This window comes from Mya arenaria, chromosome 2, assembly GCF_026914265.1.
Source record: "Mya arenaria isolate MELC-2E11 chromosome 2, ASM2691426v1".
NCBI classification, from domain to species: domain Eukaryota; kingdom Metazoa; phylum Mollusca; class Bivalvia; order Myida; family Myidae; genus Mya; species Mya arenaria.
The window spans coordinates 30,625,048-30,739,857 of NC_069123.1; the positions used below are offsets into that span (position 1 = coordinate 30,625,048).

Sequence of the window (114,810 nt, forward strand, 5' to 3'; positions counted from 1 at the left end):
CCGGTTGTGCCGCTTGCGAAACTCTTTACGGACTTCGCCGGCGCAACTGACTTTGCCGGCGCCACTGACTTCGGCGGCATTTCGAACTTTGTGTTGCGGGATTATTACGATCACGTTACATTATTCACGATAAACATTGTTTTACAATTAAGACGAATAGTACGGCGTATCCATTTTATGAATAAGTTTATCTTCGCCGGTTTGAAACAGAGCATAGAACCATCCACTCCTTATGTTCGTATCAAACCTATGTAAACTCTCTTCATATATGTCCTCAACACTTCAAAAATATTTTAAAACATTTCTATACCGGCATAAGAAATAAAATAAAAGAATATTTCACGCGCAACGATGAACACTTTCAAAGCTTATTGGACTAAATCTATCAATATCCAAAATCGATTTATAGAAGACAAGATTTTTCCCTAATATATCACAAAACACTCTTTTCATATATCTGGTATTCTATAAACATAAAAGTTCAATTGAAATGCATTTTACATAAATAGGTAACAAAACCCACTGCTCACAAACCCAATAGTCATTGTCAGTCACGGTATTCAGCCTTTTGAACAGATTTAAAGGCCAAATCAGATCGAATATAAATAAGAGGACATAGCCTTTGAACCCATGAATACCTCATCAATGTTTGCTATGATTTTATTGATGTGATAATAATTGGATATAACCCGTATTTGTAAACATAGCGTTTTGAATTTGGCTGTTTTGTTTAGAATTTATAATTACTTTTTTGTAAATTTCAGATTTTGCATTCTATCTTATCGGTATAAAAAATTGTTCAATCATGATAATTGATATTATAAGGAGTTTGATAACTCCATATAATTCTTATCTACAGTTTAATGCATTTAACTCCGTCATTCAGTGTAGGGGGCGGGGGTCTTAAGCACGATATGTATGTATTCATGCAGAATAAAAGGTAAATTAGTGTTATTATATCATTATGTCTATCGAATAGGGTTATACTTACCAAATAAAATCACTAGAAGATCCACATTGGGAGAATGAGGGGGCTTCGGGATATGCACCCGACGTTCTCCGAAAATCGTTTACTTTTTATTGCAATATAGGAGAAAAAAAGTAATAAAAAACGCCCAAAATGCGCTATTTTGGACTAGAATTTTTTTTTTTTTAAAAATGGAGAGTACCCCAAAATCCCTATGCCAACACTTCCAGCCATATAGATTTCGGTTCTAAGTGATGGGTGCACGTCAAAAGGTTTCGCCCTTATGTCACGCCCCCTCTAACGTCGATCCGCCCCTGAAAATAATCACGAACTTTCTAAAATCGGCAACCATCATTGAACGATTTCATTCAAAAGTCTCCATTGTATGCGTGTCTGAAACTTAACAAAGCTTGTACCTTGCATTTTTAGTTTGAATGGCCGATTCTAGATTTTGATATAAGGCCATACCGAATTGCTTTCATGTTTAGCGTCCGCCTTTTGAATAAAAAAACTACTTAAATGTCCTGAAAAACAACAACAAAAGAAACCTTGAAAATAACGAATACTAATTGAGTGACATTCTATGTGAAATATTGACACCAGAGCCTCCTTAGTCCATTCTGAACCATTCTCAATTGTTAGATAGATTTTTACAGCAAAACGAGTTAAAATCAAACTTGTGTTTGAGCGTGTTGATCATGGGAATCACACAGAATGCATCATTTTCTTGTATCAATTGTCAATAATACTAGTACAACGTAAGAAGCATGTTGATTTCACGTGTTTTCTGTTGTTCAAATAATAGTTAAAGGAAATTAAAATTATTCGGCATGATCGTTGATAAGATGAGATGTGGGTTCTTTTTCGATCTGAAAGCCCAAAATCCATCCGTCCTCGGACGCTTAACATAGAAGCGATTTGGTATGACCTAACGTGTTGTAAAACATAGAATTCTCACGTAAGAAACCAATATACATGTTTTCCGTCCGACCTTCATATATTTGTTTGAAAGATAAGCGTGATTTGTTTGTAAAGCGTTTGCAGTTCTATTGAAACTATTTTGCATGTATAATAAATTACTGTTTAAAGCTGCACTCTCACAGATTGACCATTTTAACAACTTTTTTATTTCTTGTCTTGGAAAGAGCAAATTTTTGCATAAATATCTGCAAACCAATGATATAATATTGCTGACAAAAAAAATCAGATCGTAGATTTTCATATTTCCGTTCGAAAATTAATTTTATATGGCTTAAACCGTAACAAGCATTAGAAAAATGCATAAAACATCAATTTTTAAACTATATATAAAAATCTGTGATTTGATTTTTTGTCAGCAGTCTTATATAACTGGTTTCCATGGATTTTCGCAAAAATTGGCTCGTTCCAAGACAGAAAATAAAGAAGTTGTCAAAACGTTCAATCTGTGAGAGTGGAGCTTTAAAGCGAAATCTGTCCTGAAAACATTTTTCTTCTATATTTGATACATATTTTCTAACATAGTTTAACGAACAAGTTTATTTTTGCGGCACACGTTGTGAAGCCCTGGTCAAATATGTTTGTAGATTAACTTAAAGTGACACTCTTATTCAAAATCTTATCTGGGAGTAAGAGTGCATCTTTAATCGAAGTCAATGCCAACAAATGTATTCATATTTATTATGTTTGCTGTCTGCAATAACGAAGTAGGTAATATGTATCGTCTCCTTAAAAACATGATTCATTTTAAAGGAGGTATTTTGCCAAAAATTACAAATTGTGTTATATAGTATCTGCGCAGTATAATTAAAACCATCATTCGGTCAGCTTTTCTCATAAACCGTTTACATTATTAAAAAGAGTGCTTTATTGCATACATTTCTAAAATGTCGCCATGGGCTCGAAGACCTACGCTCCAAAATCTGCAGCGCGTAGCTTTAAACTTACATAAATTCTCTTACAATTTGAAGAATTTTCGGAAATGCAAAATAAAGGAGTTTTTAAGGATTTTTAAGAGACTTGTCTTATGTACAAGCATTAAGAAACATCACTCACAAGAATCTAATAAGTGGACCATTATTTGATTAATGGGTTTCTTCTATTCTATGCAAACGAAAGAGAAAAAACCTGTATCCAATTAGTTAACATTGCTATGGCTTGAACGACTTAATTTAAAATCGGGAAAAGAAAAGGCTTTAATATGCCTCGAGTGAGAGCTAGAACATTTGGCTTTTTCTTCCTTCAATTTTTCATCTAGTTCCCCAACAAATTCCACAAATTTGTCTTCATTCTCAGTTACGACCCTCGGCATGCTCGAAGCATGTTGACTACTTTATACAGGTATGTGTTTATTGTACTATACAGGTATGTGTTTATTGTACTATACAGGTATGTGTTTATTGAACGAGTTTAGATTGATATAATAGAAAGGTGGCGGAACACTTCTTGTACGGACACGTGTACGTGTTGACTTATTTTTGTGCACTACGTCTTAAAGGTATGTTTACATTCAACAAGATTAGAATGATTTGATAGAGAGGCCGCGAAAACACTTCTTGTCCGGGCACGTGTACATGTCGACTTTTTTGCGCACTACGTCATATAGATATGTGTACATTCTACAAGTTTAGAATGATATGATATAGAGGTTGCGAAACACTACTTGTACGGGTACGTGTACATGTCGACTTTTTTGCGCACTACGTCATGCAGATATATGAGTACATTGTACAAGTTTAGAATTATATGATATAGAGGTTGCGAAACACTACTTGTACGGGTACGTGTACAAGTGGACGTTTTTGTGCACTACATCATGCAGATATATGAGTACATTGTACAAGTTTAGAATTATATGATATAGAGGTTGCGAAACACTACTTGTATGGGTACGTGTACGTGTGAACTTATTTTTGTGCACTACGTCATGCAGATATATGAGTACATTGTACACTGTAAAAGTTTAAAAGTACATGTACGATAGCGCGAGTTATTTATGCAATATGAGTCATCCTAAAAGTACAATTTACAATATGCAACTCTGACACGTACATGTACCTACGCGTACAAGTACACGTTATGTTTCGCAACCTTTCTTATAGCAGCCGTCTCCTCTCTAGGATATATACGAGTTGTACCGGCGAGTAAAGTGAAATGATTTCTAAACTCTAATGCAACTTACATGTACTGTACTTATACAAGTATAAGTACACGTGCACGTCGTATGTTGCAACCACTATTTACGCATTCGTGTTTTACGGGCAAGTAATGTTGTTGTTTTCCATTTCATGAGTGCGTTATTAGAGTGGTTGCGAATCACTACGTGCCCGGGCGCGTGTACGCTACGTGTTGTGTACTACGTCATCAATAAATGTGTCTAATGTAAAAGTTTAACATGGCATATACAAAGGCACGGGGAAAGTGATTTATGGAATTGAATATTAGCCTACAAGTACACGTTCAAAGGCGCACAATATAGGTTGATGCAATAAAATACTTTTTAATGTATAATGTCTTACTCATTTGACTTTAAATACTTGAGAAGAAAAACGTTGATCATAAGACATTAACGATATTTTGGTGTGTGTATTTAACTGGGGAATTTGTGGCCACGTAGCTATTAATACAAACATTTATGAAGGATAATTTTTTTATCTGTTCCTAAATCATATGCTTTATTTATTTTATTTTTTCAAAGTTAAATGAGTTAATCATCATAATGCATTTAAATAATAAAATATATAGAATTGCATAAATCTAAAATCATACGCCCTTTTCTGTTTTGATCAAATGTTCAAATGAGTTAAAAAAAATGCAGATAATTCATTAAAATTAAAAAAGTGAAATTAAAAAAGTGGCATCAACTTATATTGTTCCTGTTTAAATATAGTTGTCGCAAAGAACTTTTAGATTCAACAGCGACTTGTACATGTATGTGTACACACGGTATTTCCCAGCTTCCCTATTCAAGAAACAACTTCTATGAAAAATACAAACACATGCATTTAGAAACAACAGCAACAGCGATATTGGTATACAGAATGAATATTTTCTCATAAAGCCTGGGACTGTTGTTTCACTGGGTAAATTATTTATGTAGATGTGGAAATAGGGAAAAAATATTGGCCATTGATAAATAGTGTTCGGAAATTCCCCCTCCCTTTTAAAGCCTATGGCGTTTTATTTAAGAGCGAGACTTAAGTAAAACAAATGGCGCCTCCATCTCTGGGGATAATACAAGATTGTGTATGCTATCTAATTCAGGGGATCCTAGAGAGACAGCACGGAAAAGGGAATACAGTAGCACAGTTACTGTGCTAGATATATGAAGCGAGTGAGCTTTTTTCTGAGAATTTTACAGCCTCATGTAAGGAGAAATAAGACCTTGTAAAATTGCGTATTATGGTAGAACGGCTGATATATGATGCGGTCATTTTGGTTGTGTTGTGGACTAGGAATTCATTGTTTTAGGAACGTGTGTCTCACAATGACATTCATGGCCATTTGTCTTGGTAAGTGCTACATGTCATTATAATTAAAAAGTAAATTCGATAGCATGTTTTCAAAATAATAAAGAATTTCTGAAACCACTTCCTAGTGTAGGTGAAGACTAGTTTTTGAGAAATATGTCGCACAGGTAAATGTAGACTACTTTTGAGTACTTCGCCGCGCAGGTGTGTGTGGACTTCTGGACTTCTTTTGAGTACTTCGCCGCGCAGGTATATGTGGATTACTTTTGACTTCTTCGCCGCGCAGGTATTTGTGGACTACGCTTTGAATACTACGTCGCTACTGTATGTGTGGACAACTTTTTAGTTCAAAGTTGTCCAGGTATGTGTGGACTACGTTTCGAGTACTACGTCGCCACGGTATGGATGGACTACTTTTCAGTTCAAAGTTGTCCATGTATGTGTGGACTACTTTTTGAGTTCTATATCGGCGAGGTATGTGTCAGATTATTTTCTGACTACTTTTTGAGTTCAAAGTTGTCCAGGTATGTGTAGACTTCTTTTAGAATTTTACGTCGCCGTCAGGTATGTGTGGACTATTTTTTTAGTTCAAAGTTGTCCAGGTACAATTTAATTATGCTTTTCCCAAAAAACTAAAAAAGCTTAACAATTAAAAGATATACATAACATATAATACACCAAAAAACATTTCGAAATGAACGATAGTTTATAACATACTACATATGCAGTTTGCAAATTATACCCAGAATCAATAAACAATAGCATTTTGACCAAAGATAGCAAAACTAAGTATAAATATATGAGTATGATTCAGTCGCTGAATTTTTCGTCTGTTTTATTTTATGTTATATCATAAAATTAAGCTTATTATAAGTAAAATAAACAAGAACAAATTGACAATTTATTAAAAAAACGCGCACAATTCTAGTTCATGAAGGCATACTTTAGATTTAAAACACTTGGTTCACCACTAAAGAACTATGCATGTTTTTTTTTTAATTATTCACATGGCTAAAATCTCAAAAACAATTTTTATTCTTTTAAACATTTCACAATTTTTTAAATGTTTAAAATGATGAATTTTACTCAACGTCTGAAAATCTGTGAATCAAAGCAAACACACAGAGAAATGTTCAATTTAAAGTAATACTAACATGAGGATAATTTCAACACGACCAATTGACATTGTAATGCGTTTATAGAGGAACTTTTTTCTCTCAATAAAAACTAATACAACAGACTGTAAAGATTACTTTAGCAGTGGCAAAATGACGGTCATGTATCCATGGAAATTGCTCCACCGGAAGCGGTGTAAACGGACGACGAATTTCCCTGCCATGGTGGATAACCACAAACACTCTAATATTAGACTCATTCATACGTGCAAATGGGGGTTCTGCTGCAGTTGTATTTTCCGGAATTGTATAACATGTTTTTTGTTAATACGCGTTTATAGATACGTTAGATTTGTTTAAGACTAAAAAAATATTTAAATAGCACCATGTAAAATATTTAACCACGAAGGACATCGGTATATGTGGTTCGAAAATATAAGGAAAATATGTTCAGTTGGTGTAACGACATATTTAAATAGCGATGAATTTGGGTTGTGATAACAGTGATGTTTATAAAGATGATGATATTACAATTATTATCATAACTGTCGTTGTTCCTGTTGTTGTTGTATTATGGGATCCCCCTCGTCATGACTACCGTTTTTTAATCAGAGTGTCTATCCCATCCGAGTTTAGAAAGTGCCAAAACTCGAAGGGTGTTACGACGAGTTTGGGTAACAAAACTATTTCTCACATGTCACGTCTTTAAAAGAGCAGCCTATCAACATCTAAACGCAATAAATTTTGTCTAATCCTCTGTTTTGCTAATAGAAAACATAAACGACGCGTCAGGCATCGCTGCAAAAATCCAGTAGGCTTTATGGAGCCAATTTCCCCCATTTCGGGAAATAATGAAATTGGAATAGCTGAATAAGACTGGCACAAATCATAAACAATGTATGGGAAGATTGGCTGGCATATATCCAGACAGGAATCTGTTTTCGGCTAATATTCGACATATTTGGTATATCAGTAAATTGCCTTTGAAGAAACTGTCTGTTCTGTTGTTGTTGTTGTTGAGATAATCCTGACCCAAATTTCACAAAAAAAAGTCAAATCTCAATCTCATACGAGTATTAAAAGAATGAAAATCTTGCATGTTTTTCTACTTTTTGAAAAATATTTTTTTATAGAATGTGTTGATGAAAGGATTTGTCGATATTTCTATGAGACCAATTCTGGGGTAAACAATATTCTTAAAAAAAAACATTAATGGTTCTCAAATACATTTTTGGCTGTAGAATAGTTTTCCTTTGAAATATTGACCATAGGTGCTATGTGAAAAATGTCCTTTACAATAATAAACACATATTCTATCGAAAATAATAACATTGTATATAAAGCCGGCTATTTTAAAGCATTTAAACATCACTTTTCTGTGCCCGAGTCATTTACTCGAACCTAAAACGTTAATGAATATGAACACATATCGGAACTTAGTTTAAAAGCAATACCGCTCTAGGAGTAAGTTACAGTAAAACTGCGATCGTTCGAACAGGCGGTCGTTAGAGAACTGGCGATCGGTCGAGGTCGAGGCTAAGTCCCGATAATTTTTCCTTCTATTTTCATATAAACTATACTGACGATGGACCGAAACCTTATACAAGTCGAGGACTCGATCACCATTGTCGGTCAATTTTCATACAGAACTGTCTTATTTTTACCTATCAGGGTGTGGAATATAAGCTACGTTTCCAGTCAATGAAATCTCTTATCGGCCTCCACTAAGTACCAAGCTTAATCGTTTAGACTTGCATTTACATAAACACGTTCTCAGTCAGTTAGTATGGTGACATAAAACTGCCGTAAGATAACCTGTTAACGTTCGCGAATTGTTTCCACTTATTTTCGAGATAATTATCTAGCTATCTAGTATTTGCGATTTTTTTCGGTAAGATACATATCATAAGACTAAAAACTGGCTTGAAAGTGCCTAGAACTGCTACTTGTTACCTTTTTTAGCTGTACAACACTAACAGGTTAACTAGTTTATCTCGAAAATTAAGTGGTTAACACGAAACAATTCGCGAACGCTATCAGGTTATCTCAGGGCAGAAATATGCCATCATAAGTTAGAACATATTGTGTGATATCTTCATGTTTTACAACAGCGTTTAGCTCGCTCTATCCTTTATCACTTTGAGTTTACACAATAAGTTCCAACGATAAAATAGAATCAATTAAGGGGGTAGTTATCACTGTCAGTGATACATCTTTAATATATACATGATATACAATATACATGATGCTTGTATACATGTACACTGCAGTGCCTGTAGATGCGCTCCTCTGCTCCCAGTGCATGTCAAACGCCACCGGAAGTTGTGCCTTGCGCGCCCCGGACGCAACACCCTGTCAGCCACGTGACCACAGCGACGCCGGGCCGGCTAACTGCATGGTCGCGCGACAGATCGACCGAAACGGTTAGTCATATGTAGCGGGATTACCAACAATAATTCATACTGTTCTTTTTTATTAACTTCATTTTTAGTCACCAATTAGCAATCAAATCAGCCTTGATTGGCGAGTAGGTATTTTGCATTGTCGTGCTGGAAAATATATACCATTCTTGAGATTTTGTATAGTTTAACAGTTTGATTGTGAAATATATATATAAGATGACTATATATATTATTTCGCTATTCAGGGACGGTGCAATCGTACATCCGGGGATGCAGCCAGGTACGCGTGGGCACCGGCTGCCTCCCTTACCCAAACGGAACCTCGCTCTGCTACCGCACTTGCTCAGAAGACGGGTGCAACCTCGCTATGGCACATGACAACTTTCCATCGCTTTACTGTGCTGTTCTTGTGTTCATATACATTTGTCTCTTGTAATTCATAATGAATTGTGTTATGGTACTGAAAATATGTTCGCAACGTAAATGTTTCTTTCTCTTTCGATCAAATCAGAGGCACCAAGTAGTGAAGATTCGTTAACGCAATCCCTTCGCAGTGATCTCCCCTGACAAGCTGAACTATTTTTAAAAATATCTTTCATCTCCCATGTTTTGGTTAGTTTTCATCAAATTTCAATTATTCAAGGTGCATTGCTCACGTGTTATACATTGTGATAGTGGTTATTGTGCTGTATAGGAAGAAAAACTGCGTCGAGTTTGTTGTTTATGGTTGAAAGAATGAAGTCAGAGTGCCTTAACTGTGTCTATACCGTGACATTTTATTTTGAGAGTAGCCTCCCTTTGTATAAAAACGACCTATATTTGTATCGAAGTTCAACATGTTATCCTTCTTAACTCGAAAAAACTTGAGCTGTCACAGAAACGTGACAAATCACCCCCATTAGACCGGACGGACGGATAGAGAATTTTGTGTCGGATAAAATCCGTATTATGCAACATTGACTTCCAAATGTGACCTTGAGATTAAAGCGCAGATGTTATAAATGAAAGACGTTCCTATGTTGCATTAAATTTCCTTGAATTCCAACTAATTAAACATTAACGTCCAAGCCTAGTGAACTTGACCGAGACAATGGGCCGGATTTTATGCGAGACGCAACTTTCTATGGTGCTAAAATCTCTGGGAATTTTGATTAATTTCCATTAATAGTTAAAAAGTTATGGCTGAAACACGACATATTGCTATGAAATCCATCTTGTGAACCATTGACCTCTTAATGTAGCTTTGAATTTAGAGATAAAAGCACGCATGTTTTGCGAGACGCACCTTACGACGATGTTTGAATTATATGAAATGAAATCACATCAATAATATCAAGTTATCGCTGAGAAAGAGTTGTAACAGATTGACACACGGATAGACGGGGGTCGAACAGTGCGATAACTGTATGAATTTAAAACCATTCGTTTTATACCGTATTTATATATTAATATAAAAATAAACGATGCACCGTATCTTCAATCAGATATGAAATACGGAAAATTCCTGTGATATTCTAAGCGGATCATCACTTTGACGAAAATACATTTGAAATTTATTTATCACCATTTCAAAAGTAAACTGAGGTTTTCATACAACTCTTTTTAAAAGGTATACGATGTACAAATAACCGTGTCTGTATACCACGTGATAAATTGCGTCATAAATGCTACGTCGTAAGGCAATATTTTGCTTAGAAGCAGACTTAAATCAAAGATAACTTCACTATTTCCTCACCATTTTAAATAGCGCAGTCTACGCCGCTTACAAAGACCCGCCTTCGGTTACCATTGCTTGGGTGAGCGTTTTAGGGCCATTATGGCCCTCTTGTTAGTTTATCTTGCTTGAAATAGTTCTCTTTTTTTCTGTATGTTCAACCACTGAGCAGACTGCTTGATTGTATTAATTTATAAGTGGGTACTCTGACAGACTACTGTGATAGAACAGTGACATGTGTACGACAATCTACCAGGCGTATTTGCTCATATTTATTTTAAAATGTGGCATAAATGTATCATTTAATGACCATTGGTAAAACACAGTTGCTTTTCTGAAATCCAAAAGTTTGCATTGCGGCCCTTGCGCATGTTTACCCCGCGATAAATTACAAAAGTATATTACACACCGCGACAGATTCAAGAAATGGCCACTCAAATACACATGTAAATGCTTGTAATGTAAACTGAACCATGTCTACGAGTTTATATACTGCAGTGCAAATGTTGAACTGTGTACATAGGCATAGGCATATATATGTTTATAATTGGGGTTCTTTATATTGTGTGTAACTTAGAGATGAAACTGAAATGATAAAATTCATGTAAATACATTTATACTGAAATAGTATACAGATTTAAAAACAGCCAAACGTTTCTCTACGTCTAGAGGCCTGCACATTACTGTCATAAGCCACGGTATGCTCCCTCAGGCTGATAAGCATTCGTTACAAGTTTATTTAAGTACAAATGGAATGTATATAGACACTTTGTATCATTACGGTGTAAAATAGCAAACATTTGTTGAAAACGTCTAGTTTTTCATAAGCCGTTTGTCACAAACTTAATTGCCCCTATACAGCATTTCCCGAAAAGCCAATGTGAGAGTAAACTTTACGGGAGCCATTTGATTTTCATGTCAACTTCCGAGTAACATAAATAATTTTTAGAGCAAAAATATAAAGACGGAAGGGCTTGATTCCTCCCGCAACACAATTCGGGTATCTCGATTTATTCTAGAAGTTCAAGGATGCGATAACACCATAGTTTTACAAATAAAAATATGTTGAATTTAAGCGTTGAACGACGAAGTAGTACGGAATGTAGGACCGTGTTCTTGATGCGAGAGTCACAGCTTATCGGGCCTTAACTAAAACGATGTTAGAATACAACCTACATTCTCAGCCAATAAAATTGCAGATAGGCATTTATTTAGTGCTACTCTTAATCAATAAGAATTCCAACTTTCGCGGTCCGCCTACTGCCACTCATCCTATACACAAACCCTGCGTCAGATTTTGCATTAACAATGTGTTAGCCAATACGCCCATTCTTAAATAACCTATTGACCAAGATTCTGACCTCATGTGACCCAAGGCAGTAAATGATTTATCAAGAAATAATCCTGATTAAGTTTCATAGATATTGAACCATATACATTGCCTCTAGTTTGTTAAAAATACTTTTTGTAAGATTTGACCTACTGACCTAGTTTTTGACCCCATTTGACCCACCTTTGCAAGCCTTTGAGATTCGACCAAGGAAAATATTTTGACCGTGCGACGGACGGACTAAAGGACGGACGGACAACGCCAAAACAATATTCACCGTCCGTAACCTTCGGTTCAGCGGGCGATAATAATCATGCAGATTTATACAATTTGATGGAGGTAATTTTAATATGTTAAAAATTTGAAAAATTTCGTTCGATTTAATACGCTCAAATACATTGTCACTTGACCCTTGTAAATTGGATTTGATGAAAATGGTTCGATATGAGAGTAGACAAGGTAAATTTCGTTAAATATCGACAATTAAAGGGGCTTAACTCTTTTGAGTTCGAAGACAGGATACACACTGGTAAGAGCGGCAAATTGCTCCCAAAATATGTCCCGTTTTGGAGGCTTGTCTGTTTTTGCAGAAAGAAAATCGAAGTAATGCCATAGCCCTGGTGTCGTTGTCGTCGTTGTCAAAACTTTCAACTTGGCCATGACTCAACGAGTTCAAGATATTCAAGTGAAACTTGGTACACAATACAAACAACTGTTGCAAGATCCATAACTCAGTGTTTAATAAGTATTCAGATATGTCCATCATCAACAACAGTCGAGCGTTGACTTTTGCTTCATGGCGCTCTTGTTTAAACAATTAACCATCAAACATTTCTGTGGTCTGATCAAATTTAAAGATACTAAAGATGCACTCTTACTCCCAAATAAGATTTAACACAATTAATAAAAATTGTTTTAATACTAGTATTCTAAAAAGATGAATAAATTGTTCTTATGAAGTATACCAAGTTTAATTTGAAAGAAATGAGCATAAAACACGGTATTTCTACTTTATGAGACTATAGTAGACGGCAGTAAATCTTTTAGCATTCACCAATCATTTAAATCTTTTAGCATTCACCAATCATTTAATATGTTTGCGCTTTCTGCTATTAAATACACGGTTACAATCGTGTTATCAGTAATTAATATTTTTCATAAATGCATTATTTAGTAAGTAGTTAAAGGTTTATCAGTCAAAATGTAGGTTTGTTATACATGTGTATGTATTGATTTTGAATAAGAGTGTCACTTAAGGAAGGTCGAACAACATGTTGAGTATTTTATTAAACTAAAATAACCAAATTATACTTCACAGTCGTGAAACAACAGTTTTAACATGGAAACAAATCAACACATAGTATGGAATCTTATTCGTACGATAACACTTTAACAGCATCATAATTTGGAATCAAAATATTCTTTATCAAGTAACCATCAATAATATAATTAAAAACATAATGAACAAAAATCAAATGAAATAATATAAAAGCAGATCAGTTCGTCTCGAGCGGGGCATGTCACTGCACGTGACGGCCTGCATCAACCTCATGTTTTCCCAAAATGTTGCCCATAATGTAAGCAGTATCTGGCGTCATTGCAATTTTTCACATTTTTCTGCTAAAATGCTTACAGCTTATATGCTCACACGAGTTGTACTTTGTTAGTAATCAAGGGTTATGTATGACTTGATTATTATATTAAGATGATAACCGTTTAACTGTCAACTGGGAATTCTTAAACCTAACTGTGGCAGCACTGAACAGTTCAGGCACTCAACAGTTCTTTCACGACAGTTTCTTTGCAAGCGGTCTTTTGTCACCGGTTTTGGCCCTTCGGCTTTCTATAAAATGCTTGGGCATTGCCTTCCGGTCGTAGGCGAGGCCCAAAAGGGCACACACATCGATAAATACCGTGGACAGATTGAGAATCCATCCAAATTCGTTAGTTGAGTAGTCATGGGGGAAGGTGTGATGGTAGTTATGAAAACCCTCGCCCGCCGCTAGTAACGCCACAACGGGGTTCTCCGAGGGGCTGATGCGGACGTCGTACGGCTTCCAGCCCCACATGTGCGCCGCGCTGTTCACAAGCCATGTAGCGTTCAGGGCGGCGCTGTAGCGGAACAGGGCGCACACGAAGTAGGAGATGAACGCCGACTCTCCCCAGAAATACCATGGCACGACCGTGGGCATCACAAAGCACATCAATATCACAGACGGCACATATATCCTGTAATCAATAATTATAACATCAATGCCAAATGAAACACAAAATTTGAGCAATCATGAATGTATTGGCATCCATATACATACAGCCACATTACCCTGTCTCCATCAACCATATTCAATCCCAAGGTACATCTCTACATTGGCTTGCTACATACCAAGTTTCAGCTCACACTATGTCATTTCCACCTTATGTTGTTGGACTGAAAAAAATGTAACAGCGACCAGGACATTGACCTACAAACCTGAAAGCTATCCAAAAATCTCCGATTGAGCTTCCTACATGCCAAGTTTCATAACGAAACGCTAATTTAATATATTGTAGCTGGTGCAGAATCTGTTGATGTCTTTATTTTAGTATCAACGACCTTGACCTTTACCCCTAACCTCAAATGCAATCCCAATATGCTTCATCACATGATCGATGTTGCTACATACAACGTTTCATCACTATATGCCATTTGTAGCTTAACACATTCATAAAAAATCAGTTTTCTTCCTATTTCATCATAACGAAACTCGTGACCTTGACCCCACAAAACAGTTTTTCCTTCCAGCGTAGTTTTCTGTTCAGTAACGTACCGAGGGCTGTCCTTAAAAGTTCGTCACGATGATACAGGAACAAATTCATTCCAAAAGGTATTAATGTAAACATTATAAGATATATATATAAATATAACATGCTATTAAATCTATTTGAAAACAAGTACGGACTACTTAACATTTTGTTTCAAAAGTTTTGATTAGAAGCCTTCCGAATATATGTCTCCTAAAAAGGTCAAAAATAGAAACTTACTCCGTGTAAGCCATAATGCAGCCATTATAGGGCGCAGGCAGACCTTTATAAACTCAACTTACTGCGTGTAGTACGATACGGTATATGCATTTTGCGTTTAGCAATTGAAATCTTTCCTGGAAAGGAAGAAACTGTTGTGGTTTAAAACATTCCCTATCATAGAAATCGATATGAAAACAGTCGGCTCTCCTTATGTGTGTCAGTTAAATATCAGCTATGAAACAATGTCATTTTAGAGATAAACATAATATTTATTTCGTGAAATGCATCATGGCAAAACAAGGGGTCGACACAATAATGCACCCTTCGCCTCATTTTCCCTGCAAGACACACACCAACACGACCCAAGCAACTCCACCCAACTCAATCGGCAAACGTTTCAAAACGAGGAAAAACGCAAAACAGCGGCACTTACTTCCGTTGCAAGCGGAGCACGGGGTCCGCAAGGAGATCAGAGATGTCCAGAAGCTTGCCTTTGTTCTTTACTTCCGGATGCTTGCGCACGAGAAGCCAGCCAACATGTGCGAAGAAAAATCCTCGTTTCGCATTGTGGGGATCCGCGTGAGTTTCGGAGTACTTGTGGTGCACACGGTGGTCACGTGCCCACTCTATGACGTCATTCTGAAACAAAACGAGAATGCATGCAATAATGGTTTAAAAATTCACAATAATATTATGATGATCCGGTTGGTTATATGTGGAACCGTAGGGTATATAAGAACGTGTAAAAAATATGGGGCCACTTATGGGATGAGATTTGGTTTATGTTCATGTGAGGACCCGTTTTTATAAAATTGCTATCCACGGTTTTCTATCATTTTCTTTTAAATATCTAACATATTTAAAATTAAAAGGCTAAATTTATCATACACATCAGCTATATTTATTGTTCCAAATCCTAGCAGATAACATACTACATGTACAGTAGTTTGCATAAAGCACTTCTGCTCTTGAGCAATAAACACCAAGTTCTTCAACAACTTGATTATCCAGAGTACAATCAAATTTACATAGATTTGTTCTGTTGATATGTATTACCATACCTGGAATGCCATGGAGTCGCACATAGCTAGGAAGATTCTAAGCGGAAGTCTGGCCTTGTATGAGCGGTGCGACCAGAGGCGGTGAGCGCCGGCCGTGATACCAATAGCATTGAACTCGTACAACACGAAACCTGAAAAATGTGGAACATGTCTATGTTTATTTCAGCTATCAAATAAAGCCATTAACTCAGAATATGTTCAAGACATCTCGCATGGTTTGCATAAGCTGACTGGTCAGCAAGAATGATAGGATATATAATGTAACCTACAGTTTGTAACTATCTGTCTGTATGTCTGTATATCTCTGTACATGTATATTTGTTGTCTGTGTTCCAGTTTATCCGACCGTCGGCTGTATGTCTGACTGTCTGTCTGGGTGATTATCTGCCTCATGACTGTCTGTGATGCGTATGTCTGTCTGTAACTATGTTTGCATTGCTTCCTGTGTGTCTGTCTACCTTCTTGTCTGTCTGTCTGTCTATCTGTATGTCTCAATATGTATTCGTCTGCCTGTCGTGAGTTAGTATTTATCTCAGTATTTGTCTGTCTGCTTGTCTAGCTGTCGTTTCGGCGGCCTGCCTGACTGTCAGGGAGTATGCATACCAATCGGTATGCCTGCCTGTCTGTCTGTCTGTGGGTCTGCATATCTATCGGTATACCTGCCTGACTGTCTGTGGTCTGCATATCAATCGGTATGCCTTCCTGACTGTCTGTGGGTCTGCATATCAATCGGTATGCCTGCCGGACTGTCTGTGAGTCTGCATGTCTATCGGTATGCCTGCCTGACTGTCTGTGGGTCTGCATGTCTATCGGTATGCCTACCTGACTGTCTGTGAGTCTGCATGTCTATCGGTAGGCCTGCCTGACTGTCTGTTGGTCTGCATATCAATCGGTATGCCTGCCGGACTGTCTGTGGATCTGCATATCAATCGATATGCCTGTCTGTCTGTATGTGCGTCTGCATATCTATCGGTATGCCTGTCTGACTGTCTGTGAGTCTGCATAACTATCGGTATGCCTGACTGTCTGTGGTCTGCATATCTATCGGTATGCCTTCCTGACTGTCTGTTGGTCTGCATATCAATCGGTATGCCTGCCGGACTGTCTGTGGTCTGCATATCAATCGGTATGCCTTCCTGACTGTCTGTTGGTCTGCATATCAATCGGTATGCCTGCCGGACTGTCTGTGGATCTGCATATCAATCGATATGCCTGCCGGACTGTCTGTGGATCTGCATATCAATCGATATGCCTGCCGGACTGTCTGTGGATCTGCATATCAATCGATATGCCTGTCTGTCTGTCTGTGAGTCTGCATATCAATCGATATGCCTGTCTGACTGTCTGTGAGTCTGCATATCAATCGATATGCCTGTCTGTCTGTCTGTGAGTCTGCATATCAATCGATATGCCTGTCTGACTGTCTGTGAGTCTGCATAACAATCGATATGCCTGTCTGTCTGTCTGTGAGTCTGCATATCAATCGATATGCCTGTCTGTCTGTCTGTGGATCTGCATATCAATCGATATGCCTGTCTGTCTGTCTGTGAGTCTGCATATCTATCGGTATGCCTGCCTGACTGTGAGTCTGCATATCAATCGGTATGCCCGCCTGACTGTCTGTCTGTAAGTCTGTATATATATATCGGTATGCCTGCCTGACTGTCTATGAGTATGCGTATCAATCGGTATGCCTGGCTGACTGTCTGTCTGTGAGTCGGTATATCTATCGGTATTCCTACATGACTGTATGAGTCTTTAATTTAGAAGTCATAAATTCGAAACGGTCTGCATAAATCAACAGCAGTAAAATGAATAGACGCACAATAAAATAGACAGAAATACCAAAGAGAAAACATCTCAGTAACACAACGTAAAACTTAAGGGACAAGCCAATTAGTTAAACAAATCAAAATAAATAAACCCTGTTAAGAAGCACAACGTGAGGAGCCAAAGGTCACTAAACTAGAGACACATACATAATTATAAACACCACATGTATACACAAATACAAGCACCACAAACAGACCACAGGTTATGCACCAGTCAATTGTAACCACGGCCCCACAGGTCCGGGGAATAGCGGGGACTTTGACTTTCGGTCCAGCCAACCCCGGGTAAAATCCCCGCCCTGCGGGGACGCACAGATGGTCAAATCCCCGCTAAATGCCCCCCCCCCCCCGCACCCCAGAGACCCTAGGTAAGGCCCATTCCCCGCTATATTTTGCGCGAAGATAAAACCACAGCATTCACCCGACACTGCGGTCGGTAAAAACACGGCCCATTTCCCCGGCTATCCCCGGTATACCACCGGACCTGGGGGGACCGTGGTTACAATTGACTGGTGCATTAGTACATGTACTGTGAATAAAATTATGAGAAAACGTTTAAACCTGCACTCTCACAGATTTACCGGTTTTACAACTTTTTATTTTTTGTCTTGTAAAGAGCAAATTTTGCAAACCAGTGATATAATACTGCTGACAAAAGATCAGATCGCAGATTTTCATATTTCCGTTCAAAATTTTATGTTTTATGGCTAAAAGCGTTACTAACGGTTTAAGAAAAATACATTAAACATTAATTTTTGACCTTCAATTTGAAAAATGCGATCTGATTTTTTGTCAGCAGTCTTATATTACTGGTTTGCAAAATTTGCTCTTTCCATATTACTGGTATCTATGATTTTTCGCATAAATTTGCTCGTTCCAAGACTAAAAATAAAACACAGTTGTCAAAACATTCAATCTGTGAGAGTGCAGCTTTAAAACATTGTTTGTCTTGGTTTCGTTTCAGGGAATCGTTGTTGCGTTTGTCGATTGTGGTAACTTTACCGAATCTATATTTTACGTTTTACTGCCGTTCTGTAATACGAGGCAGCTGCATGAACAAATGTCTCAAATTCCATTATTTTTCTGTCTCGGTGCTTAGAGTTTGCAGTGAGTGCGCTGTACATGCAGTGCACATATTAGGCCAAAAAAAATACCTGTATTTCCAGTAACATGGCGGAAAAAAGGGTCGGTCGGGATTTTTTTTGTTTCCGTATCATGCAATTTTCTGTTAAATCAGATCAATTATGTTATATCTAAGCGTTTCATAATTTACAAAAAGTCGGAGAAGAACAGCATTGTTTAATGTTTGAAATCATTTCTTTACCTTCGACTACCGTATTTTCCCGCAAATTTTGCCCATGAAATCTGTTTTTTTTTTGTATACAATACTCGTTTATAAGTCGCGATCGGTTTTCAGAACAAATCCAACACTTCAATTTCTACAAATCTGTGATAATGTTCTACCCAAACAGTCAATTATCAACTAAATTTGTTAATTTCCTTGAGGAAAATCGCCGATTTTCTTGTCAACAGTGAGCTCCTTAAACAAGGCCTTCAAGTAGAGGTAGGTTAAAAATAGAACAAGTAAACGCGGATGTGGATTTATTTTATTTATCTTATTTTCGTACAATCAAAGTTTCATTCATTTTTATAGTGAATTCAAACATTTCGGTCAATGTTATAAGATTCCCAGACGACGATTATTGATTATTATGTTTTCGATCGTATGGTATTTTCTTACCAGCCTAGGCGAAATCCTTGCAATCAAATGGGATCATACGGTATCCGACTGACCGAATTAAATACAAACCATAGCCACGCCCCTTTGATATTATCACCGCTCGTGCTCTGACGTCACAAATTGCACCGTTTGATCTGCAGCATTCGGAACTCCTCGGCCATTTTTTCAAAAACAACCTCGGATGTATGTGCCGGTACATCTGTTGAAGTAGTCCGTATTTTTTTTAATAAAATCATTAATTAATGTAGTGTTTAAGAGTTGTATTCATTGCTCTCAGTTTAAATTGATTGCCAGTGAAGTGTATTATTGCAAACATAATTACGATTCCCAAGGGTTAAGTCATAAATTTTAACTACTAAATAAGATTACTACGCGATCTATTTGCAGCGGACTTAAACGTACCACTTTTTAAGTGTGTAAACCGTCCATATACATCCGAGGTTGTTTTTGAAAAAATGGCCGAGGAGTTCCGAATGGATCTGCAGCCGACACATTCCAACAAATGTGTCGTTAACTCTCGAAGGTTTTTGTTTCAGTGATGGGACTTATTAAAATAAGGCGAAATAAATAACCATTGACAATTGCGGATAAATTAATGTAACGATTAATGAAATGCGTATTGGAACCTGGCAGTTAGCCTGCATGAATTCGCAAAGCCTAATCGTAAGAAGCCTGCATGATATACGCAAAGCCTAATCGTAAAAAAGTAAGTTTTATTTTGGACATGAATAAATAACACCGCGAGCTATAATCCTAAATATTTTCATTTTAAAGACAGCAAAATATGTCTCTTGTTATTAACCACGTGTTTGGACCGTAAACATGCGTTTGCCAATTTGAAGATATCGGACACTGGGTTCGCCGCCCTCCGCCATTTTGTTTTCCTGTTGACATAGCGTCTCGGTTATACATAATAAGGAATGAAAGTTTATTCTCCGGGGACATAGAAAGACAAACAACGAAAATAATGACGATATATTTAAACAAGAGGCCCAAAAGGGCCTATGCTCTACTGGCATGGCTTTTGTGGTCATATCAATCCACAGCATGTATGTATGGGTAAAGGGCAACAGACATATAGTTTATGTTTTGTGTTTGGGTTACCTGAAAACGTTGCACGTTCAACATCTGAGCCCAGAAAGTGTAAGCAGATTAGTTGCATGAACTATTTTTATATGTGCCAAGTAAAAGTCATCTGACAAAAAAATGCTTTCAAAACTGTACTCATAGTAAAAAAGTTAAAAAAAGTTGGTCAAAAGGTCAAAGTCAAGGGCATCCTAGGACAACATTGATCAATTTGAACAAATATTCACAATCAATTGTGCTGAGATGGATGTGCACAATACACAAAAAGATTTTCAAACCTTTCCAGATTTATGTTTACCAAACCTGTGAACCCTGGGTGTGGCCAGTAATGACACCATGTGCATAACTTAAACATTCACAACCAATTTTGTTAAGATGAATGCACAAACTACAGAACTTAAAGCTAAAAAATGGCCTTTGGGCTTTCAACAAGAACAAGGCAGAGTAATTCACAAAATCAACTGCAGAAGCAAAAAGCAAAAAGCAAATTGTCTCTCAAAATCCTAGACTTGCAAATTGTCTCCCTTAACTCTAGACTTGAATTTACATGTACATGTAAACTTGGCTTAAATAGAATTCGCTCATGCAGACCTGGCTAAAAATAGAAAACATTTCTTTAAAACTTTCATGGCCCATAATCTAGGCATTCATGGGCGGATCTGGCTGGTTTTCGAAAGGAACCGAACTCTAATAGATATCTAGATACTGTACAAGTTTCATTGAGATACAATCAAAACTAAAGACTGTATCGTGTTCACAACCAATTGTTTACACAATAGCATTTTTATACTATCAAGGGCCATAATCTAGGCATGCATGGGTGGATCTGGCTGGTTTTCGAAAGGAACCCAGCTCTAATGGATATCTAGATACTGTACAAGTTTCATCGAGATACAATCAAAACTGAAGACTGTATCGTGTTCACAAGCAATTGTTTACAGACGCACGAACGCACGGACGCACGACCGCACGGACGCACGGATGTACATACTACGTACACATTACCATCGCATAAGCTCTTCTGGCCTTTGGCCAGTAGAGCTAAAAAAATAATATTTTTTTTACGATAGAATTAATATTTATTTATTTTTACTTTTAAGATTAGGGTCGGCGAGGAAAAAATAGGGTCGGTCGGGTTACCGGAAACACAGGTATTTTTTTTGGCCTTAGGTCGTTACATCAGCGCGGGAGACGCATTTATTTTTCCAGGATTAGTGTTGATGGAAGTTTGGGTTAATACGGTTTGGCATTATTGTCAGGGGAATACAGATAATCAGACTGAGTGAGACGCAATTTTGAGAAGAAAACGAAACCTTAAGAAGTGTTGTACCGCGAATTGCGATAGAAATCGCTCATACATGTATCATATATATGCCACCTCCTGAAATCAGCACAAGGCAAACTAATTACAGTGAACAACGTTTACCAACGCTATTGTTATTCTTTTTCATATATTAACATTATGATCAAAAGCGCCGCGGAATGTTAGACTACGTGGAATCATGGTATGCCAATCCTGTTCTCGTGCAGGCGCCTAGCTGATCGTACGCAAATACGCAGTTGCATAATGAAATTTTGACAGGTCGAAGTTTTTGTCACACCAAAACCCCCGAATTTGAAATAAAAACCGAAGGGGGAGGGGGGGGGGGGGCTAGGGGGTGAAGGGGTTAATATGCTGCCCGTCAATGATGAACTAATTTCGATCTGCGTAATCCCAAATAGGCCCTAGCCACGCGCCTGTCGTGTTATTGTATTGGTTTGTTACTTTGTTTAGAATAAAAAAAGGCATAACTCAATATGTTTTCAAGCCACAGTTATACACCTTGCTATACATGTGCGCGGAATCCGAATGTATGCCAATCCTGTTATCGTGTTGCTGTATTGTTTGGTTACGAGTAAAAAAAGCATAACTCGATAGTTACTGAAGCCAGAGTTATGCGCCTTACTATGCATGTGCGTATTGATTTTGGCAACATGTATACCAAGTTCCAATATGATTTCTTGAACCAAACGGGGTTCGACTTACAGTCAACGTTAAAGATTTCGCACGACAACGACAATGAGTCTCACGCCAAGGCTATCACAATAGCCCGATTGTTTTCTTCAAAAGACCAGACGAGCCAATATAGAAATGACCGTGAAATTAACGTGCTAAATGGACAAGGAAATAGATCTAAAATTATCAATACTAGATAATAAATGTATATTATGCATATATTATGCTTACTTAAAATAAAATATATACTTACAAAAGATCATTGTTTTCCAAGATGCCTGTGGTAGAAGCCAAAGGCCATACAGGGCGCCAATGTGCAGCGCGGACATTAGTACCACATTTTTCCATACAATTGTGAGCGCCGGTCTTTCGGACTCCTCTACCGCCCTCTGGTCAACGACCTCCGGCGTGAGTCCTAGACTGTCTTCGGGTGCCACGGGTCCATCGGGAACCACCTGCGCGTGTCCATCCTCGCCAGCTCTTGGAGACATGGTCCTTGTCTGTGGAATACAAATGTACGAAATAATAGGTTGATGATAGTCGTGTAAGGTTGAAGATGACCTGATATAATTTTCTCCAAACTGACTACGTCACTCTAGTATTTCCTTAAATATGACGTAATGATTGGTACGTATTAAAAATGATTCAACATTTACTTGATCAAACAGTCAGTCCCACAAACTCAAAGGAAAACGCCACTGTTGTTTCAAGTCAGCGTATTTTGTATGGTGATACACGAACATCAATATGAAATAATTCCGATTTAAACATAAATTAGCCGCATTAACCTTTGGTAGTTTTTTTACAGGATTAAAACCACTTCGAGTGTCCATGTGCTCCACACCTTGTATCTAAATATTTTGTTTCCAATTCGACACTGTATGCACCACGTTGATATCCTAAGCCTGTTTATTAGACTTATAAATAACATATATCCATGCCGGAACACTCATTTTAGAAATTAGACATATACATTGAAAATCAAAATGCGCTCAAGGCAATAAAGTTTGAAAGTGAAGTTGTTAAACATTTAAGTATATACTTATTCGCAGTGGCGAATCGAGCAGGCGGTCACAAAGGCCCGTGCCCCCCCCCCCCCACCCTTTCCGACGAATGAAGCTTATTTCAACCGTAAATCTATATTTTAAGTATTTTAACAATTAAAACGCCGACAACTAGGTTTTTTTTCGGTTCACGGTGCCCCCACCCACCCCCGACCCCAGTAATAAATTCCTCGAACCGCCACTGCTTGTATGGATCTATTAAAAGCAAATCAACATAGTTAAAATAGTAGGCAATAGATAACAGAAAATTGCTAAGTATCTGCAAAAACCCTTGAATATCAAATGGAGGTTTATGTCTCATATCGGGGGGTTTCCTCAAAACAAGCCTTGAATTCTCAATGCAGCCTAGTAAGAGGCCGATAACACATCACTTAATATGGCTAAAATAATAAACGCACTAATCATGCAGCTGTCTCATCTGTGTTTCCTTGTTTAAAATAACCGTTATGGTTTCCCAGTTTAAATCATACCGTTTTACGTAGTCGACATCCCTATTAAATTTCGAACTGGAATATGCGCAATAACTGCGAAAGATGCATGGGTAGTAAGCGATGAGATACATCAATAACTAAGATGCAATGAGTTGTACACAACGACGTCAATTTTAAGTTATTTTTTGACAATTATATTTTTCTTGCAATGGTATCATCTGGTGTCTAGCCCCTTCAAACAATAAAAGTACAATTAATTCATATAGAACACTATAATGGTCCGATAGTTCAAAAGGTAAAAGCGTTGTTAACGTTATCGTTGTTAACTTACACATATTTACTGCTCTAGCAGTTTAATGGATACACTTGTGATCTGCAGTCTTTCTAACAAGATTTGAAACAACAGTTTCAGGTGTACATGTATTTGTTATATCTTATTAGATGAGCACATCATAAAATAATTCACGTTTTTAATGTTAACAACGCTCTCGCTAATCACGTTGTTAACTTTAACAAAGTTCCGTGGACAATATGCCCGTTTTATATGCAACGCAGAAATGATCATATAGTAGGAACAGACGTGACTTGCCGCAGATATCGAATATCCTGCAGAGGCTTAAGGATTCGCTTGTTGTTTTACTATCAAATGCGCCTGAATGTTTTGAACCAGTTACAGGAGAGGAATATAATCATGTCTCACATAGCGGACCAAATTATTTTAATAGTACAATGTTCAAGGCCAAAGCATTTATATTGAAATAAATGACTTGCATTGAAATCTCTTTTTTCCATTCATACACCGTTTATGGTTTTCCTTTATAGCACAGTGGATGCAAAATCAATGAACTATTGAATTTGTTGAACTTTACCTATATATCCATATGTTAGGCGTAAATAAAATATTTTTGTTTTCGGTTTCATGCCAAAAAACAATAGGGTTATAGGTAGGTCGGAAACTCTTTTATTTGTCAAATTGTTTCATGAGATTTTTATGTTACAAAAACTTCAAATCACATCTAGTAATAGTATCACTGACGTTTTTAAAAGCCATAAACACTTCATTTTTAACTTTCTAAACAAAAACAAAAACACACGATAAGAAATATTTCTCAAGACAATAAAAAGGTAAAGGATCGGGGTAAAAAATAGGGTAAAATCGGGAAACCAGAACCAAACATTTTATTTACGCCTTGTGCGCATTTCGTACCATGACTCAGCTCGCCGAGACACTTGAATTAAGCGTTATGTAATGTAAACCCGAAATAAACCATTACGTGGAAAACGGCAGTGCATCTGACATTTGATTTCCGCAAGTTTATGATAATTTACAAACTTCCTGAGAGTCTATGTAGGAAGACTTTAAACTAGTGCAAATATCGAGTTACATGTATATATATGCTAAAAATGCAGTTTTACTGCGCAGTTCAGTAACTATAACGATTCGTAGATTTGTATTATGATAATATGAAAAAAGGAAATGCACAGCGGCTGTAAAACGCGTTTTACTGCGACACACCTAGAATAAATGAATATAGCCTAAAGTAAGCTTATGTTTCCATTAACAATTAAAGATAATCGAAATAAAAACTTACTCGACGACTGATAGCCAGCTGAATGCAGAGAAATCACGGCGAAGAGAAAACTATATGATCACAGCGCTGTCATGGTCGCCAAGCGAATCAATACACATTCGCTATATGAGTTCTGCCAACTGAAGCAATACCCTTGAGCAGTTACGACAACTCCCAAAATTGTCTTTCAAGAAGACGGGGGCACAAGGAACGGCGACAACAGCACAACATCGGGCGCGCACATGTGAATGCTGACCCTGTCGTAAAGCGCCGTGCCTGAACGTTTCAACTGTCCGCTTGAGACAACAAGACAAGACATTTCTTATTTTACTTTTTAATCTAGTTCATTTGGCCTGTACAATTGACCTTTTAACTGTCTTCCTCGGTTCTTTTAGCCACCATTTAAAAACCCCTTACCGCAAGCTCATTATTTTTTCCTGTGGTCAAATGACGTAACGTGACGGCAATACAATCGTCGGCATTCACGTTAAAACGTAACGCACTTCGATAAGACTACACAAGAACACGTACGTTTCCTTTTCGACAAAACTACACAAGAACACGTTTTTCCATTTCGATAAGACTACACAAGGACACGTGATAGAAAAACAGCATTATAGAGCACCAAAGGTTTCCTATGAGCACCTAGGGAATCCGATTATTGGTAGTACATGGGTAATAGAGGCGAGTTGGAAAGGGGTCAACGATTAGATATCAATTACGTGGATTGGAATCGGAAACTTTGAGAGCAATTAACTAATGTATATAAAAAATATATTTTAGACATAATCTGCATGATAACGTCTGATGAAGACGGCGTCGAATTATTTAACAATGGTTTGAAACAAGATAATGAACCATCCACGGAACCTGAGAAGGTTTGTCACTCTTCTTTAGGTCAGGGTATGTTCCAGTCATAAAAAAACTCGATGAACAGCTCGACCCGGTTGCGGTGTCGATCTGCGGATCTGTCAAAGTCCAACCTTTCGGACCCTGTCTGATGTCTAAAGTCCTCTAGTGCATTGGATCGGCAAAGTGGCGAAATCAAGCGAATTGTACGCAAATTTGCTTGTTTAGTTAACATCAAATGTGGAAAAATGTACAAAATGTGTAAAATACTTCAAATAAGACGTTTAAAAATGTGAAGTGCTTTCATCTGTTTTAATACAATACATTATTATGAATATTCGACACATTTGTTTGAACCACAGGTGGCAGGCACTTTCAGTCAGGGACTGTGAAAACCCGTATTGATTTAATTACCCCCCCCCCCCGTCATTAGCAATGTTTTTAAATAGCCTTCCTTTTTAACTGGGGAATTCGTGGCCACGTGGCCTTTACAAGGTGGCCTTTACAAGGCTATTATTTTTTAGGTATCTGTACATCAATAAAATATTTTATTGTTTTAATATGTGTAGTCAGTTGAGATGAATGTAATAATGCGTTAAGTCTAAAAAAAATAATTTGCATCAACCTCAATACATTTATTATGCCCCTTTAAATATGTTACACCATCCCAGTCAGATACTACGATCTATGGTTTCATATTTTTTCTAGACGTAAATTAAAAATGCCCTTAATGATCGTAGCAAAAAAGCAGCAAGAATTCTAACCTTATGAAGAACTGGTCCGCTTATGTTCGTATACGACTTTTCTTCAACAGCAGCACTCTCACTAGTTCACAAATCTTGAAGTTTCTGAAGCGTTTTCCTTTACTGCGGCTCCTAGAGAAAAGTTTGTCTTCGTTTGAGATACGTACAGTATACTTACATAATTAAATTATATATATATCTAAAACACGGTCAATACAGAATAGTATATATCCAACCATTAATTTATTAAATTTAAAGACTTGAAAACAATAAACACTTGAATTTGAAATATGAATTAAAGATGTACAGGGTTATTAATTTATTCACCGAACCGTTCATCTACTGTACATAAATGAAATCAATATATCAGTCTTACTTTATATCCTGTGACGATAGGTCTTCGGAGCACTGTGCTTTAAATAAATGAGTCCAACAACAAAGATATGTATTTACGTATGTATCCGGTTATTGACTGCAACACATATGGTTTGAACGTGAACTCTGACCTCTCACGCATGCTCGTCTGATGCGTAGAACGATGGGAAAACCAATAATGTGCTATTTTTAGAAACGGACGACCCTATCACGCTATATTTATACCACGAACATGAATCGATCAGTCAGATAATAATATTACTATTACTGATGCTTTAAATTGTCCATAAAACTCCTATTCGTACATAAACTGCTACATAAACTGCTATTCGGAAGAATCTATACCAGAAAAAAGACATACTAAGCACATATATATATACGCAGTGAACTTAGTTGTATGAATGACGAACTGCTTATTGGACTTTACTCTGCATGTTCACCCATTTCATCACTTACGTATATTTGTGAATATTGGGGATAGGTGAACTTCACAATATTTATTGTGCCGATGTTAAAAGTGCACAGTGCCATTGTGATCAATAAATAATATTAATATTATTATGATTAACTCATTTCACTTTTATCATCAAAACTAAAAAATGCATATAATTTGTGTATAGTTTCAAAAATATTAGCCTTTATAAGTTGATCCTTTTTTTCATAATAGATACGTGGCCACAAATTCACCAGTTAAAACGTTCATTTGTTCTAGCCTATTTCATCATTATATCACGCATGTGTAAGCCATCAAAGTTCTCTGCCTTTTCTATCCATAAACATGTACCCTAGTACCCTAAGCGTGTGAAACCTTGCGTTACTCGTGACAACAAACAATGAAACCAACTCATGCAGAGCTCCGTGGACAGAAACTGACCGGAACGTGGCCATTTATTTTATGCGCCAGCTAGAATAACATACGAATTACATTTGTTCGTTAAGTTCAAGGTTTTCCGGCTACACTTTACGCTTATATGTTCCCCTTTCGGGAGAGTTATCAATATAATATGTCCAGTTTATGGATAAGTGTCGAATCAGAGTCAGACATAGCCAATTTGTGTCACGGATAGAAACACTGTTGTTCTTAATATGACAACCAAGATACGACGCACACACGTACGCATGAAAAAAACAGGGGTGGATCCAAGGTTTGACGTCAGAGGGAGCGTAACTTAGGGGCGTAACATTTTGACACGAGCACCTCCCTCAGAGCCTAAATCTATATGGTTTAAAGTGCTGGCAGGGGGGGGGGGAGGCAGAACAATGAAATGAAAAGTAAACTTGTACGATTTAATGGTGGGGGCGCCGGGTACGACCACCCCCCTTGGACCCGCTAGTGCAGTCAATGGACCGAAAATCGTCATATTTTTACGTACAACTTATTGTCTGGACATTACAAACAAAGATAAACTCAAGCAAAACTCACAAAAGTGATTGTTTAGCAAAAAAGGTCCGTTTTATTAGTGACAAAACGAGTTCATAGTTTCTGTACAATTCTAGCAAGTTCCCACAAAAACACATAAGTATACCCACATTACACTTGTAAATGTTGAGTAATGGATTTTAACTTCATGCAATTCAACAATTTATAGGGAATTATACAAATTCAAATACAGATACAGTAATCACTCTAGAGGACATTTATACAATTTAAAATTGTTTCCAATCTGAGGACAGAGGCATGCATTAACAATATAAATATGAGATAAAAAACAATTAGGGTAGTTGATCAACAATGCAACACATATCTTTATACAGCCAAAGTTAACGAAAAACAACACGAGACATTGTACCATAGTGAGGTAAGTCCTTGGACCTTAGATGGTGAGAATTTGTACAAAAACAGAAACATGTGTGAAGACATACCAGTTGAATGATATTTTATCTATGTAAAGGTCTTACTGGTCAATGTCACATGCTGAAATTGATACAGTGATGTCAGGTGTGTGCACTTTGTATAAAAAATAATCAAACAATTTGTCATCATGATCTCATAATGGGGATCACTACCCTGCACCCATTTTTGTTTTAATCTATCATCATCCTTATGTCTGATCAAAGGCCTTGTAAGGGCAACACCTTAAATAGACACTCTTATTCAAAATCAATACATACACGTGTATAATATACATCAGTTTTGACTGATAAACATTTAACTACTTACTAAATAATGCATTTATGGAAAATATTAATTACTGATAACAAGATTGTAACTGTGTATTTAATAGCAGAAAGAGCAAAAATATTAAAATATTGGTAAGATTTACTGTGGTCTACTATAGTCTCATAAGGTAGAAATACCGTGTTTTATGCTCATTTCTTTCAAATTAAACTCTGTATTCTTTATAGGAACCATTGTTTTCAATATTTATTCATCCTTTTGGAATATTAAAAAAATATTATTTATTGTGGTAAATCTTATCTGGGAGTAAGAGTGCATCTCTAAGTACAAAGTCAACAAATAAATATGACATACTAGTAAGCATATATACAAAATATACTGATTAGAAATCTGTGATTTGTGTATGACTATTGCAGTTTATTTCACAACCTCAATAACAACCAAATATTAATACACAATATAAAAACAAAAAAGATTGAGGTAATTCACTACTGGGGTTTGCACGGAAGGTACATCAAATACATCTACAGTTTATTAGGCCAAACAGGTATATATGTGCGTTTCTGATATCACTGCAAACAATATATAAGTAGGTAGGTAGGTTGGGATATTTGTTTTTAGTGAAGTTGTGTCTGAGTGTAATTTTCACACTGAAAATCTTCACCAATATGTCTGAGTACAGTTTATGTGACTTTCCTGTTCAAATACTGATGGCTTGCAATAACAATTTAGGGTTGGATGCCAAGAATAATTATGGTTATGTCAACATACCGGAAATAAAAAATATTTTTAATGTCTAATTATATATACCTTGGACAGCAGACTTAAAGTAAACATTGTGATTCCATTGATCAACTAACAATTTCTACAACGAACATTTTGAGACAAGAAATACTTTGTATGAATTTGTTTGTATCAGTACACAATAACATCTACTTTAAATGTCAATGATTACCTAGCTTTTACAAATCACATTTATGCACTAAAGCTCTTATTCAATTATTAATGTAATTGTATTCAAATCACAATGTTATCATTTACATATACACTTAATTATTTTTTTCTGAGACAGAGATTTAAAGAAAGAATTATACAAAATGTAATAATGTACAAAATTGTCAGGCATGTTTAGAATTGTTCTGTTAGTTTCTAAAAGATAATATAGGCTTTTCTAACACAGTTGCTGGCTTGCTGCTTCCAGTATGAATATTAAATACATAAATCTAAGTGGAGAACTCTGGCTAAGAAAACCTTTGATCTCAGACAGGATTTTCACTTTTCTTAAACTTGAATGACATGAATACCGGTACAAAATCTGCTAAAAAACATTTAACATAAAAAATAAATGTGTCAATATCTATACACATCAACACAACAGAACAGACTAACAACAATGGTTAAGAACCAAAAGACGAGAGCCACTCAGCAAACATCAATGCCCGTCTGTTGTTATTTTCAAGTTGAATAAGGAGCATTATTATAACTAGAGCATAACTAGATTATTATTAAAACTGCAGTTTTGAGACCTTGCTTATAATACATGGGCATATAATGAGCGGCAGCATGTGTACCAAGTTTCATATGAATATCATCTTGCTTATAATACATGGGCATATAATGAGCAGCAGCATGTGTACCAAGTTTCATATGAATATCATGAACAGTTTTTAAATTTAATGGCCAAGGTTATAGTTACAACACAACAAAGACAACGACAGCAATGCTATGACAACACCTCAACTTTCCTTCAAAAAAAACAATAACAGACAAGCTACAAAAGACAGACTCATAGACAAGCAGATAAAATCTTGCTGGAGTGTGACTAAGCAATCGTGAACACTGGTGATTTTATGAATGATAAATATAAAAAAGCTGTTTCCGAAATTCAAACACAAGTCTGATCAAATGAATCTTTGCTAAGGCAACTATTGATAAAAAAAATATTTTTGGCTTTTCCCCGACCAAATAACAAAAATACACAAATTATTTAAGTTTCTCTGATGGCAGTTTTTTTCTTCCGTTTTTCATTAGGGAATTAAGGAAGTACATTGAAAATATGCCTGTGATTATGATTATATTTGTACTTCATGTTTGTTTGTTTGTATAAATTTCATGTTTGTTTGTATTTCGTATTTATATTTCATGTTTGTTTGTATTTCATGTTTGTATTTCATGTTTGTACTTTATATATTTTTCTCTTCATTTATATAGGATTACAAGAATAAAGTACATACATAATAATGTGGGTCTGGTAAATGCCAAACAAACTTTTTATCAATTATGGCCTGAAACACAATTTGACTAGAACACATGAGATTCTTTTTGTCGCATGGTATTGATGAAAATAATGTAGGATTAAGGTGCAGGTAAATGGTTATAAGTGGTCTACAACATGTTAAAAAAGCATTCTCTATAAAGACGATTTTTATTAAAATCTCTCTTTTTTTATAACAATTAAGTAAAACTATACAGAAGCTTTTATTGATTTAGCTAAACTCTCAAAAGCTTTAAGGTCATTCATCCATCATTAATACAAAACATTGCTACTGGCAAAGTTTAATTTTATCGTGACAAAAATGTGAATATTTCGAATTTGCAACAAGATTTTTTTTTTATTTATAAATACATTATTTAAGAAACAAACTGATAAAAATGCTACATATCATAGTCTGGTCAAATTTTGTAACCGAGTATATAACTTCCCTTAAATATATCATATCATAATAGTAGCATCATTTTGGTGTTATTCAAAACCGTATTCCACGTCAAAATAATATAAAGATTAATCATATCTCTAATGCACATTTTTTCATCCTAATGGTGGATGGCTTACCTTAAAATTATAACCTTAATTTCAAATAACACAAAGCAAAGACACTCGTCAACAATGATTCCTTATAAAAATGCATGTACATGTATGCAAGCAACAGCTTCATCAAAAGAATACTTAAGTCAGATCATGGTTGGCACAAGTGGTGAAATACAGTCAGGGTTCTCATTTTCTGGCCTATGCAGAAATTTCGTCTATTAAATAATACAGTCACACTTTTGCTATAAACATATAACAAAGACGGATGCCTTCATGCATTTCTTTAAAATTACCCTTTGGACAACCAATTTTCAAATTCAAGTTGGAACTCTGGCCCAATATCACAAAAAATAGTTAAGTCATTTTTCAATCTCAACTTATTTTACTACAAAATAATAATGATAATTACAGCATAATTTGATTCCAAATCTAACATATATATATATATGTGTTTTACTCTTTTTAAAAATGCATTCTGTTATAGACTGTATACAAAGAAATATTGTGAACATTTTGCAGAAATATATTCTACGGCAAAAAAGTGTTGGAGTTATTGTGTGTTCAACTAAATGTAAATTATTGAATATTGATAAAAAAAAATATAAATCACAATTTGAAACAAACAAGATTTCCATTCTTTTTCAATTATACAAGTTGGAGAATAACTAATGTATTAAGTTGAGTCAAATCATTCATAAAGTATTTTAGCAATATTGGGGCACAGACTCATGTTTCAAAAAGTCTTGGGTCTGAGTTAAGACTCAAAATTGCAAATCTCATTTAAAGCGTAACTTTCATTCTAACAGGGTTTTGCTGGTAGAACATTGCTGAATACATTACCACCCCTATCATGAACACAAATTTTGCAAAAGCAATGGATATACAATATCCATGATATATCTTTAATATATATTCTGTTCTGTCTGATGTAAAACATATCACTTTTAAATAATTGCTTATCTGAGTCTAAGTTTAGACTCTAGATTTAAGACTGTTTGTGAAAGTTGGCTATCTGAATCTGTGAGCACGTCAAGCTGTGCGAGTGTCATGGTGTCACGAGGGTGGTGATCGCTTGTCAATCTCCTTCTGTAGAATATTTTCGAGGGTCTTCACCATGTGCGGGGGAAGACCACGATCACATCCCATACGTCGAGCTAACACATCAGCACGTATACCCTGCAAGAGGACATGGTTTCATGTTATATACATATAGTAAAATACTGCAGTCAAACACATTGCTAACAACAAGAACAATAAGAATGATGAAAATTGATATCTTTAACTGGCGTACATTGTGATTTAAATGCTCATAGTTAACATTTACATGATATTCTGAATTCTACAGTAGCATTTATAAAGTACTCTTTCAGAAATAATCATGCTAAACATTGGAGAGAGCTCTGCCCAGGTAAATGTACCCCATTACAACTTCTTTGTACTACATGGGTATTTGGACATATTGCTAACATAAAAAGAAGACATTTTGGTAGAAAAAAATATTTTTAAAAACAGCACAAACAAGGTTCAATGCAATCCACATTGTTGATAGAGATATGATGTATTCCATCAAAAGCCCTGCCTTGCAACAAGAGTGTGGCTCAGCAAATGTCAGAGCCTAACTTTGTTTAAAGTGACACTCTTATTCAAAATCAATCCATACACATGTACAATGTACAACAAACATCAATTTTGAGTGATAAACCTTTAACTTCTTACTAAATAATGCATTTATGGAAAATATTAATTACTGATAACAAGGGTGTAACTGTGTATTAAATAGCTGAAAACGCAAAAATATTAAATGATTGGTGAATGCTAAAAGATTCACGGTGATCTACTAATGGTCATAAGATAGAAAAAACGTGTTTTCTGCACCTTTCTTCCAAATTAAACCCGGTATTCTTCATAAGAACCATTGTTTTCGACATTTATTCATCCTTTTTGGTAAATTAAAACAACTGTATTAATTGTAGTAAATCTTATTAAGGACTACATCTTTAAGTGAAAGAGCATAACTCAATCATTACAAAAGTCATAGTTATGAGCCTTGTGAGACATGTGCTTATTAACTCTTATTAACATTATTACCAAGTTTCATGTGATTATTTTTAACAGACATGGCCAAGAGGTTGCACATAGACAACAACACCAAGGATATGAAAATACCTTAATTTTTCTTTGATAAACATTTTTTTCAATATGTGCTAAAAGTTATATGAATTTAAATGCTGCAGCACTTACCTCCATGACATATTGCTTATAAACCTTCCCGTCTTTATCTTCAAATTCAAACTTAAACAGCAACTTTGGTTCATCATCATCATCTGAAAGAAATTATTGGTAATTCAAATCAATGAATTAAAATCGAACTGAATCAACAAGGCAATTTGGAGACTTTGCTTAAATATGACTGACATAATATTTTTCAGACCATATTTTACCAAGTCAAGGGCAATTACTCTTATTTAGACCAAGTGAAATAAGATTGGTGCACAACAACCCACCCATGCAGACCAACATACCTATGAAGTTTCATGTCCATAGGTGAAATACGTTTGGAGGTACATGTAAATGAGACATAAGATTTTTCAGACCTTTTAGTTAGTCAGGGGCCATGAATCAGACCAAATGATATATGACAGCAATGGCAAGCACACAACACCCAATGTTGACCAACATACAGGTACCTATCAGTTTGGAGAATCATGTAAATGCAATACTTTTGGCCATACATGCAAGATTGTTATGGGACCAGATACGTAGATCGTAAAACCTATATAGCCCCCAGATATTTAATCAACACTGATGGAACTTTCTACTCATATGCACCCATAAGTAAAGTAAAACAGATATCCATGTAAAATGTGAACATTTGGTCAAGTTATGACCAAATTTAGATTTTGTCAAGATGACAATTGTCAAGATAAGGCTGATAAAACCAGAGACAGACCCAAGACTCTTGACATTTTTTCTATTGAAAATCAAATGAAAATTCATTATCATCATTAAACCATGACCGACAAATTTTACATACAAATGTAGCCCACGTTAGCTTAATCACATACATGTACATGTACCCTGGTAAATGTACATTTGTACGTATAGTATACATAAATTTTAATTATTTATATGGAAAAGCAACTACGGTACAATTAATGTTAACACTTGGGCTTACCATCTGAATATTGATACTGCTGCTGTTGTGATATCCGAGGCTGCTGCTGCTGCTGTTGTTGCGATATCTGTGGCTGTTGTTTCTGTGTATTATAAGGCTGCTGTTGCTTTTGTTGTTTTGGCATCTGAGGCTGCTGCTCTTGGGAATTTGGTGACTGCATCCGGTTATGTGGAGATAGTGTAGAATTGTTCACGACTGGAGGGGCCTTAGCTGACTTTGCAGAGGCCAAACTATTTGCTTTGTCTTTACCTGAAGACTCACAAGTTGCTTTGTTTCCAGTTGGAACTGACTCTGAATGCGACTGAGGTTTATTCCGGTTGTTCTTGTTGTCTTGAGGTAGCGAGACATTCTGGGTATTTTTACTTTGAGCATTTTCCTCCCTGGACGAGCTACTTTGTTCGCTATCAGCGCTATCATAGAAAGTTTGTTCCTCTTGCGGTTTGTTCGTCTGATCTTTCCTGGATGGAGGCACATAAACAGCCGCATCAGGCTTTTTAGATCGCTGGTTGACAGCTCCAAAATGTCTCCCTCTTGTGTTCTGCTTGGTAGTTTTGACTTCTTTATCATAGGAATCCCTAAAAATGTAAACACAGACAATTAATTTAAATATAACATAATGATGTAAACACAACCAGTTGAACCATTTACAGCTACTTGTACATGTCACTTTGTGTTTACTGAATTTTCCTATAGTGAGTATGTTGATATTTACCTTTATAGAATTGATCAAAATTATAACATGCAATCTATACATCACATTATGATGTTGACATCTGGGCACGTACTCACCTACATTTTTTAGTCTGAATTTGTGACTTAGAATAGTTAAATTTCAATTTGTTATATAAGAACAAAGATGGTTAAAAAAATATGTTAACATGTGTTACCAATGTTTTTTACCATCTGATATACAATATATATACATGTATTGTTGTTTTTTTGAAATATTTAAGAATTCAGTCCTGAACTAGACTTGGAAAATATGTTTTTATGTTTCCCAACAACTGTATGCTCCAGAACTCATGCATACATTTTCACCAATAAGCTGTTTTTATAATATTATTTATTGATTTATCTGAAATTAACATAGTAAGACATTTCATCCAATAACCACTTGCTTCAAACAAGATATTTGGTTGACTACGACAAGAAGTCTTAATATATTTTTAACCATATTGGTCAAAAGTTGTCGAATTTTATTTTTAAAAGATAATGATTCTTACTTTATTTACATCTGATGGATTACAACAGACATCAATTTAATTTGTATAAATTAAAGACACTGTGCAGATAGGGGTTTTAGTTCTATAGAAGGATACACAATGTTTACCCTTGATCTATTATTCTACAGTCATTAAATATTATAACAGATTAAATTCACCTATTTCTAAGCCAGGGCCACCAACTTCCATCTTTTGGTCTCTCTGGATGTGTGGTACATGTATACATTTTGAATAGCAACCTTTTTGATTCTGATTGAAATGATTTCATTTAGAAAGCTATGAGGAAAATTGGATTTGAAATTCTATTATATACCACAAGCACATACCAATTAGAAAGATGTCAGCCTAGACACTAATTAAAGCTGATAAATCTCACCTACACAGTAATTACAACAAAACAATTATTGAGCATATGTCACATTGATAAGTAAATGAATCACAGCTTGGCCCCTTTTTCCTACACATTATACTGGAGTAATTAATGTTAGCTTCCCACAAATGAAAAGTGCTAATCTTTGAAGTCAATTAGACAATTCACTTGAAGTGGAACATATCTGTTTTGCCCATGCATTGTAATATACATATAAAAATGGAAATGATAGCTGGAAAATGATGTAAAATTATTCACTCTGTATAAACATGTCAAAGAAAATGAGGAAATAATGTTCACATTTCAATGTTTAAACATGCAGTAATATAAGATACATTTGTTAAGTGTTTTGTTTAGTTTTGTTTTGTGTTCAGACATGTTCATTTTGAAATAACATTTTCACCTTAAAAAATCTCAAAATGGGGATTTTACTATGTTCAGAATAGCACTTCATTTGGTTTTTGATTTAATTCATTAGAAAACTGTATTATGCATAAAAAATATTGCCCATTCATGCAAAAAAGTAGCAAAAATAACTAATCAATTGTATGTTCAATTCTACTAAATCTACAGATAAATAAAACACTTTGGTGTAAAACCAGTAAAGTTTTATGTAAGTGAATAATCTTAAGGAACTCTACATGTAAAACATGGTGTAAAGTTTTATGTAACTGAAATTGAATAAACTTAAGGAACTCTACAATCTTCAGACAAAAGAGTTAGTGTCCCATTTCTGGATATTGACCTCAGGACCTGTAGTTTGCTGGCTTACATCACAACTCACTGTGTCACTAAAGTAAGTGTTGGTACATGAAGTACATGTATCTATATGGCTGTACTACAATACCCCACCATTTTTACTGGAACCAACACCAGCTCATACAGTGCAAGAAGTAAGTCGAGGTTCGTTTACTGTCTATCTATATCTTCATATCTTAACCAATTACATTGACAGCATAAAGGTACCAGACAGAACAAGTCTGTGTCTTGACAGAAGTTTTAATCCAGGACTCTGTTTTGTAGGTAGACTCACTGTAAGACATCTCAATTACTTTTCTACAGAGACAGCCAGACAAAGCTTTATGAATGGATATACACCTATAAAAACAGTAACACCTCCACTACAAAAAGGCATCATTTTGAATTTGACCAAACATTTTCGTTCTTAATGGAAAAATAAATATGAACATTTACCGAATACTCCCTCATTATATTTAACTAAAACCGTACGTGAGTTAACGTGCACAAGACCCTTGCATGTTTGTCTCAAGTACAGTACTCATTTATAGCTGCTCTCTCACAGATCGACCTTTTGCCAACTTTTTTTTATTTTTTGTTTTGGATCAAGCAGTTTTTAGCATAAATATCTGAAAACCAGTGATCAAAAACTGATGACAAAAGATCAGACCGCAGATTTTCATATTTCCTCTCCAAAATTGATGTTTTGTGCATTTTTCTTAAACTGCTAGTAACGGATTAAGCGATAAAACATTAAATTTGATATGGAAATATGAAAATCTGCTCTCTCATCTTTTGTCAGCAGTCTTTCAGCACTGGTTTGCAGATATAAGCAAAAATTTACTAATTCAAAGACAAAAAATAAAAAAGTAGGAAAAAAAGTAAATCTGTGAGAGTGCAGCTTTAAGGTGTAATTTAATTGTTAATCCCAAGCTATGCATCACCTGTTTATAGCCTGGTGTCACAGCAGGGTGCCAATTTTCCTGTGTATTGTAATGGTCAATTGCCATTTACATGATTTATGGCTGTGCTCATTGAAAAAGGACTGCCCTAGTTCATAAAGAGCCACTTCAGAGCATTTTGCTGGCTTTTTCTTTCAACAAGTTTTGACTGATTCAGCCTCAAATATGAACATGATACAACAAAATTTTAAAAATGTAAATAGCTAACTAATAATATTTTTTATTAAAATTCTCTTTCACCTAAATCAGGCACAAACACCAGAATGTATGACTCACAGCCACATAATTGGCTGTTACCACATAATGGGGCATTGTTATTTGTACAACTTATCATGATTCCTCAACAATATTTTCACATGCTAGCTAGATATCCACTTGGGTTGCTTGTATGTGAAAATATTGTTGTGGAATCATGATAAATTTTTGTCCGATGTCCCTAGCCACAATAAAGCACGTTAAGTGAACTTTTTTTAACATTTGGATATTCATTTTGTTCCTTAAATGCCACAAGTCGACTGATCCATACCAATGTAAAATATATTCTTCAACTGTTACTCCACAAAATTCACAGTGACACTGTTAAATAAAACTACAAAAGTTACACATTAATAATTTTAGCCAAAACCTTTCTCTTATTTCACTTAAGTATTAAATGAAACACAATTAATCAGTCTTATTCAGATTGACTTCTGTCAATAAGGCATCGCCATTTTGAACCTATCTAGGAGGTGCCCGTTAACTTCCCGCTCAATATACTTAGTGCTGGGATCTGCCATTCTTGACAAGGAAAACAACAAGTGGGTTATGGACGCGTAGAGTCGCAAAAAAATTAAAATTGTCAAAGACTCTGAAGCGGCTGTTTATATGGACTACTATATGTCCCATAACGTGATAAACACCTAAAATGTCACTCTGAATCATATTTTCTGGTGTCAGTGAATTAATGTAGTGATTCGTGAAGTTAAGCAGCTAGACAAAATGTGGCTCTGAATATTATTTTCTGGTGTCAGTTAATTAACTTTCCTTTTTAATATTTTATTAACCCATTTAAGGTGATGATTCTTGAAGTTAAACCAACAAAACCTCTGTAGTTTTGTTAAATACCTGTCAACTTGATTTCGAATTATGCTTTTCATGAAGCCATGCTTCATATCTATTCGCTGGGCTCTTGAAGTTGACATTTTAATGATCACACTAAAGAGAAATTAGTAAAATCATCTGGATTTTTATCGTAAATATAACATTTCCTGAGAAATACGTCATTCATTTTTGTGTAGATCAGGATATAACGGCGATTGAACGAAAAGAAAAACAGCAAACGGTATTTCGCTTTGCAAAAATTTCAAGCAAATTACGTGATCAAAACCATGTTTCATTTTAAATAATGATTAATTTGAAAAAAAAGACTTAGATTTTATGAAACTTTAATACTATGTTTTATAAATATTATAAAAATGATTACTTTTCACCAAATACGAACATAGAGTTCAATTATTTGTAGACCTACGTTTGGCAAAGATGTAGCTTTTCGTTTTGTCAAGATAGAGAGAGAGAGCACTGTTTGGAAAATAAATCAAAGAGTTGCCATTTATGGCATTTTTAATGCGGAAATAGCTTCATAAAAAGTTAAGAACCAATCGGAACACTTCGGCCAGTATCCAACGACTAAATATTATCTCGAACCTTTCCGGAGATGGCCGAGTTGTTACGATTGGTTAAGAACGCGGAAAGGAGTATTGTGTAATCTACACTACTCATACGCTACAATAGACAATGAATTAAATTGCATTACTCCCCTTTAATCATAAACTCAATAAATCTTTAAATACTATATACTGATGCTGTACTCTTTAATAACATTTGATAATCGGATTTCACACAGTATAACATGTAATCAGAACTTTGTGTCTGTTTACATATCACACTCATCCCAAGGAAAACAACAAAAAATAAGTGCGGTGACAGTTATCAAAGTTTTGATTTATGCAACTATTGTTTTAATCTTAAAGGTTAATCATCCAGTTTCAAACGCATCAGAGCACATGTACTCGGTAAGCGAAACGAAAAAAATGACATATATCTAAATCATATCAAAGTAAAAAAGAAACACAAAAAAAACAATAAGATAATGACCGATGACCTGATTTGTGTGGTTCCAAACTCATTTCAACAAACGAGAACGATATTGTACTATCCTGTATTTGTTCTATTGAAATTTACGACAGGAGTAAATCAACATCGCTTATCTCTTCATCAAAATATATGTAGATATCCAGGCTCAAACCATATTGACCCATTGACCCATTGTGGTGTCATTGACTGGTGAAGTTTCAACGTCGAATTCCCTTATGAGTAGAATATGTGATAAATATAATTTAAGACGCCAGTTCTGAGACATGGAGCCGAAAGTAACGTGTTACGGAATGACAGTAGTTTGAAATATATTTAGAAACAAGCACTCACTGATTTAAGTGTGTACAAGTTTAGATAGTTTTCATAGTTCTTTTTTTTGCTTCGATCAAGATATTTGGTTTTAACGCAATGGAAGACATGTATTCTGTACTCATTACATAGCTGACTATTGTTAACATATTATGCAAAAATGGTTTACGTATATATGTAGGTAATGCATTTGCTTTTGTTCCAAGCATCTAATAAAGTAAGATAAATCTTATAAAATGTATTTAGTTAAAAGGAGGGGTATTTTTCGATGAAATCCGACATGTTCTCTAGATAAGGCACTTTATTGATGTGACGACATGAAAAGCCCCTCTTATTAATACCGCTCAACTACTCTACTACGCAGTTGTAAAAATACTTGGAAGAAAAGCTCATACAGTTTATGGGGATATTTAAATCGACATTCTCGAGATAAGGGCATGTAAATATTTGATTCATGAAATTCAAAGTAGGTGCATTTTTCAAAAACAAGGCCTCATGCACATAAGTATATAGTTATCAGGTTACAGAATCGTAATGCATGTATGACCTACACATCGCACTGTCATGAGCTGTGTCATCGTGTAGCTAGTTTAAAGATAAAAAATATTGTCATAACCTTGGTGTCGTTGTCGGCATCGTGGTCAACGGCGTCGTCGGCGTGCAAAATGTTCAACATTTGCTTGGCTTTACTCGAGATGTTAATTCAAAATTGTTTCTAATTTACACATGCATAACAAGGTCCATAAACCTCGCTTTAAAAATGAGTCATTTTCGACCCATTTTTTGGTAAATGGATACTTATGAGTACTACACTTTTATCATAATGTAACGTGTTAAAGAAATGACCACAAACTGGTTGAAATTTCCATTAAGACTCTTAACTGATCGAGTATCCGCGACGGTGTGAAAAAAATAAACTTGTTTTTTTTTAATTGTTTTTATTTTTCTATTTGCATTCTGATCATGATCGACGTATCATAACAGTAAAAGCATATGTGAAACTATTTGGATGCAAGGAAGGCAGCTTTACAGTGTGCGGGGACAATGTGTAGTTCAGCTTATCATTTCAGTATAGTAAAAACAAAACTGATTTATAAACATGTTATTACAACACTGTTAGGACTATTAGTCACACTTGTTGTCAACATATTACGCAGAGGAAGAACTGTAAATATAGAGGAAACCACTGCACCTGACAAACCAAATTCACAAAAGCCGTGGTCGGGAGTTAATCTCGGGACGCCTTGGTTATATATATAAAAGTTATGTGCTAACCAACCTATCTTGAGATTATTTATCCCCCATTACGTCTGTCCAGTTTCCAGCGTTTCTGATTACTAAACTTTCAGACATCTTAGTTTACTCACGTGATAATGGTAGACACGTCTAATGTCTGGTTTTTGTATTCAACACTGTCTTCTGTCTTAATATTTCGGTTGAACTTACAAGATATTAGAATTTGTCTTAAAACATTGTTTGGTAAAAAGCCTGTCTTGAATTTTTTTCAGAAAAGATTAAGGCAAGGATCAAGACTTAGACAGTCCGAAAGACCAATACTTTCAAAGTCCACAGGTGGAGATAGATAAGGCTGTAAACTAGCCTAACATTGCTAAGACGATTCAGCGATCTGGGAACAAAATTGAATAACGTGGCGGTCTGTCTTCATCTAATCTCCTAGGCCCCTTTGCTGTATACCCTGGTTTTACAAAGTCTTGACAGAGGTACGTACACACATGGTTTGCAAAGAACGAGGTGATACCTTTCGCCCCCTTGTCGGATTCTCCAAATGTTTCGCTGTTCGAGTGAATCACCGGGTTTGTAAACACAAACTTTCCGTTGTCAAGAACACCCTGGAGGTTACATATCACAAACTGACCGCCACTTTCTTGGTACGAAAAATGGCAAAATGCTGCAGGCAGTGCTGACATTTCATGTGTTGCATATCCTGTTGTATCGATGTATGTGATAAAATCGCCTTTTAACCGACGTTCGATAACTACAGCTTCATCCTCCGAGAAAGTCTTGTTGAAATTCCAGAAGAAACGAGCAAACATCTGGAAGTCGGATTGAGTGTCCATGATCGCTACCTCTGGTGCAAGAAATTCCACCTGCAATAAGACAGTCATTTTAGATCCATGGAATATGTAGTTTGGAGCTTTAATGTTTAACATGGGTTATAGAAGTAGACAGGGCATCTTACACATTGTTTCTGCATGCACTAAAACTATGCATATCCCGTGTCAATTTGATCATAAAGGTCTGAAATAATGTTCATATTAAAATTACGGTGGTAAAAAGATTTTAACAACATTACTTTTGTGCGTTACCTTAGGTCGGGCCTTCGTGGTACCAAGATAGCTGTTAAAAGGTTCGATGAACTGCCGTGTCCGATAAAACACAGCCTTATAGTGTCTCCAGTCCCTAGTCCCGGCATGGGCATATGTAAAGACCTTCACAATCACACTCTCCTGCGATTCGCATGACCGCTGCTTGATTGCCACTCCCTAAAACATATGAGAACGGAAAACATTGGACTGTTCAGAACCTTTTTAAAGTTAGCAACATTTTTAACGTCAAAGTTTCAATAAGAAGTGAAAATACAATTGATATATGCAAATAATAATAATGATAATAATCACGACAAATTTAAAACATCTCCACTCCTCTTTTATTTTTACAGTTTTAATATGCATTTCTCGTCAACAATGACTTATCATTTTTTTGCGTTATAACGAAAACTTTAATATTTTTTTTATTTTTTCAAAGGTCGTTCAATGACATATTTTCACAATTTCTGATGGAAAAATCCTTTGCATGCGATGCATTCAAAGTACAAACCTTAAACAAAATAAATTTGTCTCCTTTATATTTAGGTTTGCATTTAAAATAACAAATATTTCCCTCCTCTGAAACCCAAGTACTATGTTCCACTTGAAGCATTATGCTTCTTGCTTATACGGTAGAAACGTGGAAATGAAATCTGTACTCTCTTTTCTTTCCTTATGTATGCCAATATGATAGTTATTCTTAGAATTTTGGAAATCCGTCAGTTTTGTCAATACGTAAACTCAGTTTACGCGCTGCAAGATAGCTGTTTAAAAAGTTGTTTTTTTATTATTATGTGTCGGCATTTCAAACCTATGGCAAACCAAGATCGACGAGTGGTGAAGGCCAATGGTTGTTTGTAATCCCCCCAGTCCAACAAGAGGCATTACTGAACCATACTTAAAGTAAGAGTAATGGGCCTTGCCTTATCTGTTCGTATCGTTCCGTGTAACGTATGTGGCCAGTTTTATTTTAATCTCTTGAATAGAATATTGTGTTACGGCCAAGGTCAATGTTGTGCACGTCGACGACGCAAACCCCAAGGCTTATTTAATACCTTCCCCATTTCCAATCAAAGAAAGACTAGCTAAAAATAAAAATAGAACGACTGGAACCACTTTTTTTCTCGGTATTTGTAGGTAAGCAATTTCCTCTTCGGCGAAACCTAAGTATTGTTTCCCACTTATATCGTTGCACACTATTTCATTCCTTAGGAATTATATGTTTTACTTTCTCAGTATTTTATAAACTGGGTCTTGCTTTGTCCTTGAACTTTAAACATACGAATTAATCTACGTGTAAGCTATATAAGGAAGGAATTCAATTCCGACAATTTTGCTATTTATATAGTTATCAGTCTGAGATGAACACTTTCAAATTCATGACATGACAAGCCAGATAGTTTGTCAATAACTTGACGTGGTGGAATGAAAAATTAGGTACTTTCCCATTCATACCCAAGTTATTGTGCTCGGTTTGATTAAAAAGATTCGACATATAAGCCCAAATATATGTTTTAGCGACTGGCTGAGGATTTTGTAAGAAATATTGAAATGATCAAATTAAATGTTTATATATTTAAAACATTATTTCATAACAAAAAGGGTAAAACTAAATTATTTTTTACGAATAAAATAAATATCTTGATGTTTTTATTTCAAAATGTGTCATAATTTATATTATTCTTTCAAACACGTTGAAATCCACCAATACAGACATTTAATGGAGTTTTGATTCTGAAATTTGAATCTTGACAAAAATCAAATGCCCTTTGACTTGTGGCAAAATAAGTATTGCTGTAATTTAAAATGAAAACACGTTTAACTCAATGAATGATAACTCTACAGTAGCAAGAATAAATATATCCTTTAACGTATGGGAATAACGTCAATCATAGTAAAGAAACGTCAATAATCATGGTAATACAAGATGCATTTTTGAAGCATGATCTTGAGCCTTTAAATATATGCATAAACTACTGCATGCAAGTATTATGTGAAGGTTAGTGTCTATTTGTAGATATTTATGAACATTGATCGCTAAGTATGGCACAGACGAACAAACGATTAGTTTTCATATGGAGACCTTAAAAAAGATAAGTTATTAACATATATACTACATGTAGTTGAAAATGGCTTTGATCCTGACTTAGCCCCGCCTTATTGACGTACGGCTTTCTCTCAGTCGACCAGTACTGCAACAGCATTTGTCCAAAAATATGTTTTATTTGAATTTAGTATGTTGATTTTGTTGAAAGCTATATTAATTCAACCATTTGTTCAATCCCTTAAGGTTTCGATTAACAGTTTCTAAATTGCATTTGATTTGTATGTATTTTCATCAAAGTCAATGGAAATAAAAAAAAATCAGAAATTATTACGTTATTTTATCATATAACAAGTGAGAGACCTAAATAAGGAAAGAGACTTATGATGCACTCTTACTCCCAAATAAGATTTACTACAATTAGTAATATTGTTTTAATATTCCAAAAAGGATAAATAAATGTCGAAAACAATGGTTCTTATGAAGCATACCGAGTTGAATTTGAAAGAAATGAGCATAAAACACTTTTATTCTACCTTATAAGATAATGTTAGACCACAGTAAATCATTTAGCATTCACCATGCAATCATTTAATATTTTTGCGCTTTCAGCTATTAAATGCGGTTACAATCTTGTAATCAGTAATCAATATTTTGCCATAAATGCATTACTAGTATTTAGTAAGTAGTTAAAGATTTATCAGTCATAATTGATGTTTGTTATACATGTGTATGCATGGATTTTGAATAAGAGTGTCACTTTAAGTTATGAAAAAACGTTTTATGAATACCGGCCCTGCAATTTCAACTGCATTTCTGCTGATTTTATACGCGGATAAGACATTCCAATGTATTCCAATTCATGGAAAGTGAGATATGATGAGATATACGACCTTGTTTTGCGTGATTCAAACATAATCCAAATAAAAAGCCAACATTTATACACTATATGTTCTGCTGAAATGAGGTAAATTTGTCAATGAGTCAACAACGCTTATCTCTACCAAAATAAACCGTAGATATAAATACTTAAAACGTTGGCCGTTTTTTTTTTCGACATTAACCTATATATTGCAAATTTCAACGTGGGATCTGAATGGAAATATTGTGCGCAATGTTTCCTTAAATGGATATTTAACGTGACACTCTTATTCTTAATCCATACAATCACATGTATAACAAACATCAATTTTAAGGGATAAACCTTTAACTACTTACTAAATAATGCATTTATAGAAAATGCTAATAATTGATAACAAGATTGTAACCGTGTATTTAATAGCAGAAAGCGCAAACATATTAAATGATTGGTGAATGCTAAATGATTTACAGTGGTCTACTATAGTCTCATAAAGTAGAAATACCATGCTTTATGTTCATTTCTTTCAAATTAAACTCGGTATCCTTCAAAAGAATCATTGTTTTCGACATTTTTTAATCCCTTTTGGAATATTAAAACAATATTACTAATTATGGTAAATCTGGGAGTAAGATTGCATCTTTAAGGTATGGAGCGGTTACGAATGTTTAGTGGAAGGTCAGATGGAGGATGGAATGACAACAAAATGCATTTTACTAAATCCGCCTCCAACTAAGAAGGGAATAATAAGTATGAAGGATCACATTCACTTGACAGGAATTTGAAAATAAAAAATCTAAAAGTTCTAGGGCATTTAATATTTGAAAATAAACAACGATTAACTTAGAAATTTTGTTAACTTAAACAACGTCCTGAACAATCGTCGGATTGGCCCAATATATAATATACATGTTTGGTTACCAACAAACCTGAACTATGTAGATAAAAGAGAAAGAAACTTTGCAGTGAATGTATACACTTTAAAATGTATTTTCCCTGTGTTAAGGTTTAAACATATATTTACTTGAATGGAGGAATACTGTACAATGTTAAACATACTCGTTGTCATTGCTCGTGACATTGGCGACGGGCCTAGGCATCGTCGACGATTTCATCATTGATATCGCTAATGACATCGACGACGGCTATAGGCATCGTTGATCATGGCTTAATCATTCGTATCGCTTATGGCATCGTTGATGGTTTCATCATTGGTATCGTTTCGTCGTTTAGGTATTGTGTATCATAGTTCATAAACCGACCAAAATCTTCTTCCAAACATGTAACTTGTTACGAGGCCCGCAACTCGTGCATTATCAAAATTTCGATCTAGACCCATTAACATTGGCTAATGTTTACGAGTATGTAATATCATCAACTACAATACAATATAATATTCTCATCAAATGGACCAGATAGAACAGGGTCTGCTTTCAATTGGGATTAAAGACATATTGTTCCCGCGACGGTGAACAAATAAAATTTGTATTTTTCAATAGATGTTTATTTATTTATTTGTTAATGCATTCATAAGTTTATCACAAACAGTTATGATGTGAAGCTACTGCAAAATAAACACCGAAATTATCGATGTTTAAAGAAAATCATACAGTGAAATTGTTCATTATATAGAAAAGCAAACAACACATAAATCTTCAAAAATATATACTTATTGCAATACTATGAACTGACAGGAATCTCATAAAGTAGTTTGGCAACAAAACGTGTTACAAAGACTTAGTATTCAGGAAGCTTATTATTATTTTTTCAAAACGACGTTCCTCCTCGTAAATTTAGCCATTGTGTTTGAGTTGTCATTATGCAAGTACAAACGGGCTTCGTGAGCGATAACTGTACAATTCTGAGTCGTCTCCCTTATACCATGGTTTATGTAAAATATCAGTCATTTTCTTTTGTCGACAAACGCATGGTATACAATTCAAATGACCGGTTTCAGTTTTAGTATCCATTCCTGCATTGTGTCTCATGTAAAACGAGCTTGTCTTGGAAATTGGTACGCTGAAAAAGCCTGTCTTGCATGTATTTAAACATGATTAAGGCGTGGTTCAAGACAAAGACCGGCCAAAAGAATATCAGTTTTAGGTCTTTTAAGGTCTACATGTAGAAATAAATAAGGCGGTAAACTAGCAAACATAGCTTAGACGATTCGGCGATCTGGGAACAAAATTGAGTAACGTGGCGGTCTGTCCTCATCTAATGCTGTAAACTCTTTTGCTATATGACCTGGTTTTATAAAGTCCTGACAGAGGTACGTACACACATGGTTTTCGAAGAACGTGGCGATACCTTTAGCCCCCTTGTCGGATTCACCAAATGTTTCGCTGATCGAGTGAATCACCGGGTTTGTAAACACAAACTTTTCTTTGTCATGAACACCTTGGAGATTGCATATTACAAACTGGACGCCACTTTCTTGATACGAAAAATGACAAAATGCTGCAGGCAGTGCCGACATTTCATGTGTTGCATGTCCTGTTGTGTGTACGTATGTGATAAAATCGCCTTTCAGCCGACGTTCGATAACTACAGCTTCATCCTCCGAGAATATCTTTTTGAAATTCCAGAAGAAACGAGCAAACATTTGGAAGTCGGATTGAGTGTTCATGATCGCCATCTCTGGTGTAAGAAATTCAACCTGCAACAAGACAGTCATTTGAGATCCATTGTAGATGTGGTTGGTGGTTTTAATGTTTAAAATGGATTTAAAACATTGCTTCTTACACCTTTTTGTCTGAATGCACAAAAACTGTGAAAATTATAATCCGTGTCAATATAACCATAAAGGTTGAAACTAACTTTCACATTTAAAAGTACGTTTGTAAAAATATCTTAACACAACTGTATACGTTACCTTTGGTCCAGCATTAGTGGTACCAAGATAGCTGTTGAAAGGTTCAGCGAACTGCCTTGCCAGATGACCTACAGCCTTATAGTGTCCCCAGGTCTTTGTCCCGCCATGGGTATGTCCGAAGACCTTCACAATCACACTCATCGGCGATTTGCACGATCGCTGCTTGAATGCCACTCCCTATAACATTTGAGAATAGAAAACAAAGTCCTATTGTACAGAACATTAACAACGTTGTTAACTTCATGTTTGTTTACTTTAAAATCGTTACTGGTCTGAAGGTTAAATGGAAACACTTGTGATTAGCTGGATTTTTGACAGGAATTGAGAGAACTGTTTCAGCTGTACTTGTTTAGTTAAATATCTGTTCACAAAATCAAATACTTATAAATGAAACAACGATGTCGTTAATTTAAACAAAGTTCTGTACAATCTGCACATTACTCTACATGGCTTAGTCCTTTCTTATAAGCTTTATAAAACAACGCTTCTCTTTAAATTCCATTCAACGACATTAAGTATAATATTTGTTTTATAACATTATATTCCAATGTTTTATATCAAACTGATATCATTTTAACACTGTCTAGTGCAAGATATGAATACAGGCATAACAAAAAAAATGTTTATGACATTTCAGATGGGTTTTAAGTCAAAAAGTTTAAATAAAGCCGATTGAAATAACAATATTGTTTTAAAATATTTTTCCATATATTTACATTATTTGAGAATAATTAAAGACATTACTGTGCCAGTAATTCGTTAAAATAGACAAGGGATATATGCAAAAACAGTAACCACGAAAAAGTAAAAAAAAATATTTAATTATTTTCAAAGTTTATGCATTTCTCATCAACTAAGATTAATCATTTGTTATTGCGTTATAACGAAAACTTCAATACTTTGTCATTATTTCAAAGGTCGTTCAATGATAAATTTACTCAATTGATGATTGTAACATTATTTGCATGCGATGTATCCAAACTACAAACCTTACCAATATATGTATCTCCTTTATATTTTGGTTTACATTTAAAATTACAAAAATGTCCCTTCTCTGAAATCCAAGTACTATGATCCGCTTGAAGCATCATGCTTCTGGCTTATACGGTAGAAACGTGAAAAAGCATTTTTCTGCTCTTTTCCTTCCTTATTAATGGCGATATGATCTTTATTCTTAGAATTTGTAACCTTTGGAAACCCTACTACGCAGTTGTGAGAATACTTGGAAGAACAGCTTATACATTTTCTTATGGTATTTAAATCAACTTGCACGAGATAAGGGCATGTTTATATTTGATTCATGAAATCCAAAGTGGGTGCATATTCTGAAAGCAAAGCGCCATGAACATAAAAATATACTTTTCAGGCGCCAGAATTGTGATAGATGTACTAGTATCTCCTACACATTGCACTGTCATGAGTTAGTTTTTTTAGCTAGTTTGAAGACAAATAAATAGTGGCATAGCCTTGGTGTCGTTTTCGGTATCGTCGCCAACGGCGTCGTCGGCGTACAAAAACTTCAACAATGGCTTTGCCGTATCGAGCAAACAGATCATGATGTTAATTCAAACTGTTGTTAACATGCTTCTTGTGACAATGTATACCTGTGTTAAAAGGTCCATAATCCTGGCTTTAATAATGCGTCATTCTAGACCCATTTCATTTGGTAAATGGATACTAATGAGTAATAACCTTTAACCGTAACATAAAAGATTCAGGAATTGACCAAGTCTGGTTTAAGTTTCCGCAATTGAAATGAATAAACGATATTTTTCGATATGTTTCATTTTTCTTATTTGATTTCTGATCTTGACGTATCATAACAGTAATAGCATCTTAAATAAGTTAACAAAATTAAACTAATAAATAAATCAAACTAAATGTTTATATACTTTTTTCATAAGAAAATGGCTAACATAATATAAAATTGTTTCAAATATGAATGAAATGCAGCAACACAGTCCTTTTAAGGAGTTTTGATATTGTTAATTCTGAAATTTGAATCTTGACATCAATCAAGTGCCTATATTGACTTGTGATAGAATGGATATTTTTGTATTTTAAAATTAAATCTAGTGTAACTTAACGAATGAGAATTCAAATATACAAAAAAATAATTTGCATGTATTATGTTAAGGGTAGTGTTTATTTGTAAATATTTATGAACATAAATCGTTTAAGTCTAGTACAGCCGCACAAACGTTTATTTTTCGTATGGAAACCATTAAAATATCATAAATAATGGTTGAAAATCACGACCTTATTGACGTACAAATATTATGTTGAGGATAGTCTTTATTTGTAGGTATTTATGAACATAAATCGCGAAGTAAGGCTCAGTCGGACAAATGATACCTTTTCATATGGAATCCTTATATAGGAAAACAATTATAATAAATAAATTTGGTTTTATTCCTGACAAAGCCCTGACTTTTTAAGTACGGCAAAAAAAACGTCTATCAGTATGAACATAAAAATACTGTAACGGCATCGGTCCAAACAGATTTTTAACCATTACATCTTTCATTTAAAAACAAAATATTGTGTTGGGCCAAGGCTTCGATAATCGGTTTTGGTAATTACATCTGACATTTATGGGGGGGGGGGGTATCACAGGCAATGAAATTACAGTAATTTAAGAAATAATTTAGTTATTTTATCTTTTGATCAGTGAGATACTTCAACGAAAATGATCAACATTTCAATGTATTTAAATGCATTGGAATTCAAAAATGAGATAAATATATATCAATGACCTGTTATGCGTTTTTCAAATGCAAACTTATTCCAAAGAAAAAGCAGACAACCTACACTATATAAGTTATTCTGAAATAATGTGACAGTTCATCAACAATATCTCTATTCCACAAATAAACCGTTTATATCAAGGCAAAAACTGTTGGCCGATTATTGTGACATTGACCTACATCTGGCGAAACTCAATCGTTGGTTGAGTAGAACTTATTATTTCTAAATCTACCCCTAACTTCGTGGAAGGCAATAATAAAAGTGGAGGATCTCAACTAACAGTTATTTGAAATAAAAATGCATAAGTTTCTTTTTGCTTAACCCTGCCATTGCATAAATGACATTGTTCATATCATCGTCGGCATTATCATAACACATGAAATTGCATAGTAATTTCGTCAGAGGTATCGCTCATTAAAAACCGTGACTTTGGAAACCCGATAAGCGCATGGATAGTGTTATTTATTAATTTAAGTTGTTTGTCTATTAGCTGGTGTCGGTCATTTAAACTTTGGTAAAACAAGAGCGCCGAGGAGCGAAGAGAAAGCTCGCCTGTATTCTTTTATTCGAACAAGGGGCATTAATGGACAATTATTAATGCCAGAGTTATGGGCCTTGCTATACATGTGTATATTATTTCTTGCATTATGTGTGGCAAGTTTTATTTGAATCTCTTGAATGGTTTGAGAGTTACGGCCAAGGTCAAGATTGAAAGCGTCGACGACGTCACTCTAAAACAGACGAGCTAAAACACATACACTTAAACGCAGTATATTTGACTTTGGAATTACCCTTTTCCCCGTGTATGTTTACGTTAGTAATTTAATGTACCCCATCCGCAAAAAACACATGGTGATACCTAAGTATTATATTCCACCATAATTATATTCTTGATTTGTCAAAGACGGTTGCATGGTCCATTGGAGTTGTTCGTTTTTATTTCAATGTTAAGGAATAAAGTACATACTTATTCTATTGCTGTAACGCAAAATTTCAATCGTCATTTGCAAGCTTGGTCTTGCTTTGTCCTTGACATAAAAAACAGACGAACTGATATACGTGTAAACTTTAAACGTAAACAATTCCGACAATTTTGCTATTCATAAGGTTATTTCTGAGTCACTTTGGGTGCATTCATTGTAAGTTAGTGTAAGTTATCATAGTCTGGGATGAACACTTTCATATTTATAACATGACATGACAAATAGAATGTCGATGACATGGACCAAAAAAATGAGAATTTAGGTACTGTCCCATTTATAGCAAAGCTATCTTTGGCTCTTTTTTGTTTCAAATGATACGACACATAATCCCATAATGTCTGATAAATTAGTACACCAGAAACTTGAGTAGTAACGATATCATTTTTTAAATGTCTTTATATTTAAGCCATTATTTCAAAAGAAAAAAGGGTAAAAGACATTAAAAATGTATACAAATAGAAATACCTATTCTGATTGATATCAAAATATGTAATCTCTGGGTTTCTTTCAAATACAAATGAAATCTAACAACACAGGAATTCTATGTAGAATTGTTTCCTTAAATATGAATCTTGATATAAATCATGCGTCCATGATTTATTTACTTGTGGTGAAGTAAATATTGCCGATACACCTGACCTGTATGGGTTTTTCTTCCAAACAGTCAATGCCAATACAGTATTTCAGAAATAATGAAGTTATTTTATCACATGGCCAGTGAGATACCTAAATTTGGAAAGCGAGTAAATGTGATTTATGAATACCAGCCTTGCAATTTAATCTTCATTTCTGCTTGAATCTTCATTTCTATAATACTCGGATGAGTAATACAAAAATGATCAACATAGCAATGTATTCAAATTCACGGAAAAACAAAAATGAGATCACTATCATAAATAAGCAACTTAATTCTGAAATGATGACAGTTTGTCATTGAATCAACAACGCTTATCTCGACCAAAATAACCTACATCTAGCGAAGTTCAATCGTAGGTTCCGAGAAGAATATATTTTAAGCAATGTATATTTGAGGTAAATGAAGAGGTTACGAATGGTTTGTCATTTCATGTTCTTTTCTACACCCTTATTTGCTGAAATGTCCAGACACAATCAACGCCTCTTGATCCGCATTTGCGCATGCGCAAAAGTATCAAGCAATAATTATGTTTAAAAACGTCGAATTTTATTGAACAAGAATTACGTTTTCCGAATTAAATAATTGGCATATTCGAAAAATACTGCCATCACATTTTCGACAAAAAATTAGACTTAAATTGGCAAATGCTTTCGCATAACGTAATAGCCTAATCAAATTGACCACATAGTACAGGTACTGATTTATGACATATGATTGGGTTGAAGGAAAACTTTTACGGTAACCTCGTCGGTGAAAAAATAAAAGGCGTATTTTTCGGTATAATTTTTATTTGTCAAATGCATAAGTTTTAACATCCAGAGTAATACTTGAACAGTTATGACATGAACCTACTGCATCAGCAATAAGGACATGTCGGCAGAACAGTAAAATTGCACATAGCCGATTCCAGAGGAACACATTAAACTTCAACAAAGTAAAATATTGCAATACTATGAAATGACTGGAATATATAACTACATTTGTAACGAATACTTTAAATGTGGTAGGCTGAATATCATTATTTATTCAAAACGAAGTTCTTTATGAATCGCCGTAAATTTAACCATTGTTTGTAAATTGTTAATATGCAAAGCCTTGGTATCGAACGACTTAGTAAACGTGCCTTAACATCGTTGAGCGATCAATGTACCATTCTGACTTGTCCCCCCTCGTATTTCCGTCGTTTCTGAAGTTCTAAACTTTCGGGCATCTTGGTTTGCTGACAACCGCATGGTATACAAGTATAATGGTCGGTTTCTGTATCCAATCCTGCATTGTGTCTCTAGTACAACGAACTAAAGTTTTCATGGAACTAGGTGTGGTGTTAAAGCCCACATTGTATGTCTTCAGATAGTTTTAGGATATGGTCTAAGACTAAAAACACTTTTTTAGGTATGTTTTTGTCTAAATGTAGACATATACAAGGCTGTAAACTGGTCAAGCATAGATAAAGCGATTCAGCGGTCTAGGAACAAATCTGAGTAACGTGGCGGTCTGTCCGCATCTAAGCTCATAGAGTCCTTTACAGTATAACCTGGTTTTATTAAATCTTTACAGAGGTACGTACACACATGGTTTTCGAAGAACGTGGCCATACCTTTAGCACCCTTGTCGGATTCACCAAATGTTTCGCTGTTCGAGTGAACAACCGGGTTAGTAAACACAAACTTTCCTTTGTCAAGAACACCTTGGAGGTTACATATCACAAACTGACCGCCACTTTCCTGGTACGAAAAATGGCAAAATGCTGCAGGCAGTGCTGCGATAACGTGCTTTGCTTCCCCTCTTCTATCAATGTACGTCATAAAGTCGCCTTTCAGTCGACGTTCGATGACTACAGCTTCATCCTCCGAGAATGTCTTGTTGAATTTCCAGAAGAAACGAGCAAACATCTGGAAGTCGCATTGAGTGTCCATGATCGCCATCTCTGGTGCAAGAAATTCCACCTGCAATTGTTTGTTTTAAAGTTTGTTTTATTTAACAACGATTGTTAAACAAGTTACTTTTATTACAACATTATATTCATCACTATCGCCGGCACGATGTTTGGCGAGAGTGTGGTACACGTCAAGTCGTACTCATACATTGCCCTTTAAACCTATTATGACTTTTTTCTCATATGTCTGTAGAGTAACATTCGTGTCAATTGGAAAACGTTGGGGAAATACTATGGTCTAACGTACAAGTTTCGTAGTACGGAGATAAAAAATGACCTAAAATTAAAGCCAAATTGAACACAAATGTATACTTTACCTGAAGTCCAACCTTCATGGTGCCCAGGTAACTGTTGAACGCGCCAGCGACCTGTCGTGCCAGTTGTCCGCCGGCCTTGTAGTGTCCCCAATCCGTGGGCCCTCCATGGATGTGTCTATAAACCTTCACTATTACAAACTCCGGCGACTCGAACGATCCCCGTGCCACTCCCTATAACGTTTGAGAATGGGAGGCATGTAGCATAGTATTGACATAAAGGAAATACACATAACGTAGTGCCTCCTATTGAAGCGCTTAACCAAACTGAAATCAAGCATGTATCAGAACGTTCTGTTTTTTTTCAATTCCATAACATTGTATGTGAGTTGTTTGATGAAATAAATTCCAATAACATATTTTCCAACCGTTTTTAGGACGATATACTTAAGTATTTAACAAATTTGTTTATTGCAATTAAGACGATGATCAAAATTATTTAAACAATTCGCAAAATTTTATCAATCTTTTTTTTCAGCCAAGCACTAGACAGTGGTTAGATTGTCAACAGTGTCCATATTTGGATTGCAATGATATACTTGCAAGTTTACACAGTAACATAGTTTATTGAATTTACTTATAGATTTTTTAATTTAAATAAAGCCAATATATGATTATGTCACTCAGAGTAATAACATTTCTCTATGACGTAATCTTTTATTATTGCGTTTTAACGAAAATTCGGTATTGTTTTCTAATTCCAAAGGCCGCACAAAATCAGTCCCATTTAATGTCTGTTTTTTTTTTGTGATACATGTACATTTAAAATACAAACCTTAAACACCATGTATTTTAGTCCTTTATATTTCGGTTTGCAACTAAAGTTATAAAAACGTCCCTTCTCCGATACCCATGTACTGTGTTGCACTTGAAACATCGTACTTACTTATACGGAAGAAATTGTTAATAATGTTTCTTTACCTATTCCTGCGTTTATATACCAACTTGGTAACTTTTTTTAGAACTGTGGAAACCCGGTAGTGATACCTGGGGTAACAATTACTAATTCAATATATGCCTCGTGTCGGATAGATTGTCATGACTCAAAAATTCAGGGACTTTCCACTTGTAACCTGTAGTTTTCCTATCGATTATCAGTTTAATCTGCCGGTAAAGGAATAAAAAGGTATTTTGAAATGATATTCATGGAATTCTCAAATTAAGTGTTTATATATTTAGATTTCATCAGAAAGAAGTTTATTTAAAAGGACGCTTAAAGGCACACAAGCTAGGTTGATGCCAAACACTTTAAAGATAACATCTTACTCCCAAATACGATGTACCACACTGAAAACAATTGTTTTTATTTACGGAAAAGGATGAATACATATCACAAACAATGGTTCCTTTTAAGGATACCGTGTTTAAAAGGTGCAGAAAACAGTGTATTTCTACCTTTTGAGAAAATAGCTGATAACTGTCTATCTTTTAGCGCTCACCAATAATTTAATATTTGTGCGTTTTCAGCTATTATATACACGGTTACAATCATGTTATCAGTAACTAATATTTTCCATGAATGTATTATTTAGTAAGTAGTTAATGCTTTATCACTTTATCACAAATTTATGTTTGTTATACATGTGTATGCATTGATTTTAAATAAGAGTGTCTTTAAATGCATTATCATTTGATCAAAACAAAACAGTATCGTGCGTGTGTTTATAAAGAATATAGGCCTTAATAAAAGACTTTTTTTAAATTGTTAGAAACTTGGCCACAAATCTCCCAATTAAAAAATGCTCAAAAATATCTCTAAGTATTTTCATCTGTACATAATGAAATGCTTTTTTGTTTTTAACCTTAAAGGGGCTGTACTCCGTATGATGAAATAGCGAAAAAATAAAATTGTCGAAAACTGACATAAACTTGGTATCGATGTGTACAATGCATTGAAACTTAAGTACCACATAGTTTACAATTAAATTATTTTCCGCAGTTTCTTCGTATTTTTTAATCAAAAAAGATTACTAGGTATGTCTACCTAGTAAAATCAATGCCTTATGCGTGATTGGCGTGATATTACCAAGAAACGAAGTGTCCACCATATCAAACAGTTTTTATGTTTAGTGTCAACCCTTACGAATACGAAACCAACCCAGCAATTCTGAAAAAAACGCGAACTGACAACGTGATCTTCGTGTCAGTTTTATGTAAGGCAATACCGACAATTGAGCTATTTATAAAGCCATTTCTAAGTCATTTTGTGTCGATATATCGTAGGGTTTCCCGATCTGGGATGAAAACTTTCTATTAAGTACATGTCAGGTCAGATTGTTTGTCAATGGGATTGGATTGGTCAAATATTATACGGCTCCATGGCCCATATTGGCCGTAAACCTTACTTTGCTTAGGAGTGCTCGGCGATACCCAGAATCTATACGATAAATGTTCTTGGGATATTTTACTGAAACTCAGTTAACGCTAGGTAGTTTCCCATTTCTACCCAATTTTTGTTTTGCTCTGATGTAATCAAATGATATCACATATAATCCAAAATATCAAGTTTATAAAATACATATGACCTGTACGTATTTTCAATAAAGTCAAAGAAAATATGTTTATTTCAGAAATTAATAAGCATTTTTTCATATGACCAGTGAGAGATTTAAGTATGGAAATGAATTATTATATAATAAGTTGTTTTTATGAATACCGGATATGAAATTCTGCTTTTGTTATATTCGGTGAATCAAAACGAAAATGATCAACATTCCAAGTAATGGAAAGAAAATAATAAGATAACTACATGTATACATAAACATGACCTTGTATTGCGTGATTCATACTCATTCCACACCGTAACACTATATTTGTTCTTCTGTATTTTATGAGACAATTGTTTACAATGAGTCAACATCGCTTATCTCTTTACCAAAATAATCCGTAAATATCAAGGCTCAGTCCGTCGGCCGATTTATGTGATATCGAGGTATTAAGCGGTTAAGAATGTTCTGCGGAAAGGTTATACGGACAGGAGTATGGAATGGCAACAAAATGCATTTCTTAATCTCCCTCCAACTTCATGGTAGGGAATAATGTGGAAGATCGGATATAACTGACGGTAATTTCAAAAACAAATATACAAGTGTTTCCCCCATTTAATTAACCCTGTCAGTTTCCAATAATTTCCATAGCTTTGCTACGTAATCAAATATTATATTACTCGTTCAGATAGATTTGGCCTGCTTTTGTAGAACATATATCGGATGTGTCTAAAAGGACCAACATATAACTATTTCTATGTTGTATGTTTGTATGTAGACTGCAAACAATTAATTGTAGATTTAATTTAGATACCAACGGTATATGAAATATGTAGGACAAACAAAAACACAGATGGACATTTGGCCACCTGAAAAGGGAAATATATATATGCACATATTTACTTGAATGTATTTGTAATGAAAAATGTCCACGAAATTAAACACATATCAGAGATAAGACACACATTAAAAGCAACTGCTATTTATACAGATATAGATAATAGCTCATACATTTTACGGGGATATTTAGATAACACTGCACGAGATAAGAACATATACCTAATTCATTAATACCCATAGGGAACTATTGCCTCTTATTTTCGAAACCAACTCGTCATTCACATTAAGCAAACTGTCATCAGGCTTCAGAATTTAAATAATTCCTATAGATCACAATGCCGAGTTTTATGTTTTAGCATTTTTGATTGGCACTCATTGCATCGTCGACGGTTTCGATAAAGGCATCGCTAATGAATCGTCGCGGATTTCGTCGTAGCCATCTCTCATGGCAACGTTTTTGGTTTCGTCATCGCTGATGGCATCGTCGATAGTCATTTATAAGCATCGCGCATGTTATCGTCGCCGGTTTAATCATTGACATCGCTCATAGCATCTACGAGTGTGTAGTTATTGACAACGCTCATTGCATCGTTGGCGGTCATAGGCATCGTCGACGATTTCGTCATTAACATTACTCATAACATCCATGACGCCCATTGGCATCGTCGACGGTTTTGTCATTGGCCTCGCTCATGGCATCGTAGACGGTTTGGTCGGCGCGATATTTAATTGCCCGTTACTCGTGTTTAATAATGTGTCTGTCTAGACCTTGTATGTATTAACGAACGTAAATGGACCAGGCGCATCACAGATACGCTGAAATGGCCTTAAGTAATTTTAATGCTATTTATTTTTGTTTGTTTACGAAATGCCTATAAAACATACATCGACTGTCAGCGGTGTCAGCTTGACCAATCAAAATACTTTTGTTGCGAACTTTACGTCAATGTGCATCACAGAAGTCTCTTCGAGCCGAAATCAACGCTTTTTGATCCGCATTTGCGCATGCGTAAAAGTACCAAACAATGACAATGTTTAAAATCATATAAAACAAAAAAAATGCTGATCTACCGAATAAAATATATCCCATATTTGAAAAATACTGCCGTCACATTCGACATAAAAAATAATGACTAACATTGGTAAATGCTTATGAACAAGTAATAACATTAACCGTAATGTTTTATACTTATCAAATTGACCAGATAGTACATGTTTTGTTTGAGGACACATGCATGGTCGCATTCAAGGAAAGATTCCACGGTACCCGCGTCGGTGAAAATTCAAGGTGTATTTTTCAATTTGATTTTTATTTGTTTTCAACATCATCAAATGCTTTCATAAGTTTTAACATTGAGAGTTATACTGACATGAAGCTATTGCATTAGCAACACCGAAATGGTGCCAGAACTGTAAAATTGCACATAGCCGATACCAGAACAAAACATTACACTTGAAAAATATATAATATTAAAATACTATGAACTGATTTGCATCTACAACAGATTTTTTATTGTGGTATTATTCTTCTTTTAAAAACGAAGTTTCTTATGAACCTCTGTAAATTAGAAACCGTCGTTTCCAAATTGTTAATATGCAAAGCCTTGACATTAAACGTGTCTGCCATCTATAAACTCTGTACGACTTCGTGAGCAATCAATGTTCAATTCTGTCTTGTCTCACCTCGTATTTTCGTCGTTTCTGAAGTAACTAAACTTTCGGGTATCTTAGTTTGCTGACAGCCGAATGGTATTCAAGCCTAATGGCCAGATTATATATTCATTTTTGCAATGTGACTCAAGTAGAACAAACAAGAGTTTGTCTTGGAATTTGGTGTGATGTTAAAACCTTTCGTGTACGTCTTCATGTAGGTTTAAGGCGTGGTTTAAGACTAAGTCCGGGCAAACTAATACAAGTTTTAGGTCTTTTGGGGTCTTAATGTAGAGATAAATAAGGCTGTCAACTAATCAAACACAGCTATGGCGATTCAGTGGTCTTGGAACAAATTTGAATAACGTGGCGGTCTGTCATCATCGAACATCGTGGAATCATTTTCTGTAAAACCAGGATTTATGACATCTTCACAGAGGTACTTATTAACATGGCTTTCGAATATATCTTTAGCACCCTTGTTGGATTCTCCAAATGTTTCGCTGTTCGAGTGAACAACCGTTTTTCATATCATCCTTTTGTAATGAATGTCATAAAATCGCCCTTTAGCCGACGTTATATGACAACATCTTCGTCCCCTGTGAAGGTCTTGTTGAAATTGCAGAAGAAATGAGCAAACATCTGCAAGTGAGATTGAGTGTCCATGATCGACATCCCCGGTGCAAAAAATTCCACCTGCAATAAGGAAAAAAAACATCATTGTGTCCAGATCTACTAACTTGTTCTTTCAATCGAAACGGCTACTTAAATATTTTTGACCGGTCAAACTCATGCATCGCATTTTAAACCTTTTATGTTTTTTATTAACACTCACGCACAAGCGCACGCTCATATACACGTACACACACCCACACACTGTAAACTTCGTGTCAGTTCGAAAGTAAAAGATGACCTACAATTAAAGCTAAGTTCAATACTTATGTGAAAAACTACAAAAACAAGCTCAGTAAAGTTTAAACATAAACCCCGTTTAATGGCACAGAGTAAACGCCAAAGGCATAGAACACAAAAACTAAAAGTCACAAACTAGAAACATGGAACAACAGCTCAAAACTTCACAAACAGCAGAGTGCATATATACGATAAAATAAACTAAGGATTGTTAGGTACTGCCTATGAACGGTCAGTAAAATGTTAATTTACATGGGGGTTTAAACCAGCTTACGTGCACAAACCTCACTCTTATCTCAACAATCCTGAATAAAGAAAGCAACAGTGGAAGCAACAGTGACCTGCCGTTCCAGTTGTCCCCCGGTCTTGAAGTGCCCCAGTCTACTGGCCGGCAATTGGTGTGTCTATAAACCTTCGAACGAACCCGTGCTACACACTGAAACGTTTGAGAATGGGATGCATTGTGCATAGGATTTTACAAAATTGTTTTTATGGCAATTAAACTAAATTACTTACTTATCGATTTGAAAATGACAATTCGGAAGATTTAATCAATCCATTTTGTCGGCATTGTCCATATTTCGATTGCAATAATATACATACAATTATACACAGAAACATTGTTTGTTGAACTTATTCAATGAATCTTTAGATAAAGCGTGCGAATGATTATGACACTCACAGTGAAAATGGTTTTTCTATGACTTTATCTTTTGTTTTTGCATTTTAACAAAAAATGCGGTATTTTTTTTAGATCAGCCCCATTTAATTTCTATTTTCGTGATACATTCAAAATACAAACCTTAAACACAATGAATTTCAGGGCTTCATATTTTGGTTTGCAATTAAAATTTTAAAAACGTCCTTTCTCTGTAACCCAGGTACTGTGTGGCACTTGAAACATCGTACTTTCATATACGGAAGAACTTGTTAAAAATGTTTGTTTACCTATTCCTGTTTTTATATACCATCATGGTAATTCTTCTTAGAACTGTGGAAACGCGGTAGTGATAGCTGGGAACCCACTTGAAGATATGACTCGTGTCGGATAGCTTGTGCATGGCGTTGCCCAACAATTCGGGGACTTTCCAATTGTAACCAAAAGTTTTCTTATCGTCTGAACGATTGTCAATTTTACTTGCTGATAAAGTAATAAACAAGTATTAAATAAATGATATTAATGAAATCCACAAATTGAGTGTTTGTTTATTTAGACACTTATAATTTCATCAGAAAGAAGTAAAAACAAGTTTTAAAGGCGCTTAATATAGATAGATGCCAAACCAATTGTTTAATGCATTATCATTTTTAATTAACTCAGTGACTTTCACGATAAAAATCAAAACAAAAACAATCATATGATTTGTATATAGATAAAAAACATTAGCCTTTATTTTTTAATTAATAGCTACGTGGCCACATATTCCACAGTAACAAAAGCCCCAAAATACCGCTAATAGCTTTATTTGTCCACAAATCAAATGCTGTTCGTTGTTTTAATAATTTAAGTCAAATGAGCTAAACCTGATAAGGCATAAAAATTAAATTATTGTCTTTCGCATCAACCTATATTGTGCGACTTGTTTACATATAATATATTAGCCAATATATGTTCTTTTATTCAGAAACTGTTAGGCATACTAAATAACGTGGGCGGAGCATAGGATCAATGTTGTTTATTGATAAATGGCATATAGGTACTCTCTCATCTTTTTGTAAAATGCTATTTTTGTGAATGCTGAAATTCTGTGTGGCAAGCCATAACCAATGATGAAACTAAGACATTAAAAGCTCGAACCCTTCGCAAAATATTGATATTTGCTCGAATATCGTCTTTGAAGACTACAATTTTCATGTTTTGTTGTTGCGTGTTTGGTTGATGGACATTATCACGTGATTTTATAAATGTATGGTCAAGATGTCAAAATATCGACGAGATCGAAATTCTCGTGGGGTATTGGTTCAGGTGGCTTAAAAACAGTTGCTGTTTTTCTTGGCTTTACCGGAGTCGGTTCTCATCCCACTCACACCAAACTATTGTTCATACTATTACTGTATTTTGTCTGCAATGTCGATACCATTGAGTACAATAATGATAAAATAAGTGTGTTCAGATGCATAACCGGAAAAACTATTAAAACCAAAAACTTCTAGCTACAAAATGCAAATCATAAGTATATAAAGCACCATAGAATTTTAAGTATTCAGAAAGACACGTGATAAGCACAATTTAGTGCGCACTAAATTTAGATTTTACTAAGATTATATTTTCAGTTTTGTTGCATTTTGCAATTTTATTTTTTATCATTCTGGGTGTTAAGAAAGGTTGAGCATAATCAATCGATTTACTGTGGCAAAAACTATATTTGGCATTATTACAGGTTATGCATTTCTCGTTGATGTATTGCGTTATATAAAAATACGTCACTTCTAATTATTTCCATTTGAAGCATCGTGCTTCTTGCTTAGACGGTAGAAACGTGAAAAATTGAACTTTGCAAACCCGTCCTCTGTGCCAAGTAGTAAACTCAGTTTACGCGCAGTAAAGTTGTTGTTCATAATATAAAGTTGTTTCTCAATTAATCTATGTTGGTCTCTTTAAAAATATGATAAATCAAGAGCGACATTTGGCGAACGGCAACGCTTGTCTGTTTTCCCCAGTCCAACAAGAGGCATAACTGGACAAAAATTAATGCGAGAAAACTGACCTTGCTCTATCTGTTCGTATCGTTCCATGTTACGTGTGTGGCAAGTTAATTTTTAATCTCTTGACTGGTATATGAAGTTAAGGCCAAGGTCAAGTGTGTGCACGTCGACGACACCAACAAACAAGACTATTAAACTGGCTTCGCCCATTTCTTCCCAAAACAGACGATAGTAGTCAATCATGCCTAAGTAGTCAGTAAAGCACCCGGTGACCCCTTCTTATTCTATATAGATGATGCAATCGCGTTCGAAGTCAATTTTCAAGCTCAGTCAAGTGTGACGTAATTCCTCCGCTTTCGACACAGGTTTTTGGTAGACGGGAATCAATGTTAATTAATAACTTGTATAAACATAAAAGGGATATACATGTGGCATTTTGGGGTTTCTTCTATACAAGAGCCGTGTTCGGAATTTAGCGTTAAAAGAAACATTTTTAGTAGTGTTTTAATCATGTACACTACTAGATTAGTTATATAATATAGCTATTGTATTAAATATTAACATAAAGTGAACAACAGTATACATATCCTTTTGAATTCAGACAGCATATGTCCTAATAGCGATAATAATCCGAACGTGTTTGAACACGAAGTGTGGGATCCCATGTCAACCTATTGTCGCTATTAATATTTGCGATGACGTAAGGCTTGCGCAATTCATTGCTATATACTTTGCGCCAAATCATTCATTTCCAACACAGACAATCTGCAGGCCGTATGACAAATGTGTCAGGGAATAGATAAAAGGTATGTCGTCTTAATTTTAATTAAACTTCTTTAATATAATTACCATAGATAGGCGCACGGATGTATTTGTTAAAAGAATAAGACTAGAGTGACTGAAATAATGTTTAAATTTCCCTCTCGTTGGTAGATAATAAAACGCCATTGGTTGTACATAATAAACATAGCGCTTGGTTGACTCTGTAGTATGTGTATACTATTAGACAGCTGATAGCTCACTCAATGTATTGAATGTTTTTTTGCAAACCAGATATTTGACTATACTTGTTTAAATTTATGTTTCGTTCGGCGCAGTTTTTTTAATGGAAAATATTATTAGAACACAATAGTCCAATTCTGGTTAACAGTAACGTGATTAGATACACTTAGTAATATCTAATGATTTATAGACATCTTGTTAACGCATAGGGACCGTGGCAATTTTTGTATTAAATCAATAATTTTGTACATATACTCAACATATATACATGGATCATATAAGTAAAAGAATGTTAATCCTACCACCATCTTTCCCAGTTCATCAGATTGTGCTTTCCTCAGCAATTAATGAATCAAAGTCCGCATTAATTACTGGCTTCTTCATATCCAACCACATTTAAATTCCCATTTTTTATTATTCCGTTCCTTTATTAAAATGATCACTTGAATTCTTCCAGTAAATGAACCAGTAAAGTGTTTATTATCAGCTCTGAACAATACACCAACTAGTCCAAGATTTAATATTTATTTATCATTTATAACTTAACATTTTACCTTAAACAGGTATCCTCGTATTTAAAAGTGAATCGACATGTATGTATATGTGACTGAGTTATAATAGGTTACTAGGTCAGTGAACTAAACCGTGGAAATGGCGCACTGTTCAAATTTTCACAATGTCATATTTTATTCAAAATGTAAACATTTGTTTGTAAATAAGTAATATCCCTTAGCGAAGCCATTTATTTAATTCCAGATTGTTTGATTCTTAATCTTTTTTATTATAGTAATAAGTATATCAGTCGGTATTCGTTCAAACTTTAGTGATTTTTCAACAAATTTAGATCCAGTTGTTCAATAAAACTGAATGTTCGACATTGTGTTCTTGATCAAGGTTTCAGTAGCAATTAATAATAAACACCTCGTTTACAGAATTTATTTGCATATATCTACAAAGCATATAAAGGTAAAACGTATGTCTAATCTCACAATATATAATGTTAAAGAAATCATACACTTGCCTAATGAAAAATACATCATTCATTCATGTCACACAAAGTTAAAACACTTTTTTGACAAACATGCACCATGGTTCTTAACGCATTTGATTGCAACACTTGAAGTGTATTATTCCATGTCACTCGCAGATATCCAGCTGTTGAACTTTTTGGGGTAATATTTCCACTTTACAAAGTATTGCATATTGCGTCCTTTGCCCCGTCGTTTTAACACTTTTTCCAGTTTCCACGTTTGATCAGCATTTACACGAACTTTCTGCAGTTCGCTTTCATAAAATGTTCCTTTGATAGGTTCATCCTGCAAGTCATTGAGCCTGTAGATGGGTAGAAGTCCTCTGTGGTAGCGTGTATGTACGCGAAATAACTCTCCCGAATATGTCTCATCGTATGCTCGTGTAAATGCTGATTTCAAATGGCTAATGCGTACATAATCACCAACTCGAAATTTAAAAGGTTTCAGTTTCGGCAAAAGTTCCTTTCCTTTAGGATTTTGTGCAAAGTATGTAGCTAATCTCACTTCTTCCTGGTTATTGCCTTTGACATCGGCGGGTCGCATATCAATGGTTCTATGATAGGTATGATTGTAGCTATCTGCAATATGTTGCAAAATTGACAGATAATGATAACTATCTTTGTAATTAAAGTAGCGGTAGAGTTTTCGTTTGATTGTTAAAATGGCCCGTTCCGAAGTGGAAGCCTTGGTTTCGTTCTGTGTTGGGAAATAATGCACGTCGAACTTGCGCATGAGGTCCTGAACACGCTTGGCTTTAAACTCTTGTCCTGAAACATAATATTGTATTAAATTACACATTCAAAGCTTGTTTACGAAAGACATCCATGTACGCACTATTTTAAAAATGCCAAATCTTTCAGACATATATATTTGACATTAGCATACCTTTATCCTTAATCATTTTTGCTGGATCTCGACCAGACGTTTGAAATATGTCTGCAAATGCCTCTGCCACTGCCTCACCAGTTTTCCGTCGTAAAGGGCGAAGCCATACGTACTTGGAAAACGTATCTATAACTAGCAGAATGTACTTGTAATCGTCGTTCCAGTGTGCAAACTTGACCATATCGATTAAGTCAGCCATCCATACATCATCTTTTCCCGCGCTAATAATATGATTTCGTTGAAAGCGCCTTCGCACGGGCTTGTGAAGACTGTACGATTCTTGATCATGCAAAAATTGCCGTATTCTGTGCATTCCAAGTTTAAATTTGCCTTCTTTTTGAACCGCTTTGTACAATTTTTGAGGACCGGCAAAACTGGCAGGGTGTGATGGATCGTAATAAATGGTCTTTAGATACTCCTTCCAAGAAGCCATGTCTGTACTTGTTGAGTCCGCAAGTACAAATGAAGTAAAATGTTTTTACAGTTTATATTTATTGGTCCTCGCTGCTACTACTTTCATCGTCACTCTCTTCTCCTCTGTCTTCCGAAAGTTCGAATAAGTCTTGAAACTGATGCTGATGTTTTTTAATGACTCTTTTTATTGCAGAAGGTAAACTAACGCCTTTTTGTCGTAGTTTATCAATCTGCTCAGCTATTACCCTATGGGATGCATTTGTCACCAACGGCAGCCAGTACATTTCCAAAAGGCGCTGATAATTGGCAAAGAATATCTTTTCTTTATACGGCTGTGTACGCTCTGTGGCCATTTCGTACAAATCTTCTTCATTATATCCATCATCGATGTACTGGTCGTATAACTTGTTGAATTTATCTTTATTTTCTTTGTGGGCGATTTCCCAGATATGACGAAAACCATCATTTTCTTCTGTATCTACGTCCATTGCATCATCACTATGTTCGTCAGTCCTGGGTCGTTTCGCCGGCGGCTCGCCCATGGTTTCCCTTGGTTCCGGGCACCAGCCACGTTTAACGTGCCTTTGCACATCGTGGGCAGAATCGAATAACAGTCCGCAATCGTCACAGGGTTGTCCCTTTTCAGCCATTGCTTCTCCTTGATCGTCGATGTGAACAGTTTGAACTCCGACCGAAGAATGATTTGTTTCTAACAACTTATCCTTTTTTATAACAGTACATGGACATTCTAGTAGGTGATTGGTCGAATTTGGCAACTCGCTTTCCTGGTAGAATCGTTTAGGTTTCGAGACATATTTTAATCTGTCATTTTCCACAGTAAATGGTTTTAAATCCACCAGCAAATACCCGTAGGGGTACTTTGTGGCTTTTGCAAACGTGTGCATGAACTTATCCATGTGTCCCGGGTACATTTGGCGAGCCAAAACCATTACCGATTGGCGATCTACAGGATTGTTGAACAGTACCAGATAATGACAGTTGCGCCTTTGTGTCGGATCTTTCGTGCCAAACAAGTTCTGATTGATAGAAACCACAGATAAAGATCTATGATGCGAGCCTTCCGTAAATAGATCATTGATACGTTTGTCTTTGCCAGCGTCAGAAAATAAGTCATCCAAAATAAGTAAATTGTTGAATCTGGGATCGAAAAAGTCGTCATCCGCCAAATCGGTAGGAATGCCTTGCACAAATTCCACTCTCGGTAACACAGACTCTCTGATTATTGAGTACAGCGGTTGCCATCTTTTGTAAAGCCATATTATTCTTTGCACAGTAGGTTGGATCCTAGACTTATGATTCTGTAGTACATCCTTTACAAAGGTCGTCTTTCCGCATGCTGAAATGTGTAAAGAATGGTATGTTATTGACCTTAGTTCATCTAAAAAATGATAGAATAGTTTTTAATTTAAGTAGAAATACATGTATTTGAACAAACCATTACCTGTCGGCCCAGATATCATCATTGTAAACGGGTGTTGAAACGTCATATGTTGTGAATTTATTTCGTCTGATGTTCGTGACCCCTGTGGTGGTGGTTGGGCTTCTCTCTGTGGTGGTGGTGGTGGTGGTGGTGGTGGTTGTGACTCTCTAGGTGGTGGTGGTGGTGGTGGTGGTACTCCCTGTGGTGGTGGTGGTGGTGGTGGTGGTGGATACGATTCATTGATCACCGTCTCCATTTCATGATTGACGGCCTTATGCTTGTGCTTTTGATGTCTCAACATAGCATCCCTTCTTGAAAACTGCTGGTCACACTTTGGACACTTGGGATATTCCATGTTATTCCTCCGATGCCTTTATTCATAATGATTGCTTGTTACCTTTTCTTAAGTATTAAAGTGAACGGTGTTTTTATTCAGCCAATCATATTCCTTTAAAGAACCAGCACTTGCGCATGCCCAAATTATTTAAGCTTATAAGTACAACTCTTCTCACGCTGTATTATTATTTTGCAGATAGCAGTTAAACGTCTCGGATTAAAAGGCAGTGGACAACATAGCAGCGAGCAGAAGGTAAGCACACATTTAGTCTTAACTGGATTTTGTTGTCTCGCCTGGCTTTTCTGCTGTCTCGCCTGGCTTTTAAGCTGCATCCTAAACGTTATTTGTAATTTATAATACAATTTTATTCACATCTAGAATGAGAAAATCTTGAAATCATATTTTCCTTATTCATCTTATTAAGACCACTGAATGACTAATTCTATACATTTTCAGAGCGACAGTCATGACGTACCAATGCAATGTCTGCACTGTTACTTTCTCCAAACTGAGTCAGCTATTACAGCATAGAAGAACCGAGAATCATTGGCCAAAATACACATGCCCGACCTGCAAGAAAGACTTCACTAGGAAGAATAATTTAAAGCAACATATGAAAAAACATGAGGACGAAAATAATCACCACTGTCCCGAGTGCCTTCGGGTATTTACGAGAAGGGATGCACTTGATGAGCATTTCTTGCAACATCAAAACCAAAGTGGTGGAGAAAGAAAGAGGACTAGTGATGATGACACACATTCTAACGGAACTCGGAAGAGACAAAAATTAACAGCACAAGACGATGCGACGAATTATTATCAAGTAGAACAAATTAGTGAAAGAAGGATAGAAAAATTCAACACAACTGCATCCTATTACAAAATAACAGTACAAGATATGGAAATCAGGGAACTTCCAAACATAATTAAACATTTAAAACAAATTTTTCAATCAATCATTGAAACCATTGCAGGAAACATACCATCGTCCGACAAAGTAAGAGTTACGATGGATAATCCGCAATTGGACTTTCCCATTATCCTTCCGTTTATGCGAAGGTCTGAACTTACAGTCGACAGACTATTGTCAGAAATAGAGAGAGTGCTATATTCATATGAACAGTATGTGCTTGACCGAACGTTCGGGTTGGAATTCGTTCACGTGCATTTGCCTACTGGAAGTGGATTTCGGGGGAAACCTTTTGTGGACATATCAAAGTTATTAAATACTAAAGGAAGTGTCATTCAAATAAGAAATACGGATGAGGTGTGTTGTGCACGCGCCATAGTTACAGCAATTGCCCGCATAGAAAAACACCCGCAATGGAATAACATACGCAGGGGTTTTCATGCCCAAAAGCAACTGGCACTGAACCTACACGACAGAGCTGGTGTACCCCTAAAGCAGTGCGGTATTGAAGAAGTAAAACTATTCCAAGCAGTACTCCCGAGTTATAGAATTGTCGTTTTATCGAAGGAACACTTCAATGCTATCATCTACGATGGACAGGATGACGGTGTGCCTATATATCTGTACTCACACAATGAACACTTTGATGTCATTACCTCAGTCGCAGGATTTTTGAATAGAAGTTACTTCTGTCTACAATGTAAGAAAGGTTACAGTAACAAAGAGCAACATGCCTGTAACAATCCTTGCGTTCATTGTCATCGTCTACACGAGGACGACTCTCTTAACTGGGAACATTGTACCGGCTGCAATCGCAATTTTATAAACGAAACGTGTTTTGCAATGCACAAGCTTAACCACGATATTGGCTCATCAACCTGCAGTATGTATTACAAATGTAAGGATTGCGGACAAGCAATTAATGTGCGGAAACATAAGAAGCCTCATGTATGTAATGAAAAATACTGCAAAACATGTAAGGAATTCGTGGCGGAGGATCATCAGTGCTTTATGCAGCCAATCGAGGTAACTGAATCCGAGGGAGGAACTATTAAAAAGAAAACAAACGGCACAAAATATATATTTTTTGACTTTGAGTGCACACAAGATCAGCAGCTTCATTGCGAAAAAGGATATCTATCTGGAGTAAACGGAAAGTGTGTCAATTGTAATAAAGCAACTTGCGGTTCTTATAAACATGAACCGAACTTGTGTGTCGCGCAAAGAGTATGCCATCATTGCCTAAAGTACGACTTGTCAAGCGATTCGGCGTGTGAATATTGCGGCAAAAATGAACTTATTTTCACAGGCGATCAGACCACTCGGCGGTTTTGTAATTGGTTATTTTCTGAAGAAAATGTTGGTGCCACCGTAATTTGTCATAATTTCAAGCGTTATGACAGTTATCCAGTTCTGCAATACCTGCATGAAAATGCCATATTACCAGGTCATAACAAACGGAACGAAGTTTATGTCAATTAAAGTTCCTGTTTGCAAAATACGCTTCATCGACTCCTTAAATTTTATTCCAATGGCATTAGCGGATATGCCCAAATCATTTGGAATTGCGGAACTCGCAAAGGGCCACTTTCCGCATCTATTTAATCGACAAGAATACCAAACCGCGATACTCACGAAGTTACCAGACATAAAGTACTACTACCCAGATGGTATGAAAATAGACAAACGATTGGAGTTCATGGCATGGTATGACATTCACAAAAACGACGCGTTCGATTTTCAATATGAACTGTTAAAATACTGCCGATCCGATATGGACATTTTGATGAAATGCTGCCTGAAGTTTCGCGAGCTGTTTCAGGAAATAACACAAAAGAATGGAGCTCCTGGCATAGATCCGTTTGAAAAATGTTTGACCATTGCCTCGGCATGTAATCTCGTGTTCCGGCGAAACTTTCTGGAATACGAAAGTATTGGCATTATTCCATCTCACGGGTACAAACCAGAAGAAAAACAGTCAATTATGGCATATCAGTGGATGTCATATCTAGCGCACGAAAATCAAATCAACATCCAACATGGCAGGAACTACGGTGAAAAGCAAATTGGGCCGTACAAAGTGGATGGGTATTACGAACGTGACGGCGAAAAGGTGGTACTGGAATTCCACGGCTGTTTTTGGCACGGATGCCAGAAATGTTTTTCAACGACAACAATTAATCCTGTCAATGACACAAGTATGGGCGATTTATATGAGAGAACCATGGCGAAAAAAGATTTTATAGAATTTGAAGGTTATTCCTATGAATCTAAATGGGAATGCGACTTCAAAAATGACATGGAGATCAACCTAGACATGAAACAATACATACACAACCTTGAATATGTCGGCCCGCTTGAACCAAGAGATGCCTTCTTCGGGGGCCGCATAGAAGGGTTCAAATTGTATGAAGAAGTGTCAAGTGAACAAGAAATAAACTACTATGACGTAACATCATTGTATCCATATGTGAACAAAACTGGAAAAATACCTTTGGGACACCCCGAAATAGTCACAGAAAATTTCGGAGACATAACCCAATACGAAGGACTGATCAAGTGTAAAATCGTACCTCCTCGCGGACTCTACATACCCGTTTTACCCGTGAAATCGAATGGGAAGCTACTTTTTAGCCTGTGTAGATCATGCGCAGACCAGTACCAGCAATCGCCATGTCAGCATACTGATAATGAAAGAGCTTTTCTGGGTACTTGGGTTACAGACGAGGTAAAACTGGCTATATCGCAGGGTTACAAAATTGTAAAAATCTACGAAGTTTGGCATTTTGAGAATATTTCGCAGTACGATCCAGACTCCAAAAGTGGCGGTATATTCACTGAATACGTGAATACCTTCCTGAAACTCAAACAGGAAGCAAGCGGTTGGCCAGCATGGTGCCAAACAGAAGAAGACAAGCAATATTATATTAAAATATTCTATAACATAGAAGTTATACTGTTAGACTATAACATGATACGCAAAAATCCAGGTCTTCGATCCTTGGCGAAGTTGATGCTGAATTCATTCTGGGGCAAGTTTGGCCAACGAACAAACCTAGCACAAATGTCTTACGTAACGGACACCAAGGAGTTTTTTGAATTTATGACAAATGACCAACAAACGATCAAGAACATCCATTTTGTAAACGAGGAAACAGTACAACTTGAGTGGGCATACAGTGAAGATTTCATTTCGGATTCCTCAAGGACAAACGTTGTGATCGCTGCATACACAACGGCACAGGCCCGCCTTAAACTCTACAGCTATCTACAGGGTCTGGGTCAACGCTGCCTATATACAGACACAGATTCAATATTTTTTATTTCAAAGCCTGGAGAGTGGAAGCCGCCACTCGGAGATTTCCTTGAAGATCTCACAGATGAGGTTCCGGGAAATAAAATAACAAACTTTGTCACCGGTGGCCCCAAAAATTATGCGTACAAAACAGAACGATGTGACAAAAACGGTTACTTTTCCTTTTGCAAAGTTAAAGGGATCACGTTAAATTTTAAAAACTCCATCCAAATTAATTACAATACTGTGGTCGATATGGTTAGGGGATCACCCCAAAGCCCATCTGCTGTTCAAGTTCAGGACATGAAAATATGTAGGGACATAACACAAACTAGTGTAATCACAAGACAAGAAACAAAAGACTATAGACTTGTGTTTGACAAAAGAGTAATCAATGAAAAATACCTTACCTATCCTTACGGATACTAATACATTTGTGTATACTTTGTGCATGTTGTTTATAGCTGTTATAATATTCTATTTATTTTGTTTCAAGTGTACATGCATCGAATATTGACATGCTGATACATCAACAATGTTGCAATTCCGTTTTGTTTTCATTTGTTTTGATTTACTAAATATGCTGTTAATAGTTAATGCATATAGGGAATGTAATATGTTAACATAACCTGTATGTCCCTATGGATATTGTACTCTTTTTGTATTCCTTTGTTCGTTGTATTCACCTTGCTGAAAATTATTTTTATTTCATATGGCGTATACATGTATTGGAATGCTGTAAATAAACTATAAATGTTACCGAGTCTTCATACGTTTATTTTATTAAATGTGAGGTTGAACGACAATAGTACACTTAACCCTGAGACTATTATACCATCGTTATCAAACGACTGAGTTTGGGATCCCGCATATTACAACGAATTATACACTGTATAATACACTGTTAACCACCCGTTTGACGTACGTGATCTAAACTCTGAAAGTTTAATTTATATTAATACTTATACATGTGCATTATAGTCTACTTTTTTCTGAACAAGTCCCTTTTAATTCATACTGATGATATTGCCTTTCTTGACACTGAATTCCAAACACGGCTCTTGTATAGAAGAAACCCAAAAACTGCCACATGTTTACATGCATATTCCTTTTATGTCTATACAAGTTATTAATTAACATTGATTCCCGTCTACCAAAAGCCTGTCTCGAAAGCGGAGGAATTACGTTACACTTGACTGAGCTTGAAAATTGACTTCGAACGCGATTGCATCATCTATATAGAATAAGAAGGGGTCACCGGGTGCTTTACTGACTACTTAGGCATGATTGACTACTGACGATTTTAATATCTGAAACACTTAAACTGTGTATTTGTATTTTGAACGATTTATTCTCTTTGTATGTGTAAGTTTGCATTTATGAGTACAACATCGCCAATACATAAGTACGGTGTTAAACCGTCGTACGCCTTGCTTTGTCTAAGACGACTTAAAAGTGCATGAGGGCTGTTAGGTGTTTTTTTATGCTTTTGGGAACCCACTTCTGCTTCTGCGTATAAGATTTGACTTGCGGCTACGCAAAAGTTTCCGTTGCCATTTGCAAGCAGTGAAAGTTATATATAAGGGAAGAACCTATACCGCCACATGTGCTATTCATAGAGATATTTCTGAGTCACTTTGCGTCGATGTATTGCAAGATATCATAATTTGGGATGACAACTTTCTAATTAAAAAAACATGTCCGGTCAGATTGTTTGTCAATGGCTTGACCAAAAGTAATACGACTCCATGGCCCATATTAGTCGTAGACCTTATGCTGCTAAGGAGTACACGAGAATACCCAAACAATATATACAATGAATGTACTTTATACATTTTTATTGAAACGCAGTTTATGCCAAAACGAAGTAAAAACACCAAGGTATTTCCCATTCCTACCACACATACTCCGATATATCAAGTTTTAAATACATCTGGCCTGTATCTATTTTCAATTAAGTCAAAGAAAATTGATTATTTCAGAAATTAAGCAATTATTTGGTCGTATAACCAGTCAGATACTTGAAATAGGAACATACATAAGCTAGAAAAAGACTTCTGAAGACCGGGCCTGCAGTTTCAACTGCATTTCTGCTTTTGTCATATTCGCAGAATCAAAACGAAATGATCAGCAATCCAAGTAATTGAACGAACTCAACACTAAAACACTTTAATTGTTTATTTTTTCTGTATTGGACGAGAAGTGGTAATACAATATATGAGTCAACATTGCGTATATTTATATATACATCAAAATTATCCTTTAATATCAAGGCTCAAAACCTCGGCCATTTCTCGTTGTCTTCATTAATTCCGTTTTAACGAATAATGCTTCTGTTTCTGTGATTTATTTACAAACCTTAAAGGGACTCGACACTAGATGGTACAATTGCAAGAAAAAAATAGATCGCCAAAAACTTACATAAAATTATATCATTGTATACAACTAATTTAATCTAACTTACTGATGTATCAAATCGCTGACGACACATGTATCTTTCTAAGTGTTTGCGTATTTTTCCAATTCGAAATTTACTGGGTATATCTACCAAGAATTATTTTAAAAAATAGCATTGGTATATGTATTTACACCTATCACATGACTTTCACAATCTAAATATACATACTTTCTGGATCCACAAAAGGAAGGACAGTGCATTAAGCGGGAAACTGCTAAGAAACAACGTCGACATAGGGCCTGACAGATAAATGTGATGAAATTGATCAATGAAAACCTTTTGAAAGGAATAAACATTGCTGAAAATGACAGCCAGTTAGTTAAAACGCACATGGTAAGTTTGTGAAATGATCACGTGACTTGCAAGGCGTTCGGAAAACCCCATTCCGCGCTATTTTTAAATGGGGAGACTGAAATGAGACAGGGTGAAGGGTGACATGAGTATTGCGTTTATTTTTTAAATCATGTAAAATGATATATTAGCTCGTGTTGACAAGCATATGCTACTGTCTGTATTTGCCGATATTGCGACCATCTGGTGTCTAGTCCCTTTAAACACAATATGTTTTGTTCATCTATGTTTAGATTTTCAAATAAACGTACAAAAATGTTGAACTTGAAATTTAAGAAATGTGTCAGGTCGGATAGTTTATCAATGACATGGAGTAAAAGTATAAGAATTGGGGAACTTGCAAATTTAAGCATTGATGGTCAAGTATCAGTTTTACCGACAGATAATGTGTAAAACAGTAATTGTATGAAAAAAAAATGAATATATCAAATAATTCTTTATGTCTTAACAATATTGCATTATTTCATAAAAGAAGAAAAACAAGTGTAAAGCCACACACGTGACAACAAATAAGATAACTTACAAAGCTATGTTCACAGTACATAATTAAAGAGTAAAAAATGTATTCATAATAAAATGAATATGTCAGTGTCAAACTCACAACTGAAAAATCAGACCTTGAATCCATCATGATAACAGAGCAAAACGTGAAAACTATTGCTAAATGGTTGGGTCGGTGTCAAACACAATGGAAAATCCAACATTGTAGCTGTCTTAATATAACAGCGATGGGTTAAAACGAAGAATAAATGGATGATGGATCAGTGTAAATACAATGGTAAATCAAACCTTGGATCTGTCTTAATAATACAGGAAGAGTTAAAACCAATTATAAATGGATGTTGGGTCAGTGTAAGTACAATTATAAATCAAGACTTGGAGCTTTAAACAGACAAAATATAATCTGTGACGTCCTATACAGACTATTTTGTAATGGACACTTTAAACGAATTATAATTCGATAAAGAACTCGAATTTAGTCCATGTCGTAAGTGTAGTATGCAGTAAAATGATCATTAGAAAGGTTACGAGCTAAATAGTGTGGGTCGCTGACAGATATAGATATCCTATCGTACTTATGGAGTTTGAAAACTGCGGATATAAAACTTGTAAAAAGGCCGTCGTCGGATTCTTTGATGGATTTTTTATGTAGCATAAGAGTACTAGTTGTTCCAAATTTGTGGGACAGTAAATTAATGTTGTGGCTGAATAGTCTTGTTGTATTGTTCGTTCCTCTGCTGGCATTACCATTTAGCGCCGAGGACACAATATAGAAGCCTGGTTTATCAATGAAGATCTCTCCCTCGAGTTCGAGATGTCTGATTTTGTTTGCAGTAAATGTGGTTTCGTTTTTGTTCCATCGAAGTTTGGAATGACCTATAAAATAGAAGTTTAAGAAAACTTGCAAGTTGATTTAAATATTGATCGAAATATACACAAAGCATATACTTCAAAAACAATTGTCTAGTGTGTGTGCGTGTGTGCATGCGTGCGTGCGTATGTGCGTATTTTATTGTTTATTTGTGTGTTTGTGTTTACGTTTGTTTTACTGGGGTAAAACACTTTTACTCATGAATGTTTACTACCGTACACAGTATCGTAGATGTTCATAAGCATTTCAAGTAATATATTTGTTTAATGTTTGGTATATTTGTATAAGCATATTAGATTGTTTACATTCCACTAGTGTTTTTTTTTGACACTACAACTAGATATGATTAAGAGGATGCCAATTTGGCTATGGGAACATTTTGTTTGAACGATTTATATTGTAATAAACGTCATTATATTTTCTAAATAATATCGTATAAACATTCAATTATAATTATCAATTTAGATTTAGATAGCGATTAATGAGTTCATATGTCTCATTATATTGATTCCAGATGATTAATTCTCGGAATGGACGGAATAGATCGATTCTCGCCGCAGATATATATATATATATATATATATATAAGAAATATTACACACCACTGAGGGTCATATGACATTATAAGAACCGGCCAGTCAGCCCCCGAAGGTGTATATGGACCGAGGCGTTATAATGCCATATGGCCCGAAGTGGTGTGTTATATTTCTTATATTATACCGAACACTTTTACCACTTAATAATTTTAAAGTGCCTTTGATGCGTTTTATTAAACAAATCTAATATTTATTTTTTTTTGGCGAAAAAATGTTTGTGAAAATTACAAGCAGCACTCAACAGTTTAATGACGTAGGCGGTCCATATTGTATGACGTCAGCGGTCCATATTATTTTTTGGCGAGGTCCGGAACGGCCAAAAACATGATATGGACCGCTGACGTCATAAAATCTGGACTTTTATTAAAATACATTGATATACGGACCGATAAATTTTATATACACAAAGAAGGGACACATTTATGTAAGGTATAATATATGTATATATAGCCGATGCACTGACGGTCAGGGAATGAATCTGTGACAGTTAATTAAATCGGATTCTATAAAGGTAGTCCCTGTTCAATACATAAACACCAATAATGATTGCCTTTATGTTTATGAATATCCTATTTTAAAGCTCACTAAAACGTCGTTGATGTTATTATAATCACCTTGGACTATGTTACTTGGAACACTATCTACTACTCCAACTAGTTTAACTGTAGGCGTTTTGAATTCCACCCATTCACAATCGGTGATAAACGATTCTCCAACAAGTTGACCTGTATTAAGGTATAAGACCAAGGATCATTATGAACTTTTCAAAACATGTACAAAATAATTGGATAACAAACCTTCTAAAAGTTATGAGTAAGAATAAACACACGTCTATGAAACACTTTAAATTCATTAAATGAACAGGTTTTCCTCGATTTATAATAAAATCTTGCAAATACAATGTCATTGGTATATAGTAAATTGTCGCATTCTAAATATACGGAATATCTATCAAATATCATCACTTTGATTAAAGCATATTATTTCTTCATTTATAATTACATTTTTCAAAAATCTGCAACATTCTTGTCTTTAGTCATTTCAAATAGATACTGATACCAATTCTAAACAGGTTATCAAAACTAACTAACTTGGATTTGATTGTCCGTTTTCGAAGTATTGCTTCGACATCTCCTGAGGAAAAAAAACAAACAAAAACAAACATTTAAACATATAAACAGCATAAGTTTTAGTTTAAGTAAGGTTTGTTGGATGGTTTTAATAACGGAAAACATCGATATTTAAACTTTTGTTTTAAACACTTAACCACAAAAAAATGATTTTCGCAGTCAGTGACGGATCCAGGAGTTGAAGTTAGAGGGGACATTACTTATAGGCGTAACCTTTTGACTTACGCCCCTTCATCAGAATCGAAATTCATTTGGTTTTAAATGTTGACAGGGGGGATTTGGGGGATATTTATACATTTTATAGTCTGAAATGGTTTACTTAATTTGATTTTTTTCCTCCTTAATTGAAATAAAAAGTAAACTTGGGCGATTTAGAGGGGGGTTGAGGCGGGTGTGCCCTCCATAGGATCTGCGTGTGGTTAAAGTATAAAATGCACTTCTGACTGATAACAATTAACAAAATGAATCGTGGAATTTATTCATACAGTGGAAGATTAATTTTAGAAGGCATTTTACAGAAAAATATTTTAGATTAAACGAAAGCAAAATGATCCATACTTTTTTCATGCGAAGCTCCATAACTCTGCGAATGGGTCCACAGCAAACAGAATCGTTATACATTTGTCTCCATGTCTCAATAACGTTTCCTGTGTCATTGTATGGTTGCGTGATATCATTGCATGGAACACAGTATGTGCTGCTCTCTAATGGCGGAGGTTCCCTCCATGATGCAGCCATGATGAGCAAGAGGAGTGACTGGACAATTGTCAGTGCGACTAATCCAGCACATGTATATCGTAAAGTTTTTTCAGACGTGCAATCCAGTCCCATCTTTTGCCAAATAAACGGTATGCATGTGGTTTCTATGGTTCTCTATTTTCCATATTATATAGACTTAATAACATGTACGCGTAATTTGAATGCAAAATACTTTTGTGTAGGAACATAAATCATTAAATTAAAATAAAAATAAATTAAAAATACGAAATATAGCATTGACGATTTTTATACTATGATTTTTTTGAAATATTGCATTTACTTACATAATAGGTTGTACTTACCTGCCCCTTTGACCGGGCTCTGGACAGGCAGTCTTCATCTGGTCGGGTAACGGTATTCTCCATAGATTTATCCACTTCGAACGCAAACAAAAACTGCAAAGTATATCAATGGTTTTACATTGGCTATAGGTATGATCAGCATCGACAAGCAAAGATACATTAAATGTTTTGTTTTAGAATAGCCAGTTTTATGCATAAAATCGTGGTTGTTAAAAAAAAAACGAGCAATACCTTAGTAATACCAATGATCCTAAAAAGGTAACACAATAGACTAATGGATACTTTTCTTTTTAGTCATATGACACGTTATATCTCCCGCTTATTTTTTGTACGCTAGTGCTGGGCTGTTTTCATTAAAAAAAAAATAGTGAAAATTTTCGAATAGTTTAAAACGAAAATTTCAAAATCCATTATTTTTCAACAAATTTATTCTCCTTCATTTCCACGATTTTGACCTTCTACTTGCCTTTTTAAAATTCTTAATAATTATTTGAGATACATCAAACAACACTAGGCTTTCAATACAGCAGCTGCGTGCTGTCAAATGTGTGGATTTATTGTCCTTCTGGCGCCGAAATCTGCTCGTCCGTTCGTTTGATTGGTTTTCTGATAAGTAACACAAAAACAGCTAGGGCAGGCGTCTCTAAATTTCACGAAAAGTAGGTGGCCACATTTTATTATAGTTTCAAAAGTTCAGACGTGTATTGTTTCATTGAAACAATTGATTAATATTAGACCAATAACACAAAAACGATTGAGCACTGTGTACTCAAAATTCACAGTAGTATCGAAGAACTCGACGACTTTTAAGAACAGCGACGAGCTTAGATTAATCTTGGCGTACGCGGGATTTTACCGCAGGTTCATAATGGACTTTCCAAAGGTCACAAGACCATCAAAAAACATACTTCCAGGAAACGGCGACAAAGAAATGAAGCCAACCAAGGACGACTAGATATGGAGGGAGTAAGCAAAGCATATTTGACCATAAGAAATAACAAGCCAATATTAGCGTATCAGATTTTACCAAACCATTCGAGATCCACACAGATGTAAGCACTAGTGCCATGGGAGCCGAAGCGCGAGTTTCCTTTCGCTAGCAGATAATTACCGAACTCAACTATTACATACATTTTAACGCAAGAAGAAAGTCATTGGCAATTTAAACACGTTCAAGAACTCTTGTTTCAACGCACTCTCATTAAATGTTAACATTAAGTTAGATACTTAAGATGACAAATGAATATGTATCTCATAATTCACTACGGTTGGTTTTCGACTGCTACAATATTACTTCTCAGTTAAGGATGTTATCAACAAATAAGAGGGTAATAAAAGGGTAAATTTATCACATTTGAAGGGTTGATATGTATTATAATTTCTATAATGTATCTGTTCAAAATTATATTTAACATATAATGAGTTTTCCGAAACAACCCAAGTAACGCCCTGTTATTCATGTTTAATAAAACATTTCCGATTTGACAGCCCCCCCCCCCCCTAAAAAAATAAATAAATAAAAACAAAAACAAAAACAGGTAGGTCGTTTCTTCTTATCATTTATTTTTATGTTAGGTAAAGTTGTGTCTTAACATCATCTTCAAGCTTGAAACAAACAAAATATGCAGTAAAATGTACCCAAATAACAATAAATTAGCATTTTTTTCTTTGTTGGCAGTAAAATATATTATCGGGTGGGAATTCTAAATCGTCTAAATAGAAGTGGCTGTATCTTTGAAGAACATGTCGTAAATGATATAAGCAGAAATAGAATTTAATAACAATTTATACAAAGCTTATAATATCACAATAGCGCCTTAAGGGCGTTGCGGACGGTTAATGGGGGTAACACTGTCCTATCACACTCACATTAAATATTCGACTAGGTATCAAGCATTTAGATGAGGTCCAATAGTAATACTAGACCAGGGTTAGTAAACTTGCAAAAGGTTTCTGTACTCTTAACTCGTAGACTTTAAGTTTGTTTTAATATTAATAATGATTGACCTGTTGCAGATCGTCAGCATGACTTCTTGACATGACTTGTTAAAGGAACAATGCGCAGGGTTTACATAATTATGCGGTTTAAAATAGCGCAAATTAAATTAACTTTATCAAAAATAAAGTCATTAGATTGTAACGTTAATGTGAATTTGAAAGAAAGCCGAAGTTTTTAATAAACATATTGGTGAGAGGAACCGAGAGGAATATATCATTATAAATAATTACGCTGAATATGGAAAAAACCCTGCCTTACTTTGTCCTCTGCAAAAAGTCAAAACGTCCAATTACACAAGCAATTCACTTGCAAGGTGAAAGCAATGTTCATGACATTGCAACCAAGTACATAAAGGTCTATCAGTTACAATTATGAAACTAGCTAATTGTATTTAATAAATCACAAATTTACATTACCTTTTCTTTTTTTCCCAGATAAAGTTACTTCCTCTCAAAAAAGGCACACAGCGAGCATATACGAATACTATACAGGTTCCGAGGGATTTGAATATTGATGACTGAAAATGCCAATGTTACCTATAGCGATGTGCTTGATTAGGAATTTAATAAATGAAAAGCTTGAGGGTTCGTATCTTTTAATTGGTTTAAACAATGAATAATAGAAAAATATATAAATACACCTTATCTTCTCAACTACATACATATATAACAAGCACGTCATAGGACACAGTTTATACCTTATATGGACTTGAAATCATGCCTCTATATATATATCAAATCAGATAAGGACGAAAAACTACTTTTTAATTAAAATGTGATATTGTTTATAGCTTGTTAAATTTAAGCTTTAAGCTTATAGTTGTTATCTTAAGGAGAACTATTTTGTGATATGCTCATACATTTAAATAAAAAACTACAGCTTAAGTATTTATGACGAACTTTGGTAGAAATGTTGAAGATAACAAATGTCCACGTAAGAAGTCTATAACAATACAGATATGACAGTTAACAGTGATGACGTTAACAAGATAGTTCACTTATAGAACGTTCAAAACAATATGAGAGTATAAACATCGCTCATAGAATTTTAATAGGCATCGCACATTATTTAATTAAGGATTTCATCTTAAGCATCGATCATGGCATTGTCGACAGCAATATACATTTTCAATGGTTGCGTCATGGGCATCGCTCATGGCATCGTCGACGGTTTCGTCATATGCATGGATTATGGAATGATCGACAGCCAAAGTCATCGTCAACGGCTTAGTTAATTGCATCGCTCCTGGCATCGTCAACGGTTTCGTCATTGGCATTTCTCATGGCATCGTCGACGGTATCTTCATTGATATATATTATATATCTTTGGTTACCAACAAACCTGAACTATGTATATAGTAATGGTATCCATAAAGTTCAAGTTAAGAAACTTTCCAGTGAATTTATATACTTTCAACATGTATGTTTTCCCGCGTTAAGGATTAAATATATATTTACTTGGATAGAGGAATACTGTACAATGTTTAAAGAGACATGTCGACATAGGATACACATTAAAATCAACTGCTATTAATGCAAGTACATATAGTTGTAAGATTATATTGAGAAAAGCTCATACATTTATGAGGGTATTTACATCCCAATGGATGAGATAAGAACATATACCTTATTCATAATACACATATGACAATTGAGTTTTTTCGAAAACCATTGGCATTGTTCATGTCGACGGTTTTATCATAAGAATCTCTCATGGCATCGTCGACGGTTTCACCATAAGAATCTCTCATGGCATCGTCGACGGTTTCACCATAAGAATCTCTCATGGCATCGTCGATGGCTTCACCATAAGTATCTCTCATGGCATCGTCGACGGTTTCACCATAAGAATCGCGCATGGCATTTCGTCAACGGTTTCGTCATTGATATCGCTCATGGCATCGTCGACGGCTATAGGAATCGATGATCATCATTTAATCATTCGTGTCGTTGATGGCATCGTTGACGGTTTCATCATTGGTATCACTTATGGTATTGTCGACATTTCGTCGTTAAGATATTGTTTATCATAATTCATCAACAGACCAAGATCTTTTTACAAAACATGTAACTTGTTACAAGGCCCGTAACTCGTGTTTTTAATTATGTTTTAATACTCTATACATTTTCATAATAAAATGTCGCTCTAGACTTATTTACATTGGCTTAAGCTTACGATTATGTTATATCATAAACTATAACGTAATAATGTAATGTAATGTTCTAATCAAATGCAGGGTCTGCTTTCAAATATGATTAACGGCATACGGTTGGTCGAGGTCATGGAACTCTTCTCTCGGTGCCCGCGACGGTGAACAAATGAAATGCGTATTTTTCAATAGATGTTTATTTAGTTATTTATTGGTGCATTCATATATATATCGCGAACAGTTATGATGTGAAACACATAATAAACACCGAAATTATTAATGTTTAAAGAAATTCATACAGTGAAATTGCCCATTACATACAGAAGCAAAACAACACATAAATCTTCAAAAAGATATACTAATTGCAAGACTTGGTGTTCTCGAAGGAAGTGTATCATAAATTTTACAAAACAAACTGTCTCTTCGAAAGTTTAATCAACAGTGTGTCAATTGATATTTTGCAAGGACAAACGCGCTTCGTGAGCGATCACTGAACCATTCTGAGTTGTCTCCCTTATACCATGGTTTATGCATAGTTTCAGTCGTTTCTAAAGTTGGCATCTTCATTTGCTGACAAACAAATACAAACAGTGGTATACAAGTATAATGGCCGGTTTCAGTAATCAATCCTGCATTGTGTCTCAACTCTCAAGTAAAACAACAGACACGAGCTTTTCTTCGAAATAGATACGTTGGAGAAGCCTGTCTTGCATGTCTTTAAAAACGATTTAGGCGTAGTTCAATACCAAAACCGGCCAAAAGAGTAACGCCTTTAAGGTCTTTGAAGGTCTACATGTAAAGAAAAAAAGGCTGTAAACTAGCCAAACATAGCTTAGACTGTACAGAGATTTTTGAACAAATGTGCGTAACATGGCGGTCTGTCCTCATCTAATTATGTAGGCTCTTTTGCTGTATAACCTTGTTTTATAAAGTCCTGACAGAGGTACTTTAATACACACATGGTTTTTGAAGAACGTGGTGATACCTTCAGCAGCCTTGTCGGATTAACCTACTGTTCCTGTAGTAGTAAATATCCTGATTTGTAAACACAAACTTTCATTTGCCATGAAAACCTTGGAGGTTGCATATCACAGACTGGCCTCCAGAATATCTTTGAAATTCCAGAAGAATCGATCAAACATCTGGAGGGCGAATTGAGTGTCCATGATCGCCATCTCTGGTGCGAGAAATTCCACCTGCAATAAGACAGTCAATTCAGAATCATGGAAGATGTAGTTCGTAGCTTTAATGATTAAAATGGATCTTAAAAGTAAACATCACCTCTTACACGTCTTTCAGCTTGCAGTAAAACTATGCAAATTATAAACCGTGTCATATGATCATAAAGGTCAAAACTAATATTCACATTAAAAGTATTCAGGTTCAGCCTTAGTGGTACCAATGTAGCGGTTGAAAGGTTCAGTGAACTGCCGTATCAGATGACCTACGCCCTTATAGTGTCCCCAGTTCTATGTCCGAAACCCTTCACAATCACACTCTCTTGCGATTTTTATGACCGCAGCTTGAATGCCACTCCCTATAACTTTTAGAATAGAATACATTATACCGATTGTCCAGAACATTGTTAAGGTAAACAATTATTGTTTCAATATATTTTTTCATATAAACATTATTTGAGAATAGTCGATTAAATTACTGTACCAATAATACGTTTAAATATACTAAGGATTAATCCAAAAAATAGTAACCACGAAAAATTAAAAAATCTCGTTTTTATTTTCAAAGTTGATTAATTTCTCATCAACTAAGATTCATCATTTGTTTTTGGGTTATAACTTTTTTTTCAAAGGTCGTTCAATGACATAATTAATTACTCAATTGATGATGGAAACCATGAAACTATCATTTATAATGGTTGAAAATCGTTTATTTTTTTATTTTTTTTTTTTTTTTTTATATTGACGTATCAAAGTTATGTCGAGACTAGTGTTTATTTGAATATACTTATGAACATTAATCGCGAAGTTAGGCTTAACAGCCATATTCATTTAATCACTTAATGTACTTTCCCTACTGTGAAGCCTTCGTTCATCGGTTTTGTAATTACATCTGACTTGTACGTATTTTCATCAAAGGCAATGACATTACAGTAATTTAAGAAATTATCAAGGTATTTTATCATTTGATCAGTGAGTAACTGACCCAAAATGACCAACATTCCAATATATTCAAATGCATTGAAATACAAAAAAGATGAGATATATATATATCAATGACCTGTTTTCCGTTTTCCAACTAAATATCAGACACCCTTCACTATTTTTTTATTCTGAAATAATGTGATAGTTCGTTAATGAGTCAACATCGCTATCTCTCTTCCCAAAAAATCCTTAAATATCAAGGCTCAGCTGTTGGTGACAGTGTGACATTGACCTACATCAGGCGAAGCTCAATCGTTGATTGAATTGAACATATCATCACTAAATATAACCATAACTTCATTTCATGCTAGGCAATAATAAAAAGTGGTGGATCTCATTCAACTAACAAGTTTTTGAAAAAAAAAATGCACAAGTTTCTATTTGCTTAACCTTTTCATTGCATAAACGTTTCCATAGTTTTGCTACGTAATGAAATGTATTAAAACTGTTAAAATGGTTGTGGCTTTCTGTTGAATGACTAATATAACATCACTATAATCCGATTGTTTAGAACTTCGTTCACGTTAACAATGTTGCTAACAGCTTTGTTGTTAACCTTCACAGATGAACTATGATATGCTCATACATTTAAGTTAAACAGGTACAGCCGAAATAGTTGGCTCAATCCTTGTTAGAAATACTGCAGATCACAAATGTACGCATAAGTATTCAAGAGCAAAGAAGATTTGACAGTTACCAGCGATGACCTTAACAACTTTGTTAACTTACACGAAGTCCTAAAGATTTGGCCTTGTATGTATTTTATATGTTTGTTTACGGGCAGACTACAAAAGTAAAATGGTAGACTTTCTTTTCGAGAATAAACAATATGACCTCGCGTTTTTTCTAGGGCAATTTCAAGAGGCGGGAGACAAAGCAGCCAAGACGCTTTAGCTCATGGCACCATCGACATTCATATGCACCGTCCACGAATTTGTCATTGGCATCATGCTTTACGTGTGTGTATTATTTCCCGCATTATGTATGACATCAATCAATCAATCAAAATCTTTATTTCCTCCTAAAAGGAGATATGCATACATATGTACAATTATATATATCTAATTTCTAAAGCATTTCAAAGAAACATATCAGCAATGTGTAATTACAAATAAGTAATAATAATAATAACTATTACAAATAACGTGTGACCATACATAATCCCAATTAGTGGGCATCGTCATCATACAGCAATACAATATGTTCGTAACAATTTACACACATGACAGACAGTCACTAATAAATTGGAACGATATCAGGAGAAAGTCCTTATTGTCATTATTGTCAAGCAGTGGCGCTAAAGGTGCACCCATCAGTTTCATAGTAAACATGGATTCGTCCAATTGAAGTATTTCTGATACAAACTCAATGCCGAAACATGAAATAGCGCACACATATTTAGTTCGCAATTCAATTGTTGCTGCACATTCGCTGACTAGGTGAACAATTTTGTCCGTGGTTTGGACATTACAGATTTGACATAAAACAAATGAACTTATCTACGTGTAGGCTATATAAGGAAGAAAAAAAACAATACCAACAATTTTGCTACGCATAAGGTTATTTCTGAGTTCATTTGGGTGCACTTAGTATTGTAATTTATTGTAAGTTATCAGATCTGGGATGAACACTTTCATACCCATTACATGACATGTCAAATAGTTTGTCGATGACTTGGAACAAAGAAATGAGAAATTGGGTATTTTCCCAATTATATCGAAGCTATATTTTGCTTTTTTGTTTCAAATGATACGACACATAATCCCAAGTATCTGTTTTTTAATGTCTGATAAATTGATACACAAGAAACTTCAGAAGTAACGATACCATCATATTAAATGTCTATATATTTAGACCATTATTTCAAAAGAAAAAAGGTAAAAGTAAATAAAAATGTATACAAATAGAAATTATATAAACTATTCTGATTTGTATATCAAAATATGTCATCTCTGGGTTTCTTTCAAAAACAAATGAAATCTAACAACACAGAAATTCTATGGAGGATTGTTTCCTTTGAAACATGATATAAATCATGTGTCCGTGATTTTTTGACTTGTGGTGAAATAAATATTGCTGATACACCTGACCTGTATGGGATTTTCCCAAAACGTTAATGCCAGTAGAGTATATCAGAAGTTATGAAGTTATTTTATCACATAGCCAGTGAGATACCTAAATATGGAAAGCGAGTTAATTTCAGAAAAAAATACTTTAGATGATTTATGAATACCAGCCTTGCAATTTAATCTTCATTTCTGCTGATGTAATACTCGGATATGTAATACAAAAATGATTAATATTACAATATTTTCAAATTCATGGAAAGACAAAAATGAGATAATTATCATAAATAAGCAAGGTAATTTGTGTGACTCCAACATATACCATTATTTTTGTTCTTCTAAAATGATGGCAGTTTGTCATTGAATCAACAACATTTATCTCAACCTTCATCTAGCAAAGTTCGATCATGGGTTCCGAGAATATATTTATGCAACGGATATTTGAGGTATATGAAGCAGTTAAGAATGGTTTGTCATTTCATGTTCTTTTCTACACCCTTAATTATTGTAATGTCATGCCACAATCAACGCCTCTTGATCCGCATTTGCGCAAAGGTACCAAGCAATGATAATGCTTAAAACAGTCTAATTATATTGAAAAAATGACAATTTCCGAATAAAATAATTGACATATTTAAAAAATACTGCCGTCACATTTTCGACAAAACATAATTACTTAAATTGGCAAATGCTTTTGAACAAGTAATAACATTAACCATAACGTAGTTTACTAATCAAGTGGACCTAGTACAAGTTCTCATTTCTGACACATGCTTGGGCTCAAGGAACTCTTCCACGGTACCTTCGTCGGTGAAAAAATAAAAGGCGTTTTTTTCCATTATTTTATTTGTTTCCATATAAAAAAATATGGTAAATACTACATGTATATATATCTTCAATTGCGGTAATAAGTTTAAACATTCAGAGTAATACTTGAACAATTATGACATGAACCAACTGCATTAAAAATAACGAAATGTTGGCAAAACAATAAATTGCACATAGCCGATACCACAGGAACACATTGAACTTCAACAAAGTATAATATTGCAATACTATGAACTGACTGGAATATTTTACTAAATGTGTAACGAATACTTTAAATGTGGTAAATGTGGTAGGTGGGAAATCATTATTTTTTCAAAACGAAATTCCTTATGAATCGCCGTAAATGTCTTGACATCGATTAACTCAGGACGACTTCGTAAGCGTTCAATATACCATTCTGAGTTGTCTCCTCTCGTATTTCCGTCGTTTCTGAAGTTTCTAAACTTTCGGGCCTCAACAGGTAAACAGGTATAATGGCAACCCGAGTTGCCATAAAACCGTTTTAAGAGAGGTATAAGGTATGGTCTAATACTTAGAACGGCCGAAAGAGAAACACTATTTAGTCATAATTAGGTCTAAATTAAGATATATATATAAGGCGGTAAACTAGCCTAACATAGCTGATTTAACGGTCTGGGCACACTTCTGAGTAACTTGGCGGTCTTTTTTTATCTAAGCTCGTCGGTTTTATGAAATCTTGGCAAAGGTACGTACACACCTGGTTTTCGAAGAACGTGGCGATACCTTTAGCACCCTTGTCGGATTCACCAAATGTTTCCCTGTTCGAGTGGAGAACTGGGTTTGTAAACACAAACTTTCCTTTTTCAATAACACCTTGGAGGTTGCATATCACATACTGCCCGCCACTTTCTGTATATGAATAATGGCAAAATGCGGCAGGCAGTGCTGAAAGTTCGTGTTTTGCATGTCCGTCTTTTGTAATGAATGTCATAAAGTCGTCTTTCAGTCGACGTTCTATGACTAAAGCTTCATCCTCTGAGAATTTCTTCCTGAAATTCCAGAAGAAACGAGCAATTATCAGGAAGTCAGATTGAGTGTCCATGATCGCCATTTCTGGTGCAAGAAATTCCACCTGCAATTAGAAAACAAACAAACTTTTGTTTGACCGTTAGACAAGTTTTAAAGACCTTTTTATCTGTTCGTTCAATCCTTAAGTCTAAAATGGCTCTTTAAGTCATACTTGTATGTGGCTTTAAAATATGTAATGGGTGTTTTATGCACACACACCTACACAAAATTTAGTTCGTATAAACTTTACCAAAGGCACGTTGAGAAAAAAATGCTATAGCCTGACGTACAATTTTCATTATACCAAATTTAAAGCCAATCTTAACACAAAAGCTTTTATTTACCTTCGGTTCAACCTGAATGATGTTAAGGTAGGTGTTAAAAGCATCAGCGACCTGTCGTGCCAGTTGACCCAGAGTCTTGTAGAGTCCCCAGTCCCCCGTCCCGCCATGGGTGTGTCTATAAACCTTCACAATCACATTCTCCGGCGACTCGAGCGATCCCCGTCTCAATGCCACACCCTAAAATGTTTGGGAATGGAATTAATGGTATAAAGTATGAAAACAAAGGCTTTACACATAAGGTAGTGCCTCGTATCCGTGCTGAGGCCTTATACGTGACCGAGATTAAAATGGTAACATAGTTTGGGAATGGAATTAATGGTATAAAGTATGAAAACAAAGGCTTTACACATAAGGTAGTGCCTCGTATCCGTGCTGAGGCCTTATACGTGACCGAGATTAAAATGGTAACATAAACATTCCTTTTTATTCCATTGCCTGACTTTTTATGTCATTTGTTTGATGAATATTGGCCAATACGTTATTTCTTTTCAAGTTTCCATAATATTTCCATTCATGTCATTTTATCACGCTTTTGAGAAAAATATAATGACGGATTTCACGAAATTGATTAAAGGGACTACACTCCATTTGATGAAATAACGAGAATTGTCGAAAACTGACATAAACTTGGTATCGATGTGTACAATGCATTGAAACTTACTAACTAAAGTACCACATAGTTTCCAATTAATTTATTTTTCGCAGTTGTTTCGTATTATTGCATTAAAAAGATTACTAGGTTTGTCTACCTAGTAGAATTCATTCCTTATGCGTAATTGGCTAGTCGATGTTATCACGTGATATCACCAAGTTAGGTATATATATTAGGTTATATCAGGTTAGATATTCCATCTGTTTAGGGTAAGCCTTCTTAGCACAGTGGATACAACACTGGAACAAACTTTCTTTATCGCAAATCTCGTGTATAGTCTCTTTAAAACAGTTAAGATGATTAACTACAGTACTGAGACTTATTGATTCTAAAATTAAGGATTATATAGTAAGTTGAACCTATTTCAATTAAGGAAATCTATGAATAAAACCAGCACACAACTATGTCCCTCACACGGAAAACATTTCTCTGTGACTTTCTTTTGTTATTCCGTTTTAACTAAACATGTGATATTTGTTTCTTATTCCTAAGGTCGCGCATCCACAGTTCAATACAATTCCTGTATGTGATATATTCCAAATACAAACCTTAAACACCATGTATTTGCGTCCTTTATGTTTTGGTTTGCAACTGAAATAACAAAAACGTCCGTCCTCTGAAACCCAAGTTCTGTTTTGCGCTTGAATCATTGTAGTTTCTTATACGATATAAATTGTGAATGAGACTTGTTTACCGTTTTGTTTTCTTTTAAATACCCTGATGTTAATTATTCTTAGAGCTGTAGTAACCCGGTTGTGATAACTGGGAAACCCGCTTTCAATTCAAGACATGACTCAGGTCGGATAGCTTGTCAATGACATGGCCTTAAAGAAAAAGAATTCTGGGATTTTCTAATTGTAACAATAACACTTCTTATACGATGAGCGCTTATCTTACCACACGAGTATTTTATGATTAATAATAGAATTACCAAATTAAATATGTATACATATAAGCCCTTGCATTATTTTCAATAAAACAAGTTTTAAGCCAATGTATTTCCACTTTTGCATGGCAACGCTCTCAAAAAAGTCAGATAGCGTAGGGATAAAGTTATGGCTTTGTGTTTTGTTTTTAAGTCAAAACAGCAAAGTAAGTCGTTTATGCTACCATGACATATCAATATATTTAGTATTCAATAATTAATATTTTTTTGTTTTTAATTGTAATCAACACAAATAGATTTCATTGTTAACAACAACTTAAAGTAGGATTTTTATTGTTAAGAGTTAAAAACTCAAGTGTCGAGGGGTTTTGGCCAGGGAGGGCCGGGCTGCCATAAACACAGTTTCCTGCATACTTTGATCAGATTTACCTTTTACTTACGTTCTTTTCTTTATTCAGGATTGTTTTGATAAGAGTGAGTTTTGTGCACGTAACCTGTTTTCAACCCCCAGTAAATTCACATTTTACTGACCGTTCCAAGGCGGTACCTACCAATCCTTGATAAAACATACCTAGTTTTTTAATATAGTATATGCACTGTGCCGTTTGTGGAGTTTTGTGCTGTTGTTCAATTTTTCTTGTTTGTGTTTTTTATGTGTTTTTGTGTTCTATGTAGTTGGAGTTTACCCTGTGCCATTAAACGGGGTTTATGTTTAAACTGTTGGCTACTGAGCTTGTTTCTGTAGTTTTTCACATAAGTAGTGTACGTAAGCGTTTATCTTGATGACTTATTTTGCGTTTCTATGACGAAATATGCTCTCAGTTGAATAACCGTGTGTATAACATGAGTAAAGGAAAAACCAGTTAAAAGCAAAAAAGGCCTACCTGTGTAACCTGTTCTAGTGATGAGCCAAATATCACAAAGCAATGCCCTTTCCCGCGCTTAATGCATTGCAGAAATGTAGTACCTGTCATAATTTACACATGTACACCCGATCATATTTATTATGTTTATAAGTAGAATTCATACTAAGATGATATCCAATAAGAATAAAACAAGAGGGCCCTGAAGGCCCTGTATCGCTCACCTGATCCAATTCAAGTGTGAAATAAGTGTTTTCAGGGCGAGGGCAATTGTGACAGGGGGAGGGAATAAGTATTTTTCAGGGCGATGGAAAGTGCAACGAGAGGGGACTTAATTAAAACAACTTTAGAACTAATTTTCAATGCTACATGTTAAATATTATAGTTGAGGGTATTACAGTTTTAGTGAATTTGAAATGTCAGTCTGGCTGGCTCCTACCTTAGAAAGGATGCGTACTTGTCTTTGTTTGTATATGGTCATAAATGTGGCCTCTAGAGTGTTAACATGCTTTTCCTTTTATTTGACCTGGTGACCTACATTTTGACCCAGATTCGAACTTGGCCTAGAGCTAATCAATATAAACATTCTGACTAAGATTCATGAATATACAGTCATAAATGTGACCTATAGAGTGCTAACAAGCTTTTCCTATGATTTGACCTAATGACCTAGTTTTTGACCACACATGAACTGGATTCAAACTTGACTTAGAGATTATTAATATAAACATTCTGACCAAATTTCATGAAGAAACATTTATAAATGTGACCTCTAGACTGTTTACAAGCTTTTCCTTAAATTTGACCTGGTGACCTAGTTTTTGACCGCGCATGACCAAGATTCGAACTTTTCCCAGAGCAAATTAATATATACATTCTGAATAAGTTTCATGAGCATACAGTCATAAATGTGACATCTAGAGTGATATTAAGCTTTTCCTATGATTGACCTGGTGACCTAGTTTTTGACTGCACATGACCTAGATTTAAATTTGACTTAAAGATTATTAATATAAACATTCTGACTAACTTTCATGAAGATACAGTCATAAATGTGACCTTCAGAGTGCTAACAAGCTTTTCCTTCAATTTGACCTGGTGACCTAGTTTTTGACCGCACATGACCCAGATTCGAACTTGACCTAGAGATTATTACTGTTAACATTCTGACCAAGTTTCCTGAAGACACAGTCATAAATGTGACCTCTATATAGTGTTAACAAGCTTTTCCTTTAATTTTACCTGGTGACTTAGTTTTTAAACCCAGATGACCTAATATCGAACACTTCCAAGATTTTATTGAGGGTAACATTCTGACAAAGTTTCATTAAGATTGTGCCCAAATTGTGACCTCTAGAATGTTAATAGTCAAATTGTTGACGACGGACGACAGGCGACGACGGGCGACTACGACGAACGAAGGACACAGTGCGATCACAATAGCTCACCTTGAGCACTTCGTGCTCAGTTGAGCTAAACACAAAACAAAAAAACTATACTTTTAAGGAAATTTGCTTTCTCTTAAACTTTGACGTCATATCCGGCACGATGACGTTCTAATTTGTTATATGATCATGACGTAATTCCCAGTTTCAATTGGAAAATGTAATGATGTTTTCAATAAAATCTTCATCATAAATACAAAGTGAAAAATAAACGCATAACTTGCTAGAATATAAGCAATTAGCAAATGTTTTGCCAATTAATTTGTTAACAAATATGTGGAGTGATATATTTTCTAACAATAGAAATAGAGCAATGTCATATTACACATGTGTACTACAGAAAATGCGTGATGGCTATATTCAACCGAAACAAGGTATACCAAGTGATAAAAAAAATTCGTAATTTCGATATAATTTTTCCTTTCCGAATGATATTTCGTAATTTCGTAAAACATTTCGTAATAACAAATATTAAATCGCATTTTCGAAATAATTTTCGTAAATACGTAACATAATTCCGCAATAACAAAACAAAAATAAGTGTCGGATGTCACTTTACGGGCACCGTAGAATAATTTATTTTTATAAATTTGGATATTTGGTCTTTCTAATAATAAGAATCATATGCTATCAAAATGGAGTGCTAAACTTTCAGAGGCATTTAATTAAAAGCTACCACAATCCTATTTCAGGTAATACATTGGCCGATACCAATTTTAAACATACACATACTTGTTCGTATTTCTGTTTTTTTAGAATAAAAACAAAATGAAATCGTACTATACAGATTAAATGTATTCTGACAGTATGCTATTTTTAAATGACTGCTTCTTAATATCATTGAGTATACATGTAGGAGTGGTTTTAAAAACAAATATTGATAGCATACGTTAGGAAAATTAGTTTTATCATTATGACCTATTGTACTTAACATGTAATAGCTAACTTGCGCGTTTTATCAGTAGTGATTTTTGTTCTTCTGTCCGTTCCGTAACAAGTGTTATCTTACACCATAAAGATGTGGTAAGTACTTTAGTTCGGTGCGCATTGCCGTAGCTAAACTTAAGACCTACAACTTCTCTGAGGATTTACCCAGCTGAAATGTACGAAAAATCCAATAAATTCTGAAAGTTAACGTATTTCCCTTTTTACCATTGTGATACACATGAAGAGATAAACAATTGCATTGTAATAATAATGAGACAAAATGTACAAAAACAAATAAACTATTGTGAAACACGAAAACAAAACTGATAAAAATCAAACGTACGTTGAAAAGAAATACCATCTAATTATGTATTTTTCACTTGTGGGTTTAGGGGTTTAGATGGGTGTTGGCGCACGGTATATTTGACTCTTTCGGGGTAGACCGAACCCCCACATGAGGTTTGAAATTCATTCTGATTTTCGATCCATCCCAGCAACAAATATTAAATCCGCCCATGCATCATTATCAAGAATGCGTACCGACTTCCTTCTTACAAAAAGTTTTAAAATACTTGACTAATTAAATTTTGATTTTGCTTATCAAATAAAATATAGTACCATGAATGAAGTCCTTTGTAAGCCATGCTATGAGGTTTTTAGCTCGAGTTTAATGCAAACATAGATTTCTGGCTTGATCACGTTTCTTTGTTTTTGAGAAATTCCCATTGTTTTCAATTTGTACCACAGGTATAAATAATCATTAACAATGTCAAATTAGGTATAATCATAATGTATTTGATATTTCTTATTGCCAATTTTATTTTTGTTTTTTTACGTTACAACCTTTTTTTTACAGCATTTACAATTAAGTTCCACAATGAACAATAAGCAAACACAGCGTTCTGTTACTCAACCTGACTTTTTAGCTAAGATAACTGTATCATAAACGTAAAATTTAATAATATATTTGATCTTAAATGTACTTCAATGCCTTCTCTGCATAAAGGATCAAAGGTTATTCAAAAACAAAAAAGAATAAAACGGGTGTCAATTTCTCCCCTTGACTTACCCCCGCAGACATGTGTAATAGTGGTGTTCACCCAGGTACATTAAATCCGTTGACGTCAAAAACAATATCTACGTCTGTTGTTATCCCGAAGTGTTTGTATGGCTGCGAGTTGTGATCAAATATTACACACTCTGAGCTACTCAAGTTGGAAAGAGCGCACAGGTTTTGTGTGAAGTATATGCAGTCTCTACCTAGAAGCAGCAGTACAGACAGGTCACTTTGTGCAATAGGGATGGCTCCCATTGTGTGTGTGTGTGTGCGTGCGTGCGTGCGTGCGTGCGTGCGTGCGTGCGTGCGTGCGTATCAGGTATCACACTTACTTTGTATTTCAAGTGTAATGTTCTTTGCTCCTCATTTATAGGAGGAAAATAAAATATCTATCTATCTTAACAGAGTCAAACGACTTCTTGTAATCGATAAAAACAGTGAAGTCTTCTATTTAAGACAAAAGTAAACAATTCACTAAAAGCAGCTTAAAATGGTAATGCCACGAAAGTTATCTGGATCATTCATATTGTCTCTTTTTTTAAATTACGTTAAATTATACTTTTTCTCCACAGTTCAGGGCATATTCCAGAATCAAAAATGATTTAAACAGCTGTCAAATCAAATCTATAAATTCATTATCATTACAATATTTCAAATATTCATTCATAGTATTATCGAATACGACTGTGCTTCAAACGAAGTCACGCGAGATTGTCTGTGATTGCTGGTTCTTTCCTGGGACACCAGAGGTGGTCATTTTATACGGACAGTCGATCTCTTCATCTTCAATTTATTGCACGGTTAAAAATACACCACAACCACATAACATTCATTCGTTATGAATGCAAACAAATAATAATAGCGTCAAGAGTAAAACATCATTATAAATGGATACGTCAGTGTCCACATACTGAAACATCAAGCCTTGGAGCTGTCAAAAATAAAACAGCGAGGGGTTAATCGTAATAAATGAGTGGGTCAATGTCTATCAAAATGAAAAGTCCAAACTTGGAGCTGTCTAAATAATACAGGAGTAAAAATAGAAAAATACATGAGTCGGTCAGTGTAAAACACAATGAAAAATCCAACAGTGGAACTGTCTTAATAATACAGGAGTAAAAGTAGTAATACATGAGTGGGTAAGTGTCAAACACAATGCAAAATTCAACAGTCGGGCTGTCTAAATAATACCGGAGTAAAAGTAGTAATAAATGAGTGGGTCAGTGGCAAACACAATGAAACGTCACACACTCGAGCTCCCTAAATGATACAGAGAACAGTAAAAATAATAAATGGATGTGAATACAATTGTTTATCAAACCGTGGAGCTTCTTCGAACAGACAAGATATAATCCGTGCCGTTCTGTAAAACCTATGTTGTAATGGACTAGTTGAACCAAGAACTCACATTTAGACCATGTCGTATGTGTAGTATGCAGTGAAATGATCGTTGGGAATGTTGCGAACTAAATAGTTCGGGCTGACAGATACAGATATCCTATCATGCATATGGAGCTTGAAAACCGCGGATATAACACTTGTAAAAAAACAGTCGTCGGATTCTTTGATGGATCTTCTACGTTGCATAAGAACACTTGTTGTTCCAAATTTGTGGGACAGTAGATTAACGTGGTGACTAAATATAAAAATGTTCTTAAATGGATAGTTAAGGTATTGAGCGGTTACAAATGATTTACGGAAAGTCATTCGGACAGGAGGATGGCATGACAAAAAATGCATCTGTTAACCCCCCTCAAATTTTATGGTAGGGAATAATAAGTGTGGACTGACAAAAATTGTTATACAAATAAAATCCAAGTGTGTTTTTCCTTTGATTTAGCCCTGTCATTGTCAAACAGATTCATAGCTTTACTACGTAATAAATTATTATATTATTCGTTAAGATAGTTGTGACTTGCTGTTGTAGAACATCCATGCGTATAATAAGACTTGATATATGTAAATTTATTTTACATGTGTGTATTTAGACTGCGAACGAAAATATCGTTTTTTTTGTTTAGATGGCAAAGGTATAGTATATATTAAGGACACTCTTATATACATATGCGCATTTGACTAGGATTGGTTCTGTAAAATGTCAACGAAAAAAACACATGCCAGAGTTAAGACAAACATTATAAAGCAAATGATATTTATACAGACAGACTGGAACGTATGGTTGTAAGATTTCATTAAAAACTGCACATTTTATGATCATAAATTTCTATAGTAAACTATTAGGGAAACAACTCGTGGTGCACATTAATGATACTGTCATAAGGTTTTAGAGTTTTATAGTTCCTAATACTTTCCTATTGAGCACGATGCCATGCTTTGTCATTTAAATTATCGGTGTTTCCAAAAGAAGAAATCGTTCTGTCATAGCATTGCCGCCGCTCATAGCATCGTCATATACATCGCCAATGGCATCGCAAGGGGCATCGTTTACACATTTGATATTGGCATCGCACATGACATCGTGGACCACCAGAGGTATTATTGTAGGTTTAATCATTGGTATCGCTCATGGCATCAACAACAGTTTAATCAATGGCATCAATCATGGCATCGTCGATATCGTTAAATCATTTGTGTCGCTCAAGGCATCGTCTACGGATTCGTCTTTGTTATCGCTCATGGAATCGGCGTCGGTTTCGTCACAGGCATCACTCATGGCATCGTCTACGGATTCGTCTTTTGCATCGCTCATGGCATAGTCGAAGTTTCGTCGTCATGATATTCCTTATCACAAATCGTTAAAGATGTTTATTTTAACATGTAACTTGTAATTGAGCACATGTCTTACACTTTCCGTAACTAATGCGTCGCTCTAGCCCCATTAACATAAATAGTAAATACTTATAATAATAATCGAGTTATAACATTAACCATAATGCAATATACTTATCAAAAGGACCAAGTAGTACATGTACTACTTTGAATTATGCTTCAAGACATATGGTCGAGTTCATGGAACACTGCTCATGGTAGACATGACGGTGAAAAAATTAAACGACGTATTTCTCATTAGATTTTTTAATTCATTTCCAAATAAATCAAATGCATTCATCAGTATTAATATTCACATTTATACATGAACAGTTATGATATGAAGTTACAATATACGTTGTCAACAACAAAATGGTGACCGTTTAAAGCAATTTATACAGGAAAAGTGGCCAAAGTCGATACAAAAACAACACATCAAACTTCAATAAGATATAAGTATTACAGGTTTAACTATGAACTAGCTGAGCATCAAAACGTCTTACGAATACTTCTATTGAAATGTGTCACCTGTGATGTTTTTTTCAAGTACATTAATCCAACAGCACATACATTTTAAGGAGTTTTGATTTTGCACATTCTGAAAATTGAATCTTGACAACAATAATGGCTAAACAAGCTAAGACAGCTATAACCCCCGCCTCATGGGGCATTTTTTGGAACTAAAGCCAATCAATGGTATTGGTAGTTTCTCAGGAACATAAGAAATGCGTAAAATTAAGAAAGGGCAATAACTCTTTCAAAAAAGGTCAAATTGATAAAGCCTGACAAATTGCGCTGCATCACTTTATAGTCATAAATGTGAAAGGAGTTGCGAAGAAACCAATTTTAAATGTAAAATAGGCAAAGGGCAATAACTCTTTCAAAAATGGTCAAATCAGGAAAGTTCGACAATATGCGCTGCTTCACTTTATGATCATCAATCTGTGAAAGTTTGGTAGAAATTACATGAAAAACTTAAGAGGAGTTGCGAAGAAACCAATTTTAAATGCAAAAAAGGGCAATAACTCTTTTAAAAATGGCCGAATCATGAAAGCCCGACAATATGCACTGCTTCACTATTTGGTCATCAATCTGTGAAAGTTTGGTAGAAATCGCATAAAAACGTAAGAGGAGTTGCGAAGAAACCAATTTCAAATGTAAAAATAAACAAATGGCTATAACTCTTTCAAAAATGGTTGAATCACAAAAGCCCGACAATATGCCCTGCGTCACTATATATTAATTAATCTGTGAAAGTTTGGTAGAAATCGCATGAAAAACGTAAGAGAAGTTGCGAAGAAACCAATTTTAAAGGTAAACTAAGCAAAGGGCAATAACTCTTTCAAAAATGGTCAAATCACAAAAGCCAGACAATCTGCGCTGCTTAACTTTATGATCATCAATCTGTGAATGTTTGGTAGAAATAGCATGAAAAACATAAGAGAAGTTGCGAAGAAACCAATTTCAAATGTAAAAATAAACAAATCGCTATAACTCTTTCAAAAATGGTTGAATCTGGAAAGCCCGACAATATGCGCTGCTTCACTTTATGCTCATCAATCTGTGAACGTTTGGTAGAAATCACATGAAAAACGTAAGAGCAGTTGCAAAGAAACCAATTTTAAATGTAAAATAAGCAAAGGGCAATAACTCTTTCAAAAATAGTCGAATCGGGAAAGCCAGACAATATGCGCTGCTTAACTTTATGATAATCAATCTGTGAAAGTTTGGTAAAATCGCATGAAAAACGTAAGAGGAGTTGCGAAGAAACCAATTTTAAATGCAAAATAAGGAAAGGGCGATAACTCTTTCAAAAATGGTCAAATCAGGAAAGCCCGACAATATGCGCTGTTTCACTTTATGATCATCAATCTGTAAAAGTTTGGTAGAAATCGCATGAAAAACGTAAGAGCAGTTGCGAAGAAACCAATTTTAAATGTAAAATAACAAGGGCCAATAACTCTTTCAAAAATAGTCGAATCGGGAAAGCCAGACAATATGCGCTGCTTCACTTTATGATAATCAATCTGTGAAAGTTTGGTAAAATCGCATGAAAAACATAAGAGGAGCTGCGAAGAAACCAATTTTAAATGTAAAATAAGCAAAGGGCAATAAGTCTTTCAAAAATGGTTGAATCTGGAAAGCCCGACAATAAGCGCTGCTTCACTTTATGATCATCAATCTGTGAATGTTTGGTAGAAATCGCATGAAAAACATAAGAGGAGTTGCGAAGAAACCAATTTTAAATGTAAAATAAGCAAAGGGTAATAACTCTTTCAAAAATGGTCGAATCGGGAAAGCCCGACAATATGCACTGCTTCACTTTATGATCATAAATCTGTGAAAGTTTGGTAGAAATCGCATGAGAAATGTAAGAGGAGATGCAAAGAAATGAATGTGGGCCGGACGGACACACACCACACACACACACACACACACACGGAATCGCGCCTACCATTACTATATCCCCTCGCCTTTTCAAGGCGGGGGATAAAAATATCTTCCGTGTCGTCTTATCTATCTTGTAATAGATAAGTAGAATTTCTTTTATACTCGAATTAGGCCATGTCGTAAGTGTAGTATGCAGTGAATTGATCGTTAGAAAAGTTACGAGTGAAATAGTTCTGGTCGCTGACAGACACAGATATTCTATCATGCATATGAAGTTTAAAAACCGCGGATAAAAGACTTGTAAAAACACCGTTGTCGGATTCTTTGATAGATCTTTTGTGTTGCATAAGAACACCAGTCGTTCCAAATTTGTGGGAAAGAAGATTAACATGGTGACTGAATATTGTTGTTGTAATGTTCGTTCCTGTCGTATTAACATTCAGCGTTGAAGACACTATGTAGTATCCGGGTCTCTTGACGAAGATTTCCCCCTCAAGCTCGAGATGAATGCATTTGTTTGAAGTAAATGTGCGATTGTTCTTGTTCCAACGAAGTTTTGAATGACCTATACAAGAAAAATATAAAACTCGCATGTTGATTTAAATATTGATCGAGACTACAGAAACAAGTCCAGTAACTGAAAGTTAAAACATAAACCAGTCCAATGGCACTGTGTCAACGCCAAGGACACTAAACAGAAAAAAAACAAACATTCACAGACCAGAAACACGGAACTACGACCCAAAACTCCACAACTGACACACTACGGCTGTGAAAATAGTTTGTTTATATTTTAAATAATACCGTATGAACATTAAATTATCACTTTGTATTTAAACTGTTTTAAATATTACTTTCATTTCCTAAAGACTGGCAGAACAATGGAAGGATATTATATTTATTGAACCTGCAACCTCCATCTTATTGGCTCCTTCACATTTTGCAAAAGTGATGTGTTCGTAAGTTTCAATATATTGATTTAATATGTTTCTTTCTCGGAATGGACGAAAGAAATCGATTCTCGACCGTGGATAAATGTAGCTGATATACTGACAGTTAAGATAATTCGGACTTTATAAAGGGAGTCCCTGTTCAAAGAATACACATTAATCAAAAATGAATTGTCTTTATGTTTATGAATATTCCATTAAAAGGCTCACTAAAACTTCGTTGATGTTATTAAGATTACCTTGGACTATGTCACTTGGAACGCTATCTACCACTCCAACCAGTTTAGCTGTAGGCGTTTTGATTTCCACCCAGTCACAGTCGGTGATAAACGATTCTCCAACAAGTAGACCTGTATTAAGGTTATTTATATCAAGAATCATTTTGTGAATTTTTTATACTTGTTAAAAACCTACACAATTAAAGGAAAAAAAGCATTCTAAAAGTTGTGAATAAGAATTAAAACACGTTTATGAAACAATTTAAATTCATTAATTGAAAAGTTTTGCTAGATTTAATATTTTGAAATTTTGCATTATCTGTATAAATTTGTCACCATCTTCTTCACAAATCAATTTTTATTTCATTTTTGGATATGCACATTTCGTTGTAAATAAACTGAATGTCTAATAATTATGATCAATTTAATTAAATCATTATTTCTGCAAACTTATTTTTTGGAAATCTGCAATTTCTATTTTGTATTCATTATAAACAGATAATGATACGAATTCTAACCATCTTATTTACTTGGATTTGCTTGATTGTTTTCGAAGTATTGCTTCGTCATCTCCTGAGGAAAAAACACAAAACCATTAAAACATAAGCACAGCATAAATTTAAGTATAAGTAAGGTTTGTTGGATGGTTTTAGTAACGGGAAACATCGATAATTAAACTTTTGTTTTAAACACTATTATATTAATAAATTCTTCGATTCATTTCGTTAATTGTTATCAGTTAAAAGTGCATTTTATACTTTTACCACCAGCAAAGAAGTTGTTTAATTTCCCCCCAAATCCCCCTGTCAACAATTAAAACAAAATGAATTTCGAGTCTGAGGAAGGGGTGTAAGTGAAAAGGTTACGCCCGTAAGTAATGCCCCCTCTAACGTCAACTCCTGGATCCGTCACTGACTGCGACAAACATTTGTTTGTGGTTTAAAATGGAAGATTAATTTTAGAAGGCATGATACAGATTAAACAAAAGCAAAATGATCCGCACTTTTTTTATGCGAAGCTCCATAACTCTGCGAATGGGACCACAGCACACAGAATCGTTATATATTTGTCTCCATGCATCAATAACGTTTCCTGTGTCATTGTATGGTTGCGTGATATCATTGCATGGAACACAGTACGTGCTGCTTTCCAATGGCGGCGGTTCCCTATGGAATCTCCACGATACAGTCAGTATGAACAAAAGGAGTAGCTGTACAATTTTCAGTGTGACTAATCCAGTACATGTATATCGTAATTTTCTTTCAGACCAGCAATCAAGTCCCATCTTTTGCGAGATATACGGCCTGCAGGGGGTTCTCTTGGTTCCCTATTTTCCATATGAATAGACGTATTAACATGCACGAATTATTTGAATGTATCATACTTTTTGTTACACAATCGCATCACTAAGGTAAGAACATAAATCATAAATTATAATAAAAAAATAAGAATAAGAGATATAGCATTTAATATATTTCTTGGTTTGTTAATATGACGTTGATTTTTTGTTAAATTGCATTTACTTACATGATAATTTGCACTTACCCTCCCCTTTGACCGGGCTTGGGACCGGCAGACTTTGTCTGGCAGGGTTACGGTATTCTCCATAGATTTATCGACTTCGAACGAAGGCAAAAAACTGCAAAGTGAATCGTTTTACATGGGTTATAAGAATTATTTACAGCGACAAGCAGAAATAGGTCATATATTTAGTTTCAGAATGGCCGGTTTATGTGCGTAAAATCTGTTTACAAAATGAGCAATACCTTCGAAATACCAATGACCCTTAAAAAGGTTACAACGTGGATGGCGGTATATGTTATATTCCTTTATTACGATAGTCTACCGCGTTTTAGTTCTGTACGTTCTGGTGCCGTATTCATAAATTTTCTTAGTGAACGTTTTCCGATTTTGATCGAACAATTACCACCTCCCTCTATTACCGGGGTCGGATCTAAGATTTGACAAAATAGGGGGCGTACTTTAGAAAACATAAGCTTTAGACATGCGCCCCTCCTTCAGAAGCGAAACAGTATTTGGTAAAAAGGGCTGGCAGCAGGGGGGTACTCCCAACAAATTCTAGTCCAAAATGGTGTATTTTGGGCATATATTATTACGGGGGGGGGGGGGGGGGGGGGGTCGCCATGTATATTGTTTTATAACCATTCAAGCAAAATCGGCGACTTAAACTGAAAAAAAGTGCCTCTACACTGTTTTTCCTATATTCGAGTACCGGGGGTCGTTGAGATGTGTGCCTGACGTATCGGTGGGTACTACTAGAACAACCACACCTGCATGTTTGACGTCTCGATGACTTAGATGAGGTGCAAGCTATTGCAGGGGTGTTTCCGGGTTGTTGTTTTTTTTTGTGCTATTGTATCGTGTATAGTATTCGATTACGGGAGCAGGACTTTTCAACCCCAAGATTTTTCAACCCCTTCTAAAAACGAAGACTTTTCAACCCCTACCTGTTTGGACTTGTCAACCCCTAAATTAAAGACTTTTCAACCCCTATATCAATGATTTTTCAACCCCTATTATTTGGATTTTTTTGTCATTGTTTTTTTTGCATAAAACTTAACACATTATTTGGAAATAAATTTGTTTGTTATTTTTATGCTTTTAGAGCACACTTCAATAATAGCAATTAACACATTGTTATTGAAATACAATTAAAGATGTGTTTGACCAAACTTTTGTTGTCTAGAAAACAAAATAATTGCATCGAAGGTGTCTTTTTAAGTCCGTGCCAGGACGCACTACTTAGCATACCTATCAAGACTGGCTACGGCACTGTCAATCATACAATTTAATGAAAATTCTGGTAAAATAAATGACTGAAACTGAACAGAAAACATCCCAGAGCACACCACAGATGATCTAGGAACCAACACATTTTCACACACACAGACCAGTTTCTGCCTCGGTTTGAAATATGCCCTTGGCTACGGCACTGATATTGATATTTCAGTACAGTTTGATTTTTGTTGTTGATAATGTAATCAATTATGTATTATCTAATAATTCTGAGAATTGGGGGTAGGGTAATAAGTTAAAATTAAGCTTATTTTTGTTTGGTTTTTAAATCCGGAAATCATACACAATATTTATCAAGCTGCTCATGGTTTGAAATGATGGCCATCAGGGTATTACAACCTTAATTAACTGTCACTTTCAAGTCACTATAACCTAAATTAAAGGTGTTATGAAGCCTCATAATCCCATAGGACTTTATGACCATGTTACATGTCTTGCCCATTAAAGGATGTGTGACATTCATTCCATTCTTAAATTGCATAAAACAATACAACGCTTATAGCATTTTTTACATAACATAACATAACATAACATAACATAAGTTTTATTAGCATTAATGTTGTGGCAACATCATAGCCATGCAAAAAATAACATACAATGAAATACAGTGGTACAAGTACACAATAACACAAACTTTTACACAGAAGAAGAGTGAACATTTAATTTCCACTTCTGTTGCAAAATGAAAAATAAACAAACTTTGATAAATTTAGAAGTAATTTTGGCGATTTAGTTATCATGAGGTTTTCGAATTTTGTTAATGTTGGCCATCTGCAGTAAAAATTGCTTAAATACTTTTTTCGCAGTTCTCTGTGTTGTTACAATTATTACATAATCTTTCGTGCCGACGCGTATTAGTATATCTGCCTATTTCTATTTGTAGATCGTGAGATGAAGTTCTTAGTTTGGTTAAAGCAATTCTAAATTTATTTTCAGTAATATCACTAAGGTACGTTTCCTGATCAAACTCGTGTTTAATTAATGAATATGAGCAAAGTTTAGGTAGGTTGTTTATTTGTCCATACCATGTCTGTTTATAATTGTCGATTATTCTTTGCCTTTTAGGTATTATATCAATAGATAACGTATCTTGATTAAGCCAAATGTTAGTCATCCCAAGGCGATTCAATAAGGTTTGTATATGATAAGCCCAATTATTACCGTTATACGTAGTATCATTGGTAATGTCATCACGTAGCATATTATATACTATTTTGATCAGGCTATTATTCGGTGAGTTAAGAATTTTTATCCAGTATCTGATCATTATAATCGTTCTATGAATTTTCATTGGGACCCTTCCTAATTCACCATACAAACATTCTAAATTTGTTGATCGTTTAACACATAATAATTTTCTGCAAAATTTAGTATGTATCATTTCAACATCTTTGGCATCGTGAAAACCCCATACTTCTGCCGAATAGTTAAGAACTGGTGTCACTAGACTATCAAATAATTTTTTTTTTCTTTTATAGGTAGGTGCGGTTGGCTGAATACAATAAACAAATTATGCATAGAATATGAGGCGTGCTGTGCTAATCGCTTTTGTGTTCTGTTCCAGTTATTGTTCTTATATAAATGCGTCCCAAGATATTTAAAGGAAGTAACCATTTCTATCTCGGCGTCGTAGAGATAAAATTGGTAGGCTGTGTGACGGCCCTTTTCAAAAATCATAGCTTTCGTTTTTTAGCATTAATTTTTAACCCCCAGGTGTTACAATACTCTTGGAGATCATTTAACATGCATTGTAGAGAGTTTGGGTTATGTGATAATAAAGCTGCGTCATCCGCAAACATTAGGAGAAATACCTTTATGTCGTTTATAGTAAATATTCCTTCCCGATTACTGTTAATATTAGACGTGACGTCATTCACGAAGAATAAAAATAATAAACTTGAACTCGGGCAGCCTTGTTTCAGGCCAGTGCCAGATTCGAACTAGTCTGATCTTGACTGTTTGTATCTAACACAACATTTGACCGCAGAATACATCGCCTTAAGTGAAAGTACTATTTTAGAGCTTACATTTTCTTGTATGAGCTTTGTCCAAAGCTTAATTCTATCGATTTTGTCATATGCCTTTTCATAATCAACAAAAATGCAATACAGTTTTTTACCACCATTAAGGGTTTTAGCAATGATAGAGAATAACACGAATATACAAGCAATAGTCGGTTTTCCTTTCTGGAAACCAAATTGTGAATCGCTTATTTTTTCAATGTTAATTGCCCATTTAGTCAGCCTATTTAATAATATCTGAGAATACACCTTACTTAATATATTGCTTAACGTAATGCCTCTATAATTTTTAGGTTCACTAGCGTTACCACCTTTAAATATTGGTGTTATTATACCTTCTCCCCATGACTGCGGGTATTCTGCGCTATTAAACATTCTGTTATACAATTTGAGCAAATATGGGGAAGTAATTTCAAATGAATTCTTAAAAATTTCCGCAATTAACATATCATTGCCGGGACTTTTCCCGCTTTTTTGAGAAAATATAGCATTCTTGAGTTCCGATTCCGAGATAATCCCATCCAGCGTTTCATCCGCCAAAAAGGGAACATTAAAATTTTGTTCATTATTTGTAGCACCAAAAAGGTTATTAAAATGATCATACAAATCATCAATAGATAAACCTTCAGAGCTGGGTATATTTTTCTTGTACTGGTTTTTGATATTTTTCCAAAACTGTTTTGGTATTGTTTTTGCCAGCTTAGCAATTCTAACACCCTCATTTTTAAGGAAGAGTTTCTTTTCTTTTCGTTTAATCCTATTATATGTTTTTTAACATTAAAGTATTCCTGACGTAACTGGATATTATGTTTATTTTTTACGAATCTATTTCGAGCCTCCTTAAATGCTTTTCTAGCATTGTAACACTCTGAGTTAAACCATTTCTTTTTGTTTGCTATATTCTTCTTATTATTATTAGTAGTAGTAGTTTAAATATATCACTTCATAATAGAATGGGTTTTTTTTAACCTAAGAAAAGCATTTAGCACTTAGTGATAAAGACCGTTTATTCTCTTCCGGAGATTTTTGAAAATTGGCTTAATGTTGTTTATTCACTCTTTAAAAATATTTCATCCTGGCTTGACATAATTATTATTCTATGTTATTCTTTTTGTAATTTGATAGCATTTGAAACTCAATGTATAATATATTTTGAACAACTTTGAACTCAATGTATACTTTTGTATTTCTTAAACTTTCTCTGCTAAATATAGATATTTTGAAATATTATGAAGACTTTTATTTGAAGTTCAACTCATTTTGTGTTTTAAATTTCTTTTTAGTTCTATGTATTTTGGACAAACATAAAGAAAAGATATTCTGTTTTAACTAATTGTGAGAGTAGTGCAATGCACATGATATATTGTGTGAGGATTTCCTCAGGGAGGTAAGGGGGGTTTATAACTAAGCGATTAAAAACAGCTAAATGAACAGTCATGCATTTTTTTATTTTTTTATTTCCATGTTAATATTTTACGGATGATTGTATTCTCATGTGTTTCAAGAATGTATATTTTGTGTTTGTTATATTTTTTTCTTAATATATTCTTAATTTCTTTAAAATAGATTTCAAAATCTATTGCTTATTGTTGTACTTATTATCAAATAAAAGGTGAGATAGTAAGGGGTTGAAAAGTCTTTGTTTATTAGGGGTTGAAAAGTCATTGGTTTAAGGGGGGTTGAAAAGTCTTAGCACTTTTAGGGGTTGAATTGACAAAGGGGTTGAAAAGTCTTTGATTTCACAAATGACAAATGGGTTGAAAAGTATTGGGGTTGAAAAGTCTGACAGCCTCGATTACAATGTGTACTCTATTTCGTTTCGAAAATGTATTTAATGCATGCTACACATTCAAACTTGTACTTCGACTTGCACTTCCTTATTTCTTAACTCTTTTGTGGGTTTCTTGTTTAGTTTTTTGCAATTGTGTTTGTATCATATTGTACATTGTTCAACCGATGTTACCATTGTTGCTTTTGCATATTTCTAATATACATAGTTGTTGTCATGGGCCGGTGGCCTTAAGCAAATAAACTATTGAACTTGAACTCGATAATCGAGAAAACTAAAACAAAAAAACAATTAATACTTATTTCCGAAGTTTGATAATAATTAACAGACGATGGCAAACAAAGAAAGTTAATTTACAAAAGAAATTCAAAATAATAGTCAAACCTTATCTCTCTAGCCTTTATACTTGACTGTCCCGAGTCTAATACGTCCATGTCAATTGACTTCATAATTCTTCTTGTTTCGGTACTGTTGTTTTTTTGTCATTTATGAGATAAGCATGCGATATCATTTTACTATTGGTCAGTACTGTACAATAGTATTTGTTTAAACGTATCGTGTTTTAGGTTTTCATAAAATATATATGGAAAGAAATTATTGATATAAAAGGTATCTTAAACGTAGACATCCTCGGAAGACACACAATTATAATAAAACGATACTTTCCACATATCACTTTCTTATAAACAAGCCAATTGTGTTTCAACGAAACGACATTTAAACACATGTGTTAACCGTCGATACGCGTATATCAAGTCACGTGACCGTATGCGATTACAGTCCGGTTACCGGTTTAAAGGGAACCTGGTCAAATAGCCCCCAAGTCAAATAGCCCCCATTTTGGTCAAATTGCCCCCACACTTTTTGTGAAATAGCCCCCACTGCGAAAAAAATGGTCAAAACGCCCCCATTTTGGTCAAATAGCCCCCACTTATTTTTTAATTAAAAAATATATTTGAAGGTAAGTTGTTATATTTTTAAGATATTTGAATGTAAGTTGTAATATTTTTAAGATATCTGAATGTATATTTGAAGGTAAGGCAAAAAAAAAGTTCTCGTTTCTGGTCACCCGACCGACCGTACTTTTTACTCCCCGACGGTACTTTTTTTGCCCCAAAATCGATTTTTGTAGACCCGAGTCCCGGGAGAACGGTATTGGATACGAAAAAAAACATGCTATCTGACAAGGATATTTAAACAGGGCTTTCAATGGACCCCACCTCTCGTGAGATATCGTCAGTGACCCGAAGTTCGCAAGTAAATGTCACCTTTGACCGGAGAAAATTTCAGTACAAGAGTCGTTAGTCCTGAAACTGAAGATCAATGGGGCCGCAAACCATGTGCTGAATGTTTGTTTATTCAATTATTTGACACCGGCCTGCTAAAAAGGATTTCCTCTACATATGTGCACACCGTCCCAAAAACAAAGAAACAGAAGCATAGTGACAGCTGCATAAGGATAATCAATTTTGGAACATGCCGATTTTTGCGAAAATGCATGGAAACCAGTTATATAAGAATGCTGACCAAAAAATAGATCGCAGATTTATATATTCAAGTTCAAAAATTGATGTTTTAAGCATTTCGGTTTTAGCCATAAAATGTTAATTTTCGAACGGAAAAATGAAAATCTGCAACCTGATTTTTTGTCAGCAATATTTTAGCACTGGTTTGCAGATATTTACGCAAAATTGCTCTTTCCAAGACAAAAAATAAAAAAGTTTTCAAAACGGTAAATCTGTGAGAGTGCAGCTTTAAGTTTGATGCTTAATCAATATTAAATGAATGAAAAAACACCAAAAACCAAATACCTTATGACTTAAAAAGTTTAACAATCAAAATGTAGATTTGATGTTATAATATATTATTTATAAGTAATATTTTAAAACGTTTGTTATTCTTACTTGGTAAAAATTTTCAGATTTATTAATATATACAAAAATTAATAATGTTAATTGCACTTCATTTTGTAAAAATAAAGGTTAAAAAGTCGTTTAAAATAACATAAGGCCTAAAAAAAAAAATGTCCGTTTCGGGTAACCCGACCCTACCTACCTATAAAAATGCGCCGACCCTAACTATTTGTTTCCGTTTCTGAGCAAAATTTTTTATTTGTTAGCGAATAGAGAGTTACGAAGGGCGGATAAATGCAGATTTTAATCAGAATTATTGTTTATATGATAAAACAAAGTCAGGCAATGACAGTAATGTAGGAAAGACTGCCATGTGCAAGAAAACACTCTGAACTTACGACAGATTTTGAAAAAAAAAATCCCTACCTAGAAATTTTGGGAAGGTTACCCTAAACAAACAATTATATTTTTTTGGCCTGTGGGTGGGGGCTATTTGACCAAAATGGGGGCTTTTTGACTTGGGGGCTATTTGACTTGGAGGCTATTTGACTAGGAAGCGTTTAAAGATACTCTATAATATACAATGTGGTATGATATACGATTGGATGCTATACGGTTATTCAATTCTATTCTAACAGAACCATTTCATAGTTGTTTTAAGCATTTTTATATAAATTTGATAATTTGGTTAGATATTTTCAAGCTATATCATCGGTTACCATTTCCTATGTGTGCTAACATGCAAGACCTTAACCAGAATTTCTAAGTCGCATAATAAAGGGGCAAAAATGATATATTATAAAAGATAGAGTTATCTTACTTGATTAAATAAGAAGGTTAAATAGATGGGAGCCTGTGTGTAAAGTTTCAATGCAATACATGATGTATTCGCTGAGGTATTGACTTACATGTGGTTACATGCAAAACCTTAACCAGAATTTCTATGTCGAATAAAAAAAGGGGCCATTATTTTAATTGAATGCAACTGTGGAGTTATCTTACTTGGTTATTTAAGTAGATTGGATGGTTGAGTACCATTGTATAAAGTCTCAATGCAATCCATCAAGTAATTGCTGAGATATTAACCTATCCCGTGCCAAAAAAGGTTCGCTAAAGCTAAGCTAAAAGCTGAGCTAAAAGCACAGCTAAAAGCATAGCTAAAAGCTTAGCGGTATTGGCCCGAAAAAGCGTAGCTTTTTGGGAAAAAAAACAACACAGCTGCTGCGCTAAAGCTATGCTTTTTGCCAAAATAGCTTAGCTAATTTCTTAAAAAAGCTCAGCTCTTGGTGATATTGGGCAAAATAGCTAAGCTATTTTTATGAAAAGCGCAGCTTTATGGCGGTATTGGCCCAAAATCTAAGCTTTTTGATGGAGCTGCGCTTTTTCTTAAATAGCTAAGCTAATTATGAAAAGCGCAGCTTTATGGCGGTATTGGCCCAAAAGCTTAGCTTTTTCTAAAATAGCTTAGCTAATTATGAAAAACGCAACTTTATGGCGGTATTGGCCCAAAAGCTAAGCTTTTTGATGGAGCTGCGCTTTTTCTTAAATAGCTAAGCTAATTATGAAAAGCGCAGCTTTATGGCGGTATTGGCCCAAAAGCTTAGCTTTTTCTAAAATAGCTTAGCTAATTATGAAAAGCGCAGCTTTATGGCCGTATTGGCCCAAAAGCTTAGCTTTTTCTAAAATAGCTTAGCTAATTATAAAAAGCGCAGCTTTATGGCGGTATTGGCCCAAAAGCTTAGCTTTTTCTAAAATAGCTTAGCTAATTATGAAAAGCGCAGCTTTATGGCGGTATTGGCCCAAAAGCTTAGCTTTTTCTAAAATAGCTTAGCTAGTTATGAAAAGCGCAGCTTTATGGCAGAATTGGCCCAAAAGCTTAGCTTTTGGATGGGACTGTGTGTACCCCTTTCAAATAGCTTAGCTAATTTAGCGCAGCTTTTTAAAAAAAACAACGTAGCTCCTATTTTCATAAAAAAATACCACAGGTGATGAAAAGATTTTACAAAAAAACGCACTAAATACACACTTGAGTGTATCTAAAGTGCATTTTTTAACAAAAATATACGCTTCAAACGGAATTAAACAAAAAAAAATGCACCAAGTGTGTTTAAACCGCGTTATATAAATATATTGAACCATCAAAAATAGAACACATTTGAATAAATACATAGACATTTTGCTTTATTTAAATTTCCTAAACATGAGTTTGTGTTACATATATTGTTATTATTTCATATTTAATTTTACATGACACCTTGTAACTGGACATAATGTATTTACAGACAGACACACAAGTACATATTTGTCAAATTTAGCAATAATAAAATAACCTTTTACTCAGTGGCAAAATTAATTGATAGAAAATCATGAAACTGTTAAAGCTACAAATTGGAAAATGACAGTCTCAAGGATCTTTTGTTATATTTTTGTCAAATCTAGAGATTCCTGACAGCTCTGGAATAAAACAGGGTATCATATTTTAAATATGTAAT

General features: G+C 35.0%; 10 protein-coding genes across 14 annotated transcripts; 2 read left to right on the plus strand and 8 right to left on the minus strand.

Moving 5' to 3' along the window:
- Nucleotides 1-5,316: 5,316 nt before the first annotated feature.
- On the plus strand, nucleotides 5,317-9,638 carry LOC128245708 (uncharacterized). Its single transcript, XM_052963941.1, has 3 exons — nucleotides 5,317-5,457; nucleotides 8,801-8,953; nucleotides 9,178-9,638. The coding sequence occupies exons 1-3, from the start codon at nucleotides 5,367-5,369 to the stop codon at nucleotides 9,366-9,368; spliced, it is 435 nt and encodes a 144-aa protein (XP_052819901.1). The 5' UTR covers nucleotides 5,317-5,366; the 3' UTR covers nucleotides 9,369-9,638.
- Nucleotides 9,639-13,244: 3,606 nt separating this feature from the next.
- LOC128211486 (stearoyl-CoA desaturase 5-like) lies at nucleotides 13,245-27,876 on the minus strand. 2 transcript variants are annotated; one of them, XM_052916330.1, is made up of 6 exons: nucleotides 27,730-27,876; nucleotides 27,375-27,485; nucleotides 22,949-23,195; nucleotides 16,041-16,171; nucleotides 15,413-15,618; nucleotides 13,245-14,205 (listed from the first exon to the last, which is right to left on the minus strand). In XM_052916330.1, exons 3-6 carry the CDS (start codon nucleotides 23,184-23,186, stop codon nucleotides 13,764-13,766), a joined length of 1,017 nt encoding a protein of 338 aa, XP_052772290.1. In that variant the 5' UTR covers nucleotides 23,187-23,195; nucleotides 27,375-27,485; nucleotides 27,730-27,876; the 3' UTR covers nucleotides 13,245-13,763. The 2 variants fall into 2 exon arrangements, with proteins under 2 accessions (XP_052772290.1, XP_052772300.1); XM_052916340.1 differs by lacking the exons at nucleotides 27,375-27,485; nucleotides 27,730-27,876 and adding an exon at nucleotides 25,783-25,916.
- A 1,280-nt stretch (nucleotides 27,877-29,156) lies between these two features.
- On the minus strand, nucleotides 29,157-40,383 carry LOC128220162 (probable serine/threonine-protein kinase mps1). The gene is made up of 4 exons (XM_052928442.1): nucleotides 40,229-40,383; nucleotides 35,832-36,406; nucleotides 34,898-34,980; nucleotides 29,157-33,832 (listed from the first exon to the last, which is right to left on the minus strand). Exons 1-4 carry the CDS (start codon nucleotides 40,303-40,305, stop codon nucleotides 33,710-33,712), a joined length of 858 nt encoding a protein of 285 aa, XP_052784402.1. The 5' UTR covers nucleotides 40,306-40,383; the 3' UTR covers nucleotides 29,157-33,709.
- Nucleotides 40,384-42,530: 2,147 nt separating this feature from the next.
- On the minus strand, nucleotides 42,531-45,199 carry LOC128223916 (alpha-protein kinase vwkA-like). The gene is made up of 3 exons (XM_052933387.1): nucleotides 44,405-45,199; nucleotides 43,894-44,070; nucleotides 42,531-43,674 (listed from the first exon to the last, which is right to left on the minus strand). The coding sequence occupies exons 1-3, from the start codon at nucleotides 44,504-44,506 to the stop codon at nucleotides 43,186-43,188; spliced, it is 768 nt and encodes a 255-aa protein (XP_052789347.1). The 5' UTR covers nucleotides 44,507-45,199; the 3' UTR covers nucleotides 42,531-43,185.
- Nucleotides 45,200-48,331: 3,132 nt separating this feature from the next.
- LOC128223157 (myosin heavy chain kinase B-like) lies at nucleotides 48,332-50,889 on the minus strand. 3 transcript variants are annotated; one of them, XM_052932447.1, is made up of 3 exons: nucleotides 50,658-50,889; nucleotides 49,669-49,845; nucleotides 48,332-49,452 (listed from the first exon to the last, which is right to left on the minus strand). In XM_052932447.1, exons 1-3 carry the CDS (start codon nucleotides 50,757-50,759, stop codon nucleotides 48,955-48,957), a joined length of 777 nt encoding a protein of 258 aa, XP_052788407.1. In that variant the 5' UTR covers nucleotides 50,760-50,889; the 3' UTR covers nucleotides 48,332-48,954. The 3 variants fall into 3 exon arrangements, with proteins under 3 accessions (XP_052788407.1, XP_052788416.1, XP_052788423.1); XM_052932456.1 differs by having other exon boundaries at nucleotides 48,333-49,452; nucleotides 50,663-50,887; XM_052932463.1 differs by lacking the exon at nucleotides 50,658-50,889 and adding an exon at nucleotides 50,568-50,587 and having other exon boundaries at nucleotides 48,333-49,452.
- Nucleotides 50,890-54,806: 3,917 nt separating this feature from the next.
- LOC128218954 (uncharacterized) lies at nucleotides 54,807-57,220 on the minus strand. The gene is made up of 3 exons (XM_052926736.1): nucleotides 57,062-57,220; nucleotides 56,290-56,460; nucleotides 54,807-55,982 (listed from the first exon to the last, which is right to left on the minus strand). Exons 1-3 carry the CDS (start codon nucleotides 57,161-57,163, stop codon nucleotides 55,494-55,496), a joined length of 762 nt encoding a protein of 253 aa, XP_052782696.1. The 5' UTR covers nucleotides 57,164-57,220; the 3' UTR covers nucleotides 54,807-55,493.
- An 8,352-nt stretch (nucleotides 57,221-65,572) lies between these two features.
- On the plus strand, nucleotides 65,573-74,894 carry LOC128218963 (uncharacterized). Its single transcript, XM_052926749.1, has 3 exons — nucleotides 65,573-65,626; nucleotides 70,126-70,182; nucleotides 70,387-74,894. Exon 3 carries the CDS (start codon nucleotides 72,237-72,239, stop codon nucleotides 74,562-74,564), a length of 2,328 nt encoding a protein of 775 aa, XP_052782709.1. The 5' UTR covers nucleotides 65,573-65,626; nucleotides 70,126-70,182; nucleotides 70,387-72,236; the 3' UTR covers nucleotides 74,565-74,894.
- Nucleotides 74,895-77,497: 2,603 nt separating this feature from the next.
- LOC128218969 (uncharacterized) lies at nucleotides 77,498-83,628 on the minus strand. Its single transcript, XM_052926759.1, has 6 exons — nucleotides 83,519-83,628; nucleotides 81,104-81,196; nucleotides 80,601-80,915; nucleotides 80,004-80,046; nucleotides 79,527-79,637; nucleotides 77,498-78,321 (listed from the first exon to the last, which is right to left on the minus strand). Exons 2-6 carry the CDS (start codon nucleotides 81,164-81,166, stop codon nucleotides 77,921-77,923), a joined length of 933 nt encoding a protein of 310 aa, XP_052782719.1. The 5' UTR covers nucleotides 81,167-81,196; nucleotides 83,519-83,628; the 3' UTR covers nucleotides 77,498-77,920.
- A 6,751-nt stretch (nucleotides 83,629-90,379) lies between these two features.
- LOC128218980 (uncharacterized) lies at nucleotides 90,380-97,592 on the minus strand. 2 transcript variants are annotated; one of them, XM_052926779.1, is made up of 3 exons: nucleotides 97,523-97,592; nucleotides 91,681-91,857; nucleotides 90,380-91,400 (listed from the first exon to the last, which is right to left on the minus strand). In XM_052926779.1, exons 1-3 carry the CDS (start codon nucleotides 97,532-97,534, stop codon nucleotides 90,933-90,935), a joined length of 657 nt encoding a protein of 218 aa, XP_052782739.1. In that variant the 5' UTR covers nucleotides 97,535-97,592; the 3' UTR covers nucleotides 90,380-90,932. The 2 variants fall into 2 exon arrangements, with proteins under 2 accessions (XP_052782739.1, XP_052782730.1); XM_052926770.1 differs by lacking the exon at nucleotides 97,523-97,592 and adding an exon at nucleotides 92,881-93,174.
- A 2,938-nt stretch (nucleotides 97,593-100,530) lies between these two features.
- LOC128243608 (uncharacterized) lies at nucleotides 100,531-111,193 on the minus strand. Its single transcript, XM_052961484.1, has 6 exons — nucleotides 110,850-111,193; nucleotides 105,384-105,477; nucleotides 104,842-105,165; nucleotides 104,369-104,411; nucleotides 103,860-103,970; nucleotides 100,531-103,235 (listed from the first exon to the last, which is right to left on the minus strand). Exons 1-6 carry the CDS (start codon nucleotides 110,912-110,914, stop codon nucleotides 102,838-102,840), a joined length of 1,035 nt encoding a protein of 344 aa, XP_052817444.1. The 5' UTR covers nucleotides 110,915-111,193; the 3' UTR covers nucleotides 100,531-102,837.
- Between the last annotated feature and the right edge of the window lie 3,617 nt (nucleotides 111,194-114,810).

What these genes read in the sequence shown, in the direction of transcription:
- LOC128245708 (XM_052963941.1), top strand. Translation starts at nt 5,367, where the DNA reads ATGATGCGGTCATTTTGGTTGTGTTGTGGACTAGGAATTCATTGTTTT. An exon ending in ATTCATGGCCATTTGTCTTG is followed by an intron (nt 5,458 to 8,800) that starts GTAAGTGCTACA and finishes TGTACACTGCAG; the next exon opens with TGCCTGTAGATGCGCTCCTC. An exon ending in GCGACAGATCGACCGAAACG is followed by an intron (nt 8,954 to 9,177) that starts GTTAGTCATATG and finishes TTCGCTATTCAG; the next exon opens with GGACGGTGCAATCGTACATC.
- LOC128211486 (XM_052916330.1), bottom strand. Translation starts at nt 23,186, where the DNA reads ATGTCTCCAAGAGCTGGCGAGGATGGACACGCGCAGGTGGTTCCCGAT. An exon ending in TTGGAAAACAATGATCTTTT is followed by an intron (nt 16,172 to 22,948) that starts GTAAGTATATAT and finishes CACATTTTTCAG; the next exon opens with GTTTCGTGTTGTACGAGTTC. An exon ending in GCGACTCCATGGCATTCCAG is followed by an intron (nt 15,619 to 16,040) that starts GTATGGTAATAC and finishes GTTTTGTTTCAG; the next exon opens with AATGACGTCATAGAGTGGGC.
- LOC128220162 (XM_052928442.1), bottom strand. Translation starts at nt 40,305, where the DNA reads ATGTCAACTTCAAGAGCCCAGCGAATAGATATGAAGCATGGCTTCATG. An exon ending in ATTCGAAATCAAGTTGACAG is followed by an intron (nt 36,407 to 40,228) that starts GTATTTAACAAA and finishes TTACATTTTTAG; the next exon opens with GGATTCCTATGATAAAGAAG. An exon ending in ATAAGCAATATGTCATGGAG is followed by an intron (nt 33,833 to 34,897) that starts GTAAGTGCTGCA and finishes GTCCTCTTGCAG; the next exon opens with GGTATACGTGCTGATGTGTT.
- LOC128223916 (XM_052933387.1), bottom strand. Translation starts at nt 44,506, where the DNA reads ATGCTTCAAGTGGAACATAGTACTTGGGTTTCAGAGGAGGGAAATATT. An exon ending in ACAAATTTATTTTGTTTAAG is followed by an intron (nt 44,071 to 44,404) that starts GTTTGTACTTTG and finishes CATATGTTTTAG; the next exon opens with GGAGTGGCAATCAAGCAGCG. An exon ending in CCACGAAGGCCCGACCTAAG is followed by an intron (nt 43,675 to 43,893) that starts GTAACGCACAAA and finishes GTCTTATTGCAG; the next exon opens with GTGGAATTTCTTGCACCAGA.
- LOC128223157 (XM_052932447.1), bottom strand. Translation starts at nt 50,759, where the DNA reads ATGATGCTTCAAGCGGATCATAGTACTTGGATTTCAGAGAAGGGACAT. An exon ending in GAGATACATATATTGGTAAG is followed by an intron (nt 49,846 to 50,657) that starts GTTTGTAGTTTG and finishes CAAATGTTATAG; the next exon opens with GGAGTGGCATTCAAGCAGCG. An exon ending in CCACTAATGCTGGACCAAAG is followed by an intron (nt 49,453 to 49,668) that starts GTAACGTATACA and finishes GTCTTGTTGCAG; the next exon opens with GTTGAATTTCTTACACCAGA.
- LOC128218954 (XM_052926736.1), bottom strand. Translation starts at nt 57,163, where the DNA reads ATGTTTCAAGTGCAACACAGTACATGGGTATCGGAGAAGGGACGTTTT. An exon ending in TAAAATACATGGTGTTTAAG is followed by an intron (nt 56,461 to 57,061) that starts GTTTGTATTTTA and finishes CAAACGTTATAG; the next exon opens with GGAGTGGCACGGGGATCGTT. An exon ending in CCATGAAGGTTGGACTTCAG is followed by an intron (nt 55,983 to 56,289) that starts GTAAAGTATACA and finishes AAACAATTGCAG; the next exon opens with GTGGAATTTCTTGCACCAGA.
- LOC128218963 (XM_052926749.1), top strand. Translation starts at nt 72,237, where the DNA reads ATGACAGTTATCCAGTTCTGCAATACCTGCATGAAAATGCCATATTAC.
- LOC128218969 (XM_052926759.1), bottom strand. Translation starts at nt 81,166, where the DNA reads ATGGAGAATACCGTTACCCGACCAGATGAAGACTGCCTGTCCAGAGCC. An exon ending in AAACGGACAATCAAATCCAA is followed by an intron (nt 79,638 to 80,003) that starts GTTAGTTAGTTT and finishes ACCTTAATACAG; the next exon opens with GTCAACTTGTTGGAGAATCG. An exon ending in TCCAAGTAACATAGTCCAAG is followed by an intron (nt 78,322 to 79,526) that starts GTGATTATAATA and finishes TCTATTTTATAG; the next exon opens with GTCATTCCAAACTTCGATGG.
- LOC128218980 (XM_052926770.1), bottom strand. Translation starts at nt 92,982, where the DNA reads ATGATTCAAGCGCAAAACAGAACTTGGGTTTCAGAGGACGGACGTTTT. An exon ending in GCAAATACATGGTGTTTAAG is followed by an intron (nt 91,858 to 92,880) that starts GTTTGTATTTGG and finishes CAAACATTTTAG; the next exon opens with GGTGTGGCATTGAGACGGGG. An exon ending in TCATTCAGGTTGAACCGAAG is followed by an intron (nt 91,401 to 91,680) that starts GTAAATAAAAGC and finishes TTCTAATTGCAG; the next exon opens with GTGGAATTTCTTGCACCAGA.
- LOC128243608 (XM_052961484.1), bottom strand. Translation starts at nt 110,914, where the DNA reads ATGAAGTCAATTGACATGGACGTATTAGACTCGGGACAGTCAAGTATA. An exon ending in ATAAAGGCTAGAGAGATAAG is followed by an intron (nt 105,478 to 110,849) that starts GTTTGACTATTA and finishes TTCACTTTGCAG; the next exon opens with TTTTTTGCCTTCGTTCGAAG. An exon ending in AAGCCCGGTCAAAGGGGAGG is followed by an intron (nt 105,166 to 105,383) that starts GTAAGTGCAAAT and finishes TATGGAAAATAG; the next exon opens with GGAACCAAGAGAACCCCCTG.